Here is a 134,699-nt window from a genome sequence, read left to right as displayed (position 1 = left end):
AAACAAACTTATGTTCATTTCACATCTAAGGCGTACAAAGCCTTTCCTAGTTTTGATTTGACTATTTCAGAAGTGTCCTTAATGGTTGACTCGAAGCACGTTCTTTTATTGTGAAAAAAACAAACAAAAAAAGGGCATTTAATATTTCTTTTGTTTTTTGTTGATATGACAGAGCAGGTTGGAGTGTCCCTCTTTTGGCTGAGCAGAGACAATATTTATTTTGGGTTCCTGACTTTTACTCACACATACCTTTGGCAAAATCACATAAATTGTCATGGAGTAAATTTCTTCATGCATGTAAAATTGAAACTGATTGAATTATTTCACCTGTTGACCCAAATGTAATGTTTCTGAATGAATATTGGCATTCAAAAAATAAGTTGTATCATTATACAGTGCACTTTAAAAAGCTGTGGAATTGGTTCCAACCACAAACCTAAATTTTGAAGCATGCTTTTTTTATCTAAAAAAAATCTGTCTCCACTATCAATAGCGCTATCTTAGGAGTGTCCAAACTTTTTTAGTGAGAGCCAAATATATAAAAATAAACAAAGGGCCACAGACACTAGAGGTGACATATGTGCCTCAAATAGGTGGAGCTTTACGCAGAAGGCTTTCATGTGCGCATACAGGTGCGGCATCAGCTGTTCTTTTGTGTCTCTGACTGTTTTTTATCATAAAACACAGGAATGAGACTTTGTTCATATTTGAAACCGTCAAAACTGTAGCTTCTCAGCATTTCTATGTTGTTTCAAAGATTAAAAAGCTGAAAGTTGAATATTTTGCTGAAAAATACACATTGGTGCATTTTTGACTTATTTCACTGAGATAAAGCGTTTATTGTCTGACTGTTTTTTTATTCATAAAACACAGAAACTAGACTTTGTTCTCAAAACTGCAGTTTCTCAGTACTTCTATGCTGTTTCAAAGATTATAAAGCTAAAAGTTGAATATTTTGCTGAAAAATACACATTGGTGCCTTTTTCACTCATCTCACTGAGATAAAGCATTTTTGGTCTCTGACAGTCTTTTTTTTTTTTATAAAACACAGTTCATGCTTCAAACCACAGAACCTACTGCTTAGCATTTCTTTGCTGTTTCAAAGACCATTGTCCTACTTGTTGCCTTGTCTCCCGCAACTATTTGGAGCTGCTATGCATGATTAATACTAACCTGGAATGTGCTGTTTTAAGTCCGTCACCAAAACTTCTACAGCACTGCAAAGTACGCTGCCATTGAGCTTTAAAAGATCTGTTTACATATGCATGGGTCACCATTAGCTCAGCTTCTCGACCACAATATTTTTCACGTGCACAGTCCAAAATACATCCATCGAGGCTCTCGCCGGATCTTTTGCTTTGACAGACCTAACTCCAATAAATATACCTGGCTACTGAGGAACAAAATGAAGCACAGTGTATTTGCCCTCCAGGCTCAGTCAGCTAACCTGGTCATCATCAGTCACATCAATCTGTTGGTACGTGCTGACCCTTGGTGTTTTTGGTGATGCTGGGCATTTGACGTTAGAATGAAATATTCTAATTTTCCTTGGGACAGATTATAAAATTAACACATCAGGACAGAAAATTCAAATCCAAAACACCACACACAGTCCACAGAAGATTAAAAATAAAATGAAAATATCCTTTACATTAGCAAAGAGAAAACACAAGAAATTTTATTCTCCAACTAATTTCCCTCATTTTTTAAAGCAGACATAATAAGCATGAATATGAAATTCTACTTCTCAATGAAAAGTCTGAAATTTGTGTTAAATTATAAAATAAAAGCATAGAGCAGTTGCCAGGCAACATTTTCACAGAGGCAGTTTAGCCAGGAGACCCACAATAAGTTGCAGCAGTACAATAGAATTAATGCCAGTCAGTTTTTGTCTTAAGGAGTAGAGAAAGTACATTAGGCAAGAATTTACTCTCACTGTTTAACTCAAGGTTACCCAACCAATAAAGTGCTTTCAAAAGATGATCTTCTCTTTATTATAGTCCACTTTATCTATAGAAGCTTATAAATCCCTCCAGGAAAGGTTATACATAGGAAAGAAAAGACAAATTATTAAAAAGGCTCTAAGGAGACACAAGCTCTTCTCTTTCTCCACAACTTTGCTTCTTCTTTCTGGTTTGATTTTTATTTCTTGAAAGGTGTCAGTCTCCCAATGTTATGCCAGAAGGTGGTTTTGCGCTTGGGCTCAGCCAGCATGAAGACCTGCTGCTGGGGCAGAGTAGTGGGTAAGGATGGATGTTTCTGACGCAGGAGGAAGTCGCAGTATGGCCTGGTCACTGCTGACAAGGAAATCAACACATAACAATGTGTGGCTCTTATGTGGGACAAAAATGCTTCTGATACTGACAGCATACTTCAACTATAACAATTTAGTTATATATATGGGGAGAAACAATGAGTATCACCTTCTCAAAGAACTTTCAATAAAAAACAATTCAAGTGTTATCTAATTTGCAATGATTTAGAGAAAGCAGACTCCCCCATTTGAACATTGCCAATTGGATGTTAGGCTCTTGGGTTGTGTTGGTGTTTTGATTACTTCATTCTAATTTTGTTAATATTGCGTTAATTAGTTTTTATTATTATTTTGGCTTGCTCGGTCTTGTTTTGTTTTTGTTCAGTCCTTTCTTATTGTGTCTAGTTATCCTTAGTTATTCTAGTTTAATTATGTTTCTTATGTTAAGTTATGCTTTACTGTTACATTCATTTTCTAGTTCCCTGGGTGATCTCTCCTCACCTCTGAGCCATTTTCTCTCTTCATCCCTCTCCTCATTCTGTCTTCTAGTCTCTCCCCTCATGTCTGCAATCGTTTTGCCAATCACCCCAGGTCTTTTGTCCCAGTACACTCAGACGTCGCCCGGCCAAACAAGGTCTGCATCAGGTGTTGGGGAACCAGAGCACCTTGATGACAAATGGGCTACTGGAACAAGACGGAAATGGGCGAGAGATGAAAATGTGGATCTGTTGGAATGCTACTACTCAAGTAACCCTAGTGAGAGAGGTTACATGCAAGACTGGGGAAGGAATGGTTACTTCGACATCCCAGTCAACACTAAGCGCTAAACAACTAGTAGCTCAGTGTTCCAACATCCGCAAACGGCAACTGCTATCACAACTTGAGATTGACGAGATACAACACAATGCTACGGCAAAAGGGAGGAACCCGGATGTCAGAACTGTGGGGACTTAACTACAAGTCCCCACCCAGTGAGGGGATACACGGCCCCAATGAGCGAAACAGAGCTGAACGAGACAGCTGCTGACCTGAGAGAGAGAATCATGACCGGAATGTCAGCACCAGGGCCTGACATGATCCATGCCTACTGGCTAAAGAAACTCACTGCCCTCCATGAGCGACTAGCAGCCCAAATGAACCAGCTGCTACAAAGTGGGACTCACCCTGAATGGTTAACTGAATGGCGGACAATCCTAATCCAGAAGGATCCATCAAAGGGTCCAGTCCCACCCAACTACCGACCAATAACCTGCCTCTCCACAACCTGGAAGCTCATGTCAGGCATCATAGCGGCCAAGATAAGCAAACACATGGATAAACACATGAGCACGGCACAGAAGGGTATCGGTGTAAATACCAGAGGAGCCAAACACCAACTCCTCGTAGACCGCACAGTTGCCCGAGACTGCAAAACCCGACACACCAACCTGTGCATGGCTTGGATCGATTACAAGAAAGCCTATGACTCAATGCCGCATACTTGGATCATTGAATGCCTACAGATGTATAACATCAACAGGATTCTGAGAGCCTTCATTGCAAACTCGATGAGGCTGTGGAAAACCACCTTTGAAGCCAACTGCAAACCACTTGCACAAGTGTCCATCAAATGTGGCATATACCAAGGAGATGCTCTGTCCCCGCTACTGTTCTGCATAGGCCTGAACCCCCTCAGCCAAATTATCAACAAGACTGGCTACGGATACCGACTCAAAAATGGGGCCAACATCAGTCACCTCCTCTACATGGATGACATCAAGCTGTATGCCAAGAGTGAGCGAGACATCGACTCACTGATCCACACCACCAGGATCTACAGCACTGACATTGGGATGTCATTCGGACTAGAGAAGTGTGGTCGGCTGATCACAAAGAGGGGAAAGGTGATCCGCACAGAAGGAGTCTCACTCCCACAAGGAACAATAGCAGACATAGAGGACAGCTACAAGTACCTAGGTATACCACAAGCAAATGGCAACCTCGATGAGGCCACAAGGAAAGGAGCCACAGCTAAATACCTCCAACGAATAAGGCAAGTCCTGAGAAGCCAGCTCAATGGCAAGAACAAAATCTGTGCGATCAACAGCTATGCCCTGCCAGTAATCAGATACCCTGCTGGAATAATTAGCTGGCCAAAGGAGGAGATAAAAGCCACAGATATTAAGACTAGAAAGCTACTAACCATGCATGGAGGGTTCCATCCCAAATCCAGCACCCTGAGATTGTACATGAGCCGCAAGGAAGGAGGCAGAGGACTGAGAACCACTGTCCAGGACGAAACAACTAAGATCCATAAATACATCAGGGACAACGCCTCCACAGACAATGTGCTCAGTGAATGTCTCAGACAACAGGGAACGGAGGTTGAGGTGCCAGAGATACCATCATGGGAGGACAAGCCCCTACATGGGATGTACCACCAGCAAATAACTGAAGTGGCTGATATCAGTAAATCCTATCAATGGCTGAAAAAAGCTGGACTCAAGGACAGCACAGAGGCCCTCATCCTGGCCGCCCAGGAACAGGCCCTAAACACCAGAGCAATAGAGGCCCAGATCTACCACACCAGACAAGACCCAAGGTGTAGGTTGTGCAAGGAGGCCCCTGAGACAGTCCAGAACATCACAGCAGGGTGCAAGATACTGGCAGGGAAAGCGTACATGGAGCGACATAACCAAGTGGCAGGCATTGTGTACAGAAACATCTGTGCAGAATATGGACTGGAAACCCCGAGATCAAAGTGGGAAACTCCCCCAAAGGTGGTGGAGAACGCCAGAGCTAAGATCCTGTGGGACTTCCAGATCCAGAGAGACAAAATGGTAATGGCGAACCAACCAGACATTGTCGTAGTGGATAAACATCAGAGGAAAGCCGTTGTGGTAGATGTAGCAATACCAAGCGACTGCAACATCAGGAAAAAGGAGAAACTGGAGAAATACCAGGGCCTCAGGGAAGAACTGGAGAGGGCCTGGAAGGTGAAGACCACAGTGGTGCCTGTGGTCATCGGGGCCCTCGGGGCAGTAACCCGGGTGGTTCTTATCCTCTGAGCTCGGGTCCTCTACCAGAGGCCTGGGAGCTTGAGGGTTCTGCGCAGTATCTTGGCTGTGCCAAGGACTGCACATTTCTGGACTGAGATGTCTGATGTTGTTCCTGGGATCTGTTGTAGCCACTGCTCCAGTTTGGGGGTTACTGCCCCGAGGGCCCCGATGACCACAGGCACCACTGTGGTCTTCACCTTCCAGGCCCTCTCCAGTTCTTCCCTGAGGCCCTGGTATTTCTCCAGTTTCTCTTGCTCCTTTTTCCTGATGTTGCAATCGCTTGGTATTGCTACATCAACCACAACGGCTTTCCTCTGATGTTTATCCACTACGGCAATGTCTGGTTGGTTCGCCATTACCATTTTGTCTGTCTGGATCTGGAAGTCCCACAGGATCTTAGCTCTGGCGTTCTCCACCACCTTTGGGGTGTTTCCCACTTTGATCTCGGGTTTCCAGTCCATATTCTGCACAGATGTTTCTGTACACTATGCCTGCCACTTGGTTATGTCGCTCCATGTATGCTTTCCCTGCCAGTATCTTGCACCCTGCTATGATGTGCTGGACTGTCTCAGGGGCCTCCTTGCACAACCTACACCTTGGGTCTTGTCTGGGCCTCTATTGCTCTGGTGTTTAGGGCCTGTTCCTGGGCGACCAGGATGAGGGCCTCTGTGCTGTCCTTGAGTCCAGCTTTTTCCAGCCATTGGTAGGATTTACTGATATCAGCCACTTGGGTTATTTGCTGGTGGTACATCCCATGTAGGGGCTTGTCCTCCCATGATGGTATCTCTGGCACCTCAACCTCCGTTCCCTGTTGTCTGAGACATTCACTGAGCACATTGTCTGTTGAGGCTTTGTCCCTGATATATTTATGGATCTTAGTTGTTTCGTCCTGGACAGTGGTTCTCACACTCACTAGTCCTCTGCCTCCGTCCTTGCGGCTCGTGTACAGTCTCAGGGTGCTGGATTTGGGATGGAACCCTCCATGCATGGTTAGTAGCTTTCTAGTCTTAATATCTGTGACTTTTATCTCCTCCTTTGGCCAGCTAATTATTCCAGCAGGGTATCTGATTACTGGCAGGGCATAGCTGTTTATCGCACTGATTTTGTTCTTGCCATTGAGCTGGCTTCTCAGGACTTGCCTTATTCGTTGGAGGTATTTAGCTGTGGCTCCTTTCCTTGTGGCCTCATCGAGGTTGCCATTTGCTTGTGGTATACCTAGGTACTTGTAACTGTCCTCTATGTCTGCTATTGTTCCTTGTGGGAGTGAGACTCCTTCTGTGCGGATCACCTTCCCCCTCTTTGTGATCAGCCGACCACACTTCTCTAGTCCGAATGACATCCCAATGTCAGTGCTGTAGATCCTTGTGGTGTGGATCAGTGAGTCGATGTCTCGCTCACTCTTGGCATACAGCTTGATGTCATCCATGTAGAGGAGGTGACTGATGTTGGCCCCATTTTTGAGTCGGTATCCGTAGCCAGTCTTGTTGATAATTTGGCTGAGGGGGTTCAGGCCTATGCAGAACAGTAGCGGGGACAGAGCATCTCCTTGGTATATGCCACATTTGATGGACACTTGTGCAAGTGGTTTGCAGTTGGCTTCAAGGGTGGTTTTCCACAGCTTCATCGAGTTTGCAATGAAGGCTCTCAGAATCCTGTTGATGTTATACATCTCTAGGCATTCAATGATCCAAGTATGCGGCATTGAGTCATAGGTTTTCTTGTAATCGATCCAAGCCATGCACAGGTTGGTGTGTCGGGTTTTGCAGTCTCGGGCAACTGTGCGGTCTACGAGGAGTTGGTGTTTGGCTCCTCTGGTATTTACACCGATACCCTTCTGTGCCGTGCTCATGTGTTTATCCATGTGTTGCTTATCTTGGCCGCTATGATGCCTGACATGAGCTTCCAGGTTGTGGAGAGGCAGGTTATTGGTCGGTAGTTGGGTGGGACTGGACCCTTTGATGGATCCTTCTGGATTAGGATTGTCCGCCATTCAGTTAACCATTCAGGGTGAGTCCCACTTTGTAGCAGCTGGTTCATTTGGGCTGCCAGTCGCTCATGGAGAGCAGTGAGTTTCTTTAGCCAGTAGGCATGGATCATGTCAGGCCCTGGTGCTGTCCAGTTTTTCATGCCTGAGACTCTTTCTTGAACATCTGTCGCAGTGATGGTTACCGGGGCTTGCTCAGGGAGGTTGCTGTGGTCCTCTCGTAGAGAGATCAGCCACTGTGCATTGCTGTTGTGGGACGCCTCCCTTTCCCATATGCCTTTCCAGTATTGTTCAGTCTCCAGCCTTGGTGGGTCTGCTCTGTTGTTATTACCCTGCCATTGAGAGTACACCTTAGCTGGTTGAGTGGAGAAGAGACGGTTAATCCTTCTGGATTCATTCTCCCTTGTGTATCTCTTTAGGCGGCTGGACAAGGCTTGGAGCCTCTGTTTGGCAGTTTCAAGTGCTTCAGGTATGGGCATCTGACTGTACTTTCTGGGTACTGGTCTTTTCATTGTACCCTTGTGGAGCTCTGACAGTTGGCTCACTTCCCTCCTTGTTACATTGATTTTAGCCTCTAACCGTCTTTTCCATGGTGGGTATTGGGTCTCATGGTTGCTCTTATAGCCAAGTATCTCAAGGATCACTGATGCTGAGTTGTAGATCAGCTCATTGGTTTCTGTTATGGTGTTGGTAGGGATCGTTCTCAATGCTGCATTCACATTCTCAATGAGACTTTCTGATGGTACTTCACTCAGCCGTTGTAATTGGCGCCGAGGAGGCCTGGTTGTCATTCGGGTCATGATTCTCTCTCTCAGGTCAGCAGCTGTCTCGTTCAGCTCTGATTCGCTCATTGGGGCCGTGTATCCCCTCACTGGGTGGGGACTTGTAGTTAAGTCCCCACAGTCCTGACATCCGGGTTCCTCCCTTTTGCCGTAGCATTTGTGTTGTATCTCGTCAATCTCAAGTTGTGATAGCAGTTGCCGTTTGCGGATGTTGGAACACTGAGCTACTAGTTGTTTAGCACTTAGTGTTGACTGGGGATGTCGAAGTAACCATTCCTTCCCCAGTCTTTGCATGTAACCTCTCTCACTAGGGTTACTTGAGTAGTAGCATTCCAACAGATCCACATTTTCATCTCTCGCCCATTTCCGTCTTGTTCCAGTAGCCCATTTGTCATCAAGGTGCTCTGGTTCCCCAACACCTGACGCAGACCTTGTTTGGCCGGGCGACGTCTGAGCCGGCATGTTACGCAACTTAGTATCTCTCATGGTATGAGGTAGGCAGTAGCTTGAAGGGTCTTGCCTAAGGACCCATATATATATATATATATATATATATATATATATATATATATATATATATATATATCGGGTCACTACCAGAGGCCTGGGACCCTCAAGCTCCCAGGCCTCTGGTAGAGGACCCGAGCTCAGAGGATAAGAACCACCCGCGGTGTGTGAGAAGGGAATTTATATATATATATATATATATATATATATATATATATATATATATATATATATATATATATATATATATATATATATATATATATATATGAGCTCGGGTCCTCTACCAGATGCCTGGGAGCTTGAGGGTCCTGCAGTATCTTGGCTGTGCCAAGAACTGCACGTTTCTGGACTGAGATGTCTGATGTTGTTCCTGGGATCTGTTGTAGCCATTGATCCAGTTTGGGGGTTACTGCCCCGAGGGCCCCGATGACCACAGGCACCACTGTGGTCTTCACCTTCCAGGCCCTCTCCAGTTCCTCCCTGAGGCCCTGGTATTTCTCCAGTTTCTCCTTTTTCCTGATGTTGCAGTCGCTTGGTATTGCTACATCTACCACAACGGTTTCTGAACACAAACCGTGCAGACTTTTACACAAGTCAGTGCTCTAAAGCAGTATTTAGAAAAACCATCTATGACAAAGGTACTTTATTCCTCCAGGTTATGTTTCTGATGTTAGAATGATTTACTGGATCACTGTCCTCTTTGTCACCTTCTCTCTCCCTCTCCTCAGTGTGCCTTCTCCTTTTTCCACTTGCACCTGCATTCTGCATTCAGTTACCTCATGAGGCCAGTTTTGTTCAGCATTCAGCTTCCTCAGGTTGAAAGTTTCTTATTTTCAGTCACTACTCGCTGGATCCTTCATCTACTCCCATTACTTCCCGTGCCCCCTTCACAGTTTTTCTTTCCATGGAATTTTGTGTTTTTGTTATGGCTCCCTTTGATTTTTGCATGTTTTTTTCTCCATGTTCTTTTATTAAATCTTAAAATTCACTGGTCACTGCTCTCTCATGCATTTAGGTCCTACAACAAACATCTACACATCATGACAACTGAATAGTACATGAGAATTAAGGATCAGCGTGTACCTTCTACAACTGTGTTACAGATTGTTAACAGGACTGATCATAACTGTTTGGCTCAAAAAAGGGGAGTAGAAACATAAGTCAGCATCAAAAGTTTTAAAAATGAAGGAGACGCTGCTCCACGTGCTCTATTATGCCAGTACTTATAAGAAACACTCCACATGTCAGAATGTGTCAGAATAGCAAAGATTTTTCTCTTCACTCGGCTTTTTACTCAGTGCTACATAAAAGGCAGTACTGAGTAACTACTAACACAATGTGTCCAGTTGTAGTTTTTGGGGGGATTTTAAAAAGTGAAATCAAATGAAAACTAATAGTGTGTTAAAACTCCTAAATACATACCTTTAGATTTCCCAGCTGGGTGGCTTTTGAAGGCATTCAGCATAGCTTGTTTCTTCTGGACTTCAGAAAGAGAGAAGCCTTAAAAGAAAAAAAAGGTTCCTGTAAGAAATAAAATGTCTATGCTGAAGAACATATTTCTCACAGCCGTCTACATTCTAATTAACCATGAAAAATAGTTTCACACATTGTTTTATTGTGTTATTTTTTATCGTATTAGATCAAGCTGACAGAATCGTACCATAACAATCCAAAGACAACTGGTCATCACTTTTTACAGCAGACATTTAAAACAAGAATAAAAAGTGGCTAATGATTCTATAATAAATGCATTTAATTCAATAGTGGCAATAATGAGAATAGTGAAGTAGAAGGAAAATGATGCCTAGTTTAAAAATCTTTGTCTCAGTATAAATGCACCTGTTCTGTTTCTCAGAAGTTTGTTGGAGAACATCCATCATCAAGAAACTCAGAAGTTTCTGCAGAAGTTTAAAGCAGGGTTAAGTTCTACAACAACAACTTCACACTCTTCCAAGGTTTGAACATTTGAAAGAGCTGTGTTTTCCTTCAACTTCACAATTCCACTTTACTTTGTGTTGTTTTATACATGAACCACCAATTTAAAATTTCTTAAACAACATAAGCATTGAGATAAACTATCAAACCTGTTTCACGATCATTATGGACCTGCTTCCTCTCTTCAGCAAAAGCTCGAAGCCAACGTTGTTTCTGTTCTGGTTTTTTGGTACACAGAAGGTGGACTTCATTGCCACTTCTTGCCCAAAGCTTTAGTGCATTCTTTATGGTAATATTAAAATCTTTTTCTTTGCCATCTTCCAAATCTGACACCTCCATTAAATCCATATTCATGCGCCCCTTGTAGTACAGTATGTCCCTACGAAGAAGATCCTACAATGACAGCAAAATGTTTAGCAAACAATAGTTAGAAATTGGAATGTTATACAGCTCTGGAAAAAATTAAGAGACGACTTAAGATTATCAGTTTTTCTGATATTCGTTTTCATAGATACATGTTTGAGTAAAATGAACAATGTCCTTTTATTCTATGAACTACTGACATGTCTCTGAAATTCCAAGCAAAAAGTTTAGATTTATTTGCAGAAAGTAATAAAATAATAAAAAAATGATGCAGTGCTTTGAGACCTAAATAATGCAAATTAAACAATTTCATATTCATTTAGAAACAATAATACAAATGTTTTAAGAGTTAAGAAATCAATATTTGGTGGAATAACCATGAGGTTTTGATTGGGGTTCAGTGCAGTGGTCTCTTCATTTTTTCCAGAGCTGTATGTTTGTTTCTCTTCATCAAAGCCCCACACCTAGTTTGGCCTTCTGTTCAGCAGCGATACCTTTCAAGAGGGGGGAATTGCCTGAGCCACTGTAACTTCATGTTTTCTTTCAACAACTTCAGTTGCTTTGGCCTGACTTTCAATATAATAATCCTGTCTCCATAGTAGACAAAGTAATTGAATGAAATATTGTTGTGAATAGAGTGGTACATAACTGCTGTCTACCACTCTATTGATTTGAAAACTGCCTCAGAACTTGCCTCCTAAATACACCAATAAAGAAGTTGCTGTTATTAGTTCTTGGTTGATTGCTGAACATAGAAAGTACACCTGGATCAGTGTGTATCCTTAATATTCTCAAACCCTAGTTGGTTGTGGCAGATGGTCACTCACACATAAATAAAACAGAATATGATGATTTGCAAATACTTTTCAACCTATATTCAACTCCATAAACTAAAAAGACAAGATATGCAAGAGATAAACTTAAAGTTTTTTTGCAGCACATACCAAAGAAGTTGGGACAGGGAGTTGCTTATCATTGTTTAACACCATTTTCCTGCTGTTAAACAAGAAAAAACAACATGAGATAAGAGTTTACGAAACACTTATCTCAGTAGGTAGAATTCTTTCCCATTCTTAATTGATGTACAACTTCAGTTGCTCAACAGTCCAGGGTTTCCATTGTCATAATTTGCACTTCATAATGCACCACACAATTTCAATGGGAGACGGACCTGGACTTTCATGAAGGCATTCTAGCATCTTCACTTTTTTACTGTGAAACCAGGATGCTGCACTAGGGTGCAATTAACCTATTCACCTGTGGAATATTCCAAACAAATATGTTTTTAGGATTGCTAAACTTTCTTTTTTTTGCCATGTCCTAACTTTTTGTGTTTCAGGCACAGGCATTCACAAATGAGTGAATATTTGCAAAAACAAAAAAAATAAATGAATACGTTTATCCACTTGAACATGAAATATTTTTTCTTTGTAGTACATTTCAATAAAATATAGGTTGAAAAGCATTTGCAAATCATCACATTTATGTTTTCCGCAATGTCTCAACTTCTTTGGAATTGAAATTGTAGTTGCTCAGCCATGACAATTGAATAAATAAAGCTGTCTATGAACTCCTGATCTAATTTTAAGGCCAACCTTATACTGACTCTGAATAAGATTGGTGCATCATGTGCTTTATTAACTGCTTACCCTACTTTGTGATTTAATGTGGCAGTAATGTAATGCAATGAGTTGTTGTCCTGCCTGGTTACTTCTACTTTATTATGATACCATACTTTTGACTTGAATAGTTGACTTCTCCAAAGTCATTGAGAACATTTTGCATCTGGTGGCATGGTACCATAGGAAAATAAATTTTGTTGAGCTCCTGGGAGCAAAAATTATATTTAGATGCTTTGATACTGGATTTTATACATACGAGGCCAAGAAAGCGATTTACCTAATTTATTAATCATATGTTAAGAATAAGTAAATTACAAAAGTACCTTCTTGCAATAAACCATCTGATGGTCGAAGAGAAAAAACATTCTCTGCTGGCTCTTAGTTTGTGGCTGGGAAAGTTTAGTTATCTCCCCAGAAAAGATAAGTTCAGAGCTTCTGACCAGAACATCTTCGCCCTGCATGGATCAGAACAGACTTACATGGCTGCGACTTGCTTCTCATTCCTGTCAAGGAACAATTTACAGGATCATACAACAGATTTCAGAACAATCCATCACTTCAAACCTCCCAGTCTTCTATGGAACTCTGCCACTGGGCAATTTTGTCAATGTTCTCAAGACGCCGTTTCCTCTCATTGATCATCCTGGCAACATTTTTCATGGCATTTAAGGCTGCCTCCACATCCTTGTAGTCCCTAAAAATCCAAGAAGAAAGGTGAGGTTAATGAAAAGTATGTTTAATATCTACTTAAAGATAATTATTTTTGAAGATTCATCAGAATAACATTGAATAATGACCATAGAGGGTTTCCCCCAGAAAACTTGGTGAAACCAGGGACTCATAGACAGTCCGTCATATAGGTTAAAAGCCGTGAATAGTTCAAAATGTATTTAAAATTTAAATAAGTTGGTAAGTTTACTTTGTGGGACTGTAAAAATAAATCTTCATAGTTTGATTATTGTGTTGTCATGACTTCAGTGCTATGAGTTATATCTTTGTGTTTAAGCTTGGTTTGTTCACAAATATGTCAGTAAAATTAAAAAATAATTATCGGTCATGTTGTACGTTTGTTAAATGGATCCAATTACTGTGCGCCAAGTTTGCATCACTGCTACAAGTTTGACAGGGAAAAAAAGCCAGGTGGCTTGCCAGGATAATTATACATTGTGGCAGGGGTCTTAAACTGCAGTCCTTGAGAGCCAATGTTCTTCAACTTTTCGATGTGTCCCTTTGTCTATACACTTGAATTAAATTGCGAAATTGCCTGACTAGCACGCAGCCAAGCTCTACTGGGCTCTGCAAATGAGCTACAATTGTAACCAGGTGTGTTGAACCACAGACACATCTAAAAGTTGCAGGAGATTGATCCGTGAGGACTGAAGTTTGAAACCACTGCACTGGGGAGAAACCTTGCAAACTATATTTCATATTAATGCACTTCAATTTTCTAGTTCTCCAGATAGTATCAGTAAAATTATTCAGTTATTCCGGTTTTCGAAGAAAAATCTAAGTCAGCTAAAATCTATGTTGGTAGGTGAGAGCTGTACAAAAGACATGTCAAATATCAGCCCAATATAGTGCATCTCTAATGAATATCTCCCTCAAACACAAAAAAGTATTCTTCCATTGTATTCAAGTAATTTGGAGCAGGGAGATTTTTCCAAAGACATCTATGAAGCACTGTGGAACAGGTCATGTAAATAATTACTGTAAATATCAAGTGTAGCTATAGTCTATTTCAGTACAACATTAAGAAGCAAACGCCAATCTAAACTTAACTACAGGGTTTTTAGATTTTTCTGACGACACACAAAATTAATGTTTGTGATGTAGAATATTGCCTCATTTTAAACAGCAATTAAAGCCAGTCACCTGTGCTGAGGATTGGTGTATTTGAGGAGCTCAGCCAGCTGTAATGGATACTTGCAGATCTTCTGCACTGGAGTGAGTAGGAAGCCGTCTAAAGAAATATCAATCATCTCCTGCAGCAATCGACAGGCCTCAAAGAAATACACGTACTTGTTGACTTTCATCAGCTTGGAGAGTTGGATGCAGGCGTTGGGGTAATTATTACAATACTCTGAATAAATCTGGAAATCTGTTTGCTGGACATCAAGACATGAAGACAAATTGTTCAAAGTGAGAAAATCTTAAATAGGCTACATATCCTAATGGAAGAAGTAAAAAGAAATTTCAACCTGCTTTAAAAATAAATTAGAACATCCATCTTACATGTTCAAGAAAACAGCAGCCTATCTCACTAAGATGGGGCTGCCCCTTGTTGAATTCTTTCTCCAGGTCCTTCAGGAAGTTTCTCTGGAATCTGTATATCTCTTCAATGTTTCCATAGATGGTTCTAATCTGCTCTTCAGTAAACATGTCTGTCCTCCTATGGCACTGTTTGATGTAACCCTGATAAAAACAGAATAAGGATAAGAGATAGCTGGACTGGATTGAGCTATTCGCTCCAAAAATACAAAGTAAAAAACATAATCTGAGAACAGGAAGAAATAATTAAACCATGATAGAGCTCTAAATTTAAAACCCATTTGCTCTGTTGCTGAAACATACATTTGGCTTGGATTCTATTCCGATGGCACAGGAAGTTATGTCTATCCAAAGGAAGTACCATTTTAAAGCATTGGGTTTTATTTTATTCAGATTTTAACATGTTAAATTATCTCTTTTCACTCATGACAGAGCTTTGTACTATAAAATTAAAATAAATAAAAGCTCAGAAATAACATATGTAGAACACATTATATTACTTACTATGATTAATTCTTTTTCAAACCAAGGAGAAAAAAGATTTGAAATCAATAACCAACAATGTAATTTGCATAATTGTAGAAATTAATTATATAAAAAATTTTACTAAATGAAATTAAGGCAAATCCAAAAGTAATTAAAGTTGGTCTAGTTTCAGACCTCACAGATGTCTTTCAGGTGCTTGATGTAGTCTCGCTCTGTGATCATGATCTCATTGATAACGTTGGCTCTCATCTGTTCTTTGCAGAGTAACACAGGTCCTAATAACAAACTCAAATCTGCTCCATCCTCATCTCCACAATGGGACTCCTCCAGATGGGTTGAAAGTTGCTCCATAGGTTCATCCTGGTTCACGCGCAGCTGAAAAGAACATAGTTATAATTCTTAATGGGCAAAATGTATAACTTTCTTTATACATTTTTACTTGTATCAAACATGTTGAAAGAAGCAATTGATATATTGGTAATAAGCTGAGACTCCATATGTGTTGGTTTTAACAATCACAATGAGATGATACTGCAAGCAGAGATCCCCTCACCCGTACAAAGCTAGCAGGAAACCAGCCTTCACTGTCGATGATGCGGCCCCACCACCACTCCTTGTTTGTGGCATCAATCACTTCGATGGCATCACCAGCCTTGAAGCCAAGTTCCTGGATGTCCATGGTAACGTGGTCCCAAAGACCTTCAGCATACACTACACTGCCATCACTGATCAGCTGCGGATTCACAACAGAAACACTGTGATTATGTAGGAACTCATTCAATGAGACAAAATCACATGAAAACTATTTGGTTGAGACCAAGGATTAGGCGTGAAGCAAAAACAGTCCAGCAGGATCTCTCTTCTGACCAGTGACTCTGAACCAGCTTGCTGATGAAGTTAAGGGGTACTCCCCACCTGTGAAATTATAAGTTTGAGGAAACTTTCCTTGTCTCAGATATTACAGAATTATCATAATTATGAGGAATTTATACTTTATACTCAATTTATACTTTAGATTCAATTAAAAGTAGTAGTTCGGTGTCTCTCACATAATGTACATAGTACATTATGTGAGCAAGATATAAACAAGATATAAACTGTAACGTTTATGAAGAAAAAAAATTACATGTATTTGTTACAACTATCACTAGTGACATACAGATATAGTGACAGGGATTTTAATCAACTTACAATTAATTGTTGATCAATAGATTGGTAGATTTAAACTAATTTTAATCGATTGATAACGTGTCTTAGATCTTCTTCCAGTACTGTAATTTTAATACCATCCAGAAGATAGTTCCGCTGTTCGTCTTTAAGTGGAGCCAGTAGTAAGAGAAACAGATAGCAAAGGATGCATCTCTCAACAGGAAAGAGAAATGTGTCGAATTCTAGAGTGGTATGAAAAATGCTTATTAGGTTTTGTTAAGAACTATATTTATACTATATATATATATATATATATATATATATATATATATATATATATATATATAAGCACAAGAGGTTGTGCTAGACTTTTTTTTGACCAACAGCATTAAAACAAAATCCATCATTTTGTATTTTTACCCAACAAACTATAATCATATTAACATATGATGCTGGGATCAGACACAGATGACATCTGGAGTTGTCTTTGCAAATTAAAAAAATGTTTTATGTACCTTAATACAAAAACTGATCCTGTCACACTTGGTGCCTAATGCTTCTCAGCAGAACGAAAACAGTGCACTGCCTCAACAACAGCATGTCCAAGTAACACATGTAAAATAGTTGCATTCATACATGCATGCATACCTATAGGAAATATCAGTACCAAGGATCAAGGCACATGACAGACACAAAAACTAAGTTCTGAAGGAATGAATAAGCTACAATGAAGAATGAATTTATTATAATAATCAAAACAAATTGGGTGTGGTACCTGTGAACTATAATAGACATGAACAGTAAAATAAATATCCATTTATTTTCTTACACCTGACAGTCATGTCAGGTTAATTGACTTCCTCCCACAGTCCAGGTTAATTAGACAGTCAGGTCCAGAGTACCCAGAGAGAACCCACGCATGCACAGGAAGAACATGCAAATCCTTGGTACTGACATTTCCTTTAAGTATGCATGCATGTAAACAGAAAGACCCTGGGCCAGGAATCAAACCCAGGACCTTCTTGCTACAAGGCAACAGTCCTACCAACTGCGTCACTGTGCGGTTGGTTTATTTATTTATAAAAATAAATAAATAAACTACTACATTCAGTGTCTCTCACACATAGGCTATTCAGCCACGTTTTTTATGTGCTTTAATTAATATTCACCTTGTTGAACTGTGAATTCAGATCCCATCATGAATAAAGCAGATGAACTCATCCAACTTTTTCTCCATGGTTACAAAAACCACTAACTGTGCCCCCAATAACTTCAATAAAATTAAGCAACTCCATGTAAATTACAACTATGCCACCTGCTGGGGCCTGAATGCACAGTGCCTCAGAAATTCCTCTGAGATTTACACCTTGTGCACAATCCGGGCGTGCACTTTTACGAAGATTTTTTTTTTGTGTGGTTTTGCTTCCCCGAAATAGGCATCTACCATACTCCTCCTGAGTGCCGCTTTCCTTCAGGGCACAGGAAGGTAATGTCTTACAGCTCTATTTGTTTTTTATTTATTTTATGTACAGCACTTTGTATCAGCTGTGGTTGTTTTAAAGTGCTTTATAAATAAAGTTGGTATGGTAAATACTTTTTTACTAATTGATTTTTGTTTTTTTCTGTAATGAACTCTTTGCATAAAGTCTGTAATGTCTGCCCATGTGCACCAGTCAAGGGTGTGAATTATAACCTCTCAAATGATGGAGGGGCTTCAAACTTATCCATTTAAAAAATTGTCAAAAATGAAAAATATTCTGTTAATGTAACTCCTGATAAAGACGTACCCGGAACACCTCTTGTAGAGGTGTCCCACAGGGAGCAGAGCCAGGACACACTAAAGCAGGGATGTCAAAGTCAAATACTCCGAGGGCCAAAAAACAAATTTGCTACAGGCCGAGGGCCGGCTTGGGCCTACGTTTATTAAAATATATTGAAATGATAGCACAAAACCTGTTGAATCAAGACCTAACACAGTGTATATTATTTCATAATTAAATGAATAAAGCAATATTTTCTTATAGAACTGTCAGTAATTTTAAGTGAAATCATTCTTCAACAGGCAAACAGACAAAAACAAACTTCCTTCAAAGAAAACAACATGTCCTGTACATTAAAAGAATAAAGCAATATTTTGTTATGACTGTCAGTAACCTCGAGGGAAAACATTTTCAACAGGCAAACAGCAAAAAATGTAATTGTTTTGAAAACCTAAATATGTTTCTTAATATCAAGATGAATACATAAATTAAAGTGCATGCATTATAAACTGAAAACTCCTAGAGCAGCATTATTGCAAGCTTCTCAATATGAGAAGCTTGATAGTGCCTTCTGAGATTATATTCTTTCATTACAGCCAAACTCTCTCCACACAGGAGACACACAGGCAGTGATGGCATAGGTACTTTGAAAATGTAACTTTAATCAGATTACTGATTACTCCTTGAAAAAGTAACTTAGTTAGATTACTGACTTGGAAAGTAACTAAGTTACATTAAAAGTAACTATTTTAGTTACTATCAGCAGCTAACAACAACGCTCCACCCCCTGTGAACATCATATTGATCTTAATAGCAAGTTATTTTATAATAGTAACATCAACAATGTGTCTCCACTTAAATGGTTGAACTGAAGGGGTTTAATGGTTACCACAGTTCAAAAAACTTTAGTAATTTGTGCTTATTTTTGTGTTTCTATTGTCTGAAAAATTATAAATAGAACTGTACATCCTCCTATCCCTCTCATCCCCTTCCCCCCTTATATGCCATGACTTTATTCTCATTACGGTGGTCCATTCTATGTTTTGGAGAGGGGACCTAAGGATTTTTTTGGTGGAGGTGGGGAGTAATCAGGAGAGTATTTCAGTGGATCATTTGAAGCCAGCTCATGTATTATCAGGGGACCCAGTTGAGTTGGTTCAGCCACCTCGCCGTGGTGGTCCCCCAGTTTCTTTATCCACTCTTCCGAGTCCTTCGCTTACAACTGGTTTGTCTCCTTCAGGTGGACAGTTTGGTAGCAGTCTGGAGAGACTCTTTCACTTTCAACCCGTTCCTGTGAGGAGAAGCCATGGTGACCACCTTATTAAACTCCCTAGTCATTACTGTTAGGTTTTTCAATTGTTTTGTTTGGCGCTGGTTTTCCTTTGTGTGTGGTTTGTTTCATGTATTTGTGATGTTGTTCCACATATTATGTGTGTTTGTATTTGTGACATTTTGTGTGTTCAGGAGAGGCGTGTGTGGCGGATATAATGTCTATATTTCACAGCCGAATGTATGCTTTTATTGTGAAGGGGAGAAGGTGAGGTGAGAAGACACCAATGGTTGTCCTACATTTTAGTTTTGGTTTTAATTGGAAGACATTGAGAATAAAAAAAGACTCAATTTTTCTTTTTTGTCTTTTTCTGCCTACTTCCAGTCTCTTCTTTCTGCAGTCAAGTTGCACACACAGCTGCTGTGTTCATAAATAAACAATCCCTCTATCCATAGTCCCCACAAGTTTGGGAACCATGGATAGATGACACAAGAATTATTGTGTCATCTTACGATGGTCAGTCTGCCTTCTGCTCCCTCACTCACACCGAGCAAGAACGCACGCTATGCATACCCTCATGTGAAATGCATAGTTTATTAGCTAAGTTTGTTTTGCTAGTTTGATAGTAAGAACTACAGTACATACAACAGTAACTATTTGTCGCAGGTGGGTAGAGTACTCAAGCATTTGTAATGCACTTCTATTGGTTATCTTAGGTTCAATGGGAACGAGGTGAGCTCTGGCTTGTTTTATTGCTGTCATAGTGACGCGCCTGTCAAGTTGGCTGTAAGTTACAAAGTTCACGGAAGTGTGACGTCACACGAGAACTCTGTATTGGATAAAATTTAAATCAAGTTAGAATTTGTCTAATTCTTGTTTTCTTTATTTCATTGCAGTTTTTGAGAACTATTTAAGTTTTATGTTTGGATAAGTGAATTTAAATCGCTGACCAGAATTGTGTACCTTACAATTGCTTGTGCTGTGTCAGACCTTAAAAACCTTGATTTTATCTCATTATGGTGACATGACATGATAAAAAATCAATGGGCAATGGAAACAAAACTTTAGACAGGATAACATTGATGGGAGGAAGAAGTATGAAAGAAAAATTAAGTAAATGGAAAAAGAAGATGATGTTGGTGATGAAAGTCCTGCAGTCACCAAATCTCAAATTGTCTATGCACACCTAACAGAGTTATTGCAGGCTTAACAAACAAGCCAACCTTTCTTTCTGCAAATACACAGCTCCTAATGATGGTGCAGATCAGAACTTCAGCTCTTTCAGGACTGAAAAGACACACTGTAAATGTTTCTCACGCTACCAGTCTTATTATTTTCCATATGATCTAATTTTCAGCTACACTTGTGTCTCATGCCAATGAGAAAAACAGGCCATGTGGCTGTTGCTAAGCAACATACACACCATCTAGACACTAAAACCTTGTCAAAAAATTTCCAGTATCATTACATGACATCACAGTCTCTATGGTAGACATTATGCTGCTAGGCTAAACAGCTGCACAATCAAGGCTTGTGCAAAGAAAACACATTATGTCAGTGTTTATTGCATTAAAATACACACTCCCAAACACGCGCACACACACACAACTGCTCTACCGCCATTACCCCCATTATCTGACATATGGAGCCAACAGAAGCAGCAATGGGTCTTTTCTAGCACACATTATTTATGGGACACATAATTTAAAATATCCATTTCATTGAAAAAAAACACAGCAAAAATAACAAAAAACAAAGAATCAATATATTTTTGCAGCCTGATGCTCAGCCATCCATTTTCAGTTTATTCTGTATTATTTTCATAAGGCCATTATTGTATTCAATTATAGATGAACATCTGGCATAGATAAGTATTTGAAATGCTTTATACTGTTTTGCACATTCTGCTGTTCAGTATTTACTTGACTTGAACCTACTAGATCACGGTCTCACACTCCAACTCAATGTTGGGAGCCATTTCATGAACACAACATGGAGGGATGAGGCATATGATGAACAAAACTTCTTTAGGAAATGTGTCTCTAAAAACATTAGCTGTTTTAAACAGAGCAGTGAATGAAAAGTGTGAAGCAACTGAGTTAAGGTTCAAGACTTCATACAAGAGTAATTTTATGTTATGTACATTTAAAATATTTCTTAAATCTTTGTGTTTGGGTTATATATAAGGTGCAATTTTGCCTTACTAATCAAAATTGATACACATGGCGTGCTGTGGTGGCGCAGGGGGTTAGCAGGCCCCATGTTTGGAGGCCTTAGTCCTCGACGCGGATGTCGCGGGTTTGACTCCAGTTCCTGGCGACCTTTGCCGCATGTCTTCCCCCCTCTCCTTGCCCTCTTTCCTGTCTGCCTACTGTCAAAAATACGAGCCACGAGTGCCGCAAAAACTCTTCGGAGAAAAAAATGGAAAGAAAAAATTAATAATTGATATACATTCTGCAAAAATGTATTGGTGCTTTAAAAGTAAGCAAAGTTGTGCAATGTTATCAACAGTTTCTCAGACTTTAGGTACTGGGCAATGTCAAAGTCATATAAAGGAAAAGACAGTTCATAAATATAAATTTAAAAATAGTCTGTACTTACATATCAATTTATTAATTTATGGGTTTCTTTCAGTCTATTCACATTAAATTAACACAAGCTAGTTGGATCAAATTAGTTCAATAGGTGTTGTGAGCTTAACTGAGTGGACTGAATTCACTTTGTGAGGCCATTTGAAATTAGCACCAGTGAAATGCAAATGAAACCAAATCTGTGAACAACATGTATTCATCTTTTTATTCGGTGAAAGTCCTGGTGGGAAAATTGTAGATTGGCTTGAAAAAGATCTCACTAAATAGGTTAAAATTCACAAGCAATATAAACAGAGAATAAAATTATTTACCAGCCTGGAAAAATTAATTGTGTTGTTGAAAATTTCCAAAAGTCCAGTGAGAACAAAATTATTCATTTGTTGGGGCTGATTAAAATAATTGTGTTTTATTACCTTAATTATTTCAACACGGCTTTGACATAAGCTACAGTAACCTTGCTTGACTGTAGGGCTACTTGACTGCTACAAGACTGGCATTTGTAAACCAGTATTCCTGTTCCACTGATTGACTATGCTCCCAATAGTGGAGCCCAGGAAGACTGTGAATGTTAGCTTTTGCAATAGTGTTATGACAGCTTCCACTGTGCACTTGAATACAAATGAAGTTATATTTACAATTTCAACAATTTAAATAGGCAGTTCTGAAGGGGGTCTCAAGTATTCATATGTCTCAGCTATTTGAGGGCAGCTGTGGTCACGAGCCACCTCAGGTACTGGGTGTCCACAATATGGTGATTTTTTTTCCCAACCTGAAGAAAGTCACACAGTAATTAAGTAGCAACTGCTGTTTAAATTAAGTTAATCTCATTCCCTCTTTGGTTCAGCTATTTTTACCAAAATACTTTTCAATATAATTGTTATTCAATCAAGCTCCAGTTTAAAAAATATGTCCTGTCAAATGTCAAAACATTGAGACATGACAGAAAGAGAAGCAGAAAAAAAAACACAATCATAAGAAGCATAAAGAGGGAGGGCAGTTATTTCCCCAAATAACTCTCTTTAAAAGATGAGAAGCCAACAGTAGTACTTTCACTATACAATAGTCACCTAAGAGCCAATGACCAGCAATAACCAATTGAACACCACCACTATGCTTCAACATATTTGAATGTAAAATATGAAAAATGGAAGAAAACAGGGTGAAATTTAAATTTTCTTTCAAATTGTGAAACTAGCACAGGTTGAGACTTTTTCACAAAGGTTCCTTTCAGATTATTTTTTCATTCTGTGATCTACACATATTCTTTACATCCTATCAACTGAATAGTGGGTGAAGTCACTTCACCATATCTGGTCTGGAAAATGTAGGTGTTTTTCCAATGGCAAGTCAGACACTAACTGGTAAGTGTGTGGTTCTGTTCTACTCCAGAACCATTATAAGGTCTGTTACTCACTATTGTGGGGAGACAATGAGCATGCAGCAACAATACTCTGCTGATGTTATCATCCACACTCAGCAATGGAGAAGCTCAACGTTGTGGTTCTGATGAACTCAAATAAACCCAGATTTCATTTTGTTTTATAGAAATTAATTGCTGACCCAAACATAATAATGAAGATTCAGATCAGCTGATTATTTCGCTATGCATAGAATTGTAATTATATTCTCACACTTTATTTTTGTGCAGCCTTCAGGATTTAGGTAGTGAAGTTAAAAAATGTAAACCAATAGCTACATATGAAATTTATTTATTTAATCCAGAGGGAAAGTAAAATTCACATCTCAAGGTAATATTATGAAATTCCGCTACTTCACACCGTCAGAGCAAACCTGCAGCTCTGACAGAAAATTACCACAGCTGTTTTTGTTTCTCTCTGTTTTTGTTTTTGCCCATGCTTCAGAGACACAAGCAGCTTGCTATGATGTTAAACCATGGTCATTCTGCTGCAAGATTTAACAGATGTTCCAGGACTGCTTATGATAATATTCCTAATTACACTCCTTCATACTGAGCAGACAGTCTGTGTTTTACAGCTAAACTATAATCTTTAGAGTTTGCCATGAGGTAATCATGTGCCAATCCATGAATGTCGTCAGCTGTCAATCAAATCGCTTCAGTGCAGCACTTGGCATGGTTCTGCTGGTACTATCTCTGAATTAGGTACAAAAATCTGAGAATAGCCAGGCAGAACTGCACTGGATCTGCTAATGGAAATGAATCTGATCAGGGCAGACCAGGACCATATATGTTAGAGGCGATCTAGTGGAAAAGTGCCTTCAGTTGCTCAGCAACTAAGGTCTGAGCAACTTGCACAACTTTACTTATATTTAAATCACAACAATAAGGACAGAGAGCTCACAGTTCAGGTTAATGCTGCAGTTTGCAAGTCAGGCCCCTTTGGTTCATCAACCAAAGCTCCATGATCTGAAAGCACAACAATTGATCTCAGTGGATCCATTTATGTGATATAAAAGTATGCAGTAAAGTTGTATGTTTTTATGACATTTAATGAGGAATTATGTTGTTGGATAATTATTTTCTGAAATGTGCTTTTGACCAGAAAAAAAATCCTGCTGGTCTTCTGTGCAACAATGCTTCAAAGCAAGACAAAATTGCTTAATAGTAACTATTGTTTGAGAATTTTATTTTGTTAATGAACTGAATATCTGCAAACTTTCCAGGAACTGTAAGTACATGCAAAATGTATGTTTTATAGATTATTGGTTCAGTACCTCAACCTCATCTTATGGAGGTGTAAGTTTTTGTACTGTTTCAATAGAGCTGTAAGACAGAATATAAAAATACAATAAGCTAATACAAAAAACAACTCAGATGCGACGAAAACACACTGCATCATCATCACCAACATCATCGTAATCACTGAAGATTTGAGACAGCGAACCAACAGGCTGAAATTATTACCAGAATCTAGTTATTTTGGATAATACATATGAAAAATCATCATGCATTCTTACTCTACATGATCTTCAATTCCTCCAGTTGCACCTGTATTTTGTTGGGATGATGGACACCACAGGACACCCACATCGATCCAAGCAAGTGTTCTCATGATAAGATGGTTCTTCTTGTGTCTCTGTTTATCCGCTCGCCTCCTCACCCATCTAGGTGGAATAGTCTATGTGTCTCTGTCTGAGCATGTGTTTCAGAGAGAGAAAGTGGATAGGTGTGTGTGCAGTCTACTGGAAGGCGAGAAGGAACATGAGCACTACATTGATAATAATAAGCAACATCATGATGACAAACACAACCACCTTTTGGGTATCTGGGGGTAGGTTACAGCGCAGAAGGGTGTTAAAGAATCCCATCTTCTGCCTGTTCCACCTTCCAGAGCCATTGCCACGAGCCATCAGTCCCCTGGTTTCCTCTTCTTCCTCCTCCTCAGCACCTGTTCCCTGTCGCCTTTCTCTGAGCACTGAGCCTCCACACCACACCGCGTCAGCTTGTCCCACTCCTTGAATACCTCTGTCGTCTTCTAAAACAGATAGCCACCTCCGCTCGGCTCCAACAGTCACCTCCCCTGCTTCTCCTGCCACTTTGCCGATGCTCAGTGTTGCCCGGCCTGCCAGTGGAAGTTATGTGCCTATCTAGATCTGTGTGTGAATCTGCAAAGCTATTTATGTGTGTTCAGCACCATTCGTTCCTTTAATGATTCTTTCTTCTTTCAGGGCTCAGGAAGCTCTCTGTTTTCTTCACTCTGCAGCCAGTTTAGGATTTCTTGTCCTTTGAGCTCCTCGTCTCAATCTCCCTTTGGTCAGGATGTAAGGAGGAAAACTGGGGGATGGGATACTCCTTCTCCTCGATACATGATCATTCCTCCCGGTTTCTGTTCTCTTCTTTATCGTAGTCAGTGTCAGTCCAATGCATTTCTAGCACATTCTTCTTCCTACTAATGCTCTAGCCTTGCTGAACATTTTTTCTCTCTGAAGCTTTTTCCTCTCTCTCAATCTCAGTACCTTCTTTCTATGTTATGAGCTCACTCTAAAATGGAGCTCAGTGCTGCGTGAATCTGTGCTACCTCAGCCATCCATTTGACAACCAGAATCGGGAGTCTTTTTTTCCTCCTTTTTAACTGTGCCCACCCCTGCATCACTGGCAGCCAATCAGAATGTGCAGTGTCAGCACATCCTGGATACTGGACTGGTTGAGACAAGGGCATAACAACCCATGGGAGGGATTCAAGCAGAGTGGGGGTAGGGTAAGGAGCTGACAGGAAGAGGGGCCATACAGGATAAAAAACTGATCTATAACAAAAGTGTGTGGTGTTTTGTAACTGCATAGTTGCTGGGAATATAATACTCAGTGTTAGCAATTATCTCATGTATAACATAATGAAAAGATTAAGCTGTTAACACATAAGTTTTTAGGTCTAAACCACATTTTTAAAATGAACTTGCCTATTTGAGGTCTAAATCAAAGTGCAAGGAAAAACATAGCCTTCTTTTTGTGAGAAAAATCTAGCTATCTGTGAAGTGACAGCAGTGACATTACACAATTCAGAATATGATGAATTTGAGTGAGCAGTCAGTTGTGATGTTTCAACCACAGCTATTAATGGAAATTTTGCACGAACTTGCAAGTTTCACCAGTTATCAAAAGTTTTCCGCAAATCTGACCAATTATCTTAATGTTTTCTGCATTTTCTTCAGTTTTGACTGAACATTCTTTGCAACTCAGCAGAATTTTGATCATCCTGTTAGGCCTTTTCTAATTTAACATCTTGTTTCACGTCTCTTGAAAGCCAAGCTCACAAGTGACATTAAACTTTAACACTTTGCTTTTTTTTCTGTTTTGCATATAACAAATTGATATGTGTCATTATGGATTATGAGTTTTCCTCTCTCTTTGCTCCTCTTCTATCTGCTTACATGCACACGCTGCAGCTTACAAAACCATGTATATGTGTGACTGCCGCCAGTCATATATAAACAGACTGAAACCGATTAGAATACTGTTGGAGAGTACAGGTTGCAGAGAATAATAAAAAGGTGAGCTAAGTGCTGGATGGTGAATGTAACACTGTATCTGTTACATTTCTACGACATGTATGGCTTTTCACATTTGATAATTTTTTGGCATCAAAGTCTATTCTTATAAAACCAAATCTCAATATTTCTTTTTTATTAATTTGACTGAGGGGTTCTGGTCGGGTCCTGAAACTGGTTAATGAATGTGGGTGGTGCACAGAAACAAAAATGAATGCACTTCAGCAGTGCTGTAGAATTTGTTACAGTCATGGGTGTCACAAACACAGGTAATAGCTTGGGACATGTTCTGCGTAAAGTTGGGCTATATTACATCATTCAATATAATACCAATTTAAAAAAATTGACTGGGAATTTTCTTTTTTTGTTGTCATATGCTAATTTTATGGCATAAATATGTCACCCCATCATTCTCAATACATGAGAATCCGTTCAAAGTCATTTTTGACTGAGGGAAGGCAAATTCATTTACTTTGCTCAACTGTTTTTTTTTATTTTTATTCTTGCCAAGTACTGTCCTTGAGGGGCACAAACAGGCAGGCCCGGCAGCACGGAGTCAGCCTTGCCCCCGTGGACTGGAAGCTGTTTGTTGTTTTTTCCTCAGAATGAACAACTCTCTGTTATTCCTATATCAATTTGATACAGTAGGGGGGTGTGCCTTTTTTCAGGCGATACATCTGTTTAATCATTGTTAACAAGTAGTGACCTGTTTTTCTGAGCCGCCTTTAAACACAACATGAATGTTAAGATGCTTGCACTGGGTTTAGGCCTGCACGGCAGCAAAAGAGACTTGCTGCTGCTGCGCTGAGGTACTCAGGTGTGTGTTAGAATCGTAGCAGCAAACCAGCAAAATGTGAAGAACTTTGCACAATTTTTTTTCCCCCAGACTAACCAACTGAGTTCAGTAATGCTATTGGATATAGGTAATGTTAGCTAAAAGATGACAAGCTAATATCAATATAGCACCTTAAACCTGTTAACAAGTCGTTTAGAGGCTACTTGTGTTGTTGTCTATCTTCAAAAGTGGGTAGTATTTGTTAACTTTTTTTTGGAAAAAAGGTACTTATGTGAGTAGTTTTACCTTTTTCTTTTAGTTGAGTAATATTATTGCTATGTAAATTAATTTTGCTCTCCCCGCAAAAAATAAGTCGATGCTCCATGTTAAACTCGTCTGGAGCCAGGGCAGCAAAAAGGAGGAAATTCACACAGATTTAAAATAAATAAGTAAATAAATTAATTAATTGAAAGAAAAAAAAATGAAATAAAGGGCACTTGGGGCATCAAACATAAAAGGGGCATGGGTTCAAGTTCCCTCCATCCACCCCTTCTGCCCTCCTCTGCACATGCCTGACTGGGGGGCTCCAGGTAGATTTCAGCACAGAGATGCACATCATATGGTATCACATTGCATCACATCAACTTGGTTTTGTTACCTTGCCAGCCCAAGGTAACATGTGGCCTTAGGCAGAATCTAGATTTAGCCCTCCCTTTTACAAAGAACATCAGCACCACTAACAGTGTTTAAATATGGAATTAAATGATTGAAATCATTTAATTCACTACATGTTTATGTCTGTTTGTGTAAGGTAGAGATGGCCCGCCACATGAAAACAGGTCTATTTATGAAAATGGGTCCATGTTAACCATTTAGACTACCAACATAGAAAAGACACAATCAAAAGTGTCAGATAATTTTATTACCCCTTGAAAATAACTCAGAAACCCAAATAGTTTGGATGTATTTTTTCTTTTTTTCCTTCTTAAGGGAAGATTTTCTTTCCGAAAGGCAGCAGCAATAACATGAGCTGCAGTTGGCGCACCTCGGACACAGGCATAAAGAAACATTGCTTCTATGTTCAGTTGGACGAAGGACAAAGGTCCAGCAGCAGCGGCCTGGTTCTCCGGGTGAGGCAGAGGTTGTTAGGTATAATGCTGATTAGTTTCACCTTTTTTAATTATCTTCATTATCTGCATTAATCAGTTTGATTTAAAAGATTTTAGAAGAGAGAGACGGCTCTCAGCTGCATAGGGAGTCACCCTGAACCTGCTCAACTTTTAAACACACAGAAACTTTTTCAAATGTCCCACCTTTCTTTTTTTAGTCTAATTTAACAGAAAAAAAACTTTTATTCTTAAAGTTGGTGCTGTAATTAACTGTTTGAGTATGAATAAACATTTCCAAAGGAAAAAAGTGCAACAACCACACCATATGTGAGGTAGAAACACAAAATGGAAGAGGGAAAGCAACGTCTCCACACTTTTTTCTTCTTTTTCTGCTTAATTCCCTTCTTTGGTGGTTCAGCTGAATGGAGTTATCTCTACTCATGGCGGAACTTTGTTTTAATTCGCATGGCAGCCTTGTAGCCAATCACATGCGAGGATATGAGATCATACCATTATGTGAAAACAGAGAGGGAGACAGACACAAGTCAGTTGAGTGTATTTTCTCAGTAAGCAGTTAGTGGTGAAGAGGAGAGTGTCTTTACGGCTCAGTAAACAGTTTGAGTATCAATAAACAGTTATTGTTTATTGATACCGGGAAAACCGTGGGTAGTTTTCAGATAGTTACTTACAAATGTTCAAGTAACAATGATCTTACAGTCCAATAGTGGGAGAGCTCTTGTCTAAACGCTGTTACAAAATAAAATTTGTGGATAAGGTTTAGCATAACTCTAGCAACACTCTAAGTAGGAGACACATATACACACCTAATTTAAGAATTAGGCATCTCTCAGTAAACATGAGACTTCTCTGGGTTTTTTCACAGAGGAACTTGCAGAAAGGACTTAATTCAGCATAATAGCTATCTGACTTTCTGTAATAAAAAACTCAGGATATGCATATAGTTAATCAATAACTGTCATGATTTCAGCCCTTCAGCTCCACCTTGACTGTGTTGATTACTCATTATCCTCTCCTGCACTGTGCTGCTCCATATTTAAACAGCTACTCATCATTAGTTCAGTGCCAGATCGTCTGTTACACCAGTCACAGCTTTTGAGCCTTGTTTTCTGTTCTAAAGATTTTTCTGGTTTACTGATCCTGCCTGTTTTTTGACCACATATTTTTGCCTGGTCTTTCTACTGTAGAGAGTTCTGACCTGAACCCTGCCTGTCTCTGACCCTGCCTCTAGTTTTCTGATTACTGAAACCCTCCCGTGCATGACCCCGGATCGTTTCAACGACTCAGCCTCTGGTTGGTGGATTTTGTCCCCATCGTCTGTTGGTCCCCTGAGCCCCCAAGGCCTCCCATGGACATTATCACAGGGGCCATGTTTCATTGGCTGATGACCTTTCTACGTAGCAGTGCGGCTACCACGTGCGTGACTATCTCACAAACACAAGTTAATTTACATGCCTTAGTAAACACAAACTAACGTAGCGTCAGGCTACATTGCAGACCATCAGAAAGTTTTCACATCCACAATCGAAACAATGGTTCTCCATTGCCAGTGGGGTATCTGAACCATTGATGTTAGGTGTCCTGATCATATTTGTGGTAGTAAAATTCACAGATTTCCAAAATCAAACGCAGAATGCCTTGCTTGGTTCAAAGCTTCTGCATGACCGCATGAACAGCTCAACTTTTGTTCGATCAACAAGAACAAAAGAGTGTGTGCTGCTGTAAGTATTATTGATTTCCTTTCTTTCTGTCTGAGAAAAAGACAATCAATAAAAAACATCCATCATGAACAACTTTTAGCTAAGTACAGCATAACAGCAGTACTGACACTAATTCTACACCTTGAAGCCTGTCTGCTACCTGAAGGCCTTGAAGCCTTATGTTAGCTAAACAGATCAATATGCGATGTGTACTGTATCTGACATACATTCAAGATTTTTTTTTTTACAGAAAATGCTTTTGACTAAACTCTTACTCGTGTTAGTCACTCCAGCACCGAGTGTATCAGTCCGAGGCACACTCAAACATTTGCCAACAAAAAACAAGAATCACCCACTGATTTCAAAAGTAACCTACAAAATGATGAAGCCTGACTTACCCAGCCTTGAAAGAACAAAAAGCATCAGGTAATCTTGTCCACAGCTATATTGATGCTATGTTTTCCTCATCGACCGAAAGCATTTCGATGTGCCGTGCATAAAGTTGGAGGCATTATGGGTCAAACACCTTGATGTCATCCAAAAAAGATGACATGAACTTGTTAGTTCCTGTGTCCATTGTTGTTGCTGATATTTGGTGAAAATCCGGCAGAAATGATGCACTAATCGACTCAGAAATATTCTATCAGCCCATTCCTGACCTACCAGTGTGACCACACCTTGTGGAGCCCCTCCAACACCATTATTTTTGTAACAAAACATTTGGTTCTGGCTGATTTTGTTTTAACGTTACAGTATCTTACTCAAGATTTTCACCTGAGAACAGACCACGACCAAGAACAGACCCTTGTGGAACTTATCATTTTAAATTGAAGGAATTTTTCTGGCAACCTGTTCTTTATTATGGAGATAAGTCGTTAATGGCTATTGTGAGTTGCAGAGGATTGATTCTGATTTTGATGAAAACCCATAATTTACCAGTTAATTATCTCCAAAATAAGTACCTCGTTAATGGCCAGCTGCTCTCCTCCACCTCCTCCTGGCTGTCCAAATCGATGTCCAGAAGAACAAAACTCTTCGTACAAGAAATTCTCCTCCCTGCCAAATTCATCTCCAAACCCGACTTTTTCAGATGGCCCATCAGGAACAACCAACGCTGATATAGGGAAGGAAAGGAGTGACAGGTAAAAACAAAAAATGAAACAGGAGAAGTAAAAGTTGCAGTTTCAACATTTTAACAAGCCAAAACATAGTAGATCAATTTACAAACACAAGCAAAACAAATGTTTTTTTTTAATGTAGAAATGTTCACCCACAAGCCTTTGTTGTCTCACACATCAAAGTATCCAAATAACTTTGGATAATTTATTTGAATAAATTATCCCACTAACTACTAAGATCATTGGAAATCATCCAAAGGAATTTGAAAGCATCAATGTGCTGTTATTGCCATCATTCTACATGTAGACAAATATAACAGTATATAAAATATATTGCAGCAATGCTGTTTCTGGAAATATGGCCATCTATTCCAGAGATTTGAGGCATTTTCTTTCAAAATACAAAAAAAGAGAAAACATTGACACTGCTGGCTGCTTCCACAAAACCCATGCTTTAAGTTTCTTGTAATCCCAGAACAATACTTTAATGTGTTTGCATATACCTGCCTGATGAGCTAAAAATACTCCTGCTGCCACACTTCGGAGGCATCTTTGGGATCTGACTGTGTGTGTACCATACCCGATGGTTGAGTGTGTCGCACACTGTGTTATAAGAATAAACTGAAGCAGGTCCTGATACCTGTGTCCTGATTCCTGATCCCATTTTACAACTATTACAAGAACACAAATGAACAAGACAAGACTTGAACTTAGTTCTACCTCTCTAAGAATGGACAGCATTAGGTTCCATTCCCTAATGGGGGAATGGCACAATAATGTGCCGTATTGTAAATTGGCACATTACAATACAAGTGAATAGTGTTAAGTTTTAAAGAGGAAGAATATCTTGATTTTGCTCATTAATTTTCCTGTTTTCCCGGGTTCTTGAGCCTCAGCGTGCGCAGGGAAAAAGAGCAATCATACGACATCAAACTTCAGATATCTAGAGCTTTATCCAGAGAATTCAGTGCATACAGAATGTTACAATAAGCATCTCACCTAGCTTATCAAAAGTCCAACAAAATGACAAATAGAAAATACCTGCAATGAGTTGAAAAGAAAGAAAGAACAGGAAATAAGAACAGAAAATGCATTTTTCGGGAATCGCGGACTCAGGCAGAAAGCAATTTGACTTCTCTGTTGCAAAATAAAACTTTTATACGACTGTGTATTCCCTAAATTTAAATATATGCATTAGAAGGTGTGTTTTTCCCTTTGTGGGGGCTGTCTCAATGTTAATTTTATTACCTCTGGGGCCTGCTAAAACACCCAGATCTTCTCGTACCAGCCTCTTGCCCAGGCCATGATTTATGGCGTGCAGCTGGACCGTTCTCTGCCTCAAAAAGAAAGTAGTTTCCTAATTCTATTGTATTTAAGTAATATAAAATGCATGCAAATAGTGTGATTACAAAGTAATTAATTCAAAACATGTTTAATGCTTAAGGAAATCTCTTAATATATATTTAGTTCTAGTATGGATAAGATTTTTAAAAAAAGTTTTAATGTCCTAGTGAACTTTTGAACCACATGAAGGAATTTGTTGATTGCCTAGCAGACAGAACTCCCTGCCTGCAAATCAAAAGGGAGAACCACAAAAAAATCCTCCCTATAGATTTATGCAAGTGCAGTCACCAGTTGTTTTAGTTTGGATCTTTATCTAAGTTTCTCTTAACGTAAAGTCCACTCCAAATGCTCATGGCATATTTCATTTGCATAAAGGTTAGCCTGTGTACCATTGTGCTAATTTAAAATTATATTTTAACAATAGACAAATCCAAAACCACCTAATTAATAATTTAATTCCATAATCACAGACATCATCAGGGCTAGAGATGTTACAGGAACTGCCCTGATGAGGGCAATATAACACCCTGAATGATTGTGTGTGCTGGTCTTCAAAGAGGGAGGAGTTTCATCCATGTGCATCTTCTAAAACAAATCACAGACTAAAAGAGAAAGACACTGCTATGCACCGCTAACCCAGGGCTTCTGAGAACATCAAACACTGTTGCGGTGGGGTGGGAGGACGTGGGAATGTTTTGTTATTTCTGTTAGTTGCCATGAATGTCGAGTGCACATGTTCAATTGACACGATGACATCTTGTTAGAAACTGGCCAGTTGGTGCTTGCAATTTGAACTGAAGTGAATGTAACGTGTGTGTTTCTTATGGCTTCTTTTAGTGTGCAAATAAATCACAAGGGGCTGCTCAGGCTGTGGCATCAGTTGTCTTTAGTTTTCCATCTATATTTTCACACAATGAGCACAAAGCTCAGTCTCTGGCAGGAAAAACAAGTACTCCTTCTTGGCAGTGATCCTCGTGGCTTTTTTAGGATTAGTAACAACCACAATAAGACAAAATAAATCTACTATGTGATTACAGTAATCATGTAGTGATCATATATGCCCTGCCTGACTGGCTTTGAGTTATTTTGAGACAGTTGGTCCTTAATTTTTCATGTGAATTCCACTTTTGAAGGCTTTCCTTAGAGCCCTTCGTGCCCTTGTAACCGGATCCGATCTCCGTTGTGCTGGTTTAAAATGATCAGGCCATGGTACGTCTTTAAAAGGATGATTCCTTGGTTTATTCTGACAAGAACAACAAATAGAAAATAACTGCTCCAAGTCCTCTCCCACAGGACAACATCGGAATGACTCAGTTCGTCACATTGGCATCTTCTCTATCTCAACATCAACTCATTTATGTCAAGATCAAGTGCAGCAGCTCAATTTTCTTCTTCAACCGCTAGACTGATCACCTTTACCTTAAAAGCTCCATCATATGCTTTTCAAGTGTTTTCCATGATGAATGTGAATACAAATGACGCATTTACAATACCAGTCATTGAATTGTGAAAGTGCTTTTGATTCGTCGCATAGTTTTATTAGATCTCTGTGAACTCCTCCTCAATTTGATTAGTCTCCTGTTAATGTTTTTGGGGGCATGCCGCCAGGCCATAGCATAGGCTGCAGTGTTCAAAGTGTGGGGAAAAAAGCAGTGGGTTGCAGTATATACATTTCACTCAGTGATTTTTATTTTTTATTGTAAGTTTTACACAAATCATATTGTTACTGCCACCCATCACAATATAGAATAGAATAGAATAGAATTCAACTTTATTGTCATTGCACTGTCTTATGTACAAAGCAACGAAATGTAGTTTGCATCTATCCAGAAGTGCTATACAGGATATAAATAGTTATAAGCAGTTGTACAAAGATATAAACAAAGGATAATATTGATGTGCTATAAATAAAATGTTTTGTACAAATATAAACATAAATATGAAAGCTATGTACATATTATACAAATTACACAGATTATACGGACCTCTGCATAATGTGTGTAATCCATTCTTCATATACAGAAATATGAAGAATGGATTGTATATATATATTAGTTGTCTTATAATACAGGATAAATAATGGCAAGTTAGATTTACAGATTATATAAAGATTATATACAGATCATGTATGTGAGGGGAACAGTCTGGGGATCGGGGGTACAGTCCTCATAGTTTGTGTCAGGAGGCGTTCAGGAGCGTGACAGCTGTGGGGAAGAAGCTGTTCCAGTGCCTGGTGGTTCTGGTCCATAGGCTTCTGTAACGCCTCCCAGAGGGCAGGAGAGAGAAGAGTGTGTGTGCAGGGTGAGTCAAGTCCTTGGTGATTTTTCCGGTCCTTTTCAGACACCGTTTCGTGTAGATGTCGTTGATGGCAGGGAGTGGTGCCCCGGCGATGTGCTGGGCAGTTTTCACCACTCTCTGCAGAGCCTTCCGGTCAGAGACAGAGCAGTTCCCATACCAAACTGTGATGCAGTTGGTGAGGATGCTCTCAATGGTGCAGCGGTAAAAGTTGGTGAGGATCTCTGAGGACAGGTGGTTCTTCCTCAAGGTGCTCATGAAGAAGAGGCGCTGGTGCGCCTTCTTGACGAGTTTGGAGCAGTTGGTTGTCCAGGACAGGTCCTCGGAGATGTGGACTCCTAGGAACTTAAAGCTGTTAACACGCTCCACCGCTATTCCCTTGATGTGGGTGGGTGGGTGCAGGTCAGCGTTCCTCCTGAAGTCCTCGATGAGCTCCTTGGTCTTCTCGGTGTTCAGCTGCAGGTAGTTCTTGTCGCACCACCCAGCCAGACGGTCCACCTCCTCCCTGTAGGCGGCCTCATCGTTGTCTCTGATGAGGCCAATCACCGTGATGTCATCTGCAAACTTGATGATGGCATTAGAGCCATGGACAGGTCTGCAATCGTGGGTGAAGAGAGTAGAGGAAGGGACTCATCACACAGGCTTGTGGCACTCCGGTGTTTATGATGATGGTGGATGAGAAGTGATTGTCCAGCTGGACGTGTTGGGGTCGACTGGTCAGGAAGTTGAGCAACCAGTTGCACATGAATGAACTGATGCCGAGGTCTGTGAGTTTGGCAATGAGTTGTGATGGCATGACAGTGGTAAATGCTGAACTAAAGTCTAAGAACAGCATTCTGGCATAAGTGTTCTTGTTGTCCAGGTGAGAAAGGACAGAGTGCAGCGCTATGGAGACTGCATCCTCTGTGCTCCTATTTTTCCTGTATGCAAATTGGTGGGGATCCAGTGTGGGGGGGGAGACAGGATCTGAGGTGTGCTAGGACCAGCCGCTTCAAGCACTTGGTGATGATGGGAGTGAGGGCTACCGGACGATAGTCATTGAGTCTGGTCGGGTTGAAATTCTTAGGAATTGGGACAATGGAGGTAGACTTGAAGCAGGTCGGTACCACGGTGCAGGGCAGGGACAGGTTGAAAATGTCCGTCAGCACTCCTGCCAGCTCCCCAGAGCACGCTCTGAGGACACGTCCAGGTATGCCATCAGGACCCGCAGCCTTGTTGGATTTAATCCTGCTCAGAGCTGCTCCTACATCAGTGGAGAGGAGAGTCAGTGGCTGTTGATCTGGGGAAGTAGCTGTCTTAATTGCAGTTGTAGTGTTCCCTCTCTCAAAACGAGCATAGAAGTTGTTAAGCTCGTTGAGGAAGGAGACATCAGCGGAGGCGGTGGAGGTGGTGGAGTTCTTGTAATCTGTGAGAATCTGAAGGCCTTGCCACATGCGTCAAGGGTTGGAGTTGGAAAAGTGATCCTCCACCTTCCTTTTGTAGTGGTGTTTGGTCTTCATGATTCCCCTCTTCAGCTCAGCCCTGGCTGCGCTGTAGGTCTGTGCATCCCCTGACCTGAAGGCGATGATACGGGCCTTCAGCAGGAGACGAACATCTCGGTTCATCCAGGGTTTCTGGTGGTATATTGTGATATGAATTTTATGCCATTTTTCACTTTCCTATTTTCTTTATTTTTCTCAAAAGAAGACAATGAAAGTTTAAATTGGCTGCCTTCTAGTTTAACATACGCTTCTGGCTTCTTCATAAGGCTTGATGGCAATGTATACCATGAGTGTTATTTTCACATTTCTCATTCAATAAATACATATACATGAAAACATAAATGAATAAAACTACAATAAGTTTATAAATGACTGTATTGATCCCTGAAGGGGAGATTTGTTAATAGGACTTTGTGGATCACAAAATTCCTGAAGCTGACTCAACTGTGAACATGATTTGGGACTATAGTCATGAATCACCCAGTAAGTTGAAAAAGATTCATTGCCATCACAGAGTGCACTTCACAATGACTGATATGGACTTGTGTGTGCCTGGCTAATTCAAGTGTAATGGTTGCATTTTCATTAGTGTAACATGTCTGCAAGCAATGAGAAAGTGCTCTGAACCACTCAGCCTCCTCCCCAGTATGAGGGAAAAACCTTGTTTGTAGGTGTATAATTTCAAAACCTTGTAGTAAAATTATGGAAACAAATGAACCAGTGGAATCTGCTGAAATCAGGATTTCCTCCATGTCTTCCAATCAAGAGTAGATGCAGCAGGTTCCTTAGAGCTGAAAGATGCCAAACTTTGAAGACAAGTAAGAGTTAAAAGTACTGATATGGACTGACTAAGACATTAATGCAGACAACGGTATGCTTTAATGTACAAAACCTGAAACTGACTTGTATTTTAAAACAGATTTATCGCTCATGGCAATACTCGTATATCAAGAGAATCTAAGATACATTTATAAACATCCTTTGCAGCTCAGCGTGACAAAAGCATCATGTTCCACAATGATTCTACAGTGACAGTGAACTAAAAATGAAAGTAAAAGGTAAAATCCATCCCTGGAATCCTTATGTTGTGACTTTTAGTCCTCTGTGTGCAACCCAGGATCTGCCTTCATTGTCTCCTGCTCAAGACATGGCAACCCAAACTTAAGGAAAATGAAACCCTCTTCAAGTTTATTTACAACAATCATAAAAAATACACATATTGGGATTTTCCATATATTGTGATAAAAGAGATATACATAAAATGCTAATACAAACAGAAGTCAGAGTATTTTACATACGTAAATATAACATATATAACCAGGACACAAACTCTGTAAAACTACTGAGTTTTTTTTACATCTGTCATGTACAAAGGCTCTTAAGTGAGGCGAAAAAGACAAGTACCAGATCACACAAATAAAAAGCCATGGGATCATCAGGACAAACACCAATATTGTACTGTGCAAAGCGCACAGAGCAATATTTTTTTCTCTATAATAGTACGGTTATGGTTTAAGGTTCACTGGCTGTTTAACCAGAAGTTAAACTCTGTCACTTTAGTGGTCTGCTTGATGCCACCACCCAGTGGTCGTTATTTTAGATGTAGGGAGCAGAGTTCCCATCCACTTTACTCCTATCCCCAATGAGACGTTGCATGAATTATGGATGTAACTTGGGTAAAAGATTTCCTCACAAACTAAACCCCTTGCAGCAAACAGGAACGCCAATTGTTTACATGCTCACAATGCACTAACCAGCTTTTGTCTGAGGTTTTAGGCTATAAACTATGTAGGAACACAAGCTATCACAGCTTAAATGTGGCAATATTGTTTTACCTCTACTTGCAGCTGTTGAGGGGTGAGAGGATTACTTGACTCAGCCAGATCTAGAAAAACTCATCCACGAGTTTATCTTTAGTCGCACTGATTATTGTAACAGCGTCTTCACAGGCCTGTCCAACAAATCAATCCTCCAGCTGCAGCTGATCCAGAAGCTGCTGCTCCTGTTCTCACTAAAACCAGGAAGATAGAAACATAACAGCAGTTTTAAAGTCCCTCCACTGGCTCCCTGTAGCTCAAAGAATAGATTTTAAAATACTGTTGTTAGTTTATAAATCACTGAATGGTTTAGCACCACAATACATCAAAGATCTGCTGTTGTTGTATCAACCTTCCAGACTCTCAGGTTCTGGTTCTGGTTCTGCTCTGCATCCCCAGAACCAGAACCAAAAGAGGAGAAGCAGCTTTCAGCATCTATGCACCAAAAATTTGGAACAAATTTCCAGAAAACTGCAAAACAGAGGAAATCCTGACTTCCTTTAAATCTCAACTAAAAACACATTCTGTTTAGAATTGTATTTGAAATGTAATATGTAACAATGTATTGTTTATTCTATGTTGCATGACTTTGTGTTTTTGTGTTTATGATGTAAAGCACTTTGAAATGCCTTGCTGCTGAAATGTGCTATACAAATAAAATTTGATTGATTGATTGACTGATTGAAGAAGTGGCTGTAAATCACTTGCATATTTAGCTACTTCATTGACTCAATTGCTTTGGATGCCAATGCAGGTTTTCATCTGTTAGCTTTTTATCCATAAAATTAAACAATTTTGTTCTCTTTTCAAGTTTAGATGATTTTCATCCAAACCTTTTTTTGATTTTTCATCTATTGGGAGGTGATGACAAGTGTACCGCTTATAATAGGAACACCCCCTTTTTGTTTTGAAGACCACAAAAACGCACTTGTTGCAGCCACAAATTCAACTTGGTCTGATTGTTAGAATACAGCCATAAATTATGACGGACCAAAAACAAAAACTATGTTTTGTCTCACACATACTACTAAAGATTAATGCACACACAAAAGTCTAAGACTGCACATATTCACTATTAAAATGTCACACACACAAAAAGCATACAGACTTACTATTCTGAATAAGTTGAAAATGCGTGCATGTGTGTGAACAAACACTGGGAATAAATTGGGATTAGATTTGTATTTGTCTGTGCAAGGTGTGGCATAATTTGGAGATCAGATTGTGAATCCGTTGATACCACAGTGAAATTAGTTTCAAGTAGGATAAGCAGTGTTTAGCTCAAGGTTGAGCCGATGTATGAACGCAAATTTTGTCCAGCCGTTCTCTATCTCTCCATCCTCAGGTGCTCGGAGGCTCACTTAGGCTCTAAGTAATTGAGCTTTACTAGAGCATTCTCCGTAACATCCTCCAAAAACATGCCACAGTCCTACAAAAAATGCCTCTATGACAACTCTGCGATGCAAAATGAAGCCTTGGCGTAAATTCAAAGTGGAAGACTCTATTCATCTCACCTACTGAGCCAAACATGTCAACATGCACCTTGATTGCAGTCCATCGTGCCAGTCTTCTCCTCATCTCCTTCAATCATCAAGCATTGCTTCCTTGATTAAGGTCCAGCTTTCTGTCTTCACCCACTCCTTGGCCCTGAGCTTAAAGGAAGCTGCAGCTCAACCTCATTATGACCGTACGATTTGGCGGTTCTTTTCCTCCTTTTTTGTATCTATGCTCAAAAAAGCTCCTATTGTGCTGTTAGCATCTGTCCAGCTTCTCCTCTATCTGCCATGAAAATCTCACCCAGCTAAATTTATTCATCCTAAATTGCAGTCATTGCCCCATCGCAATGATATCCTACAGCTGTCTTCAGCAAACTCAAATCCTCAGGTCCTTCCATCAAACCATGGCAGGGGTACTCCTTTCTCCACTCCTGCTCCAAGTTTCTCCATCTTAGCTTTTCACCCTCAATTTCCTGCTGGGTCCTTGTCAGTCCATTTTTCAACGGCTCTCTTTCCTACCTTCTATGTTCACTTCCTCTCTGTTTCATTCATCATCCTTCAGCTCCTCCAGAAGGCGTCGCCACCGACATAATAAATTCCAATAGGATTTCTTTCAGTCCAGTTTTGATTAATATTGGTCTTCTCGACCCAGAAAAAATAAGGCCACTCAGTTTTTCTTCCCCGTCTTTGGTGTCGTCTGACTCCAGCATGCACTTTGCCTGATTTTGGGCATTTCATATTACTGTAATATAGTCTAATCTCAATATGGTTCCATTGATAATTTCACTACCTTTATATTATGAATCTTTCATCAAAGGATTTGGCTTTTTGGAGGTTGTAACATTTTCAAAAACCAAATTTGGCAGAGTGTCCTACATTTTAAGGTTGTTGTAAAAATTGCACAAGAAATGGCTCAACAGTGCCACCTGTCAATTCTATGATGCCTTATTTCATCATAGAGGCATGAAACTACACTTGTAGCACTCCTCTAGACAGAAAATTCTTGTCAGTACAAGGCTTGTACTGACAAGTACTTATCAGTACTTGTCAGTACAGACAAGTACAAGTACTTGTACTTGTCTGTACTGACAAGTACAAGTCTTGTACTTGTCAGTACAAGCCTTTTCTGTAGACCATGACAGTTCATGGTCTACACCAAACTGGAAGCCAGCCATTTTGGATTGAAGTTCTGATTTTCATGGCTTTCTGGCTGTTTACATCCTCTGCATTTGATATAACTCCTCTTAGGGATTTCTATCAATTGAGTTCAAACTTGGTCAGTTGGTTAATAAGGCATGGCCGAATCAAAGTTAAGTTGTAGTGTGGTGAAGTGACCTGTGACACCGTTGACATACATTTGACTCTAAATTCCAATCTCACAAGGGTCAAACCTTGTCCATCCCCCAGTAGGAATTTATATTATTTGCTGATAGCCATGACCAAATTTCTCTACAGCGCCCCCTAGAAAACTTTAAACAATCAGCCTCGAGCCATGCTTTAACCCAGAATTATGAAACTTGGTACACATATGTACCTTGTCAGTTCTTGTTGTGGTTCACACCCGACAGAAAGTCGGTCATGTTGTATCAAAGCCGCCAAAGGGTCTTTTTTCTATAGGTGTCATATTTGATCAATTTCAAAAGAAAATAAAAACAGGAGACCACGGATAGTATAGGAAATTGCACCCCCTTCACTTCCGCAATGACCCCATTTCCAAATAAGGTATGAGACTGACAGTGTCCTCGCCCCTTTCTGCTTGCCGCAGCAAGGTCTACTTATCTCATTTTGCTCGGTGCCATGTCTTACCTAGCATAGCATTTTGTGAATGCTCAATCTAGGTAGCATGACCACCTATGATGGCAGATAAGCAGTTTTTCTGTATTGTCATGCGATTTTTTGCCATTACTATTAACATCAGCGAGCACATGAGGTTGACTCACATTGCTAAGATTCTACTCCTGGCTCTGATTAGAGCGGTATGTCCCTTGGGCAGCCCTGTGGGGGTTCTCCAGGAGCATGGGGTACCGGGCCCTTTGATAAGAGCTATCAGGTCCCTAAATGACTGGTGTCGGAGTCTGGTCTGCATTGCCGGCAATAAGTTGGGCTCGTTTCCGGTGAGAGATGGACACCGCCAGGGCTGCCCTTTGTTACCGAGTCTGTTCATAACTTTTATGGACAGAATTTCTAGGCGCAGCCAAGGTGTTGAGGGGATCTGTTTTGGTGGCCTTAGGATCGCATCTCTGCTTTTTGCGGATGATGTGGTCCTGGTGGCTCATCTGGACATGATCTGCAGCTCTCGCTGAAGCGGTTTGCAGCCGAGTGTGAAGCGGCCAGGATGAGGATCAGTACCTCCAAGTCCGAGGCCATGGTCTTGAACCGGAAAAGGGTAGAGTGCCTTCTATGGGTCGAGGGGGGTGTCCTGCCCCAAGTGGAGGAGTTCAAGTATCTTAGAATGTTATTAATGAATGAGGGAAGAAGGGAGCGGGAGATCGACAGGCAGATTGGTGCAGCATCTGCCGTGAAGCGGGCGCTGTACCGGTCTGTTGTGGTGAAGAGAGAGCTGAGCGGTAAATCAAAAGCGAAGCTCTTGATTTACCGGTCGATCTACGTTCCTATCCTCATGTATGGACATGAGCTTTGGGTCATGACCAAAAGAACAAGATCACGGATACAAGTGGCCGAAAAGGGTTTCCTCCGTAGGGTGTCTGGGCTCTCCTTAAGAGATAGGGTGAGAAGCTCGGTCATCCGGGAGGGACTCAGAGTAGAGCCGCTGCTCTTCCACATCGAGAGGATCCAGTTGAGGTGGCTCAGGCATCTGGTTAGGATGCTTCCTGGACGCTTCCCGGGGGAGGTGTTTCGGGCACGTCCCACCGGGAGGAGGGACGTGACCAGAATAGAATAGAATAGAAGAATAGAATAGCATTTATTGTCATTGAACAGGATTCAACGAAATTTCTATTGCAACTCCCGTGCAAAAAGTCAAATATATACAATATTAAATAAACAAACACATAATAATAATAATATATACAACTAAAATTAACTAAAGGCACTCAACCACACCAAAGAAGAAGCAGCAGGTCCAATAATGGTAAAGTGCAGATGATGTGACAAGATACAGAAATGAAACATTGACGATGCTTCTAAATTTCATTGAAATTAAAATTTTGCTCAATATGTACATTACAAATGTACAGTTGAATGACAATAAAGACTATGTCCATGTCTTATTGCTGAGTTTTGACACAGTTATGCCAGTGGCAATTATCATTGCAATATCAATGAGTGCACTATTGAAACTGCGAAAGACTGTTTAATTGCAACATTTGAAACTGCCAATAATATATCAGATGGACTACCACTATCCACACCTGATAGTTGATGATTATGATAATTACATCATGATCATAGAAAAATATGTTATGGAGGAAAATCTGAATCACACAGAGATATCATCACTACAAAAGCCTAAATTTACAGGTCTAATAACATCAAGTATAACATCTTAGAAGAATCTGCATTAATATCAGATACATTTAATTTTGCATCAGGATTATTTTTGTATTAAATTGAATTAAACTGTGCATTACTGTTATAAATGAAGTATTATTTATATTTGAAACTGAGCTGATTAGAATTTGTCAGTTTTTCTCCAATTTTAATTTAATATTTTTATGTTATTTCCCAGCTCTCATCACCTATATTTCACAGTATCCAGGAAGGATACTGTGAAATAAAATGGGTTATGAGAGAGGGGGAAGACATGCGGCAAAGGTAATCGGGCCAGGACTCCCCCGTAACGGCTGCATGGAGAACTAAGGCCTTTGTAAGTCATATTGTTCAAGTTTTGTATTTAAAAGTAAGTAAAATTTATTTGTAGATATCAGATGGCTGGGAAAATGAGAGTGTGGGGGGTTTGTGGAAGACTACTACCTCAAGGGTATGGGTAGTTATTGTAATAGTTTGAGACATTTATAGAAAAATACTAATATGGGAGTACAGCAGAAAAGAGGGGTAAAATGTGGTAGTTTTTTTGCCAAAACAGGAGACTTGACAGGTACAAGGAATGTGTTCTATGATTTACAGCTGCACCACAGGACATCCCACTCTTTCAAAATATTATCAAACATTTGTGTAGAAGAATTCAATTAATATTTGCATATTTATATTTTTGTTAACTATTGTCCGATGAAACTTAATGTAGCTTTATGTATTTGTGGTCTGAGCTTCAACTCCAACTTAAGTAGGAAAACAGACGCCTCAGGCTTGCCATGCCATATAAAGGCGACCCATTTTCTGCAGAGCCCAGTGTATAGTTTTTTATGATACATCCTTTTAGACACTTTTTCCTCTTCCCATCACTGCTTCCTGCCTCGGACATGAGGACAGTTGGCTGCGTGTGCGAGCGTGTTTATACTTGTTTATCTGTCCTATTTAGGACCTCTTTCTGCATTTTCACTAACATTTTTAATCTTAATGAGCCTTAAAAATATAAAAGGCCTAATGCATGGAAAATGAAGCTTTTATTTAGGGTCAGGTTAACTCTCCTGTTATGTACATTTCTGAGGTACAGCAATAATGTTCATGGGTCTATTTGACCTGTGGAGTGTTTAATCATGCAATGGTGTCAGAAACCAAGAAATTCCTCCAAAACATTCTTGTATCTGATTATTAACTCCAATACTAACCATTTCAATCAATATTTGTGCAATGATCCTTTCTTATTGGTCACAAATAAAGGATCAATGATGACAATTTATTCATTTGGATGTAAAAAAATGGAATTTACATTTTTTTATGTCCCCTGAAAAAAAAGTAGAGATAAAAAACAATTTCTTTGACATTAATCTTTTGTAAAAATTTTTATTACATTTCAATTTAAAAAAAAAAATTCAATGGGTGATTTGTACAATTGAACTTGAGACACATATTCTGTGCCCATGTACCTTAAGTGTGTAATGTGTTTAGGACTCCCTTGCAGAAAGTATTCATGCTTCCCTCCACTTCTCCTGAGTATCACTCAGAGTGGGTGGAGTTTGTCCACAGGCACAGAATGTACACCTGCTTTCTCACAGTTTCTTAGTGAAGTAAAGAAAAAAGTGAGAAAGTGGGCTTGTGTGGTGTGTGTGCGTCTGTGTGGTGAAATATGGTTCATAGCTGTGAGGAAACGTTTAGATTTGGACGTTTTTTTATCCTTTTTACCCATCAACCTGACTGCCAGTGTTCTGACTATTCGTGCTACCTCTTCAGATTTTGCTATCATAGCACGGATAGATAGCTAAGTCTATCTTTTGGTGCAACATGTCCAAAACTTGTCATGTTTACAAACAGAACACTATAGCAGGTTGTTAATGTTAAATATTTTGGATAACATTATTTAACTGACGGGACTGAAGTGGAAGCTTAGGCGTTAGCATTGGAATAATCTATATACATGAAACCACAACAAGATCACTTCCTTCATCGGAATATCCTACCCGTTTAAAATGAAAAGCTGTAGATGTATGCACTAATCCTTTTACAAGAATATTCTACCTGTTAAAAAACTTTGTATATACATAGGTGTTTGTAAGAATAAAACGGTATCAGACAGGGAAAACACGTTTTTATTGGAATTAAATTAAATACAGACACAGATCACTGCAACTCTTTTTTGCACATTAATACGATGTATGTGTGTTATCAGACGCAGCCCAGCCACAATGAGTCCACTGAACTGCGAAGATTATTGTGTTCCAGAAATAATAAGATGATTCACGTACACAAATGTTATACAGCTATTACACAGCTTCAGTCCCACATTGTATCGCTTACATCTATTTAGCAAAGTTTAATAATAAAGAAGGAATGTCATTTTAGAAAAATATTTTAAAATATAGGAACAAAATAGTCCAAACAACGTACTTTGTCCTGATTAAAATATGTTTTGAATCAGGGAATGTTGCATGACTACTGACTTGTTTACAGTTTTAACAACTTTGCAGATGGCAAATTAAAGCCATAAATATATTTACAAGCTGCTGTCATGTAAAGTAAAAACATGAAGTAATACAGCAGCTTACGAAAAGCCATATATATATATAAATATATATATTTTTAAAAAAATTCCCTTCTCACCCACGGCGGGTGGTTCTTATCCTCTGAGCTCGGGTCCTCTACCAGAGGCCTGGGAGCTTGAGGGTCCTGCAGTATCTTGGCTGTGCCAAGGACTGCTGCACATTTCTGGACTGAGATGTCTGATGTTGTTCCTGGGATCTGTTGTAGCCATTGATCCAGTTTGGGGGTTACTGCCCCGAGGGCCCCGATGACCACAGGCACCACTGTGGTCTTTCACCTTCTAGGCCCTCTCCAGTTCCTCCCTGAGGCCCTGGTATTTCTCCAGTTTCTCCTTTTTCCTGATGTTGCAGTCGCTTGGTATTGCTACATCTACCACAACGGCTTTCCTCTGTTGTTTATCCACTACGACAATGTCTGGTTGGTTCGCCATTACCATTCTGTCTGTCTGGATCTGGAAGTCCCACAGGATCTTAGCTCTGGCGTTCTCCACCACCTTTGGGGGTGTTTCCCACTTTGATCTCTGGGTTTCCAGTCCATATTCTGCACAGATGTTTCTGCACACTATGCCTACCACTTGGTTATATCGTTCCATGTACGAGGACTGCTGATCCGGTCACGGCAGAAGAGCGGGCGGCCGGCGGTAGAAGTGAGAACTGCTGGGTTACCGCTGAGAACCGGAGAACCGGTCGGACCAAGCTGGACGTGCGGAACCGCAAGGACCGTGTTCCCCAGAACAGGAGCCGTTGGGCTGGCGTCCGCCGTGGTTCGTGTGGACTGGAGGATCGGTTGGACCAGGCTGGACATGTGGGAGCAGCAGAGACTCTTGATTGAGACTCTGTACACAATCCTTGCAGACTATTTTTATAAGAAAGAGATTAAGCCTCTCGGGCATTACAACTTGGCGCTGCGAGCAGGGTCAGCGGGATTGTGAACAGTGTTTTAATAGATATAGTTAAAAAAAAAAAGATGATGATGCCCATTTACCCCAGTGCCCCATGGATTCCCAAATTTAAGGACTATTTAACTGGTGCCAAGTTTGCAGTGTTTATGGACAATAACCCAGTTGCCCACCTTCAAACTGCCAAATTAGGGCCAGTGGAACAAAGATGGGTTGCTCAGCTGTCCTCATTTGATTTTGAGGTGAAGTACCGAGCGGGAAAAGAGAATGTTAACGCAGATGCATTGTCTAGATTCCCCAAAACTACAGCCAACATTGACTGTGCTGTGACGACTTTAACAGAGGCGGATACAGAAGACGTGGCTTCATTGGAGTGGGCAGGCCCTACAAGGGTCGGACCTAGACATACATCAGTTACTAGTGTATGTGGAAAAGGGGAGAACCCCAAATAAGACTGAGCAGACAACTCTAAGTGAACCGGTAAAAAAGTTGTTAAAACACTGGCAAATAGAAAACATAAAAAAGGAGGAGGCGTGGCTTCTATATTTAAAAATACCATAAATTGTAGTAAAATCTCTTTGGGTCATTTCACCTCTTTTGAGTATCTAAGAATTGAGATTGAAGGCCAAAAATGAACTTTGACACTAACTTTATACAAAACTCCAACATACGTGGAACATTTCTTTACTGACTTGAATGATCTTCTATCTCTCATATGCATTGATTATGATTGATTAATAATTGTTGGTGATTTCAACATTCATGTGGACAAACCCCAAAACAGAGGGGCAAAAAGCTTTTAATATTTTAGAAAATTTTGGTTTAACACAACATGTGAAACAAGCAACACACACTCAAGGACACACACTGGACCTGGTTATCAGTAATGGTGTGAATATTTCCAATGTCTGTAACTGAAATCGCACTGTCGGATCACTTTGCTGTTATCTTTGAAAGTTATTTATTCTTTGACCCACTTGGACAAACAGCTACTGTCACAAAACGTTCTTTTACAGAAAACACAGCAGAAACATTTAATCAAATCTACACTTCTTCCTCACCCTTAAACTGTAATGACGTAGATAAGTTGGTAGATGATTTTCAGTCTATAGTTTCATATATCATTGATTCCATTGCCCCAATTAAAGTAAAGGTTTTGACTGGTAAGAAGAAATCTCCATGGAGAAAAGCACAAACAGTTCGATCTGCAAGACAACTCTGTCTCAGAGCAGAACGAAAATGGCGTAAAACTCAACTTCACGTTCATAATAACATCTACAAAGAAATACTATGTAACTATCACTCAACACTAAAACATGCAAGGGAGGCTTTCTTTGCAGATGTCATAAACAAAAACATTAACAATGCTGGAGCTTTATTTGCAACAGTTGACAGGCTCACAAACCCTCCTATGACGTTACCTCCTGAATTCAATCTAATGCTGCCTGTAACAAGTTTTCCAGCTTCTTTTCAGAGAAAAATAAAAAAATCAGAGGATTAATCTGCACATCAACTCTACAGCCAGAACCATTGCTGTACCCAGACAAACCTAATACAGGAAAAATGACCCACTTTCAACCACTTAATTATAAAACTCTAGAACAAATTCTAAGTCAATTAAGTTCAAGCTCCTGCTGTCTGGATGTCCTTCCCACACATTTCTTTAAGAAAGTCCTGCCTGTTATTGCTACTGATCTGATCCAAATAGTAACTCATCATTCACATCAGGCGTTTTCCCCCAGGTTTTGAAAACAGCAGTTATCAAACCTCTGCTAAAAAAGAACAATCTGGACAAATCACTACTGCAGAATTACAGGCCGACCTCTGACCTCTGACCTCCCATTCATCAGCAAAGTTATTGAAAAAGCTGTGTGTAAACAGTTGAATAGCTTCATGACAATAACCAACTGCTTTGACTCCTAACAATCTGGTTTTCGTGCTCACCACAGCACGGAGACTGGCCTAGTCAAAGTATTCAATGATATCCATATAAATACGGACTGTGGGAGAACCACAGTGCTGGTTCTGTTGGACCTCAGTGCAGCTTTTGACATATTACTGAATGGACTGGAGAGTTGGGTTGGACTCTCCGGTCCAGTGCTTCACTGGTTGGAATCTTACATAAAGAACAGGGATTTATTTGTTTCAATTGGAAACTTCTCTTCAAAGAGGTCAAAGGTCACATGTGGGGTGCCCCAAGGTTCAATCCTAGGACCCCTCTTATTCCATATTTATATTGTCCCACTAGCTCAGGTTATAATAGGAAATAATATCAGCTACCATAACTATGCAGATGACACACAGCTCTACATTACAATGTCACCAGGTGACCTTTGACCCCATCCAATCACTGAATAAATGTTTAGAACAGATAAATGTGTGGATGTGTCAAAACTTTCTCCAGCTGAACAGAAACACAACTGAAGTCATTATTTTTGACCTAAAGAGGAACGAACTAGAGCTATAGATCTAAAGCTATAGATCTAGAGCTATAGATCTAGAGCTATAAATCTAGAGCTATAGATCTAGAGCTATAGATCTAGAGTCAATGCACAGCTTCAGTTATTACAACTAAAAACTAGAGATCAGGCCCAAAACCTGGGAGTAGTGATGGACTCGGACTTGAACCTTACGAGCCACATAAAGACAGTTACAAAGTCGGCCTTCTATCACTGAAGAACATCTCCAGGATTAGAGGACTAATGTCTCAGCCAGATGTAGAGAAACTCATCCCTGTGTTTATCTTTAGTCGCATTGATTATTGTAACAGCGTCTTCACAGGCCTGTCCAACAAATCAATCCTCCAGCTGCAGCTGATCCAGAAGCTGCTGCTCCTGTTCTCACTAAAACCAGGAAGATAGAGACATAACAGCAGTTTTAAAGTCCCTCCACTGGCTCCCTGTAGCTCAAAGAATAGATTTTAAAATACTGTTGTTAGTTTATAAATCACTGAACGGTTTAGCACCACAATACATCAAAGATCTGCTGTTGTTGTATCAACCTTCCAGACTCTCAGGTTCTGGTTCTGGTTCTGCTCTGCATCCCCAGAACCAGAACCAAGAGAGGAGAAGCAGCTTTCAGCATCTATGCACCAAAAATCTGGAACAAACTTCCAGAAAACTGTAAAACAGTGGAAACCCTGATTTCCTTTAAATCTCAACTAAAACACATTCTGTTTAGAATTGTATTTGAAATGTAATATGAAACAATGTATTGTTTATTCTATGTTGCATGACTTTGTGTTTTTGTGTTTATAATGTAAAGCACTTTGAAATGCCTTGTTGCTGAAATGTGCTGTACAAATAAAATTTGATTTGATTTGATAATGGCACGCACACAGAGATGTTATATTCACCAGTTTAAGAACAAAGGCCCAGGTCTAATCCCATATAGTCATATTCAATTCTTCTTCCCATGAAGTTTTAAGCTTAGGTGAGGAGGTCTGTTTCATAGTCAACATTTTATTAAACCAGGCCTTCACGAGTCGGGTTCAACAATAGGATGTTTTCCAACAATGTATACTCTGGCAGAGAAAATGAGCCTGAAACGTGAAACTGAATAAAGTTTCTGGTTTGCAAATAATTTTAAAAAAAGAAAGAAAAGAAAGGGATCTAGGTTAACCATATTTATTGCCACGTTCCTCAAAGGATGTCAAATTCTTCTTTATCAAAAGGTCCTTAAAATGAGTAAGCTCACTCTAAGAACACCCCATCCTTAACAGATGGTTTAAAAAAATGCTTAAGTGAACTTCAGAGGGAAAAATTGTGGAATTTAAAGTATTTCCTAAACTGGCCCCATATTTTCAGTGAGTGTTTCACTACAGGGTTTAAAGTGGGGTTAGATGAAGAGCGTCAAAGTGGGGAACAGAGCGGGATAGATATTTTGTTTCCACTGCATAGCTCCATAGCCACCCAGCAGAACAGCCACCCAAGTTATAGTAAAAATACCAAAACACAAAGCATCTAAGGCTGGCGGCTCAATAATAAAACCGGAAATTGGGGAAGGCAATCCCTGCCCCACTGCTGTTTAGGATTTTGGAGTTATAATTTATTAAGCCTTGGGCATTTACCCTGCCAAATGAAAGACAAAAATGTCAAGTCTCGCTCATTAAAAAAAATATTAGGAATAAAAATATGTAATGTCTGAAAGAGATATAGGAATTTGGGTAGTATATTCATTTTAATTGAGTTGATACGTCCCAAAAAGGACATGGAAAATGGGGTCCACTTTGTGAGGGATCCCTTGATTTGATTCAACAGTTGAATCAAATTACCTCGCTGACAACACCCAGAGGAGAAATCTGCAAGCCAGAGTTCAGCACTGTGTTTACAAGGGATGCTTGAGATACTTTTCTAGCTCTTTCTATAGTCAGCACAGTCTAAACATGAGCACATTACCTCCCCTTGCAGTGAGTAAAATGCATTCAGGGTATCTCACATGCCATGAAATGATGAAGACAACCTCACAGAAGGTTGTCTTTCTAATACAGAGGTCAAATTAAGTGCAGAGCATCCATCAGAAGAAAAATTCGATCGGCAAATTGCTTATCTGCAGTAAAGGGGCATGGTAACCACGTCATGTACGCAAGACCCTTACCTCTGGTGGAGTGCAGACTCTCCAAGCTCCAGTAATGAGACAGGACCCCCCTCAAAGTGCTGTCCAAGCTGTTTCCTCCTCCTCTTCCTCCACCCATACATGCACCCACACCAAGACCTCCGTCCATCATGCTAGCCATTACAAGGCTCACCGGGCTCCCTCTGCCAGACTCGGACCCTGGTGACAGTCCAGAGCTGCCGCTGCTTCCACAGCTGTCCCCAGGCAGGGGCTCGCCCCCTTCCAAGCCCTGCTGTGTCCGCATCCCTGTGAGGATGCCCAACAGAGGGGGGACAGAAGTTCGTAATGAGAACTTAAGGGAAATAAAGGGATGCAGGAGGTTTCTCTTTCCCAAGAGAAAGAGATTGAATCAGATGAAGAGGATGGGAAAGTGGCTGGTCTGAGATCTGCTACACTATTTATTGTGATAAGCCTTTGCGATCAATCTACTGATGTCTCCTCCTATACACAGAACAGGAGAGTCATAGCAGAATACCTCTCCTCCCTGTCACTCCCTGCACTTTCAGCTGCGTCCTTTCCCTCCGTTGCTGCATCTCCTCACAAAGCTCTCATTTCCTCACAAAGCTCTGTCTCACATGCACACTCCCTCTCTCACATAAGCTGAAATCATTAGGGGTCCCGCAGGGGGATTCGTGTTGCTCGACAGAACTGCTTGCCTGACAGAAAGACTGGCTCACAAATGCAGGACATAAACAGACCAGTGATGTGTGGTAGGGCTCATGACTGGTGAGGCATGACTCCTCTAGAGCAGGGGTGTCAAACTCCAGTCCTCAAGGGCCAGTGTCCTGCAACGTTTAGATGTGCCTCTGCTGCACCACCTGAATAGAATAATTAGGTCATTAAGGCTCTGGAGAACTTGTATACACAAGGAGGAGGTAATGAAGCCAGTTTTGTACCTGTGGCACATCTAAAAACTGCAGGACAGTGGCCCTTGAGGAGTGGAGTTTGACACCTGTGCTATAGAGTCAAATGTACAAATCCAATATAGAAACTTATATTTAAGTTTTGACTTTAACTGATTAAAACCTTTAGTTATTTTTTTCCTCTGGTGAATGCATTAAACAATATTTAAAAACATTGTAATTCTCAATAAATGCAGGTTTATAGCAATGATCTGTGTTGCAATTCAACCATAATGTCTGGAGGCCCCGACCAACAACTTCTGAGTTTTCTTTGCTTCAATATCTCAGTCTTATAATTCTAGATCTCAGATGTGCTAACATCAAATAATGTAGAGTTAACCCCAATGAGTCTTTTTGATCTATAAAGCAGTAGCCAAGTTGTTGGAGGTTAAACAGAAGTAGTAGGGCTTATTTAGTAAAATAGCATAACATTTGGTTATTTCATTACATGCTTCATAATCAGCAAACCTTTCTTTTATGGCCTGTTTAACAGCTACAGTCTCAGATCAACTCAGACCTCCAGGACTGTCAGCAGCAGAAACAGCGACTTTATACCCATCAGGGAAACATAGACTATATTTGCTTTGCATCGTCTCCACATAATGATAGTGATACAGATGATTTGATTGAATATTAGATTATTTGATTATTATAAATTGTTGCTATGTTGTTGTACAGTGATTTAAAATCTTGTTCAATGTGGCCCTTTTTAACTTTGAGCCACTGCCCCTCAAAGGTCTCTGCATGCCCCTGAGCCAAGATAAATGGCAGCAGAGCATGGGCGTAATGTTCTGAAGGACTGGTGTGGACATGTTTCCACCAACTTTGGCAGAAAGTTGGTGGAAACAACTTAGGTGGGAAAATTGTTTTTTCTTTTTCATTTATGTGCCTGAATCTATTTGAGGACAGTAATTCAGCAGAAGCAGCACACTGCGTTCAAAGTACAAACAACAGCCGATGCGTGACTGCTTTGTAAAATTCTAAATGGCAAATCCTCTCAGTGATGTGGCAACAGCCACATGTGCTATTGCTTTGCATTGAATATCAGGGGTTGGTAAAGTGACACAGTCAAGCAAAGAATCTGAAAAAGAGACACAATGTTCTGCAAATAATTCTCAACGCTACAATAGCATCTTAATAAAGTCCCAGGGAATCACATTTTAAAGGTCAGTAAAAAGTTTTAATTAAAAAAAAATATATAAAGAAAGTGTGTCACAAGGGCGTACCTTGCCTCTTGCCTGAAACATTCATTTTACCCTTTTCCCCATTGGGGAAAAGGGTAAACAGAAAATGGATGGATATAAAGAAACTGGCGAATACGTTTGTTCACCTTAATATATACCCGCGATGAGAAGTTAGGTGTGTTTCGGTTCAGTTGACACAAAACAAGGTGACCCACTACAAACAGATAATCAGATGTTTAACTTAGCTAATCAACCACCGCTAGTGTTCAGGCAGTCGCATCTTAAAGACATGAACATTTAAAAAACACAACTGCAGCGGGCTGAATGTTTTGGTGTTTTTGTGTGCGTTTTGTGTGGTAAATGTTTTTGTGTTTTTTATATTCCTGGTACAATTGAACATAATATTTACTCTGTGCTCTTGGAGCTGCTGTTTGTTGGTTGCCAAGGCAAGGGGTCAGCATGTGATGTTGAAAAAGAGAAGAATACAACTGGTTTTAGGTTGGTCTCCCGTTTTTCACTTTCTCCCAACCCCCCTGGACTATTTGCATAATTTTTTGTGTAAATATTCAAAGCAATCATCAAATAGGATGAAATGTTTCATAAAGCATAGGAACCAAAGAATGTTACATTTTAAGCCATGACTCCTACAGCAGCAATTAGGTAACATTAAATCATTTGCCAATATAAAAGAGAAATCCACTTAGTCTTGTCTTCTACCTTGACAGAAACTACACTGTTTATAGATTTATATCAAGAGAGAATTTTACTTATCCAAACATTGGCACGTTTCACTGTTGGGAACAGGAGTTTTGGCCTTGTGGGGTTTGTTTAGCTGCTTTCTCTCAGTCATCCACCAGACAGAGCTAGGAGACTGCTGTTACCTGGAGGGCAGTCTGGGTGCTTGGATTCCATACACCTGCAAGCAATTCTGCCTCATCAGCTTTGAGTATAGAGGAGAAGGTTGCCAGCACTTTAGTGCATGGGTATTATGTTCACTTTTACTGGGTTCAAACCAGTTTTGAGTCACCGTGAAAACTAAAGAAAAAACACACAAAACATGAATACATTACAAAAAACATGAATACATTACATAAACCAAATAAAGTTCCAAAAGAGCACCTCGCTCCGCCGTCCGAGGGCTGCAAAGTCCACAGAGGTAAAGTCTGTCGTCCTGTCCGAGTCGCTACTGAAAATATGAGCACCTGTTCAAGCACAAAATGAAGATGCTCCTCCTCTTCCTCCTGTCCATGGGTACTTCGGCCCAAAGTGCTGACTGACAGGAGACTCGCACCGACTCAACAAAAAGCTGAACTACAGTGCCCCTACTGGACACTAGGGGCAACAACCCCAACTAGAACATGCAATGAAATGGGCATTTACAACGCCCCTTCTTCCCCCACAAGCAACCCTCACTCCGGTTACCTAACCTCCCCCGCCGGCGGACTAGTCTCATCCCAATAAGTAAGAATCATCCATTCAACATCTCTGTCTCGTTACAAACTGTCATTTCTCATCTTTCCTGCCCTCAGACATCTGACGATCCAGAGCCATTAGTTCCAGGACAAGAATCCCACACTAAACTTGATCCTCGTTCTGTTTAAATTAAACTTTATTTGTCTGGGTCAAACAAGTTGCTCTCATTATGACATTCTCAGCTTTAACTTAAACCACATTTCATAGAAATTAGATTTTTTTTTTTTGCGGCAGATTCCTGCTCATCCTGCATTGCATCAGTTCAATTTTGTGGACATGACTCAGTAATAATGGCATACAGTAGGTGCACATCACTGGCTGTAATGGCTAACAGGTGACGTCCAATCTAATAACAACCTGTTTTGCCAAAAGTACTTGTTCACCAATACAAATTATTGGAATCGGGTGTTCCAATCACTTCCATTGGCAAAAGTGTATAAAATTAACCACCGAGACATGCTGACTGTGACAGAATGGACATGAGAAATAATTACACCCTCTCACCTTTTTTTTTACTCTATTTAAGGACTGTAGACTGTACTCTTAAGCTGCATTTCTCCTACTCAACTGAGATGCATTAAACTGCAGTTACAGAAGTTCGCCACCAGTTGGCACATTGAGCACGGTGAGCACATGACTCAGCGAGCCAATGGCAATTTAGTGCAGTTACGGCTGGTCAGCTGGTCGCTCTTGTTTGTTAACAGTGTTCATCGAATAAAAGAATCTGTGAAAATCATATTATGTGTGCAGCATGACTGTTTTTACAAACATTTGTGAAAGAATGGGTCGCTCTCAGGATCTCAATAAATTCCAGCGTGGAACTGTGACAGGATGCCATCTGTGCAACAAATCCAGTCATGAAATTTACTCTATCTTCAGCATTCACTTGTCAAACTGCATTGTGCCAAGTGTAAAATTTGGTGGAAGGGCTATTATGGGATGAGCTTTGTTTTCCAGGAGCTGTGCTTTGCCCTTTGGTTCCAGTGAAAAGAACTCTGAATGCTTCAGCATCCAAAACGTTTTGGACAATTCCAGGCACCCAAAAAAATTTTTAAAAAAGAGAGGAGTGGGCATCCTACTTGCTGCTATCTTTCTTTCTCGGCAATATCTAGCCTTGTCTTCTGGGATTGAGGTTGCAGAAGGTTCCTCCAAACTCAGATGATTCTTGTCCTTTGTTGTTAAAGAAGATACTGAAACATTTGTGTGGTCCAGGGTCCATACGAGAATGCCAAAGCATCAGATTGGGTCTTTCGCATGGTGACCCATGGGATAACCTCTGACCCTGCAGATGATCTCTGCAGGATTGTATTCTCTCTACTTGATGGATACTGGGTTCCAGCATTGAAACCTCCAGCAGGAAATCTTTTAGTGGTTGTTTCATTAAAATTTCCACAATGGGATTTACAAGTTTTTGTTAAAAATCTGACTTTTCCAGGAACACAGGAAGACTTTAAACTTCCTGTTCTCTCCAACAGAAGTAGTGCCATACCACTAGAAAAGAAAAATATCTTAGAATTTAACTAAAGTTTTTAAAAACACTTTGTGCATTTTCAGTTTTCAGACCATATTGCTCAAAATTCTCTTCTGAGAAAAATGTAGAGAATTTGTAATCAGTCAGTTCAAGAGGACTTGCACCTACTAGTATTCAGGGGTGCCCACAGAAAATATCCTAACCCTATCCAAACCCAAGTGGAGGATACGCACAAAGCTATCATTACACCTGATTCACACAAACACAGCCACATCCGCAACATGCATAAACCGAACAGACCTAACACACACTGATATGCCACACAAACGCAATGCAGCTTGCGTTGTGTTTGTGTGGCAAACAAGGCCCAACTGTCGCACACAATACAACACACACAATCTTATATTATGCCTACATAACTTGTTTTCTTTTTTTTCTTTTACAAGTTTTAACAAATTATACTAAAAAATAACAACAGGAAAGCAAAGCCTACCCATGTGAGGAGGAGGACACTGATTCCAAGGCTAAGGTGTTTTATCTGATATTTCCAGAGGATGACTTGAAGCAACATTTGCTTAATTTCTATTCTTCATGACAAATGTTTTGACTAGATTTCACTGCTTAACTCTCCCAGTCTAGCGTGATCCTGAGGAAGAGCATGGAAGATATAGCAATAACTATCATATTTTTTTTGCTCTGAGGAAAATCTCAGTTTGTACTGCCGTACGTGTGCAGGAGCTCCTGAAAGCATTAATAAGTAAACGCTCCACTGGTGGTAACATGATTCTGTAGCAAACTGCTAAGAACCAGAAACGCCCTGGTTCATATTAGTTGAACCAATATGAGTTTAACTGACTCATATAAATTTCCCTGTAAGATGATTTCCCCCATTTACAAAGGGAAGAAGAGGAAAGTCTCAGTGATGCCAGTACTCAACAACTAGATGTTCTGTAAGGTCTCTGTATCCTACATGTACTTTTTAAAGCAGTGACCTATAAGAAGTCAGGGTTTCTTTCAAATGCAAGAAACCCGGGGACACGACTGATTTCTAGTCACGCCTTTGAAAGTTATCAATAAAGTTGAGCGCTTGCCAACCAAGACAGCAGTCTGACATTCATAGTTAACGTGTACATTGGAGCTGAGTCCTTATGAAGAGTATGTATAAATGTCATGGTGGCGAGTTATAAAAATTCACAGGTGCACAACCTGGCGCTACGAAAGTCTGTTTCAACACCTCAACTGTATACCTATATTAAGCTGCTTCTCATGTAGATGTATATATGCTAATGTTTCAAAACTGTAATATGATTTTTACAGGAAAATTTGTTCTTTTTATTGATTTCAAATACAAATAGAAGGAACCTGTTAGAAAAAGAAACAGTTAAAGGTGAAACATAAAGCACTAAGTGATACTGATAATGTTACGTTTTTCATGTTTAACTAAAAAGTAGTATGGTTAAATACATCAAAACATGCCAAGAAGAAAACCTTGAAGTGCTTCTCCCATAGAAACAAGCATTTCTTTTCATTCAGAAAAACACGATATTAAGGGAAAAGGCAACAATGTTGTCAGTTGTTTTGTATGCTGTGGAGATCCTCCATAGTAATGTACACCACCTGAAAAATGAAAAACAAAACATAAGCATTTTTTAAGTTACAGTTGTTCAAACCAATAAAATACTCAGCTTAGTAGAATTTACATTTAGAGGGTTGTTCCACAAAAATAGGATTACAAAATCCAATTTAACAGATAAAGCCAGGTTTGACATAGCACCTTCAGTTCATCCTGGCTTTATCCTGTAGCTTGTCGAGCAAGGTTTAAGTAATTTAGGTGAATGTGCAATAAAAGATTTCTTCAGGAAACCAATGAGATTTATCACAGATTCACTGATGCTACGCTAGATAAATTGCGTACATCATACCTCAGAAAATCTTTTGATTGAAAATTATGAGGAATTGAAGTACATCATGCAAAAGAAAAAAAACTGCTTTTCAATAGCAATCAGTATTGGATTGATTGTGTGTAATTAGTAAAAGGTCTTTTTGACAAACTAGAACAGTGGTCTTCAGAAATACAATCGAACAGTAACAGAGTGCATATGGGTCATTTTAAAATTAATAATGGTCTTTTTTAACATTACAATGTTAAAATAATAACACTATTTGACTGAATACCACTGTGATGGACTGGCAACCTGTCCAGGGTGTACCCCGCCTCTTGCCCATTAATGCTGCTGAGATAGGCACCAGCATTCATTGCAACCCCAGGGATAGGGATAAGAGTGTATGATGACAGATGGACGGATAGAATACCAAAATGAGCTAGTGGTACTTTCATGTAAGGTAATTAAAAAAGACCAAAATGGACAGATAAGAAAAAAGAATCATGGGCAAAACTCATTGGTTTCTGATCTGTCAGCGCTTACTAAGCCTGGCTCTTGGGCTGGTCTGCAGCAGGTTAGCTTCACAGAATAAATCGCCATGAAAACTTATGTGTTACCTCTTCTATAAAATTGAATTGAGGCTTAATTAAGCTTGGATATCCAAACAATCCCAGCTTAATCTGCTATCCTGGTTTTGTGAAATAGCCAGATGGTGAAAACTATTTTTAATGTTTTTAAATCTGAATTCCTCGTTGCAAATTAAGTTTTATAAAACAAAATGTCTGTGAATTCTTACATGTACATGTACATGTGTAGATGGAAAAGTGCATATAGAAAGTCCATGGTGTGTCAAAGTTGTGCTTGTAAATTTGAATGTGTAATTCTGAGTAATGTTGCCCGAGGTCAACAGAGAGCAGAAACCATAGTGAGCCCTGGTCAGGCAGAGACTACAAATGTAACCCACATCAGGAGCCTTTAGCAATTGATACGGCCGTCAGGTTTGATTCCCAGCCTGATGACCTTTGCCACATGTCTTCCCCCTCTTTCGTTTCCTGTCAAACTACTCTCAAATAAAAGCCACCTAAGCCAAAACAACAACAAAAAAATGTTCTCCAATGGTCCATGGTCCTCCAAACATCAGTTATCTCAAGTTTGAGTATTTGTTACATCTGACTGAGAGGATTTCCTCACAGGAGTGTTGTTGAGGGCCTCAAACCACCTAGGTCATCATTAAAGCAGACATATATAACTTTTATGAAAAAGTATGTTTTTTTTTACATATTTGTTGAAACTGTCACTATGTCGTGACAGTAAGGTATGAGACAGATAATCTTTGAAAAACTTGAGGTCCTCTGCTTTCTCCCAGTGTTAACCAGAAACAACCAGTCCGATCCTGGAGGCAGGTCTTATCCTGTCAATCACAATATTGTGTGGCAATGCTGGATTTTCTGATCAAAGGCATGTTGTGCTATACAAGTCGGCTCTAGTTGGCTTGAGCACCTCTGCATTTATTTAGCATTTTGTGCCTTTAGCATGTCTTGTAGTAAGATATTTGCCTTTATTAGCTCATACTAAGGGCATCCAATGCTAAGAGGCTAAGAACTCCAGGTCTCTGGTTTGTCCCTGTGGTGTGCTGATGGGCATGATAAGCTGTACAGGTGGTACATGTCTTCATAACCTCAGATAAGCAACAACATTAATAAATGTATCTAAAACAATATAAAACTCACATGATTGTGCTTAGGGTTGGGGTAGTCACAGATGTCTTTTGGAAAAACAGAGCGCATTAAAAATTTCACTTCTTCGGGGTAAACATAGGTGGGCTGGAAGTGTTTCTCCTTGTTAACACCAACACCATGGAAGATCTGAAGTAGAAAAAGATAACAGAAAGCACAAAAGCAAAAATTTAGAACACATTTTGATTTCACTGACTATTTATTGGAGAGTAAAATTTTTTATTTCTATTTATATATGTTATGTTTCCTACTTATAGTTTATGGTTTGGTAAGAAATTATTGCATTTCTCATCCTACTCTTCCTTCAACCTTTATTTAAACAGAATGAAACGTTTTGATATCAAAGATCTCTTACATGAGTGTCCTGACAAATTAATGAAACAATATAGTGACATACGGTACAATCACCACTAATGGGGAGTGGTAGGAGGCCCTCAAATCCTCGTTTTACCAAACTTGTGGGGGAATTTTATTGCCGAAAGTTGAACCTCAACTGGTACTTTCAGACATTATGAGTCTGAAAGCAGGACTTCATGTCTTTGTTCTCAAAACTTCTGCTCCACATTGTAGCGCCTGCTTTTCTGTGCCACCCACTGGATGCAGGGAGAAACAATGTCAAAGTTCCTTTCCACTAAAACTAAAGTCTCACAATTCACAAATGCAAAGATTGAGATTCACACTTGTATTTCTGATGCAAACACAAACATTTCTTGACTTACAAGCAATTTTGAGACTCGACTGACAGATGTGCCGTGTGACCCAATGAAGGTCAAGCAGCAGCCACTACCAGACCTATACTACCAGACCTACAGGACTTTCACCAGGACTTGATGATAGCTCTGATCTCCAGAGGTTCTGGTTTGGACTTGTATAGGGTCGCATGTCATCAACTTCTAGTTAGTCTCTCTTCTAAAATAAAATCACTTAAAATTCATTACCTATGAAACTCACTGATGCTCGGGTATTACCTATATCTGCTGAGATTTTCTTATTTAGGGAGAATGACTTCCAGAATGACTAATAGCTAAATCACTTCCTCAGTCCAGTCAGGTTCTCCAGAGTTCCACTAAAGTCATCCTTACTTGACTCAGGTGTGTTGAAGCAGAGGTACATCTCAAAGTTGCAGGACACCAGCCCTCCAGGCCTGTATTTGAAGACCACTTATCTAGCAGCTCGTTTACTTTTGTGAAGTCAGGTTGAATTGCATAAAGATCAGTGGTTCAAAGTCACTGGTGTAGTTTGGATAGAGCTGTGGCCTGATAAATAAGGCTGGTTCTGTTCTGGGGACGACTGTGACAATGGTGCAAAGAAGGATTCTTCTTTATAAACTCAAGAAAGTTATGGACAATTCTGACCATTGTTTTCATAAGACTGTCTTGAGAAAACAGAGTATCTTTTGTCAGAGTCTGCAGAGTGTTGAAAGATGTGTTTAGAGATCTTTCAACAGCCATCACCATCTTCAATAATTATTTGAAGTAACTGTAGTACTTAATTAACCTACTACAATTTGTGATTAATAAATTCAGCAGCACGGTATTACCACAGTCTTTCTCTTTTAATTTACCCAGAGCTTTTTGATATATTTCTTTTTTCTTTATTGCCACTACTTTTGTATTGCATTGATCATTTTTATGAAATGTTAAGTGAATAATTACATCAGCCATCAAAATACCACCTAAAGCTTCTCTTTGTTACATATGTAAAAATGTAACAGACTCAACTATAATTCAATTATTGTAGTTGAATTGTGATTCTTGTAGGTTTTGATATCAATGAATACAAATTTAAACTGTACAGGTTTATAAATGTGTTAGTATTATCTTAATCTGTTATAAGATAATAAGATTATGCTGATTTTACAGTCTCCACACAAAAAACTGTTTTCGTAGAAAATGTTTTCCAAAAGCTCCACAATTTTATCAGTAAATACTTGTGTATTTGAATCTGGTGATAAATACAGACAACTTATTATTGTATTTGGAATGCTTATTTAATATTTAATTGTAATTATTTTCATAATATTATCTACAGTTATTGACATTTTATTATTTATTTTGCATTTTGTTTACCACCTGGTTTGTTGCTTCTGTTCATAAGATAAGAATTCATACCCCCCAAAATTGACAATATTATGTTTTCATAATTAAGCCAAGTTTCTGAAAGTGGCATGGCTGTTATACTAAAGGTTATACTTAGCTGTTTTAAATAATACGTTATTTAAGCTAAATTTGCATTTAAACCTCTACTATTAAAATAAATAATGGAGAGACGTTAATTTCTCATGTTAATATAATTAAAGTTCTCTTCATTATAATATTCACAACCTTTGATTACATGAAAAAAATTTGAATCAATCTGATCATCATCATATTTATTCATATTTCAGTAATTATTTGTTCGTATATTTTCAAGTTATTTCAGTTTATTTTGTTAATTTATTCCTTGCCTGAAGTCATAAAATCCTTTTAAAAAATTTTACTCATTATTTTAGCACTTATCATTTTATTATTTTGTTTTGATCCAGATATTTTCATTTTGTGTCCAAGTTACTAGAATACTTTATTGCTTTTTCATTTGTGCTGTTTTGGTTTGTGAGAAATTAAAAATAATTTTTTAGGTCGTCCAGAGGTCACCATCCCCACATCTTGCTCCAAAACAACCAAAGTCAGTGCTCCGTTTGTGCAGCTTTGTGCTGTTAAAAGAGTCGTTTGTGCAGCTTTCATTTTTGAGATATTATAGGTTACGACTTTAACTGATGACACCAGCCCCACATTTTGCTTATTTTAATAATGGAAAATATAATTTTTTTCTTCTATATCTTCCAAATCCAGTGTCCTAAATTGACTCAAAATCAGAGGGAAGCCGTTCTTCCAGATGGGAGAAATAACACACACCCATTTCCCCCTCATTTTAGATCTTACATTTTTATGTACTTCAGAAAATACGATTGGTTTTTAACACCTTACATGTCTGACAAGGAATAAAATGTTTAAATGGAATAAAAATGGGTGGGCCTCATTTTCACAGTCTAGTTACAATTTCACACTGATTTAGAGTAAATGGGTCACATGACTAGAAAAATACTAAATTTTGAAACAAAAAATAGCAAAAATCTTAAAAATATTGACATTGAATAAAAATGTGTGTGCCTCATCCATATGGATATGGACGTCTAGAATAACGTCACACTGATTTTGAGTCAATAGGTCACATGACTTGAAAGCTGTTGAAGAAAAAAATATTTTTTAATGTTAAAATTAATCAAAATATTGAATATGACTTAAGAATTTAATCGAGAACAGTGCATCTGTAAATAGGCAAGAGATCTATTTGCATTTGTTTCTTAGGAGTGTTTGGTATGGAAATTTGTAGACGGACCCTAAGTGAATCTCCGAGGGCTTGAGTAGGGAGCGGTAGAGAACAGCTGGTTGAAAATAGCGTCTATAAATCGGATCAACCTTGAGGTAAACGTTGTTTACTACTCAGAATGCCAATATCTAATATCCAACTTAAAATCAACTTCACTGCGATAGCTTAACAGCTCAAACCTGCACAAACAGAGCACTAACGAAGCAGCCATGGATCTGTCAGTAATTTCAAGTGAAATCATTCTTCAACAGGCAAACAGACAAAAACAAACTTCCTTCAAAGAAAAATAGCATGTTCTGTACATTAAAAGAATAACGCAATATTTTGTTATGACTGTCAGTAACCTCGAGGGAAAACATTTTCAACAGGCAAAAAGCAAAAAATGTAATTGTTTTGAAATACTAAATATGTTTCTTAATATCAAGATGAATACAAAAATTAAAGTGCATGCATTATAAACTGAAAACTCCGAGAGCAGCATTATTGCAAGCTTCTCAATATGAGAAGCTTGATAGTGCCTTCTGAGATTATATTCTTTCATTACAGCCAAACTCTCTCCACACAGGAGACACACAGGCAGTGATGGCATAGGTACTTTGAAAATGTAACTTTAATCAGATTACTGATTACTCCTTGAAAAAGTAACTTAGATTACTGACTACTTGATTTGGAAAGTAACTAAGTTACATTAAAAGTAACTATTTTAGTTACTATCAGCAGCTAACAACAACGCTCCACCCCCTGTGAACATCATATTGATCTTTGCCAATACTTAATAGCAAGTTATTTTACAATGATTACATCAACAATGTGTCTCCACTTATATGGGTGAACTAATGGTTACCACAGTACAAAAAACACTTTAGTAATTTGTGCCTGTTTTTGTGTTTCTATTGTATGGAAAACTATAAATAGGATTTAAGCCACTCCCCCACCCCTCTTCTGCGCACCAGTGTCCAGGTTGTGCTGTGGCCTGCAGGCCGGTTCTAATAGTAGTTAAATATCATGCAGGGGGCCACAGATAATTAAGTTGAGGGCCGGATCTGGCCCGCGGGCCTTGACTTTGACATATGTGCTTTATGCTTATTAGCTGTAAAAGATTCTACTATAAAAAATATTAACAATAGATCCAGATAAGAAGGGCTCCAATACTAATAAAAAAGCTCATGCACTGACTAGTTTTCTCTGCAGGAGACGGTAGACCTTCTTGCGTCGAGCATGGTCACTTCTGAGGCTTTCAGCAGTGTGGAGAAGAGATGCTAGCCACACAGGAAGTCTGAACAAAGAGATATAATTATAGAATTTAAATCCATTAAGGATAATTGTTGGTTTATGATGAATACTTGTAATGAATCCTGTTGAATATATCAACAACACAATTTTGCTAATCTGAAAAAAAATAAATCCTTTCATTTATCTAAAATTCTTACAATGCCAATCAAGCATGCCAGCATTGAAATAGCAATAACTTGTTGGCAGAGTTTCAGTTCCCTGTTGCGTGAGACATTCACTGAGCACATTGTCTGTTGAGGCTTTGTCCCTGATGTATTTATGGATCTTAGTTGTTTCGTCCTGGACAGTGGTTCTCACACTCACTAGTCCTCTGCCTCCTTCCTTGCGGCTCGTGTACAGTCTCAGGGTGCTGGATTTGGGATGGAACCCTCCATGCATGGTTAGTAGTTTTCTAGTCTTAATATCTGTGGCTTTTATCTCCTCCTTTGGCCAGCTAATTATTCCAGCAGGGTATCTGATTACTGGCAGGGCATAGCTGTTGATCGCACGGATTTTGTTCTTGCCATTGAGCTGGCTTCTCAGGACTTGCCTTATTCGTTGGAGGTATTTAGCTATGGCTCCTTTCCTTGTGACCTCATCGAGGTTGCCATTTGCTTGTGGTATACCTTGGTACTTGTAGCTGTCCTCTATGTCTGCTATTGTTCCTTGTGGGAGTGAGACTCCTTCTGTGCGGATCACCTTCCCCCTCTTTGTGATCAGCTGACCACACTTCTCTAGTCCGAATGACATCCCAATGACCGTGCTGTAGATCCTGGTGGTGTGGATCAGTGAGTCGATGTCTCGCTCACTCTTGGTGTACAGCTTGATGTCATCCATGTAGAGAAGGTGACTGATGTTGGCCCCATTTTTGAGTCTGTATCCGTAGCCAGTCTTGTTGATAATTTGGCTGAGGGGGTTCAGGCCTATGCAGAACAGTAGAGGGGACAGAGCATCTCCTTGGTATATGCCACATTTGATGGACACTTGTGCAAGTGGTTTGCAGTTGGCTTCAAGGGTGGTTTTCCACACCCTCATCGAGTTTGCAATGAAGGCTCTCAGAGTCCTGTTGATATTATACATCTCTAGGCATTCAATAATCCAAGTATGCGGCATTGAGTCATAGGCTTTCTTGTAATCGATCCAAGCCATGCACAGGTTGGTGTGTCGGGTTTTGCAGTCTCGGGCAACTGTGCGGTCTATGAGGAGTTGGTGTTTGGCTCCTCTGCTATTTACACCGATACCTGTCACTTCATGTGTTTATCCAGGTGTTTGCTTAACTTGGCCGCTATGATGCCTGACATGAGCTTCCAGGTTGTGGAGAGGCAGGTTATTGGTCGGTAGTTGGGTGGGACTGGACCCTTTGATGGATCCTTCTGGATTAGGATTGTCCGCCATTCAATTAACCATTCAGGGTGAGTCCCACTTTGTAGCAGCTGGTTCATTTGGGCTGCTAGTCGCTCATGGAGGGCAGTGAGTTTCTTTAGCCAGTAGGCATGGATTATGTCAGGCCCTGCTGCTGTCCAGTTTTTCATACCTGAGACTCTTTCTTGGACATTTGTCACAGTGATGGTTACCGGGGCTTGCTCAGGGAGGTTGTTGTGGTCCTCTCGTAGAGAGATCAGCCACTGTGCATTACTGTTGTGGGACGCCTCCCTTTCCCATATGCTTTTCCAGTATTGTTCAGTCTCCAGCCTTGGTGGGTCTGCTCTGTTGTTATTACCCTGCCATTGAGAGTACACCTTAGCTGGTTGAGTGGAGAAGACGGTTAATCGTTTCTGGCTTCATTCTCCCTTGTGTATCTCTTTAGGCGGCTGGCCAAGGCTTGGAGCCTCTGTTTAGCAGTTTCGAGTGCTTCAGGTATGGGCATCTGGCTGTACTTTCTGGGTACTGGTCTTTTCATTGTACCCTTGTGGAGCTCTGATAGTAGGCTCACTTCCCTCCTTGTTACCTTGATTTTAGCCTCTAACCGTCTTTTCCATGGTGGGTTTTGGGTCTCATGGTTGCTCTTAAAGCCAAGCGTCTCAAGGATCACTGATGCTGAGTTGTAGATCAGCTCATTGGTTTCTGTTATGGTGTTGGTAGGGATCGTTCTCAATGCTGCCTTCACATTTTCAATGAGACTTTCAGATGGTACTTCACTCAGCCGTTGTAATTGGCGCCGAGGAGGTCTGGTTGTCATTCGGGTCATGATTCTTTCTCTCAGGTCAGCAGCTGTCTCGTTCAGCTCTGATTCGCTCATTGGGGCCGTGTATCTTGTGTAACTTGTAGTTAAGTCCCCAAAGTTCTGACATCCAGGTTCCTCCTTTTTGCCATAACATTTGTGTTGTACCTCATCAATCTCAAGTTGTGACAGCAATTGTTGTTTGCGGATGTTGGAACACTGAGCTACTAGTTGTTTAGCACTTAGTGTTGACTGGGGATGTCAAAGTAACCATTCCTTCCCCAGTCTTTGCATGTAACCCCTCTGATTAGGGTTACTTGATTAGTAGCATTCCAACAGATCCACGTTTTCACCTCTCGCCAGTAGCCCATTTGTCATCGAGGTGCTCTGTCAGCACCTGATGCAGACCTTGTCTGGCCGGGCTGAGCTTGCATGTTACGCATCTTAGTATCTCTCATGGTATGAGGTAGGCAGTAGCTTGAAGAGTCTTGCCTAAGGACCCAGACTGGATTCGAACCCTCTCGGGTGAAAGACTGGTGACTTATGTGTTGAGCTATCCAGTCAGCTGTATATATATATATATATATATATATATATATATATATAATATATATATAATGTACGTATATATATATATATATATATATATATATATATATATATATATATTATATATATATATATATATATATATATATATATATATATATATATACCCTTCTCACCCACCGCGGGTGGTTTCTTATCCTCTGAACTCGGGTCCTCTACCAGAGGCCTGGGAGCTTGAGGGTCCTGCAGTATCTTGGCTGTGCCAAGGACTGCACATTTCTAGACTGAGATGTCTGATGTTGTTCCTGGGATCTGTTGTAGCCATTGATCCAGTTTGGGTTACTGCCCCGGGCCCCGATGACCACAGGCACCACTGTGGTCTTCACCTTCCAGGCCCTCTCCAGTTCCTCCCTGAGGCCCTGGTATTTCTACAGTTTCTCCTGCTCATTTTTCCTGATGTTGCAATCACTTGGTATTGCTACATCTACCACAACGGCTTTCCTCTGATGTTCATCCACTACGACAATGTCTGGTTGGTTCACCCTTACCATTTTGTCTGTCTGGATCTGGAAGTCCCACAGGATCTTAGCTATGGCGTTCTCCACCACCTTTGGGGGTGTTTCCCACTTTGATCTCGGGGTTTCCAGTCCATATTCTGCACAGATATATATAGCCAAAGTATTCGCTCACCTGCCTTGACTCACATATGAGCTTAAGTGACATTCCATTCCTGATACATAGAGTTCAGTATGACCTTGGTCCACCCTTAGCAGCGTCAACTCTTCTTGGAAAGCTGTCCACAAGGTTTAGGAATGATTATGGGGATTTTTGACCATTCTCCCAGAAGCACATTTATGAGGTCACATACTGATGATAGACGTGAAGGCCTGTCTCTCAGTCTCCACTCTAATTCATGCCAAAGGTGTTGAGGTCAGAAATCTGTGCAGACTAGTCAACCAGACTCTCCAACCATGTCTTCATGGACCCTGCTTTGTGCTCTGGTGCACAGTCATGTTGGAAGAGGAAAGGTACAGCTCCAAAATATTCCCACAAAGTTGAAAAGGTTTTGGATGCTGAAGCATTTGGAGTTTCTTTCACTTGAACAAAGGGGCCACACCCAGCTCCTGAAAAACAGGCCCAAACCATGTAAAGTTTACACTTGGCACAATGCAGTCAGAGAAGTACTGTTCTCCTGGTAACCGCCAAACCCAGACTTGTACATCAGATTGCCAGATGGAGAAGCGTAAATTTCACTCCAGAGAATGCACCTCCACTGCTCTACAGTAGAGTCCAGTGGTGGTGGCTTTACACCTGTCGCATCTGACGCTTTGCATTGCACTTGGTGATGTATGGTTTTGGATGAAGCTGCTTCACCGTGGAAACCCATTCCATGAAGCTCTCTGTGCAATGAGCTCATCTGAAGGCCACATGATGTTTAAAGGTCTGTAGTGATTGACTGCAGAAAGTTGGTGACCTCTTTGCTCTCTGCACTTCAGCATCGGCTGACTGTCAGTTTACCTGGCCTACCACTTTGTGGCTGAGTCGCTGTCATTCCTAAACACTTCCATGTTCTTATAATACAGTTGACAGTTGACTGTGGAATATTTAGGAGGGAGGAAATTTCACAACTGGATTTGTTCTACAGGTCGCATCCTACCACAGTTCCATGGTGGAATTCACTGAGCTCCTGAGAGCGACCCATTCTTTCATAAATGTTTGTAAAAACAGTCTACATGCCTACATGCTTAATTTTATACACCTGTGGCCATGAAAGTGCTAGGAACACCTGATTCCGAAAATTAAGATGGGTGAGCAGATGGGTGAGCAAATATTTTTGGTAATATAGTGCATATGTGTCGCCCTGTGGTGGACTAGCGGCATGTCCAGGACAACAACAATCGAGAAAGACGGAGCAGGTATGGAACTGGCAACCTACCGATTGCAGGACAAACTACTTCAATCAGTTTAAGTTTTTGTCTAAGATTCTGACATTAAATGTTTTTTTTGATGCAATGTGAAAATAACTATAAATTCTGACAGACTCTAACAGGACTTATTCTGGATAGCAGGTTAAAAGTGAAAGACAATAAATCATAAACTTACCCAAATGAAAAGCAGAGATCAACATAAACATCCATCAGAAGGTCAATGAACAGCAACAACACTGAAAAAAACAAAACATCTTACCAAAGTAATTTTTGCTGTAGTTTCTTGTGACAATATTTCAGTACATTTGAGTGAGCCAGATTAGTTTGCTCATAACATGGGAAAAATGTCTTGTTATGAGTGAGATAATCTGCCAATGGTTAGATTAGATTAGATTAGATTAGACAGACTGCTCCCATACAAACAAATAAAATGAAAGACCCATTGTATTAAGAAGAAGTATTAATAAATAAATAAACAACTGTCTCAGAGGACATAATCAGCTATTTTTTTTCTTTATCCCTGATGGGAGTGGCCATATTATACAGCCTAAATGTCACAATGGACAAACAAGTTCTTTAGTCTGTCAATAGAGCACCTTTACAAATGGAATCTGGTGCTTACTGAACCTCCCCGATGAGAGAAAACAGTTAAGGAATGCCTTTGACTGGACACGCTGATCTTGGAGAGTGTCCTCTCTTCCACCACTTTCCAACAGAAGCAAGGCTGAGCTTTACATACTAAATGAAGTATGTAAGTCAGCATGCTGGTGATAACCCATGTCCTACCGGTAGCGTCAATATGCTTGTTGCTCTACGTATGTAGAGCAACAAGCATAGACTACATGCTCTACATGCTCTACATGCATGAGGGCTATCACTAGCATTAGTGATAGCCCTCATGTTAACATTAGCCTCATAGCTAAAATAAGCACTTTATGGTTTGGGCCTGTTTAATATACTAGCTAAGTTTGGCATACTGAATGTAGCAAGTCAAAGTAAGATAACATGCTGATGATACCCCACATACTACTGACAACATGTATCAGTCAACATGTTAGTGATAACACACATTCTGCTGGTGGTGTGAAAATGCAAGTCGCTCTACATGCCAGTTATTGGTCTCAAGCTAACGTTAGCCTTACAGCTATCATAAGTATTTCAGTTCATTGGGACCTGGACATAGCAATGCATGAGAGAGAAGGAAGGCAGTGCACTGCCTTGCAAAGCAGGATGTGAAGGAAGATGTGAAGCAATGCACTAACATAACCTTTTCCCGAAAATAAATATTTTAGCTATTTTTTATTAGCTATGTTTATCATACTGATTGGAGTGCATTGATGTAAGAAAACATGGTGGTGATACAACACATGATATAATATTTAAGATAACCTTAGCTTTTTGGCGCCTTTCAATTTCTTGAGAAATTTTCTAGTTATAAGTAATACACTGTGTCCCTTTAAACAGAGATTCTATTAGACAGAATCAACAGAATCTGTTGATTGCTAGAACACCATTAACCAATGCACAGCATGAATCAATGCTGTTCTAGAATAATATTCTCCCATTCTACAATATAAATTATGGTATGCTGGTAAATTATACCTCTAATTGGGCTGCCACCTCATCATGCTGGAGGGGTTTGAGTGTTCTAGTAATCCTAGGAGCTATGCTGTCTGGGGCTTTATGCCCCTGCTAGGGTCACCCAAGGCAGACAGGTTCTAAGTGAGGGATCAGACAAAGTGCAGCTTGAAGACCCCTTATGATGGAAAAATCCCTTTGGATTTGGTGTTCCTTTGCCTAGACATGGGTCACTGGAGCCCCACCCTGGAGCCAGGACTGGAGGTGGGGCATGATGGTGTACGCCTGGGCTTCACCATAGGCTTTTCCCCATGGAGCCCGGCCAGGCTCTGCCCAAAGAGGAGATATGGGTGCCCCTTCTCATGAGCTCACCACCTGTGAGAGGCGCCAAAGGGGTCGGGTGCAGTGTGGGATGGGAGGTAGTTAAGGAAGGGGGTTCTGGCAATTTGATCCTTGGTTGCAGAAGCTGACTCTTGGGATGTGGAATGTTACCTCTCTGGTGGGGAAGGACCTGGAGCTAATGTGTGAGGTTGAGAAGTTCTGGCTAGAAATAGTGGGCCTCACCTCAACGCATGGCTCTGGTTCTGGAACCAGTCTCCTTGAGAGGGACTGGACATACTTCCACTTTGGAGTTGCCCATGGTAAGAGGCGCCAGGTAGGAGTGAACATACTTGTTGCCGTCCATCTTTGCACCTGTATGTTGGAGTTTACCCCGGTGAACGAGAGGGTAGCCTCCCCCCACTTATGGGTGGGGTCGGATTACGACTGTTGTTTGTGTTTACACACCAAATGGCAGTTCAGATTACCCACCCTTTTTGGAGTCCTTGGATGGGGTACTGGAGACTTCCCCTCCAAGGGCACTCTAAGAAGGGGCCTGCTGGGGGACTTCAAGCACATCAGCTCTATGTTCACACATGGAAAAATGAAGCATATCAAGAAGGGAACACAGTCCCTACTGTGAAACACGGAGAAGGCTGTTATGTTCTGGGGCTGCTTTGCAGCATCTGGCGCACAATGTCTTGAATCTGTGCATGGTACAGTGAGATCTCAAGACTATCAAGAGATTCTAGAGAGAAATGTGCTGCCCAGTGTCAGAAACCTTTGTCTCAGTCATGCGTCATGGGTCTTGCCACAGGATTACTCAAAACGCACAACTAAAAACACCCAAGAATGGCTAACAGGAAAACACTGGACTATTCTGAAATGTTCTTCTATGACCCTTGACTAAAATCCTATAGAGCATCTTTGGAAGGAGCTGAAACATGATGTCTAGAAAAGGAACCCTGCGAACTTGAGACAACTGAAGCAGTTTGCTCATGAGGAGTGGGCCAAAACACCTGCTGAGAGGTATAAAAGGTTCTTTAACAGTTATAGGAATCATTTCATTGGCAGGATTTCCTCAAAAGTTGTTCAATAAAATATTAAGGATACCATAATTTTTGTTCAGGCCTGTTTCATGAATTTATTTTTTTAAATAATTCTGTTGAAGCATGTTTGAAAAGCAATATCTGTCTTTCATTTGTTCATTTTCATAGAATTTTTATCCATCATTACCTTTTTCAGATTCAAGTTAATTATGTGACCATTGTGGGTTTTTCTTCATTTATCCAGGGGTTTTGTGTACAAAATTATGAAATTAATATCTTAAATTTGGAACAGAAAGCTGTTTTTTATTTTATTTAGACATCTAATCATATGTTTTAAACATAAGTTTTCTTCTCATGGTAGAGGGGAAGAAAACTGAAATCAGTGTTCCTTCTAAATTTCTTGTAAAACAAAATAAAAAATCATAAATTTATTTCCCGTCATTTTGAATGGTTCAGTTACAATAGGGGATATCGTTAGCATTTCTACACGCTTGTAACCTGCATGCTCCAATTCTTATGTGCACTTCGATTGAGTCCACACTAAATTTGATTAAGTGATAAACAGAAAGCTCATTTTGAGTCAGCTGCAGACCATTTACCTGCTTCACAAATGAAATGTAGCTAGCTTAACTTTATCAATTCATACAAAGATTCCTTAATCCATGGCATCTCACACAGACGTTCAGAGCACGAGAGTATTAATTATCACCAAGCATGTCCAATCAACAACAACAACAAAAAAAAAAAAAAAAAGAAAAAAAATGTTGTAATGTAGAGACAATATAATTAGTGAGTTTTAAAGTCACAGCCTACCTTGGATTCGCGTTCAGGCTGAAATTACTGAACTTCTGTATAAAAACACTAGAGGGCAGTGTTTCATCAGGTATGACTGACCTGACAGTGAATGGTACATTTTTAATAATAAAAAAATAAAAACAATTACAGCTTTTTCTCTTCTATATCACAGTATTTACACAGATTGCTTTTTTTTAAATTTTACACAGAAGCTCTCGTCAAAAGTTTAGTCTGGATTCTTCGATTTGATTGGTCCATTGCAGAAGAAATAGTACTTCCTAAAAAAATTTGAATAGCGTGAAAGTGCAACATTTCCTACAAGTAATCTCAGAAAGTGAAATTGTCCTTATAGAGATTCCTTACACACAGAAAACAGTACTTAAAGCTTTTATTCATTTATTTATTCAATTTTAATGAGTATGGATTACATGGTACAAGTCAGTTTAGTCAAAAGTCTTCCTAATGACATAAGAGATTAGTTGAAGGCTCTAGAAACCCTTGCAAGTGTTTGGATTAATTGACTTATTAAGGTGACTATGAATTTTCACAAATGTCTTTTTTAAAACAGTTTTCTCATTTTCTGAGAAACTGAATTTTCTGATTTCATTATCTGAAAGCCATAACCATCAAAAACTTGGAATATATCACTCCATGAGTTTCATTTTTTGAAATGACAGAACTGACTAGACTAGAGACTCAACAGTGAAGAAAGGACAGAGGAGTAGACTGAACTTCAAGAGGAAGCAATGGTTATTCACAGTTTGCAGCAAGATGCTGCATACAGTGGGTATGGAAAATATTCAAACCTTCATTGCAGCCATTTGCTAAAGTCAAAAATTTTAATATTTCTCATCACTGTACACTTAACCTTCCATCCTGACAGAAAAAAAATACTTTTTTGCAAATTTATATTTAAAAAAAACAACTGAATATCATGTGGTCATATGTGCTGTGACACACAATTCACATACTTTGCTACTTGAAAGGGTTAGAATGAACAGCATAAAGTTCAGTCTTCATCTCATCAGCCCAGAGAATCTTATTTACCATAGACTGGGAGTGTTTCATGTGGGTTTTTGGCAAACTCTGTGAAGGCTTCATATGTCTTGCACTGAGGAGAGACTACCATAAAGCCCCGACTGGTGGAGGGCTGCAGTGATGGTTGACTTTGTGAAACTTTCTCCCATCTCCCTACTGCATCTCTGGAGCTCAGCCACAGTGATCTTTGGGTTCTTCTTTACCTTTCTCACCAAGGTTCTTCTCCCTCGACTGCTCATTTAGGCTGGATCGCCAGGTCTAAGAAGAACTCTGGTTGTCCCACACTTCTTCCATTTAAGGATTCTGGAGGCCACTGTGCTCTTAGGAACCTTGAATGATGCAGAAGGTTTTTGCACCATTGGCCAGATCTGTAACCTTGCCACAATTCTGTCTCTGAGCTCCTTGGGCAGTTCCTTCCACCTTTAGATTCTCATTTGCTCTGACTTGCGATGTGAGCTGTGAGGTCTAATGTGGACATATGTGTGCCATTCTTAATGAAGTCCAGTCAGTATAATTAAACACAGCAGGGCTCCAACGAAGGAGTAGAACCATTTCAAAGAGGATCAGAATAAATGGACAGCATGTGACTTAAACATGAGTGTCACAGCAAAAGGTGTGAATACTTATGACAATGTGATGTTTTTCTTTTTTAATAAATTTGCAAAAATTTCTACATATTTGTTTTTTCTGTCAAGATGGAATGTAGAGTGTACATTCATGAGAAATAATATGAACTTTTTTTAAATGGCTGCAATCCAGGAGATGGATCCATTGCAGCCAATCCATCCATCTCCTGGCCCTGAATACATGGAAGATGGATGGCTGAATGGCTGCAATGAGGCAAGAGTGAAATATGTAAAGTGGCCTGAATATTTTCTGTACCCACACAAGTTTTAATTAAATTAACATGATGACTTAAGAGAAAAAAAATAAACATGGTAAAACTTTAAGTGGACATGTCATGCAAAACCCATATTTTTAATCCACAACTTTTTGTGTGTACTTCGAGTGATGCAGAGAAGTTAATTTATTTTCTCCTGGTGCTGCATACATATCTTTATATTCTTTTTGAGTTATATTTTTCACTGTTAATTTTTTTTCTATTGCCTAGAATGTTGCCTTGGCTATGACACAATGGCTGTGGTACTGCTAAACAAGGACATGACTGAGGATATAATTGTACTGAAGGTTTTCAATATAATTATTTGTCTTGGGAGGGGAACGCATGACTAAAATTAATACAGTGAAATTGTTGACTCTTCTGTTATCTCCTTAATTATGCAAAGACTTTGTTTACTTCATTCATATTGTGATACCTGACCTGCATGGACACCATAGTTAAACTATTCTCCATCTTGTAGGCAGTTGGTATATATAGAGAAGGTGTAAATACAATGATAATATTATTGAGATGTATCACTTGAATATGTGGTTCCTCAGGTTCATTGTCTTCATTCTCCTGCTCTGGGGTCAAACTTTGGCTCCGACCTGTAAAGTTTCTCCAACATGTAAAGAAACTTTTTATTCCAACAAGGAATAAAACGTTTCTCTGGTGGTAGATGATCATACTGCCGCTATCAAACTGCAAAAATTGTCAAATGGGGGAGTGAAATGCTCTGTGACCTGGAGGAAGGTGGGTGTGAAATGTCTGATTCACATTTAAAAAGATCCCAGCAAAAAAGCAGTTGCTCCAAAATGTGCCTCAGAACAGGAGTCTGTGGAGCTACAATGACCAGAAATTACGAACAAAGTATTGAAGTTCTACTTTATATAGGCAGCATGTGAATGATTTACATGTACCAAGGACTTAAAAGCTTATGTCCACCACTGTTGGATAAAGGATGACATTTGTAATCAAAGATGCACTGAAGCCCCACATTTTGAACACATGGGGTTCAATATCCTGCTTACATATGTAGCCTGACAACAGTCAGGCTACATATCCATCTTCTTTTGAAGTAATGACTCTTTACATATGTAGCCTGACATCAGTCAGGCTACATATCCATCTTCTTTTGAAGTAATGACTCTTTACATATGTAGCCTGACATCAGTCAGGCTACATATGTAAAGAGCCAGAGATCTAAAAGGTGTTTAAGCAAAAGTACTTGATCCAAATGGTTCCTCTTTAACATTGTTACACCAACAATAATTAGTTATAAATAATTGGTTTCATAAATAAACAATGATTGGTTTCATATTAAGAACACATAAATGAGAGTTTAGAATTTTGAACTCTGTCAATTATTATTCCTACTATCTCTTTGAGAAGAACATTTCTTATGACAGACCCAACACATGTAAGAAATCTTTTTCACAACTGCTTCTATTGGCTACTGAATCAAAAATAAACCAATAGACAGTTTCATGTAACAAATTTAATATCTGCTCTGAGCATAACAGGCATTGGTTCCATTTTCCTCTTCATAGCATAGCTATTCGTCACAGTCACTGCAGTGCTCCAGCAACCTCTCAGTGCAGACCTGGTGTCCTTGGGCTCTTTGTGACTGTCGACAGTCAGTAGGGTTTACCTCCAATGGCATTGAGCATCTCCAGTCTCTCTGCAGCTGTGGGCATTTCAGGTTTAATACCATCTCTTCTTCTCTGCACCATTATGTTGTGCTGCAAAGAAAACAACACACATAAGGACTGTAGTGATCACATCCATTGTTTCATCTTATAAATTAAAATAGTTCTCAAACCAATTGCATATTTTCGCATCGTACCCTAAACTGGATTCTACTAGTACTTTTATTCTAAAAGGAACATTTTCCCTTCTTGTTTTGAAGTGATGGCTGCACTTGGGTGCCAAGTGCTCACTATCGTAACATCTTCACAATTTCAGGTGACAAATTAACACATCCACAAAAGTTAGCAGGTCATACAAACAAGTTCATATTTCATAATTGACATAGCCCAGACATAGTAGTAATGTCTGGGTTTTGACGGCGTCAGGATGGCGTCAAAACCATAATGTTTTGGTGTACATGGGCTGAATTTGTATACAGGGCTGGTGCTAGCCATTCGGATTCCACAAAGCACAGATCCACAGTCAAACATTTCCTGTACCAACATGGGTTGAAAAGCCACTCAGCAAGGAAGAAGTCATTACTTCAAAAGAAACATAAAATGTCAGATTGTTGTTTACAGATGTAAAAAGGGACAATGATCTTCATTTTTGGAGACATGTCCTGTAGTCTGATGAGACTAATGTGGAACTGTTTGACAATGACGACAATCGTTACATTTGGAGGAAAAAGGGCGATACTTTTACATCCTACCTGTGAAGTATAGTAGTGAAAGCATCATGATACTGTTTTGCTGAACTGGTGTACTTATTAAAATAGATGGAATCATGAGGAAAGAACATTATGTGGAAATATTAAAGACATCAGACAGGAAGTAAAAGCTTGGGCACAGATTGGTTTTCCAATGGAATATTATCCATATTTGACAGTTTATTTTTTTAAGAGAAGGAAAAGTCTGAAGCCTGTCTGTCATTTGAGCGGATTACATTTTGACCACAATTGGTGCAGATGCACAAACATTTTCAACTTTATGCACAGCTTACATCGCGGTGGTAACTAATCAATCAAACAATCAATCAATCAATCAATCAATAATAAAAAAATCCCTTTTGAATATTACCTCTGACACGTATACTGAACAAAATGCATCTTCCTGACCAGGAGCTGACAGCGTGTGGAAGCTTTGGAAAATTGGCAATTTTCGAAAAAAATTGCCAATTTCTTTATTGCCAATTTTTGCCATTCTATGTTCCACAATTCCTCTGCATTTGTTGGTTGAACAAATATTTATCTGAAACATGATTGATAAAAGAAACAAAAGCATTACCTGCAATAATACCATAAAAAAATAGTTTGTTAGCACGGAAATACTTTTTTATGGAGTTGTTTTGCGGGAAATATTCTAATGCCTGACTGGACCGAAATATGATTTGGGCAGTAAGCTGTTTAGATAGATAAGAACAATAATTTGTGATTAATTGACTTGTTTTGCAAATCTGAGACGGAACAGATGTTTCAAGTTCACGAGGTCGATTGGTCTAAAAAAGATCCAATACACACCCAGTGTAAGAGCTGCAAGTACACTGACATAAAACCAAAGCAACACGTGCATGGTCAATACTTCCCAATGCTGACCAATGGGATAACGGGAAGTATAAAAAGGGATTGATGATAAGGAACAAGGAGATTTTGGGGAAAGACTTTTGGAACAATGATTTTGTATTGATGCATCCGTGGTAGAAGAGATAATAAATCTCCCAACCTGTCGTGGCTGGCAGTAAAGGACTCGTCTCTGAGTATTATTTGTTTACTTATATAATCAAGAGTTTTGTACCTTCCAATTTTCTAACATTGTAAATCACCACCATTATTAATCCGTGGTGGCTTATAACAAAAAAACCTACGAGTGCTGAAATGTTTCCTTACAAACTCTAAAATGTATTGAATAAACTAAGAAATGCTTGAAGATTCAACTTTTCTGAGAATCGCAAACTAATATTGAGTTAACCGCAGTTTCTGATACAAAATCAACCAAATTCTGGTGACAGTCAACAGGTACGGCAACCCAGGACAATTGTAATGTGTTCCACAATTCTTCTGCATTTCTTGGTTTTGCGTCATGAACAGCATTTTTTGTCAGCGCACAAGTTTTCTAGGGGATTGGAGTTGGAGATTGTGCTGCCCACTCCATTAGTTGAATTCTGTTTTTCTGGAACCATCATTTAGCTCGCTTGCAGGTGTGTTTGGGGTCACTGTCTTATCAAAAACACCCATTTTAAGAGCATGCCATTTAGAATACAGCAACATGACTTCTTCCAGGATTCTGTTGTACTCAATGATCCATGATCTCTGATATGTGATTAATGAGACCATCACCACAGTACAAGAAACCTCCCCACTTCTTGATGCTTCACTGTGTATTGTGGCTTGAATTCAGTGTTTGCAGGACATGTGACAAATGGTCTGTGGCCCTTAAAACCAAAAATAAGAATCTTCCTCTTGTCAGTCCACAATATATTCCTCCATTTCTTTTTACGCCAGTCAATGTGTTCTTTATCAAGTTGTAACCGCTTCAACTTGAGCAAAGTCCCATTTTTTTTTTACAATGGAAGTTTGCGAGGGCTTCCTACAGTAGCTTGGCTTTTCATAGACATCGTCTGATTGTTTCAATACTCACAGGCAATCTGAGGTCTTCGTTGATTCTCCTGGAGCTGATCGTTGGCTGAGCCTTTCCCATTTTGGTTACTGACCAATTCATTCGAACGTTTGCTTTTCTTTTTCTCCCTCTTCTTTCTGGTTTTGGTTGCCATTTTAAAGAGTTTGATATCACTTTAGCCGAACAGCCTGTCATTTCTACTTCTTTATGGGTGTGCCCCTCTTTCATTGATTTAATGCTCTTCTTAACAGTGTCTTGAGCAATCCCCGATACTCTGTTTGTCAAGGACAAATTCACATCCATCATATGCAACATCAGTTGTCTTGTCCCTTAAGGATTCTCAAGTGGATCCTTAAGAGTCAACTTAAGCCAAAAATAGGTGCTTAACACCTATTTTTATCACATAATCAATTACCTTACTAATTGAACTTGGCACTGCAAATTTTTTGCACGTCCCTTTTCGAAAAAGATTCAGTTTCACAGAATCAGCAGTATGTACATCAAGCCTGTTGGGTCTGTTGGTCTTCTATATCTTCATTAAACCTTCTTGAAACTTGCTTGTAGTGTTGTGGGACTGCTATTATTTTGAACACAATTGTACAGTGCAAAAGGCCTGAGACTGGGACGGAGATACATCTTCCAACAAGACAATGATCCCGAATATAAAACAAAATGTACAATGGAATGGTTCACAAATAACGGTTCATCTAGGTGTTAGAATGGCCCAGTCAAAGTGCAGACCTGAATCTAATGAAGAATCTGTGGAAAGACCTGAAAACTGCTGTTCACAAGCACTCTCCATCCAACCTCCCTGAGTGCCAGCTGGAAGGAAGAATGGGAAGGAAAATTGCAAGGAATAGTGCAACGAAGAATGGGCAAGAATTTCAGTCTCTCCATGTGCAAAACTTATATTCTACTTTCAGGATATGAGATTTTAAACAAATAGGAAAATACTATATCTTCAAAACGTTATGTACTGCAGCTTTAATAGTGTGTGTCTGAACTATGTTTTGATCACGTATGTCATACTGTGTATGAATATTTGTAGTACATGCCTGAAAAGTCACTGCTTTACCCTTGCCATTTTTGTTCTAAACTGATTATTTATTTATTTTTTTTTTTACTGTTTGGGGATAGCCAGTCAGTTCAGGATTTGTAGATTTCAAGTTCACTTGTAAAAAGAGGCATTTTACTTTATAATTATAATTGTTCTGGCCTAGGGATCCTGACGCTTAAAGCTTCCCTATGTTTTTTTTTCTTGTTCTCTTCTTGTGCTTGATATTTTGCCATAATTGTAAAATAAACTTTCTTTTGTTACTGACATCAACTGTTGAGTGATTGTAGCTTTTGCGTTACACCGAGTGTCAGAATTTATCCTTTCCTGTCTTGGAGAGAGGTTGTAACATTTCCACAAGCACAATATGAAGGGAACTGGGATTGGGATTGAACAACTGCATAGCTTTAAGAAAACCAGTAATGAGTGAGGCTAACCATAGAAAAAGCTTAAATTTGCCAGAGACTATAAAGAGTAGACTCTGGAGCAATGGAAGAAGGTCATGCAGTTTGAGTCCAGATTTACCCAGAGTTCCAGAGTGATAGGCACATCAGGGCAAGAACAGAATTCATTCAGTACTCCATTATTTATTTATTAGACTTGATCTGGAACCTGAGTCAGAATTTCGTACCACAAGCAAGCAATTGCGGAGTGGTATGGCTTCTTATCTGTGGTTTACATGCATGGTTTGAGTATGGAAACAGACGCTGAACAGATCACGATGACAGAGACGAACAACTGCTGGCTCTAAATCAAAGTTTTGCCAGACCCAAGGCCTTCCCCTACCCTAATTGACTAGTAAACCTGTGTACTGTGGTTGGGAATCAAAGCTGCAGCTCTGTGCAGCTTTCACAGAGGTGAGCCCTGTGCGATATAATTGGATATATCATATTTATATTCATGCGATATAAATATATTGCATGGATCTGATACATTTATCAGATCCAAGCATCTGATAAATATGCTTGTAAACCAGACTTTACTGTTCTTTAAGGTACCATACTCCGGAGATCCGGCTATCAACCTGTATTCAGGACAGCTGGGTATCCTGGCTTTATTTAGCAGTTATAGCAGTAATAAAGTAGCTCAAATCAAGATTTGAACTACTTCCTGGGGGGATTTTTATGGAAAATGAGGTAACACTTCATTTGATGAGGTGTGGATAAGACTGACATGATTCTGTCATGTTTATGACAGAACACCTGTCATGAACATAAAGGAGTCTTTATGAATGTCTATATTTGCTGTCATGAAGTGTCATTTGGTAAATAATGCATTAAAAATCCAAACTTTGCATTCTTTTGTAAATAATGACACTTAAATGCAAAGTTGGCACTTTTAATTTGCTTTTAATAAAACCCTCAAAGCAACTTTGCATTAAAAGTGTCATTTACTGAATGACACTTCATGACAACAGTCATGGACATTCATAAAGACTCCTTCATATTCATGACAGGTGCTTTGTCATGTTTATGACAGTGTCATGTCAGTCTTATGCACACCTTATCAAACTCTTCCTGAAAAGGATATTTGATTTCCACAAGAAAACGACACAAAGTATCATTTTGTGTTATGTAAGTTTAGCCAGAAAGCCTGGCTTATTTTAGCCAGGATATCTGTAAAATCCTGTCTTAATCTGCTACCTGTTAATCTGTTGAGAAACAGCCCTGAACAGGAAAGGAGCTTGGATTTTCTAGATATACCTGACACACAAAGGTAACCGGTCTGACCAATATCTGGTCTGCCAAATCCACCATTGTGGAGCCCATTTTTCTGTTGTAGCCCCAGAAGCAATTCTGTTCCAGGACCTGACTGACCATGTAACAATTCCACTCTGGCATACAGCACTACAGAAACCTGGTGAGAATTCAGACTTCTAAATGATTTGTGTGTTGTTTATGCATATGTTCCTTTACTTTCGTTATGATGTTGAAATAAATAAACTCACCCAATATTTTCTGCAGTTCTTATATCTCTGGAAGTAAGTTGAGCACTTGGTCCTATCATAATTGTAGGTGTCCAAACACTTGTGAGAGGCATCACTTTCCTGAAAGAGTAGGATCAGTTCCAATCATAGAGCAGCAGTCGCTATCGTCAACAATGTCCAGCATGGGGAGGATGAGTAACTCACTTCTAAGCAGGGGTTTATGTCCTGGTTCGAAATTTTTCGGGACGTTTTATCCATTTAGATCTGTGAAGAGAAAAACAAGAAAGGTTCTAGTTTTGAAATTATTTGTTCTTAGGAAAACTTTCAGCAAGTGAGTAATCATCATTTCAGTTCAACTAGCACAACTTCCTGGAGGGGCTGAGCTGCTACTGCCTTTGTCTCTCTACTTTTTCTGTGAATTTAAAAAAGAAATGTCCACTTTACAATCAGCTGAAATTCCTTGCATAGAAAACATTTTAACCAATTTGAAAAAACTGACCCCGATTGTATTGTTGATAACGAGGATCAACTGGAACAGATGTTGCTGACTTAAGCGATATATCTGTACAATTGAATTGAATCGATTAGATATTTCTGTACATAAACTGGTTTTGTTGTTTTGTAAAGTACCTTAAGATGACATTTTCTGTAAAATGACATCATTTAGTAAAATCAATAAATCAATTGAAATTTGATTTGAATAACATTGAGTTGTGTTTTAAAGTTATTACATTGGAACCTGATTGTGATTATATGAAAGAGAAATAGTGTAGATTGGATATATTAGAGGTGTGCCAATCGATCAGCCACCAATCACAACTATCAACATTTACCTGGATTAACATCACGGTCAGAAAGCTAAACAAAAAACCCGAAAGATTAGTTAAGTCTTTGAGCTGGCAGTATAAGATGCTGGTTTTGCTCTCGCTGTTGGACCGCTGCTTAAAGCAAGCTGCAGAGTTCTAACATGTGGCAATACAGACTATGGTCATATATATATTTTTAATGTGTAATTCCGTAGAAGCTGCATCAATGTCAGTGTTGACTAAAATGGGCTTCCACCAATCCGCAGGTCAGTATTCACAAATTTGTTTGTGGAACGTGACTCCATATTATTCACAGAAAATTGCCTATTTGCAGATTTCTTTATAGACTATGTCTAATATATTTGAAAGAAAATGCAGCCTATAGAAGCTGACACACCTTTGCACAATTCTACTTGACAATTCAGCATTGGCTGATGTTTGCAAAGCAAGCAATCTAAGAGCTCTATTAATTTTCCTGGACAGTACTTAGCTGTTCTCCCAATAGGAGAGACAAGAAAGACTGAAAGACTGTAGGTATTTCAGCCTGAATACGACAGTTACGAAAACCCTGCTCAGTACAATAACAGAACAAAACCTGCAGAAATAATCAACATAAAATACTAAGATAAATTGATATTTGTGGTGGAGCGCATCGTGGCGGTACACAGCTGGTAGATGTGTCTCTGTGTGTGATAAACGAAGGTGTCAAATCCCAGCGCTAATATGGACACAGAAGCTATAAATGCTGGGAAAGGGGAGCGTTCATCTACTAAATTGACTGAAGATGAATACATAAACTACAGTCAACAAAAATATAAACGCAACACTTTTGTTTTTGCTCCCATTTTTTATGAGATGGACTCAAACATCTAAAATTCATTCCAGATAAACAATATTACCATTTCTTTCAAATGTTGTCCACAAATCTGTCTAAATGTTTGATAGTGAGCACTTCTGCTTTGCTGAGATAATTCATTCCACCTCATAGGTGTGCCACTTCAAGATGCTGATCTGACATCATGATTAGTGCACAGGTGTACCTTATACTGCCCACAATAAAAGGCCACTCTGAAATGTGCATTTTTATTTTTGCTTTATTGGGGGTCTGGGGACTCAGAACCAGTCAGTAGCTGGTGTGACCACCATTTGCCTCATGCAGTGCAATGGGCAAATCTTCTCCGCATCGAGTTTATCAGATTGTCAATTGTGGCCTGTGGAATGTTGGTCCACTCCTCTTCAATGGCTGTATGAAGTTGCTGGATATTAGTGGGAACTGCTTTTGGATACGCCGGTCAAGCACATCCCAAACATGCTCAATGGGTGACATGTCCGGTGAATATGCTGGTCGTGCAAGCACTGGGACATTTTCAGCTTCCAAGAATTGTGTACAGATGCTTGCAACATGGGGCCAAGCATTGTCTTGCTGAAACATGAGGTGATGTTCATGGATGTATGGCACAACAATGGGACTCAGGATCTCATCACGGTAAACATGCATTCAAAATGCCATCAATAAGATGCACCTGTGTTCTTCGTCCATAACAGATGCCTGCCCATACCATCAACCCACCACCACGAGCCACTTGATCCACAACATTTGCATCAGCAAAGCGCTCACCCACACGACGACTAGTATGCAGTTGAGTTTCCCTGAGCGGTTTCTGACAGTTTGTGCAGAAATTCTTTGGTTGTGCAAACCAATTGTTTCAGCAGCTGTCTGAGTGGCTGGTCTCAGACGATCTTGGAGGTGAACCTGCAGGATGTGGAGGTCCTGGGCTGGTGTGGTTACATGTGGTTTGTGGTTGTGAGGCCAGTTGGATGTACTGCCATATTCTTTGAAACGCCTTTGGAGACGGCTTATGGTGGATAAATAAATATTTAATGCACAAGCAACAGATCTGGTTGACATTCCTGCTGTCAGCATGCCAATTGCACGCTCCCTCAATGCTTGCGGAATCTGTGGCATTTGTTGTGTGACAAACCTGCGCATGTCAGAGTGGCCTTTTGTTGTGGGCAGTATAAGGTACACCTGTGCACTAATCATGATGTCAGATCAGCATCTTGATGAGGCACACCTATGAGGTGGGATGGATTGTCTCAGCAAAGCAGAAGTGCTCACTATCAAACATTTAGACAGATTTGTGGACAACATTTGAAAGAAATGGTAATATTGTTTATCTGGAATGAATTTTAGATCTTTGAGTCCATCTCATGAAAAATGGGAGCAAAAACAAAAGTGTTGCGTTTATATTTTTGTTGAGTGTTTTCATAAGCGTATTTGTGAGCCTGGCTTTTTATTATTAAGTTGAATATAATTTCAGATTTTTGTATAACTTTTCAAAATATTGGTTTCAAGATGCAATAGAGAAAGAAACGTTTTCTGTACCATTTATTTAGGTTTGTCGCGTCTTAATCAGGAAACGACACAGCCACCCAATTTTTTACAAACATCTGGGTTGAGGATCCCGTTAGGCTGTCACTGGTTAATCCAGGTCTTAATGCGGCTCGTTTTGTTTTTAAATTTATTTCCAGCCTGAAAACTGTTTCCCAGTAGGGAACACTCTACAGATACTGTAAATATGGAACATAATCTGACAGTATAATGTAGGAATGTTCATTATTATAACTTTGGCTTGTCCATTTGGATTCACCACCAACTACAACATTGGCTGTTAACTTTATATCATTTAGATGAGATTTTATTGCAGTATAACTGATCAACATTATTTGATATTCCTCTCTATTTGGACACGTAAACACCACAGCAACATCATCAGGTATGTGATTTAAAGTTTGTTAAATATGGTGACACCAACCTCATTGTTTAGCGACACTTACTGTGGGTAGTGTCGCTAAAAAGAAGAAAGTTCAGAAACAGTTTGGTTGCATTGCAGGATGTGAGCCAAAAACACCACACACTAGGGTGGAAGTGTTAATTTTTAAGTGTTAACACTTAATGATATAAGTGTTAATAATGTGAGAGTGAATTTCAATGATTTTTCTAGTTACAAAAAGCAGAAACCTTCCACTCAAGTTTACTTTGCGGCTGTTCATGAGATAAAACAAATGTATTCTGGTGAACCTGAATGTGAATGGGATTGTCGTGTCATTGATCTGGTTCTGTTCTGTGTTTTCGAAGCGCACTGAACACTGCTCTGAGGAAACTTGTTTTGAAACAATTTGCACATGCAACATTAAACATATTTCCTTCAAATGAGATTTGTAGTAATGTTTTGCAAACGGTTTTGTCACACAAGTAGCATTTTTCAACAGGCATCAACACAGCCACCTACAATTTAGAAACATCTGCGGTGCACAATGTTTCACCCAGTTAATTTAGCCACCAGTAAATTATTAAGCAGATGTTACTGGAGACTAATCGATGAAGAACGGGTTAATTAACCTTTCGACAAAAGCAATGGGTTAGAAAGTGTCATTGGTTGATGAGGCCACCAACACCGGCTAAGAGCTCTGTTGCCTGTTCGGTGCTGTCATGGAGAAAGTCCACCTACCTTTACCAACGACACCTACAATACGACGCTGGGAAGACTATAGGAATCGCTGTGGACCCACATGGCAGAAGGTCATGGCTCAGTTATGAAACAAACCGGAGTGACTGACTCAGCTGGTATCACAGAGTTGTTCCCCTACTATCAGCTAAATCCTCTCAAAAAGGAATCCAATGATGCCCTACTCCAGAAAACTTCAAACAACTTGCAAACTCATGCCTCCAAATGCACTGTGACGCCTGCTACAGAGTATCAGGAAACTCCGCCAAAGTCGTCGTCACCTGAACGTTACATCAAGCCAATGAAAATGCCGGAAAGCGCTAACCCCGTCGCATGACAGCCCGGCGGTCCAATGGGATTCCTCCTGCGATCCGTTCTTCCTCCTATCGTTGTGAAACAGAGCAAAGCACTAATAACGATTGACAGAAAAACTAGCAAGTCCAAAAAAAAAGCCGTTTATTGAAAGGCCTGTACTAGAGATGGACGTGAAAATGGCAGCGCCGTCAACAAATCACATGAAGCAGGGCGCCGGAGTGGGCGTGGCCATTGTATAGTGCGGTTGCATCGCAGCGCATACACAATGGCTGCCCGAAAGAGGAGAGAGCAAACAATTTTCAGGCCCGCCGCGTCTGGCAAAAAATATGAGAAAAAAATCATAAAAAATTCGGAAAATAGTTGAAAGTCAAGAAAAAGTCCACAGAAAGGATGTGGAAGCTCCTAGGGTAAGTTTGGTGTAAATGAAACAAACGGGCACTCCGCTGATGCCTTCAAATATCGGGGTTATTTAAATGAGGAGAGGTGGGGGTGAGTTGGAGGAAAAAAGTTTCTGTTAATCACTCCTCCGTTACGGAGCAAAGAAAAAAGTAGCGAAGTATTTTCCTCTTGGAAACCCGTGAAGAAGTTCAGTCAGTGCTGATAGGAATGCGTGTCATAGTACGGCTCCACCAACGTTAAAGAAGTGACACAAAGTTGGACTTGACTGCTTTTTTTTCATTTAATGACAACGACTGTGCGCTGGGCTTAGCAAGAAACCTAAACTCACAAATAACATCCATTCTATGTGCTGCGTTCAGATACACTTGTTAATCTCTTACCCACATGCTGGTTACCGTGAGCAGAGGGTCACTACGTTGCTTTAAGCATTTCTTTGTGAAAAATGAAGACAGCCCCAGTAACGACAGGCAACAGTGAGAGGGGATTCATAGTGCATGTAGAAACTGATGTCAGACTGGCATCGCTGCAACCTGGAGGAAAACAAACCATAGGCTTATAGACTTTAAAGGTCTATAAGATGAGGGTTTCTGGAAGATGTAAAGTTTGCAGAGCGGGGCGCCTGTCTGCAGGACGGTTCACACTGCTGCTTCCACATGCTGATGCGGGTCATTGAAAAGATGATGTGCTGTACGCGTCTGTGCTGCTGCTGTATGCCTGCCTGGAACCCTCACGCTAAATGCCTTCACTCGTCTTATTTGCTGGTGTTCATGATGACGGTGAACATTGGTTGTCCTGATTTGAGTTGAAATTTACGCAAGACAACTGGGCCATTAAAAAGAAAAGAATCAGTATACATACACTGTATATATGCGACTTATTACATAAGTTGTAGCCTACTTTGGAGGATTAATTTTATTGTTGAACATCAACTGCACTCTCTGTCAATCCAAAATGTTAATAACCCTTTAAACTTGAGTATTTAAGAAAGTAAAAGCGAGATTTTGGTTTTCTTAGGGCAATATCTATGTACAGGATTAATGCTGCACACTAAAACTCTTAGTGTGCAGCATTATTTTGCAACTGAATTAAAACTGAAAATGTTCCCATCTCACTTGTTTACTGTCATCTGTTAAAGTGAGAATAATAGACATTTCTGACATTAAAACAATCAGTGACTAACATAATCACCCTTCTTTTCAATAACAGTTAAAGGCCTTCCATTTATAGAGTCTGTCAGTTTCTTGATTCAAGGATACAAGAATTTTTCAGTGCCATATCACCTTTGCTTGTTTGTGGTAAAAAATTCTAACTCAGGACCTAGATAAATAAATTTAATGCACAAACAATAAATAAATAATAAAGTAACTTATGTGAAATATAGATATGCATATTAAAAATGTGTGTGTGTGTGTGTGTGCGTGCGTGTGTGTGTGTAAATAATTGGAGGATTAATAATTTATGAGATGAAGTTGAATTAGGTGCAGCTTGAGTTCAGTAGTCTGATGTCTGAAGGGAAGAATCTGTTTCTCAGCTTAGCAGACTTGCCCTGGATGCTCCTCAGCCTCCCGCCTGAGGGGAGCGGCTGGAACAGACTGTGTGCAGGATGGGTGGAGTCCTTCTTGATATGGAGCGGACTCCTCACAGTCCTCTGTCCAGTCTTAACCACGCTCTGCAGAGATGTCTTCTGAGCTGCCGTGCTTCGCGGTGATGCAGGTGTAGAGAACGTTCTCCACCACACAGTAATAGAAGGAATTAGACCAGAGGAAACTTACTTATACTTATGTTACAACTCAGAAGTCTAGAGTATTCCTACTTACTCTTATTTAGCAACCCAGAAACGGTATTAAAACTTGGAATCCAGAAGAAACTAGCTTAGCAACTACTTTTTAGACTCTTCTTCTTCCAAACCAGAAAAGGAACTAGACAAGAGGGTACTTACTTACTTATACTTATCTACCAACTCTGAATAGGAGTATCTACTTTATTTACTTTGTATGAACATTATTATCTTAATCTTCTTTTGCTCTTTCTTTTGGTTTATTTTGTTTGTATTTCCTTTTAATTCCTTACAGCACTTTATATTTTGAATCCGTCTTCAACCTGAACAGGTCCAACTATTTCATCTTTAATGATACCAGCCCATACCAGTACCCTGCCCCCACCTTGCTGGCATCTGATGCAAAGTGGAGCTCTGTGCCCATTACTGATCCAGCCATGGGCCCATCCATCTGGTCTGTCAAGAGTTAGTCTCATCAGTCCATAAAGCTTTGAAAAATCTGTCTTCAGATGTCTTGGCACAGTCTTGACGTTTCTACTTATGTGTATTGTTCAGTGCTGGTCAAGGTAAGGAATTTCAGCCTTACCTTGGCCATATCTCAGGAATATGACAATATTGGTTGGGAATCCCTTTGCCTTAATCACTGCCTTGATGCAGTCAGCTTGTGGCACTGCTTGGGAATTATGGAAGCTCATATTTCCTTGATGTTTGCTGTCAGCTCATCTTTGTTGTAGGATCTGGTGCTCCTCATCTTCCTCTTGAGAATATCCCATAGATTCTCAATGGTGTTTAGGTCCAGCAAGTTGGCAGGCCAGTCAAGCACTTGACATCATACGTGCTATCTGGCTGCTCTGAATGTCTTTTTTTTCTGCAGTGTGGCTTAATATAGCCAAACTCCGTCAAGTGTTTGTTTTTAAATGTCACATCAGACTCGTAGTGTTGGTGCATTTTGACGTGCTTCACCCCCAAGGTAATTATCCATCGCAACACACAAACTTCCCGATTCACTCTGAGCGTTATACTTCCACACGGCATCGTTTAAGATTTTTTGCCGTGTGCTTGCATAATGTGAAGAAAAGATGAGATCACCTGCACACGCAGGCTGCGAAGTGAGATACAGGTGATCAATTTTAATGATCGGTGACTGATCAATTGGCACACCTCAAAACTGTATTACACAGTTTATAAACTCTATAAGACCTGCACTATTTTTACTGCATTTAGCTGATGGAAAATGGCAATTCTGTTGGCAACTGACATTAGATGCCACCAAATGTAAAGTGCTGCAAGCTGAGTCTGGTGGCCTACCAGGTTGCTTAAACACTGAGGGAAACCCTGATTATGTAACAAATAAAACTCTGCAAAACTTTGAGCTCCATTTTTACTAGCTTGTGTTTATCAGTGCTTGTGTTTAACACCATCGTGGTTGCTACGTGACACAACATATGCTGAATAAGGATGGAAATAAAGCTGAAGGTCAGTTCATCCAATTTCACAACCATTCGCTGCCAGACTTCGCGGTCAATGTAGGCCGGGTTCTTTGATGACTCTTGGAGAATGCAGCCCCTTAGATTAGTACCCCCAGTATTCTCTTAAGTGTAACATTTAGCTATTCACATAATGCTGTTCTCTTCTTTTCTTTATGTGCCAGGCACCTTAGTCCACGCTGGGATGACAACCTAAAGCTGGACGTTGGAGTTACATCAGCATTATTCGGGCACCCTGCTCTTCATGTAGCTGGTCTGCTTTAGGGTGCCATGGCCACTGGAACAGAGAACCGCCATGACCATGTCCTGGAGAAAGCCAAGCTTTCACCAACATCAGGGAAACGCAGGAGAGCAGAAGGGAAACCCAAGAAGAATTTTCCTTGTCAGGAGTGTCAGAAGGCATTCAACAGCCTGGAGAAGTTGAGGGTGCACTCATACTCTCACACAGGGGAAAGGCCGTATCGCTGCTCCCATCCGGACTGCACCAAGGCTTTCGTCTCCAAATACAAGCTGCTACGGTACAGCAGGGTGCAGCATGATGATTTTTTTTTCTTTAGGCTTATTGAAATCTAGCATTATGATTTACTAATGAGTAGCTTTTCTTACAGTTCTATGTAACGCATGCTAACTTTGAATATAATTTCAGCCATTCTGAATGCTCATAGATTGTGTCTGTGTTCCAAGGCATATGGCAACTCACTCACCAGAAAAAAGCCACAAGTGTTCATACTGTGAAAAAATGTTTCACCGCAAGGATCACTTAAAAAATCACCTGCACACTCACGATCCACACAAGGAGGCCTTCACCTGTCAGGAGTGCGGGAAGAGCTACAACACCAAGCTGGGCTTTAAGCGTCATCTGGCCCTCCATGCTGCAAACAGTGGAGACCTGACCTGCCAAGTGTGCCTGCAGCAGTTCCCCAGTACTGTGGTTCTCCTCGAACACCTCAAAACACACGCTGGCAAGCCATCTGGAGGGACCAAAGAGAAGAAGCATTGTTGTGAACATTGTGAGCGTCAGTTTTACACCCGCAAAGATGTGCGACGCCACATGGTGGTGCACACTGGACGCAAGGATTTCCTCTGTCAGTTCTGTGCTCAGCGCTTTGGTAGGAAGGATCACCTGACACGCCACATGAAGAAGAGTCACACCAGGGAGCTGCTGAGGGTAAAAACTGAACCAGCTGATTCGCTGGAGGCAGATGTATATGATTTGGCTACTGGAAGCATCAAGGACGAACTTCCAGCAACACTGACAACAAGATCACACCAGGTTAACATGTTCACAAGCTCCGACCTGGACACAGAGACCTTTTCTTCCCCAAGTAATCCCTTTTCTCTAAAGTACCCACTGAGCTCCAACTTTACCTCATACACCATCACCTCACATGAGAGGGAGCAGAATCTAAAGGGAGAACTGGAGACCTATCTAATGGAGCTGCAGAACAGCATGCCATCCTCATCCTCTGCATCCGTAGAGCCTCAAATCCCATCCTCCAAACTCGAGTTGTTACCTCATGTAGGTATGCTGGAGGAAGCAAGCGAGGAGGCATCCCTCTCCAAAATTTCCACACCAGCAACAGGTCCTGCAGCAGACTCTGTAGCCTCATCTTCTTCACTTATGGATTTTTCCCAACTGTTCAACTTCTTGCCACACAATGGGCCTCCATACAATCATGTCGGAAGTGGCGGGGGCAGCATAGGACCAGCCATCACCTTTCCTTCCACTGAAGAATCTGTTCCTCTACTCCAGCTGCCCACCCAGATACCTGTGGGTGAAGAACCTGCAGAGAATCCTCTCCAAGGACTCCCCTCCTCCTTCATATGTAGTCTGAGCACACCCACAACACTACCCAGGTTTCACCAAGCATTTCAGTGATGAAGTCTCTCCTGCCAAATGCAGAGCCCCCATAGCTGAAACAGTCAAACAGGATTCCAGTAATTCTAGATAGTCAGGTTATTTGTTAAAAAGTGAAGAGACAATTACAAAGCAATAGGTGGATGATGACCAGGGCCAGCAGTTACAAACATACACACAACTTTATATGTATCTGGCTTATTAAACCTTAGCAGATCTTCACGTTTATTCCAGATAAATTACCCAGTTCTTTATTTCTGGAACTATTCTCCTAAAGTCTTTTTCTTTCATATTTTCTAAGCTGCTCCAAAGACAGAGATTACTTAAGTAACTATGAGCTTCAATATTCCTCTTTAATAGCATGTTAGAAAGTGTCACTCAGCTTCAGGCTGATTTAATGCTTGTTGCAATAAATCAGCAATAAGCAACTTATTGTGAAATGAATATAGAAATATGGACAGCTCACTTTTAACCAACACTGCCACATCATTGAATAGTTTTTATCTGGGACATTTTCTCTAACTGCAGTAGTTCAGATGTGTAACCCACAGTTTACTTAGAACTTGATAATCATTCCTAACTCTTCATGGCAACATAGACCCCTGCTTTAACTTTGTATGTTGCCACAAAGTAGAGTGCTACTTTAGATTTTAGTGTTGCCATATTTTTAAAGCACAGCTCTGTAGTTTTGCAGGAATTCAAACTAATAATCTTAACCAGGAAAACATCTCCTAATATGTAAACTGTTTTGTTTATGAAATAGGCTGCAGACATGACAGAATGTAGTAAAAGGACACACTTTACTGAAGCAAAATTACCAAACTAGAACTTCTGAGTATCTATTTAACTTCCTGACAATAAGCAAAGTCCACAAAACAATACAATTAAATCTCCTAAAATATTGAGCTAAAAATGATCCAGCAACAAAATTTGTGAGAGTTAGTATTCAATAATTAGCAGTGATAGGCTTCTTTCTTCAATCCCGGTTAATCACCAGACAAGAGGACCAAACTATCTATGGGCAAGGTACTGCATCCCTCATCTGCCTTTGGATATGTAAATGGAAACTGATTTACTTCAAATTATTTTTTGGCCAAATATCAAAACTAACAGCTGTTTCTCATAAATCAAGTTGAAACAATTTAAAAACCTCAACAAAATTAATGGTTTCTCCACATGCAATGCCACTTTTGTTGTAAGTGACCCTTACATTCACAGGGGTAAGAGACCACAACACCCAGAAAGTAGCTAAAATCTGCAAATACTTGCAACTTTTAATAGTTTAAATACTAGATTTACCTTAATATACAGTAATAAATACAATGAAAACTGCAGAACTAACATCCTCTGTCTTCCTTGTTTCTACTCTTTGGGGCACAGCGTCAAGGAAAATGAATGGTGCCGCTTGATTGGCTCCTTTGCAAATGCCAGTATGTCTTGGTATTGACATAGGTATTTCAGATTCACAAGCTGTATTTTCTTTAAAATCTTTTTTAAATATATGCTCTATGACAAGATCTGCAAATAAGCACATTTTTCAAATGGTATTTGGAGTAACATTAACAGAAAAATACATGAATAGGTGAATCCTGCAACTAGGTAGGGATCTACTGTATTATTTACTATAACATATTAGCAAAGAGAATTTTCAATCTGAAGCCTGTATACTTGATTGATAGATTCACCTATTCACAGGTTTGTCTGTGAAACATGTAACTCCAAATGATTTGAAAATATTTTTGGACAGCACATTAAAATTTCTAAAGAAAATACGGCTTGACAAGCAAAAATGTGTAAGTGCCGCTCAACTTCACATGCTATTGGCTGGTGGTTGCAAAACAGCCAATCCAGGAGCTTCATCAGTTTTCCTTGGCAAACTGATGAACTTACCTACCTCTACTCTAAGAGTAGAGGTAGGTAAGACTGGGGACAACAGCTGCTGCGTTAATGCTAAAATGGTTTTGACTGTGTGTATTAAAGTATATTAGGGGATAATTATTGTCTGAATGATTAAAATAGGCAGATGCAGGGGATTTAGGAGGGTTCTTAATTATTTATGGATTTTAGCTATTCACAGTTGGTCACAATCCCTAGCCGTGATGTATGCTGGGGTCCACTGCACATTGATGTTCCAACAAAGATTGCAATTCCATGTATTGTATTGACATATGAAGAACTATATACGCCAATTAAAACTAAAGTTCTGAAGTTGACATTAGTTTGGAGCACTTCCCATTTAACACAGAGGCTTCAGTTCTGTAAATAAGGGCTCCACCAAGAGTTTCTTTAATAGAAGAAAACACTTAAACATGGTTATAGCTGAGATGTTCATCTGCTGTCCTGCAAATGAACATCTCATGTGTGACGTGTGATTCACATGTCACTCAATACCACCTTGTGATTCACCTAAGCCCAAAATGGTACCTTTACCAACACAGATCAGGCACAACTTTATGACCATCTGTCTAGTATTTAAATATCTGACTAAACATCCCATCAGAAATGATTTTGATGCAATTATTATAATATTAATTTATTATTATATAATGATGTTTGAAATATAACTATAATATTCATATGATAAACAATAGTTCTATCTCTTGCCTTCTATTAAAGTAAAAGCTGCTGTCTGTGTAGACTTTGTTCAGGTCTTAAAAATATGAATGTTGTTGTGAGCTTCCAGAAAGTCTAACACAATTCAGAAATGCAACTCCATGCGACGTTCATGCTACAATAAAAATAAAAGTTAATAAAAGTAGGTTTAAATGTAAATATTGTCCTTACATCTAGTGTTGCTGTTTATGTGGAGTTGGGTTCTGCTCAGCTGGGATCCCAGCCTTCTGGGACATGCCTTGGTTCTGTCCTGATTATTTTAGAGTCGAGACAATTGATATGGGAAAAAATGTCTTTAAATACGAAAACCTCTTTAGAAAACTGAACAGAGCATGGAAGGAGATTTTAGTGTTTAGATATGATCTTTAACAAGTCAAAGTAAGACCCAACCTGTTGAGATTAAACATCTGTCAGTAGTTGTTTTGTTTTTTTTTCTCAGATTAGAGTTTACATTTATTTGTATGTAAGTATAAAAAAACACAATATAAAATGTATAGCTTTTCTAATTTGGAATTCAAGTCCCAAGATGAGCCTTTCACAACCAGTCCTAGTTCCAATGTTTAAATTTCTTGAAGTACAACAAATAGTTGCCTTGAATTCAAATTTATCCTCCCAAAACTGCCATTGTCACAGATTTGACAATGGAAATACCATGCATTCTTTACCCAGACAGCAGTTAATTTTTTTGACCCATATAAATATGGAGTAACTGTGGATCAATCAGGAGAGTATTTGTCTTTTGTTTTGAAGGCTGAAGGATACACTCCAACGTCTTCCTGTTTCATGTTGATGTATCCTTGAGCTAGGCACTTAACCAAAAGTTACCTACCAATCTGTGTATTGATATATGAACATCAGTATTTGAGAACAGCTTAAAATTGGTTAAAATTGTAATATAAAAGTACAGTCCATTTAAAGTTTCTCGTGTCATTGATCTCCTTTCAAAGGTTCCTGATCTTGGTAACTGTTTCTTTGTCTGACGTTTTCTATCTGTTCCGCTTTCCCATATTAATTTGTCATTAGAAACTATGTGTTGTTGATATCCATCAGGATATATGTTAGACGCCAGGAGCTGCTGCTTGACTGTCAGGTTACAGGTGAAGAACTCTCTCTTTTCCACTAGCTGTGAAATCATCCACAAGTTCAAAAAATAATCAGACATGATTTGTGTGACAGTGGTGAAAAAGAGTTCTTGTATTGATGCATTAATGACCTTATCTGACAAATATCTGGGGTAGCTGACACTCTCTGTTGGAAATAAAATCATCTGAACAGAGAATGGAGATCAGGGTTTCCTCAATAAACTGTTGTGTGGTTGATCCAGAAAAACACCTGGTTTGAGTGATGTGTGCTTTCTGTTGAAATGCACAGAACTGACATTTTATCAAGTCCATCATAGTGTTCTTTACCTCAAAACTTCAGTATTCAAGTCATGAATTCCAGTTTCTGTTTAACATTAAGTTCCCTTGTATTCCTTCCTGAATAAGGTTTTTGTAGGCCATGTAAAATGTAGAGTTGAATGTTATTGTGTCAAAGCATTTATCAGTGTGTGCTACCTGTATCTTGTGAAGACTTTATGAAAAATGTTTTTGATAATTGCAGCACTTTGTGTTCATGAAATGCCTTTAATCTTCCAGTGCTTTTGGTTTAAATGCATAATACAAATGTATAAATGATATATTTACCTCTTTTAGATATCAGTAAAATGTAAATACATTATAAATGTTTTATTTTTACAGTTTGCCGTTTTGACAGAGTTTTTCTGATAAAAGTGTACTTTTTGCTTTACTTGCACACAGTCTGTATGCAGTTTGCAAAGCATACGTTAGTTGAAGTTACCTATTCATACGCTCTTAAAGTCAAAGCCACATCAATCAAGATTTAATGAACATTTTAACACCTAAATATATCTCGCTCCAGTATGTTTTAATTCAGACAAATAATGCTTAAAAAAAGGTCTATACAGCCTGAGACAAACAATACATTCAATTTTGCATTGTCCTCATTCATCCAACATTAAACTAAGCTGAAATGTAGAAGCAGATTATAGATATTAAGCCCAGTCTTCCATTCAATAACTTTTAAACAATCATCTCCTGTATGACCTTATCAGAGTTTTGTCTTATTATTAGAGAAGTATTTTCACAGAACTATTAAAGTTTAATTGGTGCTCATAAGAGCTCTCATCAGACTGGGATCTGGACAGGGGATCGACTACTTCAACAGTCTCATTTTATCTGTTATTCTGTTGTAGATATGAATTGTCTTTTCGGATGAACTACTTAGGCCAAGCTTCAACTGGAAGACAGATGACTTCAACTATGTCTTGAGAATACATTGTGAATGGTACAGAGCATTGTTGCCTTGCAATAAGAAGATCCTGGCTTTTCCCTGTGCATCCATCAGTTTTCTCAGGGTGTCCATAGTCCAAAAACATGACCGCATTGTTACTTAGTCTATATAAAAGTGCCCTTAGATATGAGTGTGTGTGCATGTTTGCCTGCCCTCTGATGGCCTACTTCCCCACAATGTACTCTGCCTCCCACCCAATGACCGAAGATAAGTAACCTTTCTATTGGGTATAGACGATGGCTGGATGATGCCGAGCTGTTAAGGGTTTACTTAAATGAGCTCAATGTATCCAGATACACTTCTCCATGCTCAAAAGTGTATACGAGGAGTTAATCCAGAACCTTTTAGCCAAATAGCTGTAGTAACATTCAACAGAAATTTCTCAAGCTGGTTCGTTTGGAATCTAAATTTAAAAAGCATGGTAATGTGTAAGATGTAGCTGTTGAATGTTGTGACCTCAAGGTAAACTCTGATCCATGTTGTATGTTATTGCCGTTGTATTGACACAAACGTGTGTGCTACAGAGCAACTAATTGCTGATGTAAATACTGTGATGCAAGCAATGAGGGTGAACTTAATTTTTCACACCCGCCTTCTGCGTTTTGCTTTGGTTTTTGGTAAATAAATCAAATGTGTCAGATAAATTTGTTATTTGTCACTCGAGGTTGTATTTGTTTTAAGACTTGGTTTGAACCAGATGATTTAGATATGGTCTAGCGGCATCCTTCGAATTAAGGAAGGGTATACTTACTTTTTCTGACACAATTTCTGAGATTGTGACAACAGATTAGTTTGGTTTTGATTTTTATAAATGTGTTAATTCTGTCTTAGACATTATAGATGAACCCAAATATTTAACAGTAGAACTTGTATGTTATCTAGAATCCAAGGATTTTAAGTGAGATGGTTGAAGAAAAAATAAAAACAAACATAAGGCCTTGTTGATTTTGTCAAATAGTTAAAACTCTATGTTTCTCTGGTGATGTGGAGACAGAAGGCCACCAGTAAAAGGCAGACTAGTTCATTTGGTGTTAGACAAATTTATAAGTTCCAGCAGTACCAGTAATCTATATTGAATGTGTATGTAAGAAACACTGCAATACTGCAAAAAATATTATGGTATTGGAACAAGCTGCTATAATATGTCTAAAGCTCCGTAAGGTGCTACAGACTTCTTTCTCTAAAATGTATTGTTTGTACATGTATCCAGCTTAGCTGAAAAGCTGCCATGTGTGCCTGCTTCTACTTTATATATATATATATATGTTTGTTGTACTGTGAGTCTTTGTTCCTCTGTTCAGACTTGCTTGTAATTACATGGTCCCAGTATACAGCTGCATACAACACCACCACATGTAAAAATGCTGAAAGAAAGAGAAGAAAGATGGGAACATGCAGATTCTCAAACGTTTTTGCATGTTGTTCAAAGTGATTTGAAGGAATTGAAAGATAAACTTCATCAGACGTGTTGAGTTTCCTGCTTGTTCTGTTTTAGCATTTTCACCCACATTGTCTATAGCAAAGTCAGAGCACAATCTCTGGGAAAAAGTTCCTACACATTTTCCCAAACTACTGTTATATTTTATACATATAGGTAAAATAAATCATACATATAAGTACAAATACATGTGTGTTTATAGATGGTGAAAAATCAATGCTGCAGCCTTTAACATCTGTTTTTTTCCCCTTCTTTGTCTTTTTAAACATTGTCATTATCCAAAGAAAGTTTATTTATTGGTTGGCAAAATAACCAGACTTCATTCAAATACAATGCTGCTATGAAAGAGGAGAGTTGCATTTGTCAACGCTCGTGTTTTTACTCAGTGTAATGAAAGTTCAATAAAGTTAAGGAAAAGAATCAACTTCTGCACTTGTTTGGTTATTTTCATAAAACTTTCACCAACCAGAAGTTCTTTTGTAAGAATATTACGTATTCATGTTCTAACAGATCCAAGCCCCTCAGCTGAAAGAGTTGATGCAAGGCAGAGAAGTGGTTCAGATGAATGGAATAAAAGAAGAGGTTACTGAGACAGATAATCCAGGAAGTGCTGGGTCTCCTTATCTTCCACTGATCACCTGTCAGAATGGGATCATAAATGATAAAAGGGAGTGAACAGGCTTGAAACCCAGATAACTAAGAGTTTAGTGTTTTCTCAAAAGCTGCACAAAGTAGATATTAATTGTGTCACAGTGAGCACTCTCAGTGGCTTCTGAAAAATATCACTCTTATTCCCACAGAATAGAAACCTGCCCTTTTTACCCAGCTCTGTGTGCTATAAGTAAACTAAACTCTGTTGAACTGTCAGTATGAACTCACTGAACCCAAACAGAAAAGATTACATACCTCACAGCACCACAGATATTGCTCAGGTCCAATCAAATCCTTGTACCATTCTTCTGACCGTGTGGAGGCTCTGCCTTCCCAAGAGAGCCCTTCAAAAGCAGAGGAACATGGAGTTTGATTCTATTTGAATCAAAGAGACAAATATGTAGAAATTGACAGCAGAACTATATTTTCTTGTGTTTTACTATAGTCCCTCTGGACTGGTTTTAGCCAGTGTTGTATTAGGTTAGTCCAGTGTCATGCCCCTCCAAGAGATAATACAGTTTTTCATGCTCTCTCTGCCCCATCCTCAATCAAATTGAAATACTATTGTGGATCTGAAGATATTTAATAATTTATCTGTACTGCCCACTGACTCCACCATTAAATTACCCAATTCTCAAAACAGCTGAAATGAGTGGTAGTAGTTCATTTCATTGCTTTAAGTTTCAAAACAATTTCCAAGTTCAGTTTCTTAACTCTATCAGCAACATTTTATCAAGACTGATTAAATTGGAATTAACAGACAGGTGATGTAAATTTTTTGCAGTAAAACTTTTTTAAATTGTAGAAATGTATTTGTCAACTTTTTCAGCCTGTTTTTCAAAAGGTATGTAGTTTAAAAAAAAATTTTTGAAAAATTTGCAACAGTATTGCTTATATTGAAGGCTTATCAGAAGAGATGAAAAGTGCATAGGCTTTGTCTCCATATGTCCTTTGTTCAAACAGTTATATGCATGTATAGACCTGATGGGAATGTCTAATAATCATACTGGACAAGGAAAAAGACAAGTACTGTATGCCAGAGATGAACAGGTTCTGATCCAAAATGTGCAGATTGACCCCAGAATAAAAGCCCAAGACTGTGTGTGGATGCTTGCTGAAGCTGATAAGACAATGTCAGTATTCACAGTGAAACAAGTCCTGTACCAACATGGGCTGAACTCTGCTTAACACCTCATAATGTTAAGGACCTTTTTACGTTTCTCCATAATATACTCTATCTGATTTTCCAAGTGAGTGTCTTATCAGAAACTACTCCCAAAAAATGAAGATAGTCAACCTCTCCACTATAAATACAATTTTCATAAACTCCAATTTTTTTATTTGTGAAAAATATAACTTTTGATTCTCAAATGAAAATTTAAATGCCTATTCTTTCCCCCACTTACCCAATTCATCAATGCCTGTGAAGTTTTAAAATAAAGTGTTCTAAATGTATCCCTCTTTTCCATAATGTTCCATCATCAGCAAAACGTGATTTGCCAAAACTTTAAGAAAGACTGATGATGATTTCAGTTATCAATCATAACTGAATATAATGTTGGGTTTACCATTCTTCCTTGAGGAGTTCCATTTTCTATATTAGGGTGTCGTTTGTGCTTATGGGCCGAACAACAGTTCAGCCTACCCACCCTTTTTGGTGTCCTTAGAGGGGGTACTGCAGAGTGCCCCTCATGGGGACTCCCTCGTTCTGTTGGGGGACTTCAACTCTCACATGCACAATGACAGTGAGACCTGGAAGGGCGTGGTTGGGAGGACCGCTCCCTCCGATCTGAACTCGAGTGGTGTTCTATTGTTGGACTTCTGTGCTCGTCACGGATTGTCCATAACGAACACCATGTTGCGGCCTACAGTGTCTATGTGTGCACTTGGCACCAGGACACTGTAGGCCGCAGTTCAATGATTGATTTTGTAATCGTTTCATCGGATCTGCAGCCGTATGTCTTGGACACTCGGGTGAAGAGAGGCGCAGAGTTTTCCACTGAGTGGTGAGTTGGCTCCGCTGGTGGGGGAGGATGCCAGTCAGACCTGGCAGGCCCAAATGTGTTGCGAGGTGCTGCCGACCTTGACTCAGGACGTTGTGGACCGGTGGTCGGAATCCCCTGTGAGACAGAGCTTTGAAGCAGAGCTTCGAACATGTTGCGGGGGATGTGGGGTACATTGAGACTGAGTGGACCATGTTCCGTACCTCCATTGTCGAGGCAGCTTATCGGAGCTGTGGTCACAAGGTTGTCGGTGCCTTTCATGGCAGCAAGCCTCTAACCCGTTGGTGGACACCTTCGGTGAAGGATGCTGTCAGGCTGAAGAAGGAGTTCTATGGGCCCTTTTTGGCCTGTGGGACTCTGGAAGCAGCTGATGGGTACCGGCAGGCGAAGCAGCATGCAGCTTGGGTGGTTGCTGAGGCAAAACTTTGGGCGTAGGAGGAGTTCAGAGAGGCCATGGAGAAAGACTTCCGCATGGGTTAGAAGCGATTCTGGTCCACCATCCGGCGTTTCAGTAGGGGGAAACAGTGTAGCAGCAACACTGTTTACAGTGGGGCTGGTGTGCTGCTGACTTCGACTCGGGACGTTGTGGGCCGGTGGGCGGAATACTTCGAAGACCTCCTCAATCCCATCGACATGCCTTCCATTGAGGAAGCTGAGCCTGGGGACCAGGTCGCAGAGGTGGTTAAAAAGCTCCTCGGTGGCAGGGCCCCGGGGGGGGGGGGGGGGGGGGGGGGGGTGGATGAGATTCACCCGGAGTTTCTTAAGGCTCTGGATGTTGTAGGGTTGTGTTGGTTAATGCGACTCTGCAGTATCGCATGGACATCGGGGGCAGACTAGGGAGGTGGTCCCCCTGTTTAAAAAGGGGGATTGGAGGGTGTGCTCCAACTATAAAGGGATCACACTCTTAAGCATCCCTGGCAAGGTCTACTCAGGGGTCCTGGAGAGGAGGGTCTGTCGGATAGTCGAACCTCGGATTTTGGAAGATCATGAGCACCCTCAGCAAGGTGCTCATGATCTATGGCCATCCATGGCCATGGTCTTGAAACGGAAAAGGGTAGAGTGCCTTTTGTGGATTGAGGGGGGTGTCCTGCCCCAAGTGGAGGAGTTCAAGTGTCCTGGGATCTTGTTTACAAATGAGGGAAGAAGCGAGCGGGAGATTGGCAGACGGACTGGCGTAACATCTGCCGTGAAGCGGGCATTGTACTGGTACATTGTGGTGAAGAGAGAGCTGAGTCAAAAAGCGAAGCTCTTGAATTATCGGTTGATCTATGTTCCCACCCTCATCTATGGTCATAGATGAGCATGACCCAAAGCTTGGTCATGACCGAAAGAATGAGATTGCAGATGCAAGCAGCCGAAATTGTTTTTATTTCATTGCATAAGCTGTATTAATACGCTCATAAGATTGAAATATTTGTCTTAAAAATACACAAACAGTGATAGAATAAAAGTGCAATAAGACACAAATGTATTTATTTATCATACTGGGAACACTGGCCATAGGCAGGGGTTCAGTCTGCTGGTCAAACTGGGAGAAGTCCAGTGAGCTCTGAGACGTCCTGGCACTCAGGCTAAAGCCAAGGATAAAAGAGAAATTATCCAAAAGTGTAATAAAAACTACTTATCTGATTGTGGAAAAAAACTATATTTTCATCATGTTGGGCTCTGACTGTAGCATCTTTATAGCTAAATACCAACATTGTGAAGCTGAGCTGTGACACAGAAGAACAGCAGCTCAGCTCTGATCCTGACTGACCTTTTCTCACAAAATCCCCTGGTTTTTAACTGAACTTCCCCTTTAATAGCGGTTTCTCATCAGCTCTGTCTCATTAGAAAACAGTATGAAAATGATACCTGCGCTAAGAAAATAACAATCAGTGTTTACTTTGAGCTACGTAGAAAATATTTATTGGTTGTTTAGAAGCTAGTTTCTGGCTGCAAAGTCAAGAAATAAATTTTTTCTGCTCGTAAAAATTATATTATTTTCTTTCCTCCTTACCTGTGAAAGAAAATGCCAATGAATCCAGTTTGTATTGTAAAATGATTGAAACAAGTCCACACAGCACATGACATAGGGAGCTCCGAACGCTCTGCCACATACAAGATGGTAGAGGCGACTACACAGAGGCGCCGTATCCACCTTAATCCTAGGCCCCAAGAGGCTTTGTGTGATTTATGGACACGACATTCGCCACAAACCGGAACCACCATTTGAAAAAAAAAAAAGATTTTTTTTTCAGGCTAAAAAATTTGTGACAATGTTGTCACAAAGCTTAAATGTGACAGTATTGTTTTACCGCAACCTACAGTTAATGCGGGGAGGGATGGCAATTTGAAGAAATGGCTTTTTTCTTCAAGTCTGTCATGTAGCTACTGCATTGACTCAGTTGCTCCGGACGCAGATGCGGGTTTTCTTCCTTTGGCTTTTCTTCCACACAATGAAATGAGCACATAAAGCATTTTGGGTTCTCTGTTCACATTTAGAATGTTTTGCCAATTTTTTGTTTTCATTTTCTCATCTGTCGTGAGGCAATGAAATCTACGTCTTTTGTTTTGCGAGCACGTTCAAGACACACTTGCGGCATCCACAAACTACCGGTAAATGTCTGATTACTAGAGAACAGCCAGAATCAGCACAACAGTTACCTGAGCTCCACAAGGGCATCTTTTGACAATTTCCAGTGTCAAGTTGCTCTCTATAACAGATTAATGTGTGATCTGGTTCAGTTCTGGTCGAGTGGGGAGATTCTTCATATTGCGGTTTGGGGAGCAACAGCTGCAGTCTTTTCTCCGCTGATTTGCAGCGACACTCAGCAACGGAGAACTTTGAGGTTCTGGTTGTGATGGACTAAATGAACCCAGATATTTTATTTTGTCTTATAAATACATTTTGATGGGCCAATCATCAAAATTAGACTCATATCATGAAGTTTACTACTTTTTAAATTCAAACAAAAAATAAAATTTACATCACACTAAGCTACTATTATGTAGTTCTGGTGTTTTATGTCGGCACAAACCTGCAGCTCAGAACTCTGACCAGCTTCTCTGCTTTTCTCTATATTGCTGTCAGTTGTTCGGAGAATCAAGCTGCTAGCAGCGATGCTAACTCACCATCATTCTGTTACAAAATGTAATGATCGTGTTCCTGTTGCTCCCTGTGAGGGTTTTACACAGACCAGCCAGAAAGACTTGAATAAATTTCAAAAAATTTTCTTAATTTATTACAAAAAAAGTCAAAAGAATAGTTTCAAAATGATAAATCGGGCCCAAAATTGAGATCAACATAATAAACTACAATTCAGGTAGTGACACAAAGAACTGACCTCACAAACAAAACATGAAGGGAGCTTAAATAGCTGCTGATCAGATCACTGCTATACACAAAGGGGATAATTAAACACACAAGAACATAAAAAAATACTAAGATACACATTACTAAATCTTTAAATTAAATAAATTAGAACTCAACTAACCTTCAAAAAAAAAGAAAGAAAAAATGAACATTAAAGAAATGGTCAAATTTAAGTAAAGACCAAATGTGCCCTTCCCCTGGGAAGCAGATGGAACGACCGAGTGGGAAAGTTGACAGCCATATAAGGTCATCAGCTGGTGCTCATCTTTTTGATTTCAGCTGCAGGTCCAGAGGAAACTGGTAACTCAAAAAAAAAGAAATTAATTTGTTGCTTTTAGCAAAAAATACAAAGAACTGACAGATAAAGTTAACTAAATAGGTGCACTACAAAAAGTTAACTAAACAATCAGATTAATGAAAACAATTTTAAAGATACAAATCCAAACTATTCACAAACCAATATGCAAAGAAATATTAAGGAAGAATAGAAAACAATTACCATTACTACCTGTGTGTGACAATAGGGTGAGCTGTTGCACTTAATTAAAATCTGCTCTCATCACTCATCTCATTCTCCTTCTGTCACTGCTGACCAGGTGCGGCGTCAGACCGGGTGTGTCTGAGGATTCTAAAGGCTTGTGCTGTGGAATTAGGAGAACCTCTACAGCATGTCTTTAACCTGAGTCTGCAACTGGTGTGATTCCCACACTATGGAAAACATCCTGTATAGTTCCTGCTCCAAAAAAGGGTCACCCAAGTGAGCCAATTGACTATAGGCCAGTTGCTATGACGTCCTACGTCATGAAAACATTGGAGCGACTGGTCTTGAACATCATGCAACCCCAGGTGCAGAGCGTGAGGGACCCTCTTCAGTTCGCCTACCGAGAGAAGGTGGGTGTTGAGGATGCTGTACTCTACCTGCTTCATTGTTCCCTCTCCTATCTGGATGGAGGGAGCTGCTCTGTAAGGATGCTTTTTTGACTTCTCTAGTGCCCTCAATACTATCCAGCCCCACCTACTGCAGGAGAAACTGAACAGCATGGTTGTGGACCCCCATCTGTTGTGATGGCTAACAGACTACTTGACCAACAGACCACAGTTCATCAGGATGACGAGCTGTAGGTCCACCACTCTGACCAGCAACACAGGTGCTCCACAGGGCACGGTTCTTTCACCCTTCCTCTTCGCCCTCTACACCTCTGACTTTAAATACAACTCAGTAAAATGCCACATGCAAAAATTTTTGAATGATACTGCCATTGCGGCATGTATAAAAGAGGGTGGAGAGGGGGAGTACAGGAGCCTGGTGAAGGACTTCGGGGCATGGTGCCACATGAATAAACTCCAACTGAACATCGCTAAAACAAAATCGATGGTTCTTGACTTCCACAGGGTGCCCCCCCTTTCCTCAGTCTATTATCATCTATGATATAGAGGTGGAGGTGATCAGCACATAAATACCTGGGCCAACAACCGGACAATTTTCTAATATAAACAATGTGTACAAGAAAGCAGAGAGTAGAATGTACTTTTAGAGGAGATTGGCCTTCTTCAATGTGTGCTCTAAGCTCCTGTACATGTTTCATAAGTCCATTGTATCTACTGTTATATTCTACGCAATTGTTTGTTGGGGGCAATGCAAAGAAGAGAGACACACAGAGACTGAACCGCCTCATCTGCAGAGGTAGCTCTGTGGTTGGTGTGAGCCTGGAGACGGTGGTGGAACAGAGGACACTGTCTAAACTCAGTTCAGTCCTAGAGGACACCAGCCATCCCCTGCACTGTTTTGTCCAACCAGAGGAGCTCCCTCAGTGAAAGGTTCTTCTCACTGGGTTGTTCAACTGAGAGGATGAAGAACTCCTTTGTCTCTTGGGCCATCAGCTCTTTAATGTTGCTATCTCTGGGCGGGGCAAGAGAGGCAGACGGGGTAACTAGTATTTTAACACACTTAAGCACTTTACACGACCTCTTTTAGTGGTAATGTATTTCTTGTACCTTTTAAGGATGTCTCCAGTTGTACGATCTTAATGCTGTGTGGATGTGAAATAATGTGTGAGCAACAGACAACCTTAATTCCCTTATAGGACTAATAAAGTCGCGGGGGTAGCAACTTAAGAAGGGAAGTTCATACTTCTTTCTCCCCAGCCACTTCTTTCAGCTCATCTGGGGGAATCCCAAGGCGTTCCCAGGCCAGCCTGGAGACATAGTCCCTCCATCATGTCCTGGGTCTTCCAAGAGGCCTCCTCCTGGTGGGACGTGCCCGAAACACCTCACCAGGGAGGCGTCCAAGAGGCATCCTGACCAGATGCTCAAGCCACCCCAACTGGCTCCTCTCGATGTGGAGGAGCAGCGGCTCTACTTTGAGTCCCTCCCGAATTACCAAGCTTCTCACCCTATCTAAGGGAGAGCCCAGCCACCCTACGGAGAAAACCCATTTCGGTTGCTTGTAACTGAGATCTCGTACTTATTCATTTCAGTAATCTAAAATTAATAGAAAAAATGAAAGGAACATACTGTACTCAGACTGCTGCATGTAAAACTCATGAACAGTAAAAATTGTGCTAGTATCAGTATTGGACCAAAGAAATCGAGACAGTTGCCAGCCTTTAATATTGTGAAGCTTTTGATGGGTCAGATAGACTCAAAAAATTGTAACAGCAATGTTTGCAGGGGGCCCAATTTAATTTTGGGGCATGGAGCCCAAGATTCCTGCTGACCATATTTTCTGTCTTTTACTTTGATCATTATTGTTACACTTAGTGTTAATATGTGTGTAATACGGAAGAAATCACGTCCAGTGTTCGGGCCTTTGAGATGCGTCCTGGTCACTGTTGCCCCTTTCTTGTCCCCTAAGAGTAAAAATCCAGACATGGCACTACTTCTTGAATACACAAATATCTTAATATCTTCCAAGGCACTTTACAGTATTATAGTAACTCCAATATGCGCAGGATCTAACGTTGAAGCTGTAAGACTGAAATGTCCCAGCGAACGTGAACGCTTCAAATAACGGCACAGTGCGCGGAGGTTGCAGCAGCATCAGCAAACAACTGCATCTGAGCGTGGACAGTATCGTGCACTGAGTCCCCGAAGCAGGTGGGTGGCTAGTCATCGCTCCTTCGGTTTCTGTCTCTCTGTGGACTGGGTGTTTTTCTCCCTGTCTGATTTGCTCCGCCGTTATTTGCACAGGTGCATATTTAGATCAGCGTCCTTCAGAACATGAAGACAGGAGGATGTGTTTGCGTCACACTGCAGTCTGCTGCCTGTACACCGCAGCTGCTTTACAGCTGTCATCGTTTCTCTTTGGCGCAAAGAATCTGCTGCAGCGGCAGAAGAAGGAGGAATCTGAGGGGAGATCAGTTTTTAACCGTGCTGATTGCAGTATAGTGATTGCCAATGTTTTGCTGTCATCAAAGGAAAAGATCTGTCACGGTGTAATGGAGCATGCTGGTTGTGGAAAAGCATTTTATTTGTCCTATTCGTTCCAAAAGACCAGGAGAGTTAGGCTTTCAGAATAAATAGTTTCATGTGGATGTTGATTGATGCACTGCAATGATCTGCAAGATGCAGACAGGCACGTGCATTGGAGGTGGGGCGGGGGCAAAGAGGGGTGGGGTGGGCGTGGCGGGGTTGGGGGGGGGGGGGGGTTGAGAGCCAGCCACTTTTATCCGTGATGGCCCAATATTTTTTATGTGTGTGTCAGAAGGCTTGTTTGTGCCCCTCAGCAATAATCTATAGCTAAATAGAATATTTCCACAGAGTAAATCAGGCTAAATTTTGTTTAGCCTTTCTTTTTAATTCGATAAATCAAAGAACATGATCCTCACAGTGCTGCCTGCTGTGGGTTTGTTGAAGTAGGTATAGCATCAGCAACTTCAAATCCAAGGAATCTACATTCCTTTGATTGTAGATTTAATCCAAGGAATAGGGTTATTCCTTGGATTAAGGAATAACCTTAATCCAAGGTTATTCCTTAACCTTGGTTTTGATACATCCTTGCTCAGGTGGGCAAACAGGAGTCTCTGTTATATGTTCATGACATGGGATGTCAGGGCAACAGGTATATAGTCATTTATGACTGATGGGTGAGTTTTCTTTGGTACTAGAACCCGGGAGGATGTATTCCACAACAGGACTTTAGCCTCTTGGGTCAGGCTAAGGTTGAAGAGACATTGCAGAATCCCACAGAGCTGTTTACACAGGCTTTCAGGACTCCTGGGCCGACACCATCCACACCTGCAGCCTTATTCCAGCTCAGTCTTTCCAGCTGCCTCTAAACTTGCCTTCTAGATACAGAAAAGTTAGAGGAGAGGCAAAGTGAGCAGCAGCATTTCTTGATTTGGTTGAAGTCAAACTTGTGAAAGCAAAAGAGTCCATGACTGAGGTGCAAGGAAGGACATTTGAAGTTTGTCAGAAAAGCTGTGGATCAGAAGACGTTTGTTTGGCTGGGGACAGGAGAGGATGAGGATGAGCTTGTTCTTGAGCTGAACCTGTTAAAAAATGTGTTCAGCTCATTTGCTCTATACAGACTTCCATCTATCTGATCCTCCTTTTGCTTGAAGCCTGTAATCTTCCTAATCCCTGACCACACATCTCTGATATTGTTCCTCTACAGTTTGTTCAACAGCTTCTTCCTGTACTTCTCTTTGCTGTCTCTAATCTTTCCTTTGAACTGCTTCTGTATACTCCTCAATAACTCTAGTTCCCTAAAGGTTCTTTTTTTCTTGTTTAACAGTTTCTTTAGGTCACTGGTGATCGAGGGCTTGTTTTTCGGGAGTCACCTTACTGTTCAGGTGGCAATGCTGTTGTCCACACAGAAGTTTATATAGTTAGTCACACACTCAGTCATTGCACTGACGTCTTCTTTTTGTGGCTGGCAGAGAGTTGTCCAATTGGTTGCTTCAAAACAAACCTGGAGGGCCTCTTCTGGTTCCTGTGAACATTTCCTAACAGCCATCTTTTTAACTGTCAGCCTCCTCACCATAGGTTTGTATTCAGAACAGAAAAAAGCAAGATTATGGTCCAATTTTCCAGAGGAGGTCATGATTTGGAGGCATTTGTATCCTTGACATTGGCATAAAACAAATCCAAAATTGCAATAAAAAGACGTGCTCAGTGTTTGTGGAAGTAAACATGGATGCTAACAGTGGAGCATAGCTTACATGTTTTAAGTTATTGTCCAACCAGAGTCGGCATATTAACAACCACATCCTCATTATAGTCCATCAGGGTTGTTGTTTACTTTCCTGCTTGTATGAATCAGGACAAAGAATAGAGACATTTGTCAAGGATCAATGATGTTCAGGTCAGATACGTATCAGATACCCAAGTGGCCTGGGTGACTCCCGAAAAACAAGCCCTCGATCACCAGTGACCTAAAGAAAGTCTGAACAACCTGTGTTGTTCAGACTGTCATGACAATATCAGATACAAGTCACATTACATTAAAAATCAATCACAATTCGGTCACTTCAGGCTGCACTGTGAATGCAGCCTCATTGATCTTTCTTCAAACTTATACTGTCTTGAATTGACTTTGGGAAGTAATTATTTACATGAATGTCAAAAATGGAGAGACTCCTGTTGAGAGACCCCCTAACTTGGCAATCAACATATCAGGATTCCGGGTGCTAGCCCTTACAAGAGGGACAACTGTAGGAGAGAAAATGATCACGAGATGAAATCCCTGCTCTTTCACTTACACTTGTACTGAGTATGGAGAAGAGCACACAAGTCCGCTCATGGATCATTTTGGTTATGGCACTAACTCACCCCTCTTACAAAGAATTTAATTCAATCTTTTGCACATTTCAAATCAAACTAAGTAATACAGATAATCAAAATAATTGAATCTAATATTAATTAGGTCAAACTACTCAGTATTATGCCCTGCAACACATTCAGTTTGCTTATTGCCATGGACATGGTGTAGAACAGGTGTGTCAAACTCATTTTTGTTTTGGGCCAAATCAAGACCATGAAGGTTCTTAAAGGGCCGGTTGTGCCAGAATGTGTAGATAAAATCTGTTCACAAACTGTTAATATTGTTTTTAATTCTTAAAAAATGTTTTCAGTCCCTTCAGGAACTTATAATAAATGTAACTGTTTATTTACTCGTTGTATAAATCATGAACTATAATCATACATCAACTAAATTCTCAAAAAATTGGAGGGATTGGTTGATATAAATTGGCAGTAAACAGATAAAAACTGCATTGATATGATTGATAATATAATATTTAATCACACTTAGTGTTTAGTGTAGTCTGTGGAGGGCCACATAAAAAGCTATGGCGGGCCGGATTTGGCCCCCGGGCCTTGAGTTTGACACGTGTAGTGTAGAAGATGTCATCATGTACCTGATTCAACAAATTCACTTTCACCAGTGCAAAGCAGGCAACTGTGGGATCATGTTCTTTGATTTCTCCACTGCATTTAACAGTATTCAGCTTGATCTATTTTGTCAGGAACTCCAGGATTTCCTGAATATATGCTCTATGTATATAATCTTTTTAGAGGCAGACTAACAGATCTTGGAAGGCCAGATTTTTTTGCTGATTGGCAGGTGTTCAAATACTTTTTAGCAGCAGTAACATAGGCAAATCATTAAAAACTCACATTGTGATTTTTTTTATTTTTATTTTTATTTTTATTTTTAGAATATGTCTCTCACAGTGGACATGCACCGAAGATAAAAGTTTCAGATTTGCTTATCTATCTCAATGGAAGTCTGGGAACAGATTAACAAATTACACTGGACGACCTCGAGCTCCGATACATGGAGGTTTTTTTGTTGGAAAAACTCTGTTCGATATTTTGTAACTCCAGTTCAGAAAAAACATCGAGGAAGCGGTGACTCATGCTGGAGACTCTGTGGAACCAATGAAGCAAATCATCACCACATCTTCTGGGGTTGTCCGGTGATCAAAGTGTTTTGGGAACAAATATCTTCCCACCTAAACAATATCTTTACTGAAAAAATCCCATATAAATGTGAATCCCTATACCTGGGAATCATTTCATTTGATAACTGGACTCCTGAAGATAAAAAACTGCTGTTAGTGCTTCTGGCAGCAGGCAAAGGACAATCACAAGAAAATGGTTAAAGCCTGAAGCTCCTACAGTTGAAGACTGGGTCAACATTGTACAGGACATTTACATTCTGGAGAAATTGTCCTTTTCTGTTCAAGGTCGAAGGGAATCTTTTTTCAGGATCTGGTCTAAATGGACTAACTATGTCAAATCTGTAATTCCTGTGGACTAAAGATGTCTATCACATGCATTTCAGGTGGTGCTACATAGAATATCCTGGCTCAGGATGGCAAACTTGTACTCCTGATTGTGTCTCTTCCCCAACCCAACATGAGTAAACCCAGACTAGACCCGCTCAACCCCCCACTCACTCTTTTGTTATGTATGTTCTGTTATTATAAAAAAAAACCTGGATTGGCTTATGTTATTTCTTTGCATATCCCCATTGTGATGGAATCTAGATTGTATATGTAATTTCATCCTGCCTTTCCAAATAAAAAATTTAAATATAAAAAAAAAAGTTTCAGATTTGCAAAGTCGCAGGGTGTTAACATACTTATATGTATTTTTATATACTGTCCCACAACAGTAATGCACAGTGGCTGATATGTGAGAGGCCCACAGCAACCTCCCTGAGCAAGCCCCGGTAACCATCACTGTGACAGATGTACAAGAAAGAGTCTCAGGCATGAAAAACTGGACAGCACCAGGGCCTGACATGATCCATGCCTACTGGCTAAAGAAACTCACTGCCCTCCATGAGCGACTGGCAGCCCAAATGAACCAGCTGCTACAAAGTGGGACTCACCCTGAATGGTTAACTGCCTCTCCGTAACCTGGAAGCTCATGTCAGGCATCATAGCAGCCAAGATAAGCAAACACATGGATAAACACATGAGCACGGCACAGAAGGGTGTTGGTGTAAATATTCCTTTCCTTCCATTCCTTCCCCAGTCTTTGCATGTATCCTCTCTGATTAGGGTTACTTGAGTAGTAGCATTCCAACAGATCCACATTTTCACCTCTCGCTCATTTCCATCTTGTTCCAGCAGCCCTTTTGTCATCAAGGTGCTCTGGTTCCCCAACACCTGACGCAGACCTTGTTTGGCCGGGCGACATCTGAGCATAGTAAAAGCACCTTTCCTGATAATAATGTCAATTTTTTTTTAAACAAATTGAAATTTACTGAAATAGTGATAAATCAAAATGTTTTATAATAAGAAATTGTTGGGAAATCGAATTCAAAATGTGTGAGAAGAGGTAAAGATGAAAATTTTTAAAACAAGGCTTCTTACTAAAACTTATGGTTTCTTCTTCTGCTTCGTTGTCTGACTTCTCAGTAGACTGCATCTGCATCTTTCTCACCCTCATTGCCGCTAGGGTGTCGAGAATAGGGTGGCATGCTGGTGGTAGTTTATTTGTTGGGAATTGATTCAAAAACAATCTGAATCTGTCCAAATTCCAAAAATCAGAAAACACTTCACCTCTCTGTGTTCTTTTATAGGTCTAGTGGGGTGCTTCTAAACAGAAAAATGGAAGCAAAAAAGTAGAAGGAAGAATAGATGGATTCCATCTCTATGAAAGGTTGTACAAGGAGCCCTGTGTTCCTCACAGCTTCTTCCTCACACTTCAGCCAACCACCAGCTTGTATGTTCCACTGCAACAAACCTGGGGATTCAGGACCTTCCTGGCTCGTCCCTACCACAGTGGCTGTCCTTGGGTCAGGTGACTTCTCCAAGAGCATCACTATTCGCTTACTTCGTTGTGGCTTCAAGGTGGTGATAGGCAGCCGCCGTCCCAAACTGGCGTCTCATTTCTTCCCACATGTGGTTGACGTGTCACACTATGAGGATGCCATCAAGAAATCTAACATTCTATTCTTAGCTATCCATCGAGAACACTATTCAGTGTTGTGGGACCTCAAGCATCTCATGGCAGGTATTAATCCACCTACACTCACACTTCATTTTTATCCAGGGTATGAAAATTAGCACAGATCACAACAATCACAATAAAAACAAAATAGTTCACATATTAAAATTTGTGCTGTGTCCAGACATGAGAGATAATTTATTTAAAAAAAAATACTCGATCTCCTCTGCCTCCTTGTGTTCTCCATAATTACTCAACCATGTCAGAAACAACCAATCAGAGCCAGCATTACTCAACCAGGCATGCTCTCAGGAAGTTTGGATTTAGTAACTCAGGATTGTTTATTTTGATGTAACCTGCATTTGACTTTGAATGAATGTTTCCCTTTTATTAGACGATATTTGATGTGATAAGTCTTATGAGATTTATTTGACATATATAATTTAGGGTACAGAGAACATTACAGTTAAATGTTGTTTAATTGGTTCAGTTGTCCTTTTGGCTGAGTCAAGTATGTTGCATGTTTACGTGAATTAGGTGAATTTATTACCAGATAATTTTTTAATTTTGCATATCACATAGCAGCATTTATACCTACCACAAAAAAATCAACAACAATCAGCAGAGATCGGCCTCATTGGTAATCAATATTGGAAAAAAAACTGATTGGAGCATCACCAGTTTCATATATCTATGTATATTTATTTAAAGTGTCATTAACGTATGGCATCGTCTCCAACATGCTTGATATCATTTTCTAGACCAAATCCTGACTGACGGGACTAATTCTTGTCCCACAATTAGCATCTGAAGTAAATCACAGTTTTTTTTACCCCAAATCTTTGAGAAACTGTTTGACTCTGAACATGTTACTCCACCATCCTGGAAGATATACAGATAATCATAAAACATGCTTGGTTTCGTTCTTCACACTACTGACAAGTAATGCTGCTTGTCAGTAGTGTTACTCTTGAAGCCTGCAAGCATTCCAGTGTGTATTGAAGAAGTACTTACAAAATCCACACAAAATCTGATGAATGATGAACTTTACTTGTCTTTAAGCAAAAACTATTTTTCTAACCCTAACCCCAACCCTTCAGTCTTGCACAGCATTCCATGGTAAAAAAAAACAACAACAAAAAACCCTTTAGAGCCCAGCTAATCAAGTCACATCTGATGAACTTTCTGACTGCTGTAACACAACACTTATTTTCAAATAATTCCACTAGGTGGTGCTTTTCTACAAAAAACATTCTAAAAGAGAATCTTACTCTTAAGAAAATATCTAAATATTCAAAAGGCTTACACACAATAATAAACTTGACATTTTTGGCTCTTACAGGCAAACATCTGAGCACAACATCTCTCAGAAGACAGGAATAAAAGTTTAACAGGTTTATGTGTACAAGTAGAAAATTAATTGTGACGACGACCAGTGATGGCATGGTTACTTTGAAAAAGTAACTTTAATCAGATTACAGATTATGCTCTAAAAAGTAACTTAGATTACTGATTACTTGATTTGGAAAGTAACATTAAAAGTAAGCTTTTTAGTTACTTTCAGTGCTACATGACACAATAAAATGTGAAATATGATCTGAACTGCTAATCAAATTGATCACATTCCCATAAAAACACCTAGATATTAAATACTTGCAGCTGAAATAAGTTTAACAAATATTAAAATCCGAACAAACTCTTTGTTCCGCTTATCTAAAAAGATAACGTCCTGGAACTGTCTGCACCATTAAACATAGCAATTGAGGCAATACCCCAATGGTAAACAATGCACAACTATGAACACTGACCAAACAACAACAAGCAAGTCCCCAAGCACCAGGCCTCACCATGACTGTTCTCACCCTCTCCCACTGCATGAAGCTGTAATGTCGGCCATCATGGCCATCATGGCCGACATTACAGCAGCCACTTTGAACAAAAACAAAGAACAATGCACATGCTCTGCATGCTCTTTAATTCTTGTGTTTTATTTATTTGCTATTTCAATAAATATCAATGTATATAATTAAATAAAATAATGATAGCTATTACAGTGTACACAGAGCATTACAAGAACAAAGAAGCCTCAGTGAGGCTCCAGTCCTGTCTTCTCAGTAAAGTGAAGTTCAAAAGACTTGGATGGTTTGTGAATGTCATGTCACTATAAAGCAGACTTTTGGACACAGTGTTGTCCCATTAATGCGACACATTAGTCAACACCTCCGCACATTAATCCAGCCCAGTTAGTGACTTTTTTTTTCATGTCAAATTATTATGTGTCTCTATAAAGCCAGCTTTGCTAAAATCATGTCACCTTTCTTAGAGCTTCTTTTCTATGTGATGAAAAAAGTTAGATGTAGGTAGACATCGACAGACGTAGTTAGACATAGCTGCTGAATTAGCTGCCACCATTGGATTTATACAGCGCAATTCTGACAATTAGACAGAAATCTTCTGCCTCTCAAAGAAAACCACTGTGCGTGTCTTGGCAAGGGCTCAAATCCCATCTCATTATTCGTGGGACCAGAAACAGAAACATTTCTTCAGACCAATCTTGGGGGGTTGGCAAAGTTACAGTGAAATGTAACGTAAAATGTGGTTGAAAAAGCTTTAAAAATGACGAGTAATGCATCTCAAACGTGTTTTTCTCGGTAAGCAAACTATTGAGAAATAAAACTAAAATTCTTTGAAAACAACATACATGAAATCCTGCTCTCAGACTGATCATGTGAACTCTTAGAGTATGGCAGAAAAATTCCCCCATACTAGGGCTTATGTCTGCTGATTTCAAAACCCAAATAAGCAACTTCAAAACTTCAAACACGAGTCCAAAAAAAGCACATTTCATGACTCATTAAATTTGCAAGAGACTTTAGAAAAAACAAGCCCAAAAGTGCTTAATCGGACTTGGGGACAAAAACTCAAAATAGTTTGGTTGTTTTCTAGGAAAAGTCCTTGTTGATGTGAGTAACAATCGGAGAATGAACCAGTATCCAGAATCGAATGCTGAGTATCTGGCTGCACTTCTGCCAGACTCTGTCGTGGTTAAAGGCTTCAACATCATCTCTGCCTGGGCCATGCAACAGAGTTACCCAAAAGATGCCAGCACCCAGGTACAACTGAATTTCATCCATCCATTGATTAACCGGTGTCTCTGTACTTCCAAAAATAAACAGGCTAAAGTAAATAAACGAGTCCAGTCGGAGGAAAAAAGCCTACATACTCCACCCTTACTTGCCTGCTATTACAGTCATGCTGATTTTTTTGCCTCAGAAACAGAGTTGGTTTCTCAAGGTCTCTTAACACTCTGTTGGTTTTTCTGTTATCTGCATAAAGTATGAATACTGTTGTCATCCTTCACTTTCATAAGACTGAGGAATGTGTCTCATGTATATGAAAGAAATGACACAACATGTTGAGATCCTAGTAATAAGTTCTGATGGTGATCCAAAAAAGCTCCTAAACTCATGGAATACAAGAGTTGTGTCTGCCAAAGACAGTTTGGGACACAGATCATTATCATCTTACCTCTTTGCCTTCTTCCTTCACTTTTAACCTGCATTTCTTGCTCTGACCCTGGCTCTGATAGGTCTTCATCTGCAGTGACTCAAGAGAGGCTCGCCAGTTGATCATGGAATTAGCACGCCAGCTCAACTTCCAGCCTGTAGATATGGGTCCCCTGTCTTTGTCCCGATACGTCGAGAACATCCCTGTCCAGTTATTCCCTGGTTGGAAGGGCCCTGTCCTTGCTGCTGTTGCCCTCTCCATCTTCTTTTTTGGTTATTCTTTTGTACGTGATATACTTCACCCATATGTGAAGCACAAGCAGAGTGACTTCTATAAGATTCCCATAGAGATAGTGAATCACACCTTGCCCACAGTTGCCATCACTCTCTTGGCCCTGGTGTACCTGGCTGGCCAGCTGGCTGCAGCACACCAGCTTTACTATGGAACCAAGTACAAGCAGTTCCCTCATTGGTTGGAAAGCTGGCTACAGAGCAGGAAACAACTGGGTCTGATCAGCTTTTTCCTGGCTGCTGTCCACATTCTCTACAGCCTCTCTCTGCCCCTGAGAAAGTCTGAGAGGTACCTGCTACTCAACACCGCCTACCAGCAGGTTAGTAATGAAAAAAATTAACTGTTTTTTAGAGAACATGACATTTTTGTCTCAATCTTTTATGGTGCTATGCATGTGTCTGATGCTTCAAGTTCAATGCGTATGCACTTTGAATGCAGGCTTGACATTTTGCTCTACACCTAGTGTTTCGGGCGTAAGGCGAGTCTGGTTTACATTCAAAGTGGAGACACGTCTGACACATCAAAATAGCTCTGGTTGTTGTTTTTCATTGCTGGCCTACTTGTTGGACGCACTTGACGCGTCAAGCAGTTCAAATTACACCATGCCAGACATAAAACTTGTGGCATGCCTCCACATACTGTAAACCTGACGCTCAAAACACGCTTGGTGTGAACTCAACATTAGATGTTACTTAGCAGAAGTAGGCATCAAAGTACAGTGTATCCCACCGGTTTGTGGTTCAGGATTCTTGTATTCACCTATTCATAGATTTTTCTGTAGAACTGCAAACTCCAAATTACTGTTGGAAAATTTCTTGTTCACAGATTTTGTTCATATAACAAATCTAAGATATTCTAAAGAAAAAGCAACTTGGGAAGATGAAATACAAAGTACGAGGCCATTTGACATAGTATCGGCTGGTATTTGCAAATTAGCCAATCCAGGAGATCCATTTATTTTCCTTGGACCTGATTGGCTGCACACCAGAGAGCAGAGATAAGAAGATTATAGATGTTACTTCTGTGTTAATGCTAACATAGTTTTCACAATGTATTAATGCATATTCATATATATTTAGAGTATAAAAAATTACAACAGGCAGTTCTAAGTATTTGCAGAGTACTTGCAGACTTTAGGTATTCATGGATGGTTATGGTACTTAGCCTTGACAAATACCAGCAACCCACGGCATGTATGTGGTGTCTAAAAAGTGTATATCATTGCCAGTACCTTACAGTCAAGAGAGTCTTTTACAAGTTTCCCATAGAGGTGGTGAATCGCACCATCACACAAAGAAAGCTGCTGTCACTCTCTTGGCCCCTGTGTACAAGACTGACAACACGTGTTTGTTCTGCTGTAATTACAAATACTATGATCATGGCAAGTGCCTATACTTTGCCTAAAATTGCAAATTTTTAGCATCAGAACACTGATTTCCAATTGACAGGCATACTTTGGCAGGTGCCATTTAAATTTCTTCAAAATTTTTCTAGTTGTATTTAGAATTCATTGAAATGCATTATTTGAACTAACAGTTTTATTTGAAACAGGAAATGGGACTGTTGTTTTTAGTTGTCTCAGCAGTTCTTTTCTGTCAGTCCTCTGTTTGTTTCTCTGATCAGTCCTCTGCAATGTCTGTTCAGCTGCTACTTTTTCTTTACAAATACCAGCATCTCCTTGATAACTTTTGAAGCTCATGTCTCTATTGCTGGGTTTCAGACATGTGACTGGGATGACACGCGAAATGCAAATGGAGGGCAGGAAGTGGATTTCTACAGTTCAAAAAACAGTGCATAATGGATAACACAGTGTACGCTAATGCCCTAAATGGGCTCGCAAAGACGAGGTATCATAAAAAAAAAACAAAAAAAAACTTAGACTTAGACTCGTACTTTATTGATCCCTTGGGAAGACTCCCTCAGGAAATTGAAGTTACCAGCAGCTTACAGGCAGAAAAGTGGCACACAGTGAGCAAAATACAAAAGAATACAAAAAAAATACAGATTAAATACAAAGGTACACACTAAATGTGAGTAACCAAAACCCTAAATTAAGCAAAAATAAGCAAGCAATAAGAATATAAGTAAAATATAAAAAAAAATATATAAATACAACACAAGAGAAAATATAGAAATTTGGCAGATAGATTGACCAGTGATATGGTATTGCACTATGTGGTTTGGCCTAATAAGTATGGAGTTCACATTTGCAAAAAAGTACAAGGGGTCACTACTCCTTCTTCCCTCTTCCTGTGCCCCCCCCCCCCTCTCCTCCCCAATGAGGACTTGTACAGTCTGAAGGCGTGAGGGTCTGTCACTGAACAGGCTCCTCTGGCTTCTGGACGTGTCCTTCTTGGATGTGCTGCCTCCCCAGCACAGCACGGTGTAGAAGAGGACACTGGCAATCACTGACTGGTAGAACATCCACAGCAGTTTGCTGCAGATGTTAAAGTTACATTTAGTATATGATCCATATTGTCTAGCTAACAAAGACTTTCATATAATCTGGAGTATTTATCCGGCGTGGAGATAATCAACATAACCAATTATCTGGTGCTGCAGACCTCATGCAGCACCAGACCTCATGCAGACCTCATGCTATACCACGACCCAAATGAAAGCTTTCAAAAGTCTGGAAGCATACAATCAATTCATTTCAGGTTGGGTCAACCATTTAGGATCCAAAGAAGCATTAAATGGCTGTCGACTTGTTTCTGCCCGGGTGAGTTGTTGTGCTATTTTAAGTAAGTAATCTATGATAATAATGCAACCGCTAAAAACAAGCTAACCCATGTTATGTCCGTGTGATTGGATCTACTTGCAATCAATTTATGTGGCTTCTATAAACCCAAATTCAAGCTGGAGTTGTATGTTAATGTTGAGTCATACTGCATTTCTATAATGTAGGTCAACCATTTGCAGGGATCGACAGAAACCCCAATAAAATGTGATTTGTGGTCAGAGGCAGTGGGGAAATAGTCACAGCTCATACGGCTGGGTAGGTTATATTTAATTTATTTATCTTTTTCTTTTTTAAGCATTAATGTTCCAGAAAGTAAAGATTATATTTTCTGTCCAGGACTCATCTAAGTATTTAGCTTGGCTAAATACTAGTAATGTTGACATTTTTGAATATTCTTTTTTCAGACTGTTGAATCTTGCTCCCACGTCTGAGCTGTCCTTTCTGCAACACATAGGCTTGGCGTGAAAATGAACTAAAGTGCCTCATGTGTCATAGAGAAGTGTAAATGACTAATGCCATCACACATCAAAAAGTTATATTGATCTGCTGCAAATATCATGGTTTTAATGTTTTGTTAATATTATTAGGATGCCTATCTGCTTTGTAACTTCATAAACGAGCTGCACCAATATTGATTTTGCATCAGGAAAAAGTGTGAATGGGGGTGCCATTATTTGCGGTTACCCAGAAATGTTTTTTTCACCCCAGGCACCCTGTACCCATCAGTTCTGATGAGTAAATAAGTAAGTCATACTTTTTTTCTCTTTGCTGTTTTTTCTTCAAAATACAATTGTTTTATCTGTCTAATTGCTCTATTATTTTATTCTCTTTTTTGTAGGTTTCTGTAAAGTGCAGTTGTGCAGTGAATGGGAATGTTCTGTCGTTAATCCTCACTGTTCTTGGGAAGGAGAAATGTTAGTTTGTATGCAATAACACTGAAAAACTGTGACATTGTATTAAAACAATACTCTGTTCTTGGGGAAACATTTTTCCTCCAACGCGTACATATTATTTTATTGTGTTATTTTTTTATAAGCATGTTGTTTATAAACTTTTAATATACTGACAGTTTGTACAATTCTCTCATCAATCAATCAATCAAATCAAATTTTATTTGTATAGCACATTTCAGCAGCAAGGCATTTCAAAGTGCGTTACATCATAAACACAAAAACACAAAGTCATGCAACATAGAATAAACAATACATTGTTACATATTACATTTCAAATACAATTCTAAACATGATAGTATATTGGCAATGCACTCTTGAAAAATGTGAATATATTGAATACACAATGTTTTCCCTGGAAACTGTGTTGTAATTGATCCTTCTGTGTTCTGGTAGCCGGATGTATTTGCAGTGTATGAAGCATTAATGTACTACGTGGGAAAGAATAATAGTAAAAGACATGAAGTAACTAAAAGTGTACTTCAAAACAAAAAATGTAAATGGAGCATACTGTGATCTCACTACACAAGTCAAAAGAATGAAAAACAATTATAGCAAAATCTAAATTTACTGAGCTCAAACTTTTGTGTCCATACCAAGCAGACTTCAAAAAAAAACTGGAAGAATTAAATGGGAATAAACAATATCAATAAATCTACAAAAGAAGTGACATTACATTACAAAATATGCAATGCTTATATACTTACAAGACATTCTAAATATATTTTAAATGTAATTCGATCACAAAAAAGTTAAGATATAAAAAATAAGCACATATTTATTACATAAAAGCTGTATGTTTAAAGTATAACTTTAGTTGTTCCAAAAAAGGAATGTGACAGTACACTTAGTACACTTTAAATTGTGCTTTTGTACAATTTGCATTAAAATATACAAAATTAGTTGTTCCAAAATAACACACTTCAAGTATACTGATGATCAGTCTGGCTTCAGCTATCCTTAAGTATGCTGAAATTGAGCATGCTTAGTATATTTATTTTTCACCTGAACCTATTCAAAAATATTCCCAGAAGTACAACTTCAGATTCCCTTTGGGATCAATAAATTTTTGAATCAAATTTTGTACTTGAGCTCTTGATCTTGGAGTAATTTTGCTAGATTGATCACTCCAGTTGTGCTAATGTCTTAGGCTAAATCATTTATTTTAAAGCTCTTTCATAAAACATGAAACTCTCCCTAATATTTTCATTTACAAGACAAAAACAAATTAAGGAGCTGTACTACGTAAGGTCGACTTTTAATTTTTAGCTTTTTATCATGTTATAATGTTATTCCATCTTCAAAAACATACTTGGAGTGTTGCTTTGATTCTTTTATACATGTTTGAGAAATCCTTAAAGACTAACAGCAGTAACAACAAGCAAACATCTTTAGAGCTTAATATATGAACAATTTCTCAGTCCAATGCTCCAAAGAAAGTTTGTAAACGGCTTAGAAGTGAAATGTTGTCATTATGCACTGAAGGCAAAGTGACGGAAATACCACAAGATTCTTACAGAGACAGACTTCATTTTAAGGTGTCTAATTGCAAAGTCAAATTTAAATTTCTTTTGAAAGGGCAGTATAATATAAAGATGACTTTTTTTAGCTTTAGATCAAGTTATAATGTTATTCTCTCACTCAAGGTATGTTTTGATTTCCTCAATATAATATCTCTGGATTGTTGTTTTGAATCTTTCTTGCATGTTTGAGGAATCCTTCAATTTCCTGTGGCAACCATTCAGCTGTGCAAAATGCATGGGTGGACTTAAAGGTGCATTTGAGGCACAGCTCCTCCTTGGAGCTGCAGTTTCTTAGCTTCCGACTTATATAGTCATGTAGTCCTTCCCCATGACTCCCCAACTCAGTTCCTTAGGCAGGAACAAAATCCATGAGATAAACAGCTATGCCTTGCCAGTAATCAGATACCCTGCTGGAATAATTAGCTGGCCAAAGGAGGAGATAAAAGCCACAGATATTAAGACTAGAAAGCTACTAACCATGCATGGAGGGTTCCACCCCAAATCCAGCACCCTGAGACTGTACACGAGCCGCAAGGACGGAGGCAGAGGACTAGTGAGTGTGAGAACCACTGTCCAGGACGAAACAACTAAGATCCATAAATACATCAGGGACAAAGCCTCAACAGACAATGTGCTCAGTGAATGTCTCAGACAACAGGGAACGGAGGTTGAGGTGCCAGAGATACCATCATGGGAGGACAAGCCCCTACATGGGATGTACCACCAGCAAATAACCCAAGTGGCTGATATCAGTAAATCCTACCAATGGCTGGAAAAAGCTGGACTCAAGGACAGCACAGAGGCCCTCATCCTGGTCGCCCAGGAACAGGCCCTAAACACCAGAGCAATAGAGGCCCAGATCTACCACACCAGACAAGACCCAAGGTGTAGGTTGTGCAAGGAGGCCCCTGAGACAGTCCAGCACATCACAGCAGGGTGCAAGATACTGGCAGGGAAAGCGTACATGGAGCGACATAACCAAGTGGCAGGCATAGTGTACAGAAACATCTGTGCAGAATATGGACTGGAAACCCCGAGATCAAAGTGGGAAACACCCCCAAAGGTTGTAGAGAACGCCAGAGCTAAGATCCTGTGGGACTTCCAGATCCAGACAGACAGAATGGTAATGGCGAACCAACCAGACATTGTCGTAGTGGATAAACATCAGAGGAAAGCCGTTGTGGTAGATGTAGCAATACCAAGTGATTGCAACATCAGGAAAAAGGAGAAACTGGAGAAATACCAGGGTCTCAGGGAAGAACTGGAGAGGGCCTGGAAGGTGAAGACCACAGTGGTGCCTGTGGTCATCGGGGCCCTCGGGGCAGTAAACCCAAACTGGAGCAGTGGCTACAACAGATCCCAGGAACAACATCAGACATCTCAGTCCAGAAATGTGCAGCAGTCCTTGGCACAGCCAAGATACTGCAGGACCCTCAAGCTCCCAGGCCTCTGGTAGAGGACCCGAGCTCAGAGGATAAGAACCACCCGCGGTGGGTGAGAAGGGAATTTTTTATTTTTTTTTTATATGTTCAATTTACACAGCACTTTTATAACCAATGAAGGTTGACTGAGCAATAAAATAGAACTGTCTACCTGAAAAATAAAAGTTTTAATAAATAGTATTAAAACACTATTAAGTGTTTTAATAGGTTCAGGAGTCTGACTCAAATAAACATCCCAAAGTGTGCTGAAACATTGTGGCCCTTTCTGCACCATCAAGTTGAACTGGACTTTGTTGTTGTTGCTATCTCATTAATATCTCTGATTTGTTTGCTAACAAATCTATAAGTACTGTCAGACATAGATAATGAATATATTGTCAACCTTTCCCAACAGATTCATGCTAATATTGAAAATTCATGGAACGAGGAGGAAGTGTGGCGGGTGGAGATGTACGTTTCCTTTGGGATCATGAGCTTTGGGCTCATGTCCCTCCTGGCCATCACCTCCATTCCTTCAATCAGCAACTCTCTGAACTGGCGGGAATTCAGCTTTATCCAGGTACAAACTATCTTTCAAGAGATGTTCATGACTTGTGTCTACAGAATCAGTAATATCTAATGAAAAAAAAGGTACATAGTTTCACATTTGTTTTTGTATTTAAGTAAAAGAAGCCATACTTTGTTCCTTTTTGTTTCATTTCCCAATATTTTCACAATTAATTAATTAATTGTGAAAGGTAACCAAATAGTGTCTGTCCTAAACTGATGCAGTAAATTTTCCTTTAAATTTTTCAATTAAATTATAAAACCTCACATGGCCTAAAATGAGTCAACAATTACTGATGCAATATTTTTTCCATTTATTGGAAAAAATAAATATCAGGAAATTGTCTGCTAGAAATTTATGTATGCATGAGAAATCAAAATCAAAATCTGTTAATTTGTTTCAGCCTGTTCACCACTGACCAGCTGCAATTGTGCAATATCATCTTATTTCATGGTTTAGATTTATAGTAAAATGAAATGACTCAATGCCGTTTAGAAATAAAGGACTAATACACTTTTATGTAACCTAGTTTGCATTGCGTGACAGACCCAGTGTCTGAGACTATTAAGCAAATAAAATGTTCCTTTAAAACACAGGGAAATGATGAGACACACAACTGATGTCAGCCCAGTCCCAATACTCACACTTCCACCCTTTTTCCTTCAAATGCATGTTCATGTTTAAGGGTTTGAACGACTAGTGTGTCCCAATTTACCACATCTGTCTTCTCCCTTTTTGAGGTCCCGTTATCACATTCTGGTAAGACTGAACTAGTGGCGTTAAATCTAGAGAAGAAACTGTTCAATGTATCGGAAGAGGAGGATCCCCACTAAGCCACTGGCTGGTGTTCTTATAGTCTGCCATAGTCATCAGTCTTTTCCACATATTTTGTATTATTATTATTATTATTATTTTGATACATTAATTCTTTTGTTATATGTTATACATTTAGTATGTATATGTATTTGTATCAACTTAAAGTACATTTTGTTTACTTAGTTTTGTTTCTTTGACAATCTTTTATGAGTTGGTAGCACTGCTGCCTTGCAGCAAGAAGGTCCTGGGTTCGATTCCCAGCCCGGGGTCTTTCTGCACGGAGTTTGCATGATCTGCGTGTGTGGGTTCTCTCCAGGTTCTCCGGCTTCCCCCCAAAGTCCAAAAACATGACTGTCAGGTTAATTGGTCTCTCTAAATTCTCCCTCGATGTGAGTGTGTGTGTGCATGTTTGTTTGTCCTGTTTGTCTCTGTGTTGCCCTGCGACAGACTGGCAACCTGTCCAGGGTGTACCCTGCCTCTCGCCCGGAACGCAGCTGGAGAGGCACCAGCACCTCCCGACCCCGTTAGGGAGAAGGGTGCTCAGAAAATGGATGGATGAATGTATTCTCTCAAAGGAGAAAATATTCTCTCCTTTGAGAGTATTATATATACAGAACAGACCAAAATTTGGACACACCTTTTCATTCAATGAGTTTCCTTTATTTTCATGACTATTGACATTGTAGATTCACACTGAAGGCATCAAATGATGAATTAAACCACGTGGAAACATGTACTAAACAAAAAAAAAAAGTAAAACAACTGAAAATACGCCTTATATTGTAGTTTCTTCAAAGCAGCAACCTTTTGCTGTGATCACTGCTCTGCACACACACTGCATTGTCTTGAGCTTCAAGAGGTCGTCACCTGAAATGGTTTTCACTTCACAGGTGTGACCTGTCAGCTTAATAAGTGAGATTTCCTGTCTTATAAATAGTCATGAAAATAAAGGAAACACATTGAATGAGAAGGTTGTGTCCAAACTTTTGGTCTGCATATATATATATATACACATATATATATATATATATATATATATATATATATATATATATATATATATATATATATATATATATATATATATATATATATATATATATATATATATATATATATATATATATATATATATATATATACTTTCTAATTTCCTGTGACTCCTCCTGTTTTTCATCTGGTCCATCAAATTTAGATCACTATTACCACAACATTTCACTATATGAATGTCAATGGGCTCTTTTGAGCACAACGTCTTTTTCTGATACTATGGAGCCTAGTATGTGACAGCAGATTGAATGTCCCCAATATCCAGGGATAATCTTCTCCAGAAATTTTTTCTGCTGCTAGGATTCAGCTTCCATTTCACCACTACCACAGAGGAAATACTATGAAAAAAAAGTCATCTAACATGGAAACTCCACTAATCACAAACACAAGGCAACTAGAACAGGAACAAAAAGGGTGGAATAAGAAGTAGACTGAAGTGGGAGAAAGTAAACAAAGAAAAATGCAGGTGATTCTAGTGTTTCCCGTGTGCTTGCTCTGAAACAAGTTACCAACTTAAGAGTGTAGCCATCACACTAAACAAGACAGCAAAAACCGATATAAATAATACACAGTCATCAACCCTCAGACATTGTGACCCAAACGTTGTGTACAATATCAGTGCACAGATGGACACAGGCCTGTTTTCCAGTTTTGACATGAGTTGTCTACTTTTTGTTTTTTCTTCCATAGACCACTCTGGGTTACATCGCCCTTCTCATTGCTACTATTCATGGCCTACTGTTTGGCTGGAGACGAGCCTTGGATGAGGATGCCTACCGCTTCTACCTACCACCCAGCTTTGTGGTATCCCTAGCTCTGCCTGTCTGTGTCATACTGGGAAAGGTGCTAATGTTGCTTCCATGTATAGGTCACAAGCTTCACCAGATTCGCAAGGGTCTGGACACCAGTCCCTGCAAGGCCCAGCGCTTGGAGCCGGTTGGCTCAGCAGCAAACATTTCACCTGAAAGAGTTACCATTATGTGATTTACTCCAGTTTTTTGTTCATTGATGTGACTAAGCACTTTGTGGTTTTAACTCTATGAACATGCCACTGTCTTTCTCTCAGCAATTTTGCTAACTTGCGTGCTGTGTACATGTGACCATGTTAGGTCTGATATCACAGTTTTCTCCAAGTAAAGCTGTGCCATTGAATAACCTTCCTGTCAGTATAAAAAGTCTTCCTCTAGTGCAGTGGTTCTTAATCTGGGTTTGGTCGAACCCCAGGGGTTCATTTCTATCAGCGGAGCCTCTGCCACGGAGGTAAAGTTGTGATGACGCGCCTCGCTTGGCCATCACTTGCTTCAGAGGATCATGTGACATTGCTTGGCCAATCAGTGCTTCGGGAATTTAGCGGGAGCGGTATTCAACGGCTGTCGTAGTTGTACGTCGTGTGGTTTCTTTCTCAATATTTTAATCCATACTACACAAGTCGAGCAAAAAAAGAAAGTGGTCGGACGAATATGTACAACATGGATTCACATGTATCACAAAACAAGATGGGACTGACCATCTGCATGATCAATCAGTCAATCAATCAAATGTTATTTGTATAGCACATTTCAGCAGCAAGGCATTTCAAAGTGCTTTACATCATAAACACAAAAACACAAAGTCATGCAACATAGAATAAACAATATATTGTTTCATATTACATTTCAAATACAATTCTAAACAGAATGTGTTTTTAGTTGAGATTTAAAGGAAGTCAGGGTTTCCTCTGTTTTGCAGTTTTCTGGAAATTTGTTCCAAATTTTTGGTGCATAGATGCTGAAAGCTGCTTCTCCTCTCTTGGTTCTGGTTCTGGGGATGCAGAGCAGAACCAGAACCAGAACCTGAGAGTCTGGAAGGTTGATACAACAACAGCAGATCTTTAATGTATTGTGGTGCTAAACCATTCAGTGATTTATAAACTAACAACAGTATTTTAAAATCTATTCTTTGAGCTACAGGGAGCCAGTGGAGGGACTTTAAAACTGCTGTTATGTTTCTATCTTCCTGGTTTTAGTGAGAACAGGAGCAGCAGCTTCTGGATCAGCTGCAGCTGGAGGATTGATTTGTTGGACAGGCCTGTGAAGACGCTGTTACAATAATCAATGTGACTAAAGATAAACACAGGGATGAGTTTCTCTAGATCTGGCTGAGATATTAGTCCTCTAATCCTGGAGATGTTCTTCAGTGATAGAAGGCCGACTTTGTAACTGTCTTTATGTGGCTCGTAAGGTTCAAGTCTGAGTCCGTCACTACTCCCAGGTTTTGGGCCTGATCTCTAGTTTTTAGTTGTAATAACTGAAGCTGTGCATTGACTCTAGATCAATAGCTCTAGATCAATAGCTCTAGATCTATAGCTCTAGATCTATAGCTCTAGATCTATAGCTCTAGATCGTTCTCTTTAGGTCCAAAAATAATGACTTCAGTTGTGTTTCTGTTCAGCTGGAGAAAGTTTTGACACATCCACACATTTATCTGTTCTAAACATTTATTCAGTGATTGGATGGGGTCAAAGGTCACCTGGTGACATTGTAATGTAGAGCTGTGTGTCATCTGCATAGTTATGGTAGCTGATATTATTTCCTATTATAACCTGAGCTAGTGGGACAATATAAATATGGAATAAGAGGGGTCCTAGGATTGAACCTTGGGGCACCCCACATGTGACCTTTGACCTCTTTGAAGAGAAGTTTCCAATTGAAACAAATAAATCCTGTTCTTTATGTAAGATTCCAACCAGTGAAGCACTGGACCGGAGAGTCCAACCCAACTCTCCAGTCCATTCAGTAATATGTCAAAAGCTGCACTGAGGTCCAACAGAACCAGCACTGTGGTTCTCCCACAGTCCGTATTTATATGGATATCATTGAATACTTTGACTAGGCCAGTCTCCGTGCTGTGGTGAGCACGAAAACCAGATTGTTAGGAGTCAAAGCAGTTGGTTATTGTCATGAAGCTATTCAACTGTTTACACACAGCTTTTTCAATAACTTTGCTGATGAATGGGAGGTCAGAGGTCAGAGGTCGGCCTGTAATTCTGCTGTAGTGATTTGTCCAGATTGTTCTTTTTTAGCAGAGGTTTGATAACTGCTGTTTTCAAAACCTGGGGGAAAACGCCTGATGTGAATGATGAGTTACTATTTGGATCAGATCAGTAGCAATAACAGGCAGGACTTTCTTAAAGAAATGTGTGGGAAGGACATCCAGACAGCAGGAGCTTGAACTTAATTGACTTAGAATTTGTTCTAGAGTTTTATAATTAAGTGGTTGAAAGTGGGTCATTTTTCCTGTATTAGGTTGTCTGGGTACAGCAATGGTTCTGGCTGTAGAGTTGATGTGCAGATTAATCCTCTGATTTTTTATTTTTCTCTGAAAAGAAGCTGGAAAACTTGTTACAGGCAGCATTAGATTGAATTCAGGAGGTAACGTCATAGGAGGGTTTGTGAGCCTGTCAACTGTTGCAAATAAAGCTCCAGCATTGTTAATGTTTTTGTTTATGACATCTGCAAAGAAAGCCTCCCTTGCATGTTTTAGTGTTGAGTGATAGTTACATAGTATTTCTTTGTAGATGTTATTATGAACGTGAAGTTGAGTTTTACGCCATTTTCGTTCTGCTCTGAGACAGAGTTGTCTTGCAGATCGAACTGTTTGTGCTTTTCTCCATGGAGATTTCTTCTTACCAGTCAAAACCTTTACTTTAATTGGGGCAATGGAATCAATGATATATGAAACTATAGACTGAAAATCATCTACCAACTTATCTACGTCATTACAGTTTAAGGGTGAGGAAGAAGTGTAGATTTGATTAAATGTTTCTGCTGTGTTTTCTGTAAAAGAACGTTTTGTGACAGTAGCTGTTTGTCCAAGTGGGTCAAAGAATAAATAACTTTCATAGATAACAGCAAAGTGATCCGACAGGGCGACATCAGTTACAGAGACATTGGAAATATTCACACCATTACTGATAACCAGGTCCAGTGTGTGTCCTTGAGTGTGTGTTGCTTGTTTCACATGTTGTGTTAAACCAAAATTTTCTAAAATATAAAAGCTTTTTTGCCCCTCTGTCTTGGGGTTGTCCACATGAATGTTGAAATCACCAACAATTATTAATCAATCATAATCAATGCATATGAGAGATAGAAGATCATTCAAGTCAGTAAAGAAATGTTCCACGTATGTTGGAGTTTTGTATAAAGTTAGTGTCAAAGTTCATTTGTGGCCTTCAATCTCAATTCTTAGATACTCAAAAGAGGTGAAATGACCCAAAGAGATTTTACTACAGTTTATGGTATTTTTAAATATAGAAGCCACGCCTCCTCCTTTTTTATGTTTTTTATTCTAACTTAAAAAATTGTAGTTAGGAGGCGCTGATTCAATTAGTACAATTTGGTCATTATCGTCATTCAACCATGTCTGTCAGAAACATAACATCCACATTATACTCAGTGATGAAACCATTAATTAATAGAGCACAGAGTGATCTGGTATTTAAAAGAGCTACTTTAAGTGGCTTAGAGGTCAAAAGATTTTCAGTCTGAGGTTCCTTTAGGCATGGGATCACTCTGAGGTTCGAATTAGGGCCGCTGTATTTCATATTTCTGGTTTTTGTAAATTTTCTTGTAGTGATCCTGTTCTGCAGAACCCGGTGCACAGACACATTCTGGATGGAGAGGGTGTAAAGATAATATCTGGTCCCGGCCTCAGACCTCAGAGACGCAGAGTGATGGATCTTCTGAAAGTTCCATCCTAGTCAGACATCCTTGAGCCTGTTCTTCTGAAGCGATGATCCTGTTGCTGTCCTTATTGATAAAATAAAAAAGGTTTGCAGCAAGTAGCTTTATCCCATGTTTATTAAGATTGCATCCTCCTCTTCCGAAAAGGTGAAAGCGCTGCCAATAGATCCAGAGGTTATCATGAAGGTCACTGAGCTGGTAGAGCAGCGTTTAATCAGCCATTTGTTGATCGTGAGCAGCCTGGAGTGTTTTTCTTCTCCCCATTGAGGTGATGGAATTGGACCACTGAGAAATAACTTCATTTTTAATTTTCCCATAGTGTCCAGAAGAATGTTAAACTCTTTTTTCAGAATCTCAGACTTTTGCTTTGCCAGATCGTTGGCTCCAACATGGACAACTAAAGTCTCAATATCTGGCTGATCGGTGGTTAGAGAGAGCAGTTTGTTGGTTAAATCAGACACAGTGTCACCAGGAAAATACATCACTCTTGTTTTCCTGGGATTGCAAACAGGCAGCATTCCCTTCCCTTTACTGCCTCATCTCCAATAATAAGCACTTTTGGGATACCTTTTGTTTTCCTGGTGGTCGCTTTGTCCACTGGAGCTTTGGGGGATCGATGTGTTGGTCTTGCCTCATTGTTGATATTTGAAGGCGAAGTTTCACTCAGAGGCTCAGACTGGAGTGCAGAAAATCTGTTTTTAAGTGGGATTCCCACAGAGTCAGAATGTTTTGAGGCTCGTGCAGGTTGCTTTGTCCCTGGGAGGGGTCAGCGGGGTCAGCAGGGTCGGTGGAGGCGTTTTGGTTGCAGCTGCTTGTTTGTCTTTCTTTGGTGGAGCAGGTGTTGAAGTTGAAGGTGGGTTTCGGCTCAGAGCCGGCCACGCTGATTCGTCCAGGTGCGGGGTTCTCCCTCATAGTCGTCTCATCGGATCCGTAGTGCGAGATTCCCGTTTCGGCTTGGCACCCAGGGCGTTCCAGGGTGAGCTGCTCGGTGCAGGGCGCACCGTTGATTTGAGGAAGGGTCGTCTCATTTCCACAGGCAGCGTTGATCTCAAAGTTCACCTCCAGCAGTTTGATCTTCATTTCTATAGACTGAAGTCGTTGTAAAATACTGCTCATGTCCTTGGGGTCAGCCGGAGGCATTTTGCCCTGGTTTAACTTGGAGGTAAAGAAAAGTAGGTAAAAATAAAAGTAAGAAAATCCCCCAGTCTTTAGGTTTGGAGCAATCCAGTTAAGATGTCAATAATGTAAATATAACTATAAAAACTGTCACTTTAAAAATAATTCACAGGCAGAGTTATCAGTAAGGACGAGAGAGAGGAGGATAAGCTGTTCCTCCTTCAGCAGTCAGACAGAATTATCGTGCAACGCCAAGTTGAGCAACTCTAGTCTCCCACTGGCAAAACTAAGGGAACACTTCTTGAAGCTACATGGAGATGGGAAAAAGCAAAAAAGTATTTTGTGGATTCAAAACAACAAAAAAATTTCAATTTCAAATAAAAAAAATTACGTTATTAAAAACTGTTAAATTCTTACAAAAACATCAAATGTATTTTTAGTTAGTGAAATAGCCAAAACATATATTTTTGGGGGCTAAAATTCTTTTATGGTGCCCACTGCCGAAATATTTTTTGTTGGTCTGAATAAAGTATTAACACAATTTGGTGTGAGTTCATATACTGTGTTGGTTTTGTTCTTTAAGCAAAGTGATGTTCATGCATGGCTCATTTTGTACATCAGTAAAAAAAAAAAAGCATGTCTTGATTTTTTTTTTTTAATCCTTTTTTTTTTTATCAGTAAAGAAAGGTTCAGTGAATGCATATACAAAACTGGTGGGTTCAGTATCTCGAAAAAGGTTAAGAACCACTGCTCATTGTGTTTCATACTTTCATTTGAAATTTCATATTAATTGGTTAAATTTTTGTTGTCCTAGGTATGGTAAAACATGTTAGTTCCCAAATGTTTCCTAATCTTCAAGATAGGCTTCTTTAATTATTATGTAGATGAAATAACAACAATGATTCGGCAGTTAGTGAATGCTTTAAACTAGTAATAGTGACTTATTGAGCCATCCACGTCCACTGAGGTTGATGGGTCTTATTTTCAAGCATTTACCCTAAGATAGAAGACAAAGTGGAGCCTGACCTTTTGAAAATCTTGCATACATTCTAGCACATGCACCACTTCAAAACCTTTTTTGTAATATGATAGATATCCTGTACAGTTCGCCAAAAAACAAACTGTTTGGTTGTTCAAAGGAAATGCTAAAAATAAAACATAGCAAAGAATAAGAGTGAACATTCTGAAAGTATGGAATTCTAAAACTGTTCAGTTTTGGGATTAGAGGCCACTCCACTCTTACACCTCAATATACACATGAAACCCTTACTTGAGTTACAGTTTACTGCTCTTCTTTTGAGGGATCACAACCAGACATGCTGTGATGGGAGGCAGGTGAGGCTCTGCCTCACCCGTCATCATGAAATAATAATATATAATGATAAGATAATTCATATTACTATTTTCACTCTGAGGTCTGCACTATAAAGTATTTATTTTTTTCATTTAGCTTAACCAATTTTGATTATATTTTGATTATATTGTTATATTTTCATAATTTTCCATTCAAATGCAGCTGATGAAGCAGCAGGAAGCTGAGCCTCATCTTGGATTGACACTCTCTCGCTAACTGCGCTGGCTGCCATTTGATGAGAGCATGTTCCTCATGTGTGTATGCTGCCAATAAAATGGGTAAAACATTTAATATAGAAACTGATTTTCCATAATGCATATTTGTATATAATGTACAATGTTTTTTGTTACCATCTGTGTGTGTAACGTGTTTCGTGTGCTGAGGAGCGATCATAAACGGCAGAGAACAGTTTTCTTGCCTCATTGCTCATGATCCCAGACATTTTGGTCTTGCGACTCAACATCTCCAGATTAGGAGACAGTGAGCAAGCCATACAGTAAATAAGTCAAGTGCAGTGATATATTTATTGTTTTCCCCACTGTAGTCAACATGGATCACTACATTTCTACACTTCAACAGTTTTCTAAAATGGATTTTCAATC

General features: G+C 39.7%; 4 protein-coding genes and 1 long non-coding RNA gene across 11 annotated transcripts; 3 read left to right on the top strand and 2 right to left on the bottom strand.

The window, feature by feature from the left end:
- Window positions 1-1,623: 1,623 nt before the first annotated feature.
- On the bottom strand, window positions 1,624-52,142 carry arhgef4 (Rho guanine nucleotide exchange factor (GEF) 4). 6 transcript variants are annotated; one of them, XM_055022761.1, is made up of 11 exons: window positions 51,682-52,142; window positions 31,542-31,693; window positions 15,796-15,975; window positions 15,417-15,617; window positions 14,721-14,900; window positions 14,361-14,593; window positions 13,053-13,182; window positions 12,812-12,943; window positions 10,653-10,896; window positions 9,991-10,068; window positions 1,624-2,297 (listed from the first exon to the last, which is right to left on the bottom strand). In XM_055022761.1, exons 1-11 carry the CDS (start codon window positions 51,941-51,943, stop codon window positions 2,143-2,145), a joined length of 1,947 nt encoding a protein of 648 aa, XP_054878736.1. In that variant the 5' UTR covers window positions 51,944-52,142; the 3' UTR covers window positions 1,624-2,142. The 6 variants fall into 6 exon arrangements, with proteins under 6 accessions (XP_054878736.1, XP_054878737.1, XP_054878740.1 ...); XM_055022762.1 differs by having other exon boundaries at window positions 1,624-2,294; window positions 51,682-52,136; XM_055022765.1 differs by lacking the exons at window positions 31,542-31,693; window positions 51,682-52,142 and adding exons at window positions 24,981-25,124; window positions 25,247-25,359.
- A 24,621-nt stretch (window positions 52,143-76,763) lies between these two features.
- On the bottom strand, window positions 76,764-87,199 carry chchd7 (coiled-coil-helix-coiled-coil-helix domain containing 7). The gene is made up of 4 exons (XM_055022786.1): window positions 86,889-87,199; window positions 82,775-82,834; window positions 82,592-82,690; window positions 76,764-77,027 (listed from the first exon to the last, which is right to left on the bottom strand). The coding sequence occupies exons 2-4, from the start codon at window positions 82,826-82,828 to the stop codon at window positions 76,923-76,925; spliced, it is 258 nt and encodes an 85-aa protein (XP_054878761.1). The 5' UTR covers window positions 82,829-82,834; window positions 86,889-87,199; the 3' UTR covers window positions 76,764-76,922.
- Window positions 87,200-87,493: 294 nt separating this feature from the next.
- On the top strand, window positions 87,494-99,548 carry plag1 (pleiomorphic adenoma gene 1). The gene is made up of 3 exons (XM_055022779.1): window positions 87,494-87,607; window positions 91,028-91,381; window positions 91,548-99,548. Exons 2-3 carry the CDS (start codon window positions 91,134-91,136, stop codon window positions 92,740-92,742), a joined length of 1,443 nt encoding a protein of 480 aa, XP_054878754.1. The 5' UTR covers window positions 87,494-87,607; window positions 91,028-91,133; the 3' UTR covers window positions 92,743-99,548.
- An 8,605-nt stretch (window positions 99,549-108,153) lies between these two features.
- steap2 (STEAP family member 2, metalloreductase) lies at window positions 108,154-129,596 on the top strand. Of its 2 annotated transcripts, XM_055022777.1 has the most exons (7): window positions 108,154-108,229; window positions 112,755-113,086; window positions 113,670-114,103; window positions 116,984-117,150; window positions 117,627-118,154; window positions 124,888-125,052; window positions 127,597-129,596. In XM_055022777.1, the coding sequence occupies exons 3-7, from the start codon at window positions 113,728-113,730 to the stop codon at window positions 127,888-127,890; spliced, it is 1,530 nt and encodes a 509-aa protein (XP_054878752.1). In that variant the 5' UTR covers window positions 108,154-108,229; window positions 112,755-113,086; window positions 113,670-113,727; the 3' UTR covers window positions 127,891-129,596. The 2 variants fall into 2 exon arrangements, with proteins under 2 accessions (XP_054878752.1, XP_054878753.1); XM_055022778.1 differs by lacking the exon at window positions 112,755-113,086 and having other exon boundaries at window positions 108,157-108,229.
- LOC129353442 (uncharacterized) lies at window positions 120,840-121,644 on the top strand. The gene is made up of 2 exons (XR_008605015.1): window positions 120,840-121,321; window positions 121,417-121,644. It is a non-coding gene; the product is annotated as an uncharacterized LOC129353442 (long non-coding RNA).
- Window positions 129,597-134,699: the final 5,103 nt, after the last annotated feature.

The sequence above is a fragment of the Poeciliopsis prolifica genome, unplaced genomic scaffold (assembly GCF_027474105.1).
Source record: "Poeciliopsis prolifica strain line A6 unplaced genomic scaffold, Auburn_PproV2 SCAFFOLD090, whole genome shotgun sequence".
Taxonomy (NCBI): Eukaryota; Metazoa; Chordata; class Actinopteri; order Cyprinodontiformes; family Poeciliidae; genus Poeciliopsis; species Poeciliopsis prolifica.
The sequence above is the reverse complement of the archived record's forward strand: the minus strand, read 5'-3'. Positions and strand labels throughout refer to the sequence as shown.

Coding starts and splice junctions, on each gene's coding strand:
- chchd7 (XM_055022786.1), bottom strand. CDS start 82,828: ATGGATAAAACGTCCCGAAAAATTTCGAACCAGGACATAAACCCCTGC. Junction 82,691..82,774: donor ACATAAACCCCTGCTTAGAA/GTGAGTTACTCA, acceptor CTACTCTTTCAG/GAAAGTGATGCCTCTCACAA. Junction 77,028..82,591: donor AGAACTGCAGAAAATATTGG/GTGAGTTTATTT, acceptor TTTTCTTTGCAG/CACAACATAATGGTGCAGAG.
- arhgef4 (XM_055022761.1), bottom strand. CDS start 51,943: ATGCGGACACAGCAGGGCTTGGAAGGGGGCGAGCCCCTGCCTGGGGAC. Junction 14,901..15,416: donor ACCTGAAAGACATCTGTGAG/GTCTGAAACTAG, acceptor TGTTTTTATCAG/GGTTACATCAAACAGTGCCA. Junction 2,298..9,990: donor CCCAGCTGGGAAATCTAAAG/GTATGTATTTAG, acceptor TTTCCTTGTCAG/CAGTGACCAGGCCATACTGC.
- plag1 (XM_055022779.1), top strand. CDS start 91,134: ATGGCCACTGGAACAGAGAACCGCCATGACCATGTCCTGGAGAAAGCC. Junction 91,382..91,547: donor TCCAAATACAAGCTGCTACG/GTACAGCAGGGT, acceptor CTGTGTTCCAAG/GCATATGGCAACTCACTCAC.
- steap2 (XM_055022777.1), top strand. CDS start 113,728: ATGGATTCCATCTCTATGAAAGGTTGTACAAGGAGCCCTGTGTTCCTC. Junction 114,104..116,983: donor CCTCAAGCATCTCATGGCAG/GTATTAATCCAC, acceptor GTTGTTTTCTAG/GAAAAGTCCTTGTTGATGTG. Junction 118,155..124,887: donor TCAACACCGCCTACCAGCAG/GTTAGTAATGAA, acceptor CTTTCCCAACAG/ATTCATGCTAATATTGAAAA.